Raw genomic sequence first — 121,896 nt, 5'->3', positions numbered from 1 at the left:
AATTTCAATAAGGTAAGTTTAGTGTCTTTATATCTTTCATCATTTCATGTAAAGCAAACAAATTTAATCATGTAGATTTACCCCATCCATCCCTACTCTATATTTAAAAAATCATAGCCCTTTACAATATGTGTGCTAAAATATTTTTTGAATGAGTTTGGGTTGAACTACACCGAAACCATTAATCTTTACTTGATTATAATATTTTGGCACGTTTCCGCTTTAATCTAAAAGAACCTTTCAGTTTCGTTCTGCAGTCTTACTTGAATAAAGATGCCTGTGGTAAAAGCTGAAAGACGGAGGCAAATTATGCTTCGTAATCATTTGACTCTCAACAATTAGTATGCTGAACATTTTCTTGAATGACGAGTACCTTGGAATGAGTTTTTCCCTTACTTTGTGTTTAGTTCAGATGATCCTGTATGATTCCGAAAATACATAAACCTATGTAGTTGTACAATCATTATATGTCATTCAAACGACACATTTCAGTTCGATTAAATTTAAAAGTAAGATAAGAAACCACACTCCTTATCTTGCCGTTCATCTAATACGAAATGAGACATTTATATTTCATTTCGCAAAAATGAACTGGATAACAAAGGTATTCGCTCTTATTTCTGTGTTCTTGGTTATTCCAACAAATGCGGAATTAACGTCAAATGAATTAAAAATGTTCGAAGATCTTGCCGCTTACGTTAAATCACTTGAGGGGAAACTGAATAAAGTTGAAAAGAAACTTGAAAACGTAGAAAATGAACTGGGAGTACAGAAAGAAATAAACCGTAAGCTGGAAAATGAACTAGATGCTCAAAGGATGATGTTAGATTCGCTACGGACAAACAATGACAAACTAAAGCAGAGTGTCGATATAATGGAAAAGCAAAATGAAGGCACAGAACATTTTCTGAAGCAGACCACGCGCCCTGGGGATGTCGAGGTGAACGAAAACACGAATAAGAATAATGTTAGAAAAAATATTAAGCAACGAGCTGGTATTCAGAATACAATGCGAGTTGGTAAGGGTTTTTTTTATTATTGTGGACACAGGTATCTTCCATGGCAAATTAGCAAAATAATTTAAACTGTAGCTTAACTCTATTTCGTACAAGTTTGAAATGCCCATTGTCTTCGATATTTAAAGTCATTGATGAATATTGTGCTGGTTTTTTTTTTAATCTAAGCTGTTTTCATTTCTGTACAAAGTCGAACATGACATGACCTATCACATTTGATATGAATGAAATATACGTCAATACAGTCTTTTGAAATATTGTAAGACTTAGCTCAAAATGGCCGTGTGTTAACGTGACTGTATACGGCCAATTTTCCAATTTATAAGGGATCATTTGTTTCATTTTTTTTTTTTTTGCTCGAACATATGCACGACTACGACTGATTTTTTGAAATATTGCAAAAAGTATGAAGATAAAAGCGATGCTCGTTTCAATATTTCAGCTCGACAGGAACGGGAGCAAGTGGCATTTTCGGCCTACCTAAAGCATGACTTGTCAAATCTAGGGCCTGGGCAAACAATACAATATGGAGCTACCGTCCTAAATGAGGGGAACGCTTTTAACGTCAACACCGGCATCTTCACCGTCCCAGTTAGCGGCGTCTACTTATTCTCTTTTGCTTGCGAGGACTGGCACAATCATCGTATATTTGCCGATCTCCTGGTAGATGGAACACGCAAGTCGCTAGTTTTAGAGGGACCCGCAAATGTCCATTCTATGGGAACGAACGTGGTCATCCTACGACTGACCAAAGGCCAAGCTGTCTGGGTCGCCATTGATGCTGGTGGTCACGATAACATACTCCAAACCACAGCAACAACATTTTCCGGAGCGTTTCTATATTATTAGCTCACAGCGACGTTTCGTATTTTTTGTTGTTCATGTATGTACAAAAATCGCTATAGCTAGGCACTTCCAGATAATAAAAAGAACAGAAATAAACAATTTTGACTTTTTTTCCGATGTTGCATCGCAATTTGTAAATACCTGTTTAGGCGGTGTGTGCCACACAGTGACATTGTGAACTGTAATCTAAAGTTAGCAGGTGGTATGTTTCCTGGGTTATTATTACATGACTGTATTCTATTGTTTCTCTGATTGGCTGAAAACGGTTCGAAAAGTAATGAGTACATATCATATCAACTTATCTTGGGTTATAAATAGTACGATAATAAAAATAGATCGAAGTAGGTGCTTGGAAAACCAGTATCAACCTGATTTGGTCTACATTTATTCCTTGTATCATAGCTCAGTGTTTTTTTCTTAACAAATTTGGTGCAGGTAATTCGTATACTCTTGAGTACAGGGTGCGGTAACTACAAGTGTGCAGGTATTTAATACCCGCACGCTAGTTACCGCACTGTTGGATAGGAAAGTATGCCAGCGTGTCTGGAACAGTAGACAACGAGGTGTATTTTATTGATTTTCTGCTCTAGCATTGGTTTATTTTACCTGGGCTTTACACATTTGTAAAGCAAGGATTTTAAGTACTCACTGAACTGCTGTATATGGCAGTGTGGAACGCCTACAACTACCATATATGGATGGCTATGATACAAAACAGAAAGAACATTAAAACTCTCGGGTAAACGATTTATACTCGGGGGCTACGCCCCCTCGTACAAATCGTTTACCCTCAAGTTTCAATGCTCTTTCTATTACTTATTTCTTTATTAAAGATACAATTGTAATAGCAAGACTGACTATACATTTATTCATGTAATAAAACAATTATTGATTTTTTCATAGGTTGATATCAGGATTTATCAACCCTCAAAAAGTTATATTCCACTCGCCTTCGGCTCGGTGAATATAACTCTTTTCGGGTTGATAAATCCTGATATCAACCTATGAAAAAGTCGATAATTGTATAATATCAATTTACTTCTATTTTCCCTGACTGTATGTTAGTAATCAAATATTCAAGGCTTTCGAGTGGTTTGTCGCCATATTTATCACGGTTCAGACGCACAGGAATTGGAGCCCGGGTTGTTAAGCATCTGAACGACGAACGGTGGTAATACACCATAAATTAGACGATAAACCACAAGAAAACCTTGATTGTTTTCATTCTTACGTGCTCATTGAAATGTTTTTGATAAAAAATAGAAATAAAATCGAACGTCATGTGGAAATCTGGGCCCAGTTTTCCGAATCTTTAACAGGCGATTAAGTAGTATTTTGAATCAAAGTTTAAAGGCCTAGATTTTGGCAGTGGGCCAAGGGATTTCTGTCTTCACCAGCACAGTTGGGGGCTAATGACCATCACAGTATGGTTCCAATAAACAAGGGTCAATGTTTATTGGAGAGTCAGTCTACCTTACAAGTGTATCAATTAGTGAGAAGGGGAAACAATGTAATTTATTTTAAATAGATATAATTGATAACTTTTAAAGTTATACTAGTTTTTTTTTTTTTTGCATTTCTGTGTAAAGAAAAATATTTGTTGATCAAACACAATAATAAGATAATCAGAAACTTATTTCCACAATAATGAAATAATGATAATTTAAACTTACTTAAAGAAATATCCAAGTTTTTGTTTTTTCAAAGTTTGTCTGGAGAATTGTGATATTTCAGAAAAATGTGACTTTCACTCATATAAAGCTTGCAGAATACTGTAAAAAACATTTGTCTAAAAATTGAAAACAGTATGTGCATTTCAAAGTTACAAAGCAAAGCATGAAAAAAGTCATTTTTGGCAACATACTGAAAATGAAAATTCAGTATAGATGGAACACAATAATTTGAAGTTCAAATAATGTTGATTACATGAATACAAGAAACCGAGTTTCCAATTAGAAAAATATTGTTTGTCAGCACAAAGAACTCATGAAGTTTTCACTAAACTTGTGTTTTATTATCATTATTATTTTCAATATTATTACTGTAAGTTTAATCATCCTTTATGTAATATAATAATAATAATAATTATTATTATTATTATTATTATTATTATTATTATTATCATTTTTATAACATTAAAGTGATAGTTATTATCATCTATATAATATCAAAATAATAATTAATATTATTATCATTCCACATTCACTGAAGAAAAATTAATTTCTTTCAACTCCACTGCACACATCTTCATGGTCTAGGGGTCCCTGCTGTGCTAATTGCCCTCTAATCAGTAACGGTTACATAATCGCTGATAAGCAGCAGATAAGATGGGAGCTGTATATTGGATTTGGGGGGGGGGGGGGGGGGGGGACACTTATATAGTAGTGAATCTAGGCCTTTAATAGGCAGTTAGTTTAACAGCCAGTTAAAGTTTCGAACAACTGGGCACTGACGTCATATTTGAACGTCATAAATTAAATGTTCTCCTACCGGTTCGCGCGTCAACCGTCGTTCAAATATACTTAGCATGGGCGTCTTCTTTGTTTAAATTGCTGGCAATATGACGCTTAGGGATGTCAGTCAAACGATGAACTGGTTTAGGCTTATTTTGCTATTTCTCATTTATTCATTTATTCAATGACAGGCCAAATACCACTGTATTATCAAAAATAAGTTAAATATTGAACAGAAATATCAATTCTGTTTATTTTTCGAAAACGGTAAATAACACAGAGATCGTCCTGAAAACCGTGACACTTTGCTCACAAGTCCGTTTACCAAGGCTCGTCCTAAACCATTTCTTCATGTGACCGGCATCCCTAAGCAAGAATACAGATTATTAGCCCCCCCCCCCCCCCCCCCCCCCCCGCGCGATAACTAAACTTTTTCGTACTTTTCGTGATACCACTTGAAGTTATACTTTATTAGAACTTGATGTTTCCGTTCCGAAAATAAAGTGTCGTGGGATTTGATAAATGCTTATCTTTTTATGCACTTGAAAGTGTAGAATTTCAGCCTGTCAAATTAACGTTTACATAGTATTATCTATACTATTTTTGTGTTAATTTTTTTGTTACACAAGATAAATCTTAAAAGAAAAAAAACTTTTGAAAAAGACAAAACTTGTCAAAGTTATTAATTGTATGTACGACATTTGGTTTACTTGTATCAATAGTGCTCTCCATAAAAACACTCATGTAGATTTGATTTAACTTTACAAAGAACTTAAAGTTCGCTAATTTGTTCTTGATTTGTGGTTTATGTTTACCAGAAGCTAATTTAGCGGTGAACTGGGCCGTTTCGTCATGAAAGCACTTTCAATGTCACATGTTTGCACTTTAACTGATATCAAGAAGCAAATCGCGTAGGCGTGAGATAGCTCTAAGTTATACAATTTATTTGGAAATAAAATTGGTACCGAAAATGGTTTGGTAGAAGAAATATTCACTTTTTATTGCGAGAGACAGTTCTGTCGTGAAGGAGATAGTCATGCCGCCTAGAAGATAGCTCTGTGTTACATTAACAGTTTTGAACAGTTGAACGTAACAGGAAAGTGGTTATGTCCAGTTACGAGATACAATTCAATTATCATATTTTTATATTTATACAACATCTGTGTAATACATGTAATACATCTAGCTTTATATTCTCTTATATTTATTTTGCTTGTTTTAGTTTTAAGCCGTTTTAACCTGTACTTCTGGATTCAGCACCAGTACTATCTTGTTCTCCGCAAGTAATTGTCAACTACTTCTCCATATAAATCATTGTGTCATAGATGGAAGACAAATTATTCAGACATACTGGTAGACTATACGCCTCATCCGGTGATCAGAATCAAAGCCAACCATCTATAGATCTGCACTCTCATTATTCAGCTATGCGGGCGGTCTATATTTTCTTAGAATCTACATTTGCAACTTTTTCGCTAATATAAATCAATCCAGTTAGAGAAAATGTACTACGTGAAATTAGCTTGTGAAAAGCGATATGCGAGTTGACATGATTACCTGTAATTGTTTTAAGACGCCAGCTTTAGTGGCAATAGCTCTGACACATGTTTACAATTACATATTTCACTTGTAAAATCAAATTTGAATATAATGATACCATAACTATTTTCGAGGAGGCACAGCCAGTTTATTTGTACGTTTTATTCCAAATGTATTGTATACCTTACAGCTATCTCACGCTTACTCGTTTTGCTTCTTGATATCAGTTAAAATGCCAACATGTGGCAATGAAAGTGCTTTCATGACGAAACGGTCCAGTTCACCGCTAAATCAGCTTGCTGGTTAGCATCGCCGCGACCACAAATCAAGACTAAACTGGTAAACTGTAAGTTCTCTGTAAAATTAAATCTACACCGCCTACCGTTCCCCGATATTCGAAACAATGCTTGTAAAAATACAAAACATATGATGACGCTTACCTTTTTTGACGTTCTTTTATCAGAGCGATTTACCGTATGTTGTTTACCAGGCGTGTATTAGGTAAACAGTATATAAGCCTTGTTGAAGGACAAGGTTTTTGTCCAACTTTTATTTTTGTGGACAGCGAAGCGTAACCACAGATTTACCATACCACAAATTTACGGTCAAAACGCTTATCCGAAACCGAAGAACAAGTAGTTCCATGTCCTCCATAAATTTTACGTAATTCAAGTCTGTTAAACTTTCAGAAAGCTTCTGAGATGAACTTTATCAAAAAATGCATTGCTTAAGAATATATTTGTCGTAATCTATATTTTATAAAAAAAAAAAAACGCGTATGAAAATGAGCATGCTTGCTTTAGTCACATGACCAAAACAATTTTTTCATCACGTGAACAAAGTAAACTATAAATAATCTACAAAAAATAGCACAGTATTTAACATCTCCTTCCCTCCGGAGCGTGCACGTCGCGGAAAAGGCACAGGGCATCGCCAAATGTGGAGCCAAGACAACTGTCGGTGTCCTGACTAATCCGGAGGGAGTGGCCCTGCAAAGGATTGGACGACGAGGATGGGCGATGCAGACTTCCAACAACTCTATCCGAGGGAGCCAACCTACTCAACTTCGGTTGTTTATCAACAAATAGGCTTCGGCCAACCGTCTCCATTCAACTCGGGTGGTAATGATGGAACCCCTGCATAGCGATAGACGGCAATGAACAAAGAACGCTGCGGCAGATCTTCGCGCGACACTTTTGAGCGGCACAGTCGTGTAGACCGGATAGAAGACCTGCCGGTACATCGACGGATCCACTGACAGCATGCAGAGAAGACCCCGAGCTGCTCAAACTTCACGCTCAGCGAGCGGGGAGGGGCATCAACACCACGGGAGACCAGCCGGCACATGCGGCATCAACCGCCCTTTTAAGGGCAACCCTTGCCACACCTTACCTTCTCATATTGTCTATTGGATACTATGGAGGAGCTGTCATTTAGGTCTCATTGGCCGCGACAGTGACCCACTTTTGGCTTCAAAATTACTTATCGTTGGCATATACTCTACGGAAATTGCGTAGAGGTAAATTTTCACCACTTTGGCTTCAAAAAGCATCTTTAACGGCATGCCTGGTGACATGCCGGGGGTCTATACTCTACATAGCGAAAGCTATACTGTGCCCAAAAGGGCGGGAGGACCCTTATTAAACTTAAATAGTCATGCAGTCAGTCAGTCAGCACAGTACTTAAGCACCATCCGCGTAGATCTATAATCGGTATTAAAACCAAGTTGCATCTTTTGTAAAGGTTTTGAATTAAAACCCAGTTCCTGCTAGAAAAGTTTATCGAAATTTTATTATTATACCAACACCAAAGAGCTTGTTTTGGTCACATGGTCAGAAAACATCTAACTAACACGGCGTGCGTTCTATTTCGGATAAAATTTCACCTGTCTAACTTTGTTGCATAGAAATGGGTTTATGGAAAGATATATTGCGTGAAATCAACAGAAGAGGTGTTATCTTATTTATTTTTCATAGAGAAAGATACGATCCTTTCATTATATTTACGTAAATAGTTTTTATTTGCACGACTTAGGAAAATAATTGCAGCCGTAACGGAGGGGGTGAAAAATTCGTACCTGTTTTCCGAAAATACGAACTTATAGACTTCAATTTGATTTCATATTACATTCGAGCTGGTGTTTGTGATTGACATATCATTACAGGGTATAATTAATTCGAAGGAAACATTATTTTTAACAAGTTCGCCTTTTAATCGCCGGTAGATTTGCGGGTTTTCGTCCTCATATGTAGACATTCTCGCGTACGATTTCTTCTCGGATAATTATACAGTAGCGGGATTCGGAAGACTGCAATGCAATGATTTGAGACAATTCAAACTAAGTTAGAAGAAATTCAATTTTCAATATTTGCATTTTTAACAATAAATTTCGGAAAAAGATCCTTTGGAAGCATAGAATGCAACCAAGAAGAATTCGGTTTGATTTAGTCTGTTCATGGGAGGTAATGAAATGTGCAACACCTCTTACGGCCCCTAGCACTGGCTTAAGCGAAACTCTATTACACATATGTTGAATGGACTCCATGATCCCAAAGGACCAGAAAATATATATATAAAAGCAACACTAAAACATGCATGTTGTCATGATTATGAGGCATATCATATTAATCTACAGCGGAAAAGTGACTGAATGCAACCCGAATATCATGATGTGTGCTGATATTGGAGACAGAAGTAGTTGTTTTAGTTGTTTTAAAATTGAATGAAACATTTAATTTCATTGTAAATATTCTTTTATGGTTGCTTTTAGTTTAAGAACTATTCTGAAGTGTCTTTTATCTATGTAATTTATGTATACTGTAATATATTCATAGCCTGCTTTTACCAAGATGAGACCTCATTTGAAAAAAATAATTCTAACACGATCCGCAGCAATTACTATATAAACATAATATAGTGAAATCGCCTGTACATGAATCTACGATAAAATATGGTTGGCTGTTACATTTCACTCCCTATTATTGTGACATAAGAGATTCTACTTCAGTTCCATTACATACGAATTATTTCAGGGCCAAACGGTTGAAAACAGCATTTCAAAAACATAAATATGATAAAAAGATTTAAGTCATACTGACTTATGTGTAGGACCGTAAAACACGTTCTGATCTCTACGAGCGAATTCTATTAGCTCAATTATGATTAAGCGGTGACGTCATAAATGTATGACATAAAATTTGACGTCATAATGATGTGACGTCATATAAAAGTTAAGCTCGTCACTCGCACCACAGGGTCAACTCGCCTAATTTGATGATTCTGTTCATAATTAGTTTGCGAGCTGTTAGATTACCAATTTATAAATACTTCTCAAAATTCTGATAAAAAAGAAGCAAATATCTAAACGTTCCATTTGCTATGCAACACTTTCTAACCATAGGGGGTAAATTGTTACCGCATATGACCCGAATGACGTATTACGCTGAAAATGTAGTACTCCAAAATGCGAATTATTTGCGTTGTTAGAATCGAAATAATAAATATGTTCCAATAATTTTATCAATTAATAAAACATGGGCAATCAATCAATTAGTCCATGACCTTTGCTCACATTGACTGTTATTCCCCTTGTTCCAGTAAAAGCAGACTGTTTCCCATTGATTTGTTAAAAAATGCTTATAATTCAAAAAAGATTTTGAGCAAAATTAACCAAACTTCACAAAAGTTTCAATAAGCACATGAGCTTTGCTCATATATTATTTTATCCCCTTTAACAAAGTAAAAGCAGAGTTTTACCCCTTGATTTGGTAAAAGAAAGGTCGAAAATGCTTATTAATCATAAGTAGTTTAACTAGAATCACCAAACTTAAGCTAACTGTTCATGCCCATTACCAGAAGCTGTTAACCGCTGCCCACATCAGTCCTCTCAGTGCTTTGATTACGTCTTTGGAACGCAGAGGATATTTGTAAATGTAAGACAAAGTTATACATTTGGTATAGTTATACATTTTGTATAACTGGAAAAACCTTGTAACCAGAATATTTCAGAAATGTGGCGTTTTTAATGTTTGAAAATACACTGTTCGTCTTCTTTTTTCCAGACATGATTAAAAACTTGATACATGTTATAACATTATTTTGTATGTTGCCTTGATTGAAACTTGTTATTTAATAAATTCATTTATTGTATATTATATTTTAGATACATTTAACTGTCCGACTGATCAGTTCGAAGTGACTTTTGCTTTTCTACACGTATAACGACCTTTTTAAACAGCACAACACTGCTCCTTTTCTGTTCAATTTTCAGTACGTACAGTAGTCGTAACTTGACCGGGCGATGGTTGACCTTAGGCTGATTATTCATATCGATTATTATAGAAATCAAGGGTGCCGAGTGTAGCAGTGTATATTTATATGGAATTAGTTTGTATACAGTGCAGTATCAAAGTACATATACTTACATTTGATCAGTTAAAACTTTCCAGTACACTAATTTATATTTACACAAATTTATATTTCCTTTTTCTCGTGCAGCTCGTGTTTTACCTAAACTCCTTTTCAATAATAGGTTGTGCCTCATTATGTATAATAATGCAAAGGTCAACCATCGGGGTCAAATTGCGTCCACTATATTTATCTTAATGCAGTTTTCATTTCCATAATAGGTTTTACAACACTTTTAAGTTCTCCAGAGGTGGTACTCGGAACTTTTTAATCCTGTCTTCAATAATGTCAATTTCATGGCCCAAACATATTTTCCATGTGTAAAAATCGGACCAATTACAATTTCGAAAAACAATGGTTTTAGAAATTCTACTTTTCTTACATAGAAATGTTGATTTAATACCGGTTAAGATATTCTGAAAGTGTTACAATTAACCACCAACCAATAAAAGGTAATAGGTACGGGTAGGTTTCTCGGAAGCACAGAGTACTTCAAGCACAGCCTCAGAGCCATGCATTTGCAAAGTAGGCCCGCAACAAAAAGAAGCCGTAACGGAAAAATATACTCATCGTCACTGAAAAGTTACCACTCTAATGACGTTATATTTTAAAAATCGCATCGGACTGTGTTAAGGAGGTAGGTTACCTTGTTACAAGGGTAAATTCAAATTAGTTGAACCGCAGCACATTTTTGTATTTCGTGTAATATGAAGTTTTAACTGCTATAATCTCAATTTCGTTTGTCTCTGTCCCTTCAAGTTCAATTTTTATCCAGGTTTGAAGAGCATGACCCTCCAAAGGTATTTCATATTGAAAGAAGAAGGAAAATACGGATATTTAACACTTTTCAGTGTATTTTAGTTTCATTGATATCCGTAGAAGTCTGCATAATTGATAATTTTACTAGTATGCACGTTATCTTTTTAATAAAAGCTTAAAATGTATATGTCGCGGGGCTCGTGTTTCCATGGTAACGCATTTTCTCTCATTTTTAAACAACTATGTATAAAAATAGGGGTTTTCGACGGCTTCAGTGCCATTCTGTTAATGACCAACATGGCATATTTGGGTAATATTATTAGCAAAATACCAAGAACTTTACATGGTACCTTATTTTTCATTAAGTTTAAAGTAACCATGGCAACAGATATGTTTAAAATAGCTTATATCTTGCTTTTTGTCGTAGTTTCTTATAAAAAATATTGAATAAGATTATCTTTCTAGTTAATGTAGCTATAAAACATATTATTTCTAACGTAAGTTATATTTTCGTGTTATTTGCATTTATTCAAACAAATTTCACAGCTTAGAATACTTACAGCAGTACCCCTTGTCTGGCATTTTTCATGGAAAAGTCGTTCAGCATGCTGCTATTATTCTCATGGATATTGTTGAAATGAAAATAAAAAGCCGAAGCTGTGTTTCTTAAATAGACCAGTGTCAAAGCTTTTGAATTTTACATTTAGATACATAGGTCACGGGCTTCGTTTCCATGGTAACATCAATTCAATTCAAGAAACCACATTTTTCTACCGAAATTTGAACAATTTTAGATGTTAGTTTTAGTATAAAAGTAACAAATTATCAACGGAACCTGAAAAATAGGTATTACAAATCAAACTGCTAGATTTTTATTTGAAAATGGCCGTAACAAGTAACTTTTCACCCAACTATATACCAAATAACATTGGTTACCATCATCCATGTTCTTACATTCCGCATAATATTTCAATATAACTACATAAAAGAAGCAAAATATTGATTTTTATTCAGCGCAAAAGACTCATAAAAATATTTCAGCAAATAATGGTTATTTGAAAATAGTTAAAATATAAAAAAATGCACAGAATTACGTACTTTCAAGACAAAAACTATTAATTTTGCGCGGTAACTGACACGTAACGTCATGACGTCAGTGACGTCATTTTAAGGCAACATTGTTTTGAAGCGTTTCTGAGGCAATTTATTCATTATTTCTGAATTATTAAACCATAAAGCATCAGATCGAAGACAGGTTCATGATTTGTTTTCAGAAGAATGAATATACAAACACATTTAGTTTGTCGTAAACGTCGTCGTAAATCGTCACGTTAGCTTCCGGTTGGACATGCGCACATACAAATATGAAGGTAACCTACCTCCTTAAAAGCATAACACGACTACATTTTTGACGCAGCTGAGACGTCACTGGTGTAAAGATTTGTCAAATTCGATTAACTCCATTTTAGGCACGGGCTGCACGTGCAAAATGACTTTTTCCAGCAATATCGACATGTACGAAAATTCTATCACAAATCATTCATCGCACTTGAAAGTTAGTCGACAGACTAAAAGGAATACGATAAAAAAAGCAGAATATCCTTGCTGAGAATGCCACGTTTAAGGCACGATCAACGCCATCAGGCCATTGGCATGGTTGACGCCGAAAATTGCACGTCGTATGTGCTGTTCTCACCTGACAGTTATGAAATGGGTTAGGAGACATGATCAGACAGGGTCTATGAGTAATAGACCGCGCACTGGTTATGAAAAAGTGACGTCGATATTGTATAAAAAAGTAAAGAGGTATATATTAAGTGGTAACTTTTCAATGACGCCCAGTATATTATAGACGGGTTAAACTTGAATTTAATGCATAGTGCATCAAGGGGGCATTCATTTTGTGTTCTACGAGCTCTTGTTTTAATTCTGGTATTGTAAATTTTTGGACGGTGATATAATAAACACCCTTTTAACATCTTTTATCTGATAGGATATATATTTCTCAATTATTATATATCATATATCATATGTCAGATTTCGTTTTAAAAATTTAATAGTTACATACAGACATTTCAATGACAAGGTGTATAAAATTTGACTTAAATGGGGATGTTATTGGTTACATTTCGTGCCTTCTGTTAAGCATTTTACGTATGCTAGGGGTCCACCTAGCGGGGATACCTGGCGGTCCTACAACTTTGGAACTTGACGTGGACTAAGAGCGAGGTTGGTGCGCACCGATAATCGGTTTAAACTTCCCAGTGGAAAGTTTGCCACTGACCGTTCCAAGGATGATACCTATTCTTACAAATTTTATTTTATACGTAAATGTTGGCTGAACTGCCCGTGTTTTAACCCATCTTCTTTTTCTGGAAATAATATCAAAAATATTATGATATTACTAATTTGAAAGTATAACGCTATTCATTGATATTAGATTGTTTATTTACTTAAGAACTTCCCAAAAAGTGATTTGTAATTGAATAAAATCGTTGTTTGGAGTTTAGATGCGAAGGAATTATATTACGAGGACACATCTAAACGACAAACAGTGATTTTTACTGTTTGAAATTTATTATTTCGATTCTAACACATTATCAAGGATTATTAAGTACATCCCTGATGGCATCCGTCATATATTTGCCTGTTTTCTGTTGATTTCTTTTCAAGCGCCGCTATGCCGTCTGACGCTACATATGACATAATAATTGCGACGTCAGAAAAATAAATTGTTGAATGATAACACACAATTTTCAGCCTTCTTTGTTTAATGGGAAAACAATCGGGTCGTGTTAAAATTGATCATGTATGATGGGACATACAGTCAAACCTGTGTTAAGTAGCCAGCCAAGTGAGCAGCATAATCTGGCTTCTAAAGGCATGTGGCTGCTTAAGAGAGGTTGGAATTAGAACAGAAAGTCAGTTTGTGAAGTAAGCTGACTGGTTGCTTAAGGCAAGTAGCTGTTTAATAGAGGTGACCTATGACCTGAAGGTTCAACTGTACATCGACGTTAATGACGTCTTTTACGTCCGCTCCACAAATTTGTGTATACTTTCTGAACTTCCTTGTCATATTATATTTATTTCGACGTCCATGTCTTTCGCAGTATTCCCAACCCAGTCTGCATTAATGGTCGACTGTAGTTAGTACTTCATTTGCTTCACAGCACTAAGTAATTTTCGCATGATGCTAATTCGATGGCACAGCAAGACGTACCTCGCGATTAATATTATTAATCCTTGCATGCTGTGACGTTATCTTCGATCTAGGGCGTATGTTTTTCATAATAAGCCACCGACCTCAGGTGGTCCTTAACATCCGGAGGCCGTTTGTATAAACGAAGGAGTAGGAATGGTAGGGATATCCTCTCTCGATACTGATAAGAAGTGTTATTAGTGGTACTATTTCCAGGCCTTTGGATACTTCTATTTTGCAAGATTTATTATACATATCTAAACTACCCTAACCCATTTTGGTATTTCAAATATATGACCATTTTGTGTCAGTTCGCGGTAAAACCCAACTCACCCATATTTTTCATTTTTATATGTATAACTATGCTAAAGTGTATACTTGAATTTGCTTGAATTGAACTATATCACAGTGGATCTTTGCCTGCTATTTTTCAGCACCTTACCACTATAAGCTATTAGAATTTATTGAAGATCTTCTCAGACCTAGTCTGTCTTAGATAAGAATAATAAAAGTCTGACATCTAAGGCGGAAGCGACAAATTTTATGCTTATATGCTGAAATATTTTTTAAAGTTTCTTTTGAATAAGTTTTTCCCGTAGTTCGTTTAATTATAGGTGACTCTGTCATAGAGTGAACCATGTCAAATTAAATTAAGATAAGAACTAGTAATCCTAGATTTTATCTATCATGAAATTAGACATATGTATAATTTATTTCGCAAAAATGAGCTGGAGAAGAAAGGTGTTCGCTCTTGTTTCCATATTCTTTGTTATTCCAACAAATGCGGAATTAACGTCAAATGAATTAAAAATGTTTGAAGATCTTGCCACTTATGTTAAATCACTGGAGTGGAAACTGAATAAAGTTGAAAAGAAACTTGCAAACGTAGAAAATGAACTGGAAGGACAGAAAGAAATAAACCGTAAGCTGGAAAATGAACTAGATGCTCAAAGGATGATTTTAGATTCGCTACGGACAAACAATGACAAACTAAAGCAGAGTGTCGATATAATGGAAAAGCAAAATGAAAGTATGGAACATTTTCTGAAGCAGATCACGCGCTTTGGGGATGTCGAGGTGAACGAAAACATGACCAAGAAAAATGTTAGGAAAAATATTCAACAACGAGCTGGTGATCAGAATACAATGCGAGTTGGTTAGTTTTTGTTATTACTGTGGACACAGTATCTTTCATAGGCGTTTAGCAAAGTAATGTAAACTGTAGATTTTACTTCTACTTCGCAAAAGTTTAAGATGTTCATTGACACCGATATTTAAACTCATAAATGGCTATTGTGATCTTTGTTAAAATTTCGCCAGTATTTCTCAGCTGTTTTCATATCTATACAAAATCAAACGTGACATATTTAAATCATTTATGTAAATAAACAATATCTAAATATCTCTTTCCGTTTATTCCAAAATTAATTTAAAAAATGTGGTAATACTGAGCTCAAAACGACCATGTGTTTCCAAGACTATGTACGGCCTATATTTCAATTGATAAGAGATTACTTGTTTCTTGAGCTTTTCTCGAACATTTGACGAATAAGAGTTTAAGAGGTTTTTTCAATATTTCAGCTCGGCAAGAACGTGAGCAAGTGGCATTTTCGGCCTACTTAAATCGAGACCTGTCAAATCTAGGGCCTGGGCACACAATACAATATGGAGCTACCGTCCTGAATGAGGGGAACGCTTTTAATGTCAACACCGGCATATTCACCGTCCCGGTTAGCGGCGTCTATTTATTCTCTTTTGCTTGCGAGGACCAGCACAATCATCGTATATATGCTGATATCCTAGTAGATGGGACACGCAAGTCGTTAGTTTTAGAAGGACCCGCACAGGCCCACTCTATGGGAACAAACGTGGTCATCCTGCGACTGACCAAAGGTCAAGCTGTCTGGGTCGCCATTGATGCTGGGGGCCACGATGAGCTACTCCAAAATAGCGCAACCACATTTTCCGGAGCGTTTCTATATTATTAGCTTACAGCGACTGTATATTTTCTGAATTATTCTGTTTTTCATATATGTACAAATATCGCTAGTTAGGCACTTGCAGATAATAAAAAGAACAGAAATAAACAATTTAGCTTTCTTTCCTAGGCATCATAACTTGAAAACTTATATTTTGAACTGTAATCTACAGTTAGAAGGGTGGTATATTTTCTGGTCCAATATCAACATACTTCCCTGATTGTATGTTAATTGCTTTCGATTGATTTGTTGCCTTATTTATCACGATTCATAAATGCGCAGGAACTAAAGCCGAGTTGTTAAATATCTAAGAATCTAAACGACGAACTGTGGTAAATTAGACGATAAACCACAAGAAGGCCTTGATTGTTTTCATTCTTACATGCTCATTGAAATGTTTTTGATAAAAACCAAACGTCATGCGAAAATCTGGGCGAAATCCGGGCTCAGGCCCAGTTGTTCGAATAATTAACAGTCGATTAAGCTAAATGTTTATTAACTTTTGGCGTTTTTGTTCGATATTAAAATAAATGTATGAGTTAAGAATTATGAACACTGAAAAATCTTTACAATAAAATCAAAACATCACACCAGTGTTTCCCACCAAGAAAAGTATTTTAAATTAAAATTTAACAGCGATTAGTTCAACAGCCGGTTAAAGTTTCGGACGTCATATTTGAACGTCATTATGTTCTACAACCGTTGTTTAAATATATTTAGCATGATCGTCTGCAGGCAATATGACGCTTAGGGATGTCAGTCAAACGAAGAACTGGTTTAAGTTTATTTTGCTATTTCTCATTTATTCAATTTATTTTATGACAGGCCAAAATAACACTGTATTATCACAAATAATTTAAATATTAAACAAACATATCAACTCTGTGGAAGACTTGACTACTTTCGTTTTCGAAAACGGTAAATGACACAGAAATCGTCCTGAAAACCATGACACTTTGCTCACAAGCCCGTTACCAAAGCTCGTCCTAAAGCATTTCTTCATGTGACCGACATCACAGTGTATAGACTCTCTGTACGCACAAACGGAAGTCGCCAAAAACTAGGCGTTCACTTTCGTTTTTCAAAGTTTTGGAAGCTGTCGGTAGTAAGTATTTTTTTTATGTTTTTCTCTGGCTATTTGAAATAAATATTCTTGTTGTATATATTTTGCAGTGTATAATAAATGTCTCTGCAACACAGGGTCATTAAATAGACAATAACGTTTAAAATTAAAACGTATTTTCTCCAAAAACGCAGTTGATCAAAGCAAAAGACGAAGCATTCAGGCTAATAACGCCCGTTATTTTGGAATTGCGAAGGAAATTCGTGTCAGAACCGCTTCTGAATGTTTCATTATCAGTCTATGCACATGAGTTTATACCTACAAATATGCATTTACAATCCCGAATATTTGAAATATTGTTTAATCCAACATGCATCTGAATTATGCTCTAGTCGCAAAACTTGATATAAAACTGTTCCACTATTCGCCAAAACACTGTACGCCTATTCAATAAAGAAATGATGAAGTGTTTGGGCTTAAAAGCTCCATACACTGTACTCATTGAATTAATAAATATAAGTTTTGCGACAGTCAAACAGTATTTATTGGTCTATTCCACCATCAAGAAATAGAATCTGTATGCGTGTTTCCGCTAACATACGAGAAAAATATTTATTTCAGTTTGACAGGACACTTTGTTTCTTCATTTTTTCTTTGTATTTTATCTCCACTATTCGGGGGTGCTGTTCTAATCGCCCCGGCTTCGGCGTTGGCTTTCTTGGTTAAAAGTGTTTTGGCAAACTTGTTTTTCTGTCACATCTTTTTTACTTTTGCTTATATCTTACTGTAACTTCACATAAACATTGTGCAGCCTACAAACAAAGCCTTTTTTATGCAGGGACTGTGTCCATTATGCCCAAGGTCAAGGTTATAGGTACTTAGTGTTTGAAATTATTTTTTGTTTACAAATTTAAGCTCCGCCTACTGACACACGCGCTGTCCACCTTATTACCTGGTAAAGTCAAAGTGTCCAATTAAACCTATCTTCCAGGGCAATGGTAGCTTTATTCAAATTAGTTATACATGTAGAACAGCTGATATAATCACTAGGAGCCCGGTCATTTTCACTTTGTTCTGTAGTGAATACTGCAATAATTATGAATGAAAACGAGAAAGAGCTGGATGTTAGCTTCGATCTGCTTGATTTTGAATGATATTGATCAGCGGTGCTCTGGAGCCGGATATTAAAATAAACTGAAATTACCAGTTTCCGCGCCGACGGCAACTTTTTTTCTGAGAATAATGATAAAGTCTCCATCGTAAAGTCCGAACAAGTCTCTGAGATGCCGGAAATGGACCAAACACTGAGTTGTGCCACGTAACGATTATATGAATGATGTGTTAGTGATTAATGTTCCTAACTGTGTAAAGAATCTAGCCGTTGTTACAAAAAATAATTTCAAACACTATGTAGGTTAGTGTTTATTAATTAGTACGCATTTATCAATTTATATTGGTCATGCGGCTGCGCCGCGCTAGACCAATTTAATTTGATAAATGCTTACAAATAAACACTAACCTACGCAAAAAGTGGAATTAAAACTGCAGTAATAACATCTAAACTGGTCCATGACTGTTCTGAAACGAAAGAAATTATAACTATTATTTTTTAACTGTTGGTTATCATAAAACAAAGTCAAAACATTGAAATAAAAAAATGAAAAGAAGTTTTGAATAGGCGTATAGTATTTCGACTAAGCGTACAATCCGGATTTTAAAAATTGCGATTAATGGGCCAGAAATATATCGGATAGTGGGACAGTGTCATCGGCATACATGTCTCGGAAAAACACATTTTCCTGAAAACGTATTCGTTATCATAGAGCCATGCTAGTATTTATCGATGCGTAAGATATTTATCATCGAAGTAGCAAAGGTTTCAATTCTTTGCAAAAGCTCAAGATACAGGTATTTCAAAGAATTGATAGTTTCATTACAAAATCGAAAATATATCAACACGTGACTTGACTTGAAATTAAGCATATAATGTATTTTATCAGACATGTTTGGTATCTACGTAAACAGTAGCTCTTAGACAATACGTAAATTAAAAAAAAATACACTTACTTTATGCGATATTAACGAAATAAACAAAGAAAATCCAAGCCATCCGCGACAGCAAAAATTTGTGTCTTGATTTTTGAACGCCTAGTTTTTGGCGACTTCCGTTTGGGCGTGCAGAGAGTCTATACACTGTGGACATCCCTAAGCATGTAATATAGGTTATTGTCCCCTCGCGATAACTAAAATTATTACATACTCGTTTCTATTCCCCGTTAAGTTACACTGGAACCGGAAACGTCAATATTTTACCATACACTGACGCGCCTGACCCATATCGAGTGAGTGACGTAATTCAGAGTGTGTTATTGCACTATTTTTTTCTATTTTGTTCAGTATTGTCAATCCTATTCAGGCTATTGAACAAATTTATGATATTTACATTATATTTATACGTGTAGATGCGCATGTAATAAAAAGGTTATTACCTTTGCATCGGAAAATATGCACTCGTTCTTCAGCGGAAGAATATTGCGCTCCTAAAGTCGCGCAATATTTCCGCTGAAAAACTCGTGCATATTTCCCGATACAAAGCTAATAACCTATAACTAATTTGTACTTACCGTGATACCACTTGAAGTTATAGTTTTTTTTCCGTTCCAAAAGTCAAGTTTCTTGGAATTTCTTAAATCATTATCTTTTAATGCAACTTAAAAGTTGTTAAATTAATTATTGTTTTAAAAAATCTTTGAAAAAGACAAAACTCGTCAAAACTATTGTATGTACGACATTTGGTTTACTTGTATCAATAGTGCTCTCCATAAAACGCTCTATATTTTGTGCCATAAAAGGGTTATGTTAACTGTTAAGTGACAAGTTATATTGGTAATCTAGTTCTTCTTGCGCATATTTAAAAAGAAATTACTCTACGTTAACCACAAGATCAAAGGTATGAATTGTGTATGCAAGTCGGATTTTACAAATGTACTTAATCACACTGGCCATAGCTTTATCAGATCAAGTGGTTCCAACGTTGTTTGAGCGGTGAATTTTACGCAGAACAGATGGAGAAGTATGGATTGTATAAATTTCGGATTTAAAGGAATTTCTACCCGAACAAGAATATGTCCAAATTAATCTTATTCCTAAAATACCATAAAAAGTATTGATACGAATGTTCAAACTACAACACAATAGACGTGTATCTGGTTCGTTGCCACTTTAAGCTCAGACAATGTTTTCCAGACTCGGCCCTCCGAGTCATATTTTAGTTGAGACATGAATGCACGTATGCACTTTGAGCAATGTTTCATAATTATTTGTTTTCTAACATTTGGTATGCTGAAATATTTTCTTGAATTTACTTGTATTTACGCTACTGCGTTTACTTTAAATAAATATATATGGCTCCGAAAAATATATGAACGTGTACACCTGTACATGTATTGTTCACTTTTGTATATATGTCATAGAATTGACCCTTTTCATTTTAAATAAGATAAGAAATTGCACTTGATTATCCTACTGTTTACATCTCACTAAATTAGAAATACATTTTATATATGATTTCATTTCGCTAAAATGAACTGGATAAGAAAGGTATTCGCTCTTATTTCTGTGTTTTTTGTTATTCCAGCAAATACAGAATTAACGTCAAATGAATTAAAAATGTTTGAAGATCTTGCCACTTATGTTAAATCACTGGAGTGGAAACTGAATAAAGTTGAAAAGAAACTTCAAAACGTAGAAAATGAACTGGAAGGACAAAAAGAATTAAACCGTAAGCTGGAAAATGAACTACATGCTCAAAGGATGATCTTAGATTTGCTACAGACAAACAATGACAAACTAAAACAGAAAGGTGATATAATGGAACAGCAAAATGAAAGTATAAAACATTTTCTGGAACATATCACGCGCTCTGGGGATGTCGATGTGAACGAAAACATGACTAAAAGTAGTGTTAGACAAACTGCTCAACGACACGTTGGTGACATAAATGAAATACGAGTTGGTAAGTTTTTTTTTTATTTCCGTGAACACAGGTATATTTCATAGCCGTTTAGCAAAATGATGAAAGCTGTAGCTTTTACTTCTATTTCGTAAAAGTTTAGCTCGTAAATGAATATTGTGCTGCTTCTCAAAGTATCGCTTGTGTTTCTCAACTCTTTTCATAGCTATAAAAAGTTGAACATGACATATTTAAATTAAGACAACCTCTCATATTTGATGTAAATGAAATATACGTCAATACATTATTTCTGTAATTTCAAAATTAGATAAAAACAAATATGGTAGCACTGACTTCAAAATGACCGTTTTTTCCATAACTATACATGGCCAATATTTCAATTGATATAAGAGATCATTTTGTTTCTCAAGTTTTTCTCCAACATATGTACGAATAAAGTTTTTCTTTTTAATATTGCAGCTTCAACAGTATGAGGAATTAAGCGATGTTCGTTTTAATATTTCAGCTCGCCAAGAACGTGAGCAAGTGGCATTTTCGGCCTACCTAAAGCATGACTTGTCAAATCTAGGGCCTGGGCACACAATACAATATGGAGCTACTGTCCTGAATGAGGGGAACGCTCTCAACGTCCATACCGGCATCTTCACCGTCCCGGTTAGCGGCGTCTACTTTTTCTCTTTTGCCTGCGAGGACGACCACAATCATCGCATATATGCCGATATCCTAGTCGATGGAACACGCAAGTCGTTAATTTTAGAAGGACCCGTCGCAAATGCCCATTCTATGGGAACGAACGTAGTCATCCTACGACTGACCAAAGGTCAAGCTGTCTGGGTCGCCATTGATTCTTGGGGTCACGATGGCCTACTCCAAAACATCGCCACCACATTTTCCGGAGCGTTTCTATATCATTAGCTTACAGCGATTTTCTATATATATTTTTTTTCATTTATGTACAAATATCGCTAGTTAGGCACTTCCAGATAATAAAAAGAACAGAAATAAACAATATGATTTTCTTTGCAATGATGTATCATAACTTGTAAATACCTGTGTAGGCGGTGTGTGTCACACAGTTATACATGTATTCTGAACTGTAATCTACAGTTAGCAGGGTGGTTTGTCGCCTAATTTATCACGGTTCAGACACGCAGGAATTGAATCACGAGTTGTTCAATATCTAAGAATGTGAACACGACGAACCGTGGTAAATCAGACGATATCTCACAAGACGGACTTGGTTGTTTTCATTCTTACATGCTCATTGAAATGTTTTAATAAAAACAGACATAGAATTGGACGTCATGTGGGAGTCTGGCGTCATATTTGAACGTCATAATGTTCTCTTACTAGTTCATATAACACAGAAATCGTCCTGAAAACCGTAACACTTTGTTCACAAATCCGACAGGCTCGTTCTAAATCATTTCTTCACTTGACCGACATCCCAAAGCGCGAATATAGGTTATAGCCCCGAGCGATAAGAGAAACTATAACGTATTTGTTGTGATTTAGGACTTGACGTTCCGTTCCAGAAGTAATGTGTCTTATGGGTTTTTATTATCTTTTTATGCACTTAAAGATGTCGAACTTCAACATGTCAAATCCTTAATATATTTTTATCTTTACTGTCTTAAAAGAAAACAAAATCTTTGGGAAAGATATAACTCCTTAAAGTTGTTATATGCACGACATTTGTACATCAATGTTCCGGACTGTATTAGGCATGGGGCCTCCGTGACAGAGTGCTATATGACCTATAATTGTGTCGGTGCGACGTTAAACCCAGCAAAAACAAAAACAAATGTATGAGTCATTTCTTACTGCTGTTGACAAGCCTGATCCAATTAATTGTTTTACTTGTATCAATAGAGCTCTGTTGAAAAACAAAACTCTATATTTTCTGACATAAAAGGGACAGGCTTACTGCAAAGTAACAAGTTATATTGGTAACTTTATATATTTTCTTCTTACGCGTATTTAAAAAGACAATTCTCTACTGTTACAACAACATCAAACGCATTCATTTTATTATCATTATACCACATTCATACAGCACACTTTTCATGCACAAACGTGCTTTACAGAACACAAACAAAAAATGCCGTTTTACTTCAACAAAACAGGTTTATATAGATAAAACCAAAGAAAACAAACATATATACATATTTTAAAAAAGTGACCTTAGGATGAAAACTGTTCTATGCTTTGATATGGAAAAAAATATCAGTCAGTCTGTGAAATGTTGTACAAAGAAAGGGGTTGAAGCATACAGCGTGTCAGCTTCCCAAATATTGACGGGAAGGGAGTTCCAAAGCTTGGGAGCAATGAAGGAAAAGCTCCTATTACCATACATCACGGTTTTAGTCTCTGGCACAACCATTGACAGCGTGTCTTATGATCTTAGCTTTCTAAGCGGTTTATAGACTTATATCATATCCCTTATATAGGGAGGAGACTAATTGTGACTCAACGGTGTGAGTCAAAACCTTACACTGTACCCTGTATTTCACTGGTAACCAATATGATTCTGACGGGATGTCCTAGCGGATATCCTGGGGAAAAAACGCTCGCACATCCTTAACAAGGCATTGTGCAGTAGTATAACCTAGAGGTAATCAGGAAATTTGACAAGGGTTTTTGTGGCATCACGGGTAAGAATCTGTCAAATGTAACCTATTCTGTATAGTTGTGCTTATCCAGCCTGACACAAAGAGTTAATTTAATGTTCCATATTGCTGTCTAATACTGCATCAAGATTCCATTCATCTTTTGATAACGTTTTAAATGTACTTGGAGTAACGCTTTGCTGTGAATAACATTACGTATGTTTTGTCAGCATCTAGCGTCAGCATGTTGCAATGCATTCACGAAAGAAATTTCAGCCAGACAACCTTGAATGTTTCACTTCTAGCTACCACTTCTGTTGGCTTAAAGGACATGTATAATCGCATAATCGAAAAGTCATCGGCTTAGAAATGATGGAGCTGTCCTTACGTCTGCATATGGCACAAATGAGCGGGTTTATTGTAGGGTAAAATGGGGTAACTGGGACAATGGGGAAACTGGGACACTTTACACTTTTCAGTAAATTGGGGTAAATATTGGTTACGTTCCCTAAATCAGATCATATGTTGAAAAAGGACATTCAGTGTTAAAGCCTAATATGACAAAACTTTTCTGCCGATGGATTGGAAAATATTTTAAGAATCGATTTTCTTAGACTTATGTTGAGAGTATTACTAATTAAATAAAAATAAGAAAACATAAAACTACACACTGTAAATAATTATGCCTATTTTTTCAGATGGTGCATTAAAATATTCTCGTTATGTTCCTGTCTAGTGAAACGCACAGTAGAAATAGTCGTCTGACTTTATAGATGTATTTGCTTATATGTTGTCGGTATATCAATAAAATCTTAAAGATATTTAATTTCGGTACCATAACGGCTTGATCATAAATGTGACGTCAATTTTGACGCAAGAAGCTGGTTCTCGTATACACAAAATATCGCATTTAACTTGTTTGAAATACTGAAGCGTATTATGTATCATTGCAAATCAAGGACATGGCATTATTTTTTTTTAATTCTATAAAAAAGTATTATGATTTTGTTTTATTGACTTTCATTTTGAATAATAAAGTGGCCTGTCATGAACCGTTGCGTTGACGTCAGACAACGACGTTATAAAACAGGTGCTTGTTAGTGAAATATGGCATGTCCAAAATATTTATAATATTATGTGTTGATACCTTCAGTTATGGGTAGAGTTGCAAAACTGTAGGTATCACATTACTATTTCATACAATGGGATTTGTTTTTGAGAAATTACAACATACTTTATTTTTGAACGTTCCTTTTCAAAAGTGTCCCACTTATCCTAATGTATTGGGGCAAGTTGGACACTGTCGTTAAGAACAAAGTTCTCCATGATTTTATTTTTGAACGAACTGGATGCTGGAAGAAAATGGGGATATGCTCCAATGGACAGTACATAAAATGTTGTACATAACTGGACATAACCACTATAAATTGTTAACTTTTAATCTTTTTCCACAAATGAAATGAAAATAGGAAAGAAAGTCTAGTAATGACGAAACTCTGATATTTTGTAAGTATACCACTAGTTCACAGGCGTGGTCATAATATATATTAGCTTAACTCTGGTGCAACTACTGAATTTTCTACCCGATACCAAGTTTACATGATCTAAGTCACTGTTTATTCACATACGTTTATTTAAAGGGAGATCGTTCCGTGAACCCCTCCCACTCATTCCGCGTAAAATCTGGTGAGTTTAGAATTTTTGATAGTCTAATGGGCTAATACTGATATTTCTTTCATGTTTAAAGAAACTGTCGGCAAATCTTATATTAATAAGTAGTATTTATACTAGGTGAAGCGCAGGAACCAACTGACAGTCAAGCCAACATAGTAGTTCTTTTAGTTAATTACTCCTTTAAAAGATGACGTTGTGTCAAATATTCAGGCTAAAGCAAACACCAAATATTGGCCAGACAACACATTTTAGGTACAGTTGCCAATAGTTTCCGAGAGCGTATGCCCATGTGTCCGTCTAGATCTCCTTAACCCTGCCTTCTTTCCCCTCAAATTTCATCCCCTCCTCCCCGCGTCTTCTTGTATGCAAAAAGTTAGTTAATGTCCTTATTTCTTTGTGAAAAAAGACACACATTTTAATTGTCCCGTTAATATTTGATAAAATCTATGTTTTAAGACTGTTTAAAATTTTGATCAGTTTCAAGTGTAAAAATCACATATATAAGTACATAATGGATTATGTCAAGTTTATGTTTAATTCATACATAGTTATTTACACTTATAACATTTTTCTATTTTAAACGATTTATATAATAAGCATATATTGAAACAAATAATGACATAATTTAGGCAAAACTTGGACATATTGATTTCTTTATGCATCCTTGTTTTACAAAACAGTCATAAATTGTAATTAATACGGAGCTATATTTTCAGTTTAGAATTCGTTTTTGATCTGTGGACATGAATGGTTTCATTTGTCATAAATGCGACTGTAATATACATAAATTCTAATAAAACTAAAATGTCCCAAGTTACCCCAACTGGGTGGGGTAACTTGGGACACTTGACCAATGTTTAATTAATTTATAGTTAATCACAGGTTATCAGGTATTTGTAAAAGTTTATATTCGTCATATATCATATAGGTTGCGCATACTGAAATATCAATAAATCAAGTATATATTTTGTCTTTCTAAAATATTACTCAACAGTGATTCTTTAAGTGTCCCAGTTACCCCATTTTACCCTACACGATATAGTTGTTTTGACTCAATTCTGATCCCTGGGTCACACTGTACTTCATCGACACATGCGTCAACAACTCAACATCAACGCACAATGTTAGATAGCGGTCACTTAAGAAATGAAATGATTTTTCTCGGTGTTCATGCGAAATGAACAACAGAATAGGATCGGCAAATCCATGAATCTCGATTCATGTTTAATTTGCCGATCCTATTCTGTCGTTCATTTCGCATGAACACCGAAAAAAATAGTTTCATTTCTTATATTTACGTTATATTTCCTTTCCATTTGTGAACACGATAATATTATAAATTGCACATATTTTGTGGCATTTAACATTAAAATCAGCTTCCCGGCCATTCTGTTCACCACATGGAACAACTGCGACGTCATCTAAGGAACGTTCTCCCTGACTATACGCGGACGTCGTCAAAACAGCGGTCGGTTATCACTAAGCAGCGATGACGTAAATTTCGCGCCTTTCCTTTGCTGTTCATACGAAATGGCGAATGTAAATATTTAGATATGACGACATCCATGCATGTGTTTTGTCTTTGACTCCAAAATGACGTTCGAAGCAATGTCACAATGTTTGGTGGTCAATCGTGTGGAAAGCTGCAGACAGATCGAGTAGGATGAGGACTGTAAAAGAATTCTGGTCGAGAGCTTTGAGGAAGTCATTCTGTACCTTTATCAAAGCTGACTCAGTTGAATGAAACTTTCTGTAATTTTTAATCTTTTTCAACGAAAGGGAGATTGGACACAGGTCTGTAGTTTTTGAGAATATTTGGTTCAAGACCTGGTTACTTATGCAGAGGTCTTGCAAGTTTAAACTCCTGCAATACATTATATCCTAATTTCATTGATGTTTTTTTTTTTAATGTTTGTTATCAGCGGCAAGAATTCATCAAAACGAAAAGATGGAAAACCACAGGTCGTCCAACACTACATAAACGAAAATGTTGCAGGCTCGGTTTGATTTAGCCTGTTCATGGACAGTAGTGGGGATGCAAGCTACCGTCCAAGCCCTCCAGCCCCGGGTTGAGCTGAACTCAACATTTACGCATGTTATAAAATCCATGCTAGCGATTCATGTTTAATTTGCCGATCCTATTCTGTCGTTCATTTCGCACGAACACCGAAAAAATAGTTCCATTTTTTTATATTTACATTATATTTCCTTTCCATTTCTAAACAAGATTATATTATAACTTGCACATATTTTGTGACACTTAACATTAAAATCAGCTTCCCGGCCATTCTGTTCACCAGACGGAACAACTGCGACGTCATCTAAGGAACGGTCTCTCCCTGACTATACGCGGACGTCGTCAAAACAGCGGTCAGTTATCACTAAGCAGCGATGACGTAACTTTCGCGCCTTTCCTTTTGTTGTTCATATGAAAAGAACGTCATAATTTTTAATGGAAAAGAATAGGGCGAATGTAAATATTTAAGGTATTAGACCTCTAATAGTAATGTTTAAGAAATGGTATTTGCTTGGTATTTTCTTACTGTTGACCGTGCTTTACACTGTGTTGCAAATTTTTAAAAACTTTAACAGTGCCGTTTTTTATAAATTTTGTATAATTAATGGTATTTCCTCAAGCTCAAGTGGTGACAAATTTCAAAGTGATGGCCTTTATCTAAAACGTTTACAGACAATTCATTTTACCATTATTATTTTATGAAAGAAATATCAAACTATTGGTAAACATATATAAAACTTAAAATAAAACTGTCAATATTAGGGTGCCTCAAGTAAATAGGTTTAATGTTACAGAACTCTAACTCCGACATTGAAAAATTAAGGTCGAATGCTGCGAGTCTGTTTTGAATTTTGCTTGCTTCATTCAAAAACAACTTTGGGGCAGAAGTAAAACCTACCTACATTTCTTCCACAATATGTAATCTAAAGATTGAAGGCAAAATAAAGAACTTTCACCATATGTAACTCAGTATTTTTAAAGATGTCTAACTCTACCCCTTCTGTCGCAGAGGTAAATTCACTTTGAACACCAAGAAATCGCTTATCAAATGATTTTTTTCCCTATTTTTATGCAATAAATCATTAACATGTCTTGAAAGAAGTGAAAACTTACTAGAAAAAAATGGAAAATAAGGAAAAAAATTTTGGTCCCAGTGGGTTTTGAACCTACGCCCCCCTGAAAATTGCAGTCAAAGTAGGTTTATGGTAAGAATTGAATACTCTTCAAAAAGAAGGTACTGTATTATGGGCCTAATCCATGAATCGCGCTAGGGATTCATGTTTAATTTGCAGATCCTATTCTGTCGTTCATTTCGCATGAACACCGAAAAAAAAATAGTTTCATTTCTTATATTTACAATATATTTATTTTCCATTTGTAAACAAGATAATATTATAAATTGTACATAGTTTGTGGTATTTAACATTAAAATCAGCTTCCTGGCCAGTCTGTTCATCAGACGGAACAACTTCGACGTCATCTAAGGAACGTTCTCCCTGACTATACGCGGACGTAGTCAAACAGCGGTCGGTTATCACTAAGCAGCGATGACGTAATTTTCGCGCCTTTCCTTTTGCTGGTCATACGAAAAAGAATTGGGCGAATGTAAATATATGATATGGAAACTTAGTAAGATATATTAAGCTTATACAACAGTCTTCTCTACTATTCCAGAACGCATCAAATTTGATGATCTAAATTTCTCTATGAATTTTGGTAAAGAGTTTGTAATACAGCCGCCACAAGGAAGGACACAATGGGTTGTGCTAAAATCAGATACTAAAAGATTATTTTTGCCAATAAAGAAACGCCCCTGGTACTAATAGCTTTTTAGGAAAGAAAAACGTTTGTTTTCTGTCAGGAGAAAGGCACTCACTAGCATTATGTTATCAAAGAGACCAATGCTCTGTGGGTGAAAACAATCTAAATATGTCAAATACGTCTACATCCGGCGGCGGCAGATACAAAATATACCAATGCAAATGATATCGATATCACAAAACTATTGGGGGGAAACATGTTACAAACTACAAAGCTTGACAAATACAAAACAATCACACAAACTTCAAAAATAGAGTTTCTATCGACAAAACATATACATAGCAATTCAGGTTTCTGACGGAACGTTTCCTCTGCAGCTAGCTAAAGTCTTTAGTGAGAAATGATACTCAGCTCTTGTATTTGCAGTCAATCAAGTTCTTCTTGGAAAATCCATACCTATTTCATTGCACGTTTTTTATGTTGGTTGATTCTTGGTCCTTCCGCAGAAAGCGAGAATAATAATTTGAACTTGTCATGGACAGTCGCGTTCTCAGCTCGTCACAAAATCTTATGAACTCGACCCCTACGCGTACGCAATCATCCACAACTCTACTGCAAATATTTGTGGTCATAACTCCGAATAGCATTTACAAGTTGAAGCCGGTTTCCTATTCAACATTAAGAGATACAGAACTTTTTACTAGTAGTTCTGTTATAAATTTAAGTAGACTACTCAAGGGTTTTAGCCATTCAGATTCGGATAGATAATATACATACAATAACCGTTCCCTAATAAGGGTCTCTCTATATATTCCAAGACGTTGCCAAACGTTCTTTGCTGTTGACAAATCTTATGAAAGTTCTTTAAAAATGTTATAAAGTTTGCCAGCTCTTGGCCATAGATGAAAATATCTCAGAACTTTTAAGAGTTAAATCAGAATGCCAAATATTTTGGCAAATGTTTCATCACCCAGTCGTGACACCCATCATGAAACGTTTCCTTCTAGCAAATTGCTTAGCGCAGCCAAGGTTAAAATGACGGCTATAATGGAAAACATGAATTCTGCAAAAAGTGCATGCTTCAAAGCCTCCAATAGTTTTAACTAAATTTTGAGATCCTCTGAAATTTATTAACCATTACTTTTGAAGGCTTCTATCAAAAATAAAACGTATCTATTAGGACGAAACATTTGAGTTAAAGAAAGGTAGGGGCTTGTTTGCAAGAATGCTAATTATCACAGTTAATTAAGTGCGACTGCTTAAAATCATTGTACAGTTCAACGCGATATGAATACTGCGCCAGCAAATGGTACAGAATAATACTCATGTGGAGCAGAGAATGAGCTTTGTTCAATTCCAAGCTACATATATATCGATATTGACATGAATACATCACTTTGTGATAGTTTAAAAGCTACAACACTATTGAAATATTATGTTTTTCGTTTAATAAATGTTGTAGCACATGCAGTACACGAAACAAATATATTAAACAAGACATTTTCAACATGATTGCTGAAATACACTGGGTGGTATTAGATTTATTTTGATTATTTCATATCATTTAATTATCTGTTTACTTCAATATTGATATTACATTGACAAACAAATATTCTAGAATGAAAATTACAACGGCAATGATATTAAATTTTGCTGTGTAGTTTAACTTAGTTTTAAGATACGCAGAGTTATATTTTAAACTTGGCCACCATTTTGATGACGCCAGTCCAAGTTCCGAGACTGTCCAGTCTCGGAACTTGGACTAGCGACATCTCTTTTTGTGACCTTTACACATTGTTTAACAGTTTTGTATATGTCGCAATTAACCTTTTTTTCCGATCGCACGGGATTCCCGTTCTGAATACACTATTTCAACTTTTCGTCTTTGGTAGACAGAAGTGTTTAGTAAATGTATGACAAAATGTATAACTAAAAAACCTAGTAACATGACTATGGTTTTTTTTTTTGTTGTTGTTTTTTGTTCAAAACTTGATACAATTTTTGCAAATTATGGATTTTTGAGAGAAATTATTTTTCGCTTAAAATGTGTGGGTTAGTCCCCTTAACTTCATGAAAAATTGTTGATACGAATGTTCAAACTACAACACAATAGAAATTTATCTGTTTCTTCATTGCCACTAAAAGCCCAGACTCGGCCTCCCCAGCCATAGTCAGTGATGTTATTTAATTTTAGTTGAGAAAAGGATGCACGTGAAAAACGCTGAACATGCACTGTAAATACTATGAATAATGTTTCTTCATTATTTGTCTTCTAACAATAATTATGCTAAAACATTTTCTTGAATTTGCTTGTTTTTCTCTCTACTGTATTTACTTTAAATCAACATGTATGGCTTCGAAAATATATAAAAATGTGCACCTAAACATGTACTGTTCATTTTTTGTGTATATGTCATAGAATTGGTCCTTTTAGTTAAAATAAGATAAGAAATTGCACTTGGTTAACCTATTGTTATCTTTCACTAAATTAGAAATACATTTTATATATGATTTCATTTCGCAAAAATGAACTGGATAAGAAAGGTATTCGCTCTTATTTCTGTGTTCTTTGTTATTCCAGCAAATGCAGAATTAACGTCAAATGAATTAAAAATGTTTGAAGATCTTGCCACTTATGTTAAATCACTGGAGTGGAAACTGAATAAAGTTGAAAACAAACTTGCAAACGTAGAAACTGAACTGGAAGGACAAAAAGAAATCAACCGTAATAGATGCTCAACGGATGATTTTAGATTCGCTACGGACAAACAATGACAAGCTTAAGCAGAGTGTCGATATAATGGAACAGCAAAATAAAAGTAAAGAGCATTTTCTAAAGCAGATCGTGCACGCTGGGGAAGTCGAGGTGAACGAAAACATGACTAAGAATAATGTTAGGAAAAATATTCAACAACAAACTGGTGATCAGAATACAATGCGAGTTGGTTAGTTTTTTTATTACTGTGACACAGGTATCTTACATAGGCGTTTAGCAAAATAATGAAAGCTGTAGCTTTTACTTCTATTTCGTAAAAGTTTGACTTCAATATTTTAACTTGTAAATGAATATTGTGCTGCTTCTCAAATTTCTCAACTGTTTTCATAGCTATAAAAAGTCGAACATGACATATTTAAATTAAGACAACCTTTCATATTTGATGTAAATGAAATATACGTAAATACATTATTTCGGTTAATTTCAAAATTAGATTTAAAAAAGAATATGGTAGCACTGACTTCAAAATGACTTTTGCCGTGACTATATACGGCCAATATTTCAATTGATAAGAAATTTGTTTCTCAAATTTTTCTCCAACATCTGCACGAATAAGCTTGTTCTTTTTTAATATTGCAGCTTTAACATTATAAAGAATAAAGCGATGTTCGTTTCAATATTTCAGCTCGCCAAGAACGGGAGCAAGTGGCATTTTCGGCCTACCTAAAGCATGACTTGTCAAATCTAGGGCCTGGGCACACAATACAATATGGAGCTACCGTCCTGAATGAGGGGAACGCTTTCAACGTCAACACCGGCATCTTCACCGTCCCGGTAAGCGGCGTCTACTTATTCTCTTTTGCTTGCGAGGACTACCGCAATCATCGCATATATGCCGATATCCTGGTAGATGGAACACGCAAGTCGTTAGTTTTAGAAGGACCCGTCGCAAATGCCCATTCTATGGGAACGAACGTGGTCATCCTACGACTGACCAAAGGTCAAGCTGTCTGGGTCGCCATTGATGCTGGGGGTAACGATGACCTACTCCAAAACAGCGCCACCACATTTTCCGGAGCGTTTCTATATCATTAGCTTACAGCGATTTTCTATATTTTCTGATTTTTTTTTCATATATGTACAAATATCGCTAGTTAGGCACTTTCAGAGAATAAGAACAGAAATAAACAATTTGACTTTCTTTGCAATGTTGCAACATAATTTATAAATACCTGCTTTGGCGGTGTGTGCCACACAATTATATTCTGAACTGTAATCTACAGTTAGCAGGGTGGTTTGTCGCCTAATTTATCACGGTTCGGACGCGCAGGAATTGAAGCACGAGTTGTTAAATATCTAAGAATGTGAACACGACGAACCGTGGTAAATCAGACGATAAATCACAAGGCGGCCTTGATTGTTTTCATTCTTACATGCTCAATGAAATGTTTTGATAAATATAGATATAGAATAGGACTTCATGTGGGAATCTGACGTCATATTTGAACGTCATAATGTTCTCTTACCAGTTCGCGCGTGAACCCTTATTTAAATATACTTAGTTTGAACGTCTTCTTTGTTTAAACTGCAGGCAATATTACGCTTAGGGATATCAGTCATACGAAAAAATGTTTTAGGTTTATTTTGCTATTTTGCATAATTTGTTAAGTGACAATCACTTTTCCAGGTCAAATAACACTATTATCAAAAATAAGTTAGATGTTGAACAGACATGGAATCTATCAATTCTGTGAAATACCAACCTACATTCGTTTTCAATATCGGTAAATAACACAGAAATCGTCCTGAAAACCGTAACACTTTGTTCACAAATCCGTTTCCAAGGCTCGTCCTAAACCATTTCTTCATTTGACCGACATCCCTAAGCGTGAATATAGGTTATAGCCCCGCGCGATAAAAGAAACTATAACGTACTTGTTGTGATAACACTAATTAAGACTTGACGTTTCTGTTCCAAAAGTAATGTTTCTTGGGGTTCCTTATTATCTTTTTAATCTTTTTATGTAATTGAAGGTGTCGAACTTCAACCTCTCAAATCCACCTTCATATATTTTTATCTATAGGCCTACTGTCTTAAAAGAAATCGAGTGCGGGAGGTCGTGGGTTCGATTCCCGGCCGCGTCATACCAAAGACGTAAAAAATGGTACTAGCAGCTTCCTCGCTTGGCGCTCAGCATTAAGGGGATAGTGCTAGGACTGGTCAGCCCGGTGTCAGTATAATGTGACTGGGTGGGGTATCATGTCACGTGTCTACGGCGTGATATTCCAGTGAGGCAGCACTATAAAGTTGGGCATTGTGCTCACTGCTCAAGTAGACACCGTCGTTTATATGACTGAAAAATTGTTGGAAAAGACATTAAACCCGAACACACACACACACTTAAAAGAAAACAAAATCTTTGGGAAAGATATAACTCTTTAAAGTTATTATATGCACGACATTTGTACACCAATGTTCCGGACTGTATTAGGCATTTCTTACTGCCGATGACTCTCCAGGTCAAATAACACTGTAGTATCAATTATCCATTAAGCCAACAGAAGTTGTAGCTAGAAGTGAAACATTCAGGGTTGTCTGGCTGAAATTGTTTCGTGAATGCATTGCAACAAATGCTGACAAAACAGACGTAATGTTATTCACACGATGACGTACGATAAGCATAGCGACCATATTTTCCGGGATGTTTTTATACTATGAGTTTGCTGTGTCTATATGTATTCTGGTTTAGATATTTTCTTGTCATATACTAATGCCGTTAGGTGTTAATGGGATGTCTTTGATACTTATATCTTATAAAAAGAGCAGAATACGCAGTTTGATTTTCTGTACAAAAGTGGACATAATTTGTAAATAAGGCAGTGTGTGCTGAATAGTACGGTGCCCCTAAAGTGACATGTTACGCACTTTTTTCCACTTAGGTAATGTGAGACTTTTTTTAAACGAAATAACTAACGAAATCATTTCGTTTTAACGAATTAGTTATTTCGTTTAAACGAAATGTTATTATTTCGTTTTAACCTTTAAAAAAAAAGGTTTTCGTAATTAAAACGGTGAGGGACAAGTGATTTGAAGTCAGCCACTGACACCGTTTGACTGTATATGCCTGGTGTGTTATTTATTCTTTCCCCAAAGATAAACCGTTTTGCAAAATAGTGGCATCCACACGTTTGCACACAGGCAGCAAAATGTGACTACACGTGTATGCGAAATGGTTGTGAAAACATTACAAAAATACCAACAAACTTTGGACACTGGCATTCTCAACGTCAATGAACACCTCGATAGTGTAGTTGTACATGTGAAGCGCGACGAGAGATACCTTAGAACCTTTTGTGTTAGAAGTAGGATGTTTACAGGAGATAACCCCGTCAGATGTGTAGATACGCGGCCGTTCTTCTTGCAGTCGGATATTAGGTTTTTGGTAAATTCAGGTGCTTAACAATGCAGCGCACAATAAACGTAACTTAATTAAACTATGGTGCTCAAAAGGAGGCACAAGGAATCAGCAGTGAGGCGTTGATACTGCCAATTAACACTAATTAGCGCAAATTTAGTGAGATCTTTATGCATAGATACACATGTATGAGGTATAATTTCGTCTGACAAAACACGAATTATCAACGTAGAAACCTACAGGTCGCCCAAACTGACAAATGTTGCATGCTCGCTTTGACTAAGTGGTACTACTGTCTCACAACTTTATCAACTTGTAAGCTCGTGAAAATGGGCCGTATATGAACCTGCAGAGATTATATTAATACTTACCTTTTTGAAACGGTAAATTAATCTGTAGCAAGTCGTCGGATTACAGATTTGATCAAATTAAAAATTAAGATCTTGAGATCCAACTAAATTTTAAACTTAATTTCCCGTGAAAAACTGGCGATGATAAACAAATAACTGTTTCGTTCTCACATTATTCACAAATAACTGATTTTTGTTGGATGAAAACCTGTATTATTTAACGGGGGTGTGGTGGGGGGGGGGGGGGGGGTGAGGGGCGTAGGTGGGGAGTAATGTGGACCTTTCACCAAGAATTTGTTTCAGTCACAAAATGCAAATAACAGATTTAAACTCAATTTGTAACCTTAACATTGACCTACCGACCAAGTTCATTTGCTCTGCACACCGTCTCATTGCCACTTATCTACATGCCAAGTTCAAAGTTAATACCTTAAATGATTATAAAGTTATGCTCTGGACACAAAATGTGACAGAAAGATTTCCATTGCTGTAACCTCGACCTACTAACCTAGTTCATGTGCTCGAATAGTAATTTAAGGCACAAAAATAAAAAAAAGGAATTTTTGTGGGGGAAGAGGTGTAGGTTGGGAGTGTAGGTATGAGAGTAATGCCAAGTTTACAAAGGACAGCTTGTGGCATTGACCTCTGACCTACAGATCAAGATCATGTGCTTTGCACATCGTCCCACCGCCACCAATCTATATGCCAAGTTTGAACTCAATAGCTTGAATGGTTATTCAGTTATACTCTGGACACGAAGTAAGGACAAATTTGACCTTTGAGTTCCATTTGTGACCTTGACCTACAGACCTGGTATATTTGCTCTGCACATCGTCTGATCTCCACCTACCTGTATGCCAAGTTTAAGTCAAATAAGTTGCGCTCCAGACACGTTTGACCTACCTACCTTGTTCATGAGGTTCAATGCCATCTACCAATATGCCAAGTTTAAAGTCAATACCTTGAACTGTTATGCTCTGGTCACAAAATATGACGGACAGACAAATGCACCTAATATGTTCCTTTTTTAAAAATGGGCGTAAAACAAGGTTTGGCATTGGAACATATCTCTATGCCTGTACATAAATGCAATGAAGATCATCTTTAATGCTTGAATTCTTTAAAATATTCTTGGGTGTCAATCAATGGTCTTTACATTCCCATCCGTATTTTACTCTCTTCATCTCTACCTGTTTTAATTCGTTTGGGTTTAAAACTGTTTTCAAGAGCATTTCAATTTTTTTCTTAATATAAAGAAATTTATTATAAACAAAATTCCTGAATATAAGAACACAATAATAAATACAGGACCAGGGCCAAATTCGACTCTAAATTGGGTATAATTCAGTGAAACAGAAACAAACGTGAAAAATAAATCTAAGATCACTTTATTCAAATACTATAAGCTGACAGCAACACACAGTGACCTAATGAAAAACAACACATGACAAAATACCTCACAAAAAAAATCTAATACATATATAAGTAAAAAAAAAAAATTAAATATGTATACCTAAAATTCATGAAATTCTAAAACAACAGACTGTTTAATCCCTATCAAGATATTTAATCCCAAAAAATATTATTATAAACAGAATGCTTGCTAGAAAATAGATAAAAACTTCAATTGTTTAATCATCATGCAATTTCTATTCATGCTGTACTTTAAGATTAACATGTCAATTCAAATCTGAGGCAACTTAGTGAAATAAAAGAAAAGCAAGAGAAAGAAATAAATATTTAGCATTGTGAGCTAACCATCAAATCTCTCTTAGTATTTCTGAACAGTTTATGCTGATATGTTTTAGTAAATAAAACATGCATCGCAGATGGAAACAGAAATACATTAATTTTCATCAGGAAACAGACAATTGGTGAATGTTGGTTAGGGTTTAGCTAACACCTTTCATGTAAGTTATTCAGTCAAGTAATTTTTCAGAATGTTTTCTGCACTTCAGTCTGTCAACAGAAACCATTCCTTGCTTACCACCATGGCTGTATTTAGGACCCGACATGCTTACTGTAAAATGATGATGGCTTGCGATGACTCCTAATTTCATTGTCAATCAACATTATACAGCAAATTGTTGAACATTTCATTATTATTTACTAAATTATCAAAAGAAAAGAATCTGTCTAAAGCATAAGTAAATTTATAAAACGTATAACAATGAAATGAGCCATACCATGAGAAAACCAACGTAGTGGGTTTGCGACCAGCATGGATCCAGACCAGCCTGCGCATCCGCGCAGTCTGGTCAGGATCCATGCTGTTCGCTTTCAAAGCCTATTGCAATTAGAGAAACCTTTAGCAACCAGCATGGATCCTGACCAGACTGCGCGGATGCGCAGGCTGGTCTGGATCTATGCTGGTCGCAAACCCACTATGTTGGTTTTCTCATGGCATGGCTCATTAATTAATCCTATAGAAGAACACTAATTAACACATGCACAAGTACATAAAAACTTTCATTATGAATTGTAAAGCATCAGCTTTTCCGGTTTTTTTTTCAGGAGTAAGCAAAACTTATGTTAAAAGTATTCAAAATTAAAGCTCACTTAGAAAAAAAATTAATTTATTTCTCCAAGATGTTAATTAACATTTACTAACATCAACAAATATAAACAGTATACCAGCTACCTATAATATAAACAGGAATACTAAACTACTTTAAATATTTTAAACTGGATTTAGAAGTAAATAATTGAGCAAAAAAACAAAATTCTGCAAGAAGGATAACATTCTAAAGTAGAAATAAAACCTTTTGCTGTGTAAAATTTATTTCTACTTGAAGCCTAGGAAATAGATAAGCTAAATATAGCTTTCTCAACAATAACTAAATTTAATTTTCTATGCTAAACACATAATTGATTGACTCACAATGTTTGTTATACAGGAGTTCAGACCTAAATCTAAACACACAAACATCTGAGCTGAATTTTCCCATATGGCATTGATATAAAACTTACTGTAAAGTCAGGGACGAAACAAGAGTAAAGGACAATATCTCATCTAACATATGACCTTATCTCACTATGATATAGTCTTACAGCATCAGAACTTTATGACCACAACCCTATATATCAATACAATATGGCCGACACTGCAACTGAAAAATTATTCCTAACACTTCTAAAGAATGAAAAAAATCAACAAAAAAACAACTGTGAGTCTATAAAATTCTAACATGAGTGATAAAAAATCAGGCAACAGATAACGTAACATATATAAAAAGATCAAAATGGCTGTCCTCATAGCTTGCTGAATACCTAAAAATAGAAAATGGTTTAGTAAAGAAAGATATGAAGTGAATAAAAGGCCATGTACACTTCCTAATGCCCATAACATTCTCCACTCACTTAAAAAACAAACAAGAATAATACCCCTTAAGGAAAGAAAAACTTAACGTGCAAAATGTGCTTTTTACAAGTGTGTCACATATAAAATGGGTAAAATTCTTTGTATTATTTCAATGCCTTTAAACAAAACAGTATTCTGCAAAAATTACAACACATTTGTAATCCCGATCTAAACATTACTGCATCTGAATGATCAAAGATATAAATGAATGATCGGAAATCAAATGTAAACGGTCTTATTAAATACTGTATAAAAAGACTCATAATTTAACTTTTTGTACAAAAGTAAAGGACTAAATAAAACAGGCATATAAATATATATATTTTACAAGTTATGTTAAAACAACAGCTTAAAAGGTTATAAATATTTGCTTTCTTAACAACAACATCTCCATGAAATATGTATATAATACAGATTCCTAATTCATAAAATGGTAACTAAAATGTTGTTAGAATCCTTATTAATTTAATGTATTACAATCTAAGTGTATAAGTAAAATACATCAACCTACATGTGATATACTGAAGTATAAATGACATATAATGTAACATAAACAACTATATATATATATATATATATATAAATCTTTTACATAAATATACCTAAAATACATATATCAATAACAACAGCTCTAACACTTAAACAAGAAAGTCATGATGACCCTATATCGCTCACCTGTTAAACCTGGCCTTGGAATCATCAAGACATTCATTCTGACCAAGTTTCATGAAGATAGGTTTATAAATTTGGCCTCTACAGTGTTAACATGCTTTTCCTTTGATTTGTGTGGTGACCTAGTTTTTGACCTCATATGTCCCAGTTTGGAATTTGGCCTAGGAATCATCAAGTTAAACACTCTTACCCAGTTTCATGACCATTACCAATTTTTTGACCCCACATGACCCAGTTTCTAACTTGGCCTAGGAATCATCAAGATAAACATTCTTACCAAGTTTCATTAAGATGGATCATAAATGTGGCCTCAAGAGTGTAAACAAGCTTTTCCTTTGATTTGAGCAGGTGATCTAGTTTTTGAAACCACATAACCCAGTTTCGAACTTGGCCTAGGAATCATCAAGATAAACATTCTGACGAAGTTTCATGAAGATAAGGTCATTAACGTGGTCTCAATAGTGTTAATAAGCTTTTCCTTTGATCTGACGTGGTGACCTAGTTTTTGACCACACATGACCCAGTTTCGAACTTGGCCTAGAGATCTTCAAGACAAACATTCTGTGCAAGTTTGTATTAAATCAAAGTATAAATGAATCCTCCACATCCTTTCAGGGGCAGTAACTCTAGAACCTATGATGGGATATAGCCGGTTTTCAAAAGGAGCCGAGATCCTATTGTGACTTAAGTGGGGTGTAAGAGTGGTTAAAATCGAATGTAAAATGTCACTTCCATCGTGTTCACAAGGTAAAAATTAACAAATTTTGTCTCTCTGAGGGGTCAATCAGGAGCCATAATTCCAGGAACCTACAACTGGATCTGACAGATTCATCATGGAATCCAAGATCTATTGTTGTTAAAGATACTTTGCAAGTTTACATCAAATCAAACCATAAAAAAAGTCTCTATATGGGTGCAAAAGCCAAAACAGCAAATGTTTGCCCTTTAAGGGACCATAACTCTGGAACCCATGACGGGATCTGGCCAGTTTTCAAAAGGAACCAAAGATATTATGCCAATACAAGTTGTGTGCAGATCTGATTAAAACTGATTGCAAAATGTGGTCTCTATCATGTTTACAAGAAATTGTGGACGGACGGACGATCACAAAAGCCCACCTTGTCATTACATGACAGGTGAGCTAAAAATCCATACATGCAATCAGTCAAGAAAGATACATGTGCTAAAAATTCACAAAACAATATGGTTGTAATTATGTAGTCAGTGATATAAAATAAAAAGAAAAGTGAGTCAAAATATTACTGTAAAAATCCTCTATTTTAGAATGGGTTGTTGCTAAGTTATACAGGATATTTGTTTGTTTCAGTGTAAGATCGAAATATCTTTTACGAGTGAACAAAAAATGCATTATTTCCACCAGCGGCATAGCCATAAATGAAACAGTAAATATGGTATTCATAAGTGAAAGATATTTTGATTTTTCATATGTAAAACAAACAAATTTTCTTTTTATTTCATGTTTTGACTAAATTTACCCATTTTATAGTTTCTTACCAGTGAAAAATACATTCGTTAATTTTCACTGTGAAAATAACAGATTGTCACTCTAATATAATTCAATGAAAAACATGCAATAAAAACAGTTCTATGAGTGCAACTTTTAGCAGGTTATACAACTATTTCCTATAGAAACCTCACCGTGAGACCTGCATTACCCCGACAAGTTTTGGACAGGTCTCGTAGAAGATAAGACTTGTAAAATATATAAAATGTCAAAATGTTAGCATTGTACTAGAAATCAAATCTTTCCTCCAAAGTTAATCTTACTTTGCATTTAACTAATTATATATTTTCTAGTGGTCTAGAATGAAGGGCTATTTGCAAGGGTATCTACATGGAAACTAAATAATGTATTTCAGAAAATCTTAAACAACATCCATTAAGAAATCAAATTAAAATTTCAGCATCACACTTTCTTGTAGAATGACATGTAGACACGTTCTTAAAATTAATTTTAGAATTCAAAGTGTTTGGTATTATTCCAACAAAAGATCAAACTATAAGTATCAGTTTTTGCTCTATATGATTATTGAAGAACATATAACCTTGACTCCTTCTCTCATACAGTTTGCTTTTTCAACTAGTGTGTTCTAAGCAGCAGCTGAACTAGTGTGTTCTTAAAGCAGCAGCTGAACTTGAGTGTTCTAAGCAGCAGCTGAACTTGAGTGTTCTAAGCAGCAGCTGTTTTCTCATTTAAGGTAGTGGGCTCGTAATGACACTAGGCATTTTCCGTATGATTACGTACCCTCATTACGCAAGTCAGCATTCTTCCGATGTAAATGTAGCTGAATGCCCATATGGCTTTCCGTATAGAAACGAAAAACAAGAGGACCATGATGGTCCTGAATCGCTCACCTTTTCCCACATGACCAAGTTTTGAGAATGACGTCGTTTTTTCTATTATTTGACATAGTGACCTAGTTTTTGAGCTCATGTGACCCAGTTTTGAACTTGACCTAGATATTATCAAGATAAAAATTCTGACCAATTTTCATGAAGATCCATTGAAAATCAATTGAAAAATATGGTCTCTAGAGAAGTCACAAGGTTTTTCTATTATTTGACCTATTGACCTAGTTTTCGAAGGTACGTGACCCTGTTTTGAACTTTAACTAGATATCATCAAGGTGAACATTCTCACTAATTTTCATGAAGATCTCATGAAAAATATGGCCTCTAGAGAGGTCACAAGGTTTTTCTATTTTTATACCTACTGGCCTAGTTTTTGACCGCATGTGACCCAGTTTCAAAATTGACCTAGATATCATCAAGGTGAACATTCAGATCAATTTCCATGAAGATCAATTGAAAAATATGGCCTCTAGAGAGGTCAAAAGATTTTAATAATTTTAGACCTACTGACCTAGTTTTTGACCGCACATGACCCAGTTTCGAACTTGACCTAGATATCATCAAGATGAACATTCAGACCAACTTTCATACAGATCCCATGAAAAGTATGGCCTCTAGAGAGGTCACAAGGTTTTTTTATTATTTTACCTACTGACCTACTTTTTGAAGACACGTGACCCACTTTCGAACTTGACCTAGATATCATCAAGATGAACATTCTGACCAATTTTCATGAAGATCCATTCACAAGTATGGCCTCTAGAGAGGTCACAAGGTTTTTCTATTTTTAGACCTAATGACCTAGTTTTTGACCGCACATGACCCTGTTTCGAATCTGACCTAGATATCATCAAGATGAACACTCAGACCAACTTTCATATAGATCCCATGAAAAATATGGCCTTTAAGAGAGGTCACAAGGTTTTTCTATTATTTGACCTACTGACCTAGTTTTTGAGGGCACGTGACCCACTTTCGAAGTTAACCTAGATATCATCAAGATGAACATTCAGACCAACTTTCATACAGATCCCATGAAAAATATGGCCTCTAGAGAGGTCACAAGGTTTTTCTATTATTTGACCTACTGACCTAGTTTTTGATGGCACCTGACCCACTTTCGAACTTGACCTAGATATTATCAAGGTGAATATTCTGACCAATTTTCACGAAGATCTCATGAAATATATGGCCTCTAGAGAGGTCACAAGGTTTTTCTATTTTTAGACCTACTGACCTAGTTTTTGACCACATGTGACCCAGTTTCGAACTTGACCTAGATATCATCAAGATGAACATTCAGACCAACTTTCATACAGATCCCATGAAAAATATGGCCTCTAGAGAGGTCACAAGGTTTTTCTATTATTTGACCTACTGACCTAGTTTTTGATGGCACGTGACCCAGTTTCAAACTTGACCTAGATATCATCAAGGTGAACGTTCTGACCACTTTTCATGAAGACCTTTTGAAATATATGGCCTCTAGAGAGGTCACAAGGTTTTTCTATTTTTAGACCTACTGACCTAGTGTTTGATGGCAAGTGACCCAGTTTCGAACCTGACCTAGATATCATCAAGATGAACATTCTGACCAATTTTCATGAAGATCTTGTGAAATATATGGCCTCTAGAGAGGTCACAAGGTTTTTCTATTTTCAGACCTACTGACCTAGTTTTTGATGCTACGCGACCCAGTTCAGAACTTGACCTAGACATCATCAAGATGAACATTCTGACCAACTTTCATAAAGATCCCACAAAAAATGTGACCTCTAGAGTGGTCACAAGCAAAAGTTTACGGACGGACGCACGGACAGATGCACGGACGACGGACGCTGTGTGATCACAAAAGCTCACCTTGTCACTATGTGACAGGTGAGCTAAAAAACGAAACTCAGTATGCATAGAAAATTCATCGATTTTCACTACGCATCCATTACCTTAAAGAAATAGTTCCTGCTTGGAGATATAATTTCATGCTGGCTGAAATTCAGATTTTGAAAAGTTCACATATCAGGATTCAATTCATTGGTTGCCAGTTTAAAGAAGTATACCTAGAAATTTGTCTTGATAGAAAGGTTCCACTATATTTGAATGGTTAATTAACATATTTCATTGTATTATTATTTCAAATGTAAAATATAACATGTGCATTAAAATTATGTACATAATATCACATCTAAAATGTCTTTTCTTTTTAAAATGCTAAATACTAAAGAAAACTTTAACAGTAAATCAAATTTATGACAATCCCCAACTGGTAATCAAATAACTAAGCCTGGTCAGGACCAAGGTTTGTCAGCCCTGGTTACAAGATGAACACCTAAGAGACATAATTTTGCTTTCATTTAGACATATTTCCTTGATTTTTTTCTAAATAAGTAACTTTATCCAAAAAGGATAAGAAACAAATTGCTGTTACAAACATTAACATGGACACTGTTATACTGCAGGAACTTAAATCTGTTTTTCACTTAATATAGGGATATAAAAGTTTCTTGTGCATTAATTAATGTGTGCACATGCATGAGGAATTGTTGGTAACCAAGACCAAAGGTCAAGGTCACAAAGATATCTCAAAGGATTGTCTTGACATACATAGACAAATGTTGTATTTCTTGCTCAAAGACATATCATAAACACTAAATATATCCTTTTATTCCCAATGACTTTTATAATTCTGGGGCAAATTTTATGTACCTTTCTGGTTATTCTTGGAAACGGTCAACATGTTTTAAATATCCAGGGGGCACATTAATCAACCATGCTGCCCAAATCAATAAACAATATTTTTGCATATCTTTTAAATTTGGTAAATGAGATAAATTTTTGTATGAATTAATTTGAATACAATATCAAACTGACCTGCCCGAAAATTTGTTTGCATTTTGTGAGTAATTATTTAAAAATAAATATTCAATACTTCCAAGCATCACTGATATGATTTCTAAAATTAAACAACATTGCTCATTTTACCTGCAATTCAATACATTCAAGGTTGATGAAGTCAGCTGTCTTCTTTTCCCAACACTGAATTCAAAAGATAGTAAATGCAGAGTAAGCAAAGGGGTGGTTCTCTATAGGGTGATGAAAGTGCACTGGGGTTGGTAGCTAATGTAGAAAAACATATTATGGATTGCAATGCAACTTTTATGCTACAAAAAGAGATTTTTATGGGAAAAAAACAAGACTATACACGACGGACGCTGTGTGATCACAAAAGCTCACCTTGTCACTATGTGACAGGTGAGCTAAAAAACGAAACTCAGTATGCATAGAAAATTCATCGATTTTCACTACGCATCCATTACCTTAAGGAAATAGTTCCTGCTTGGAGATATAATTTCATGCTGGCTGAAATTCAGATTTTGAAAAGTTCACATATCAGGATTCAATTCATTGGTTGCCAGCTGGATGGCTTCCTCACACCACAGCCTTTGCAGAACTTGGGACCTATATAGGTGAGGGACAAATGAGTTTTAGTATGAATCTTACCACTCAGCCACAGAGGCCTTCACGGTCCTGTATGCAGGTCCATACTAGCATGAATCTTACCACTCAGCCACAGAGGCCTTCACGGTCCTGTATGCAGGTCCATACTAGCATGAATCTTACCACTCAGCCACAGAGGCCTTCACGGTCCTGTATGCAGGTCCATACTAGCATGAACCTTACCACTCAGCCACAGAGGCCTTCACAGTCCTATCACTCAGCCACAGAGGCCTTCACAGTCCTGTATGCAGGTCCATACTAGCATGAACCTTATCACTCCGCCACAGAGGCCTTCACGGTCCTGTATGCAGGTCCATACTAGCATGAACCTTATCACTCAGCCACAGAGGCCTTCACAGTCCTATCACTCAGCCACAGAGGCCTTCACGGTCCTGTATGCAGGTCCATACTAGCATGAACTTTATCACTCAGCCACAGAGGCCTTCACGGTCCTGTATGCAGGTCCATACTAGCATGAACCTTATCACTCAGCCACAGAGGCCTTCACGGTCCTGTATGCAGGTCCATACTAGCATGAACCTTATCACTCAGCCACAGAGGCCTTCACGGTCCTGTATGCAGGTCCATACTAGCATGAACCTTATCACTCAGCCACAGAGGCCTTCACAGTCCTGTATGCAGGTCCATACTAGCATGAACCTTATCACTCCGCCACAGAGGCCTTCACAGTCCTGTATGCAGGTCCATACTAGCATGAACCGAGAGAGAAAAATTTATCACAGTTATTCCAATGTTTTCAACAACAAATCATGTTGCTTTCCATACAACATTTCTACTGTTTAAATTAGAATCAAAAACACAATACACAGACACAACTGACATAATCTCTACATAACAGCTTGAAACAAATATCACACAACCTTCTTGGTGCAAATAGGGCATTTATTACTTCCTTCATCTGGCACACACCTAAAAGGATCCACTGGTTATAAATAGCCTATTTCATAAATGGTCTATTTAATATCATGTCTAAGTTTCTCCCAGCAACAACAGTTTTCTAAGGCATTTCTACAGCATTTAAGATTTTAAAGAGGTGAACTAAATTGATGTATATAACTAAATAGTGCCAACCACACATAAAAGGAGGACAAAAAGATTTGGGATGTAATTCTTTAACAATAAAATGAATGACCCATCAGACTGGTTGTCTTGCACATTCTTTACTGAGCCATCCCAGCAAACTTTGTTTGGAGACCAGTCTAACTAAGCAACCATGCTACTGGAAAGTTTCAAAGTTCTGCCTAGACACAACCCATCAGATGCCAGATTCTTTCACTGATTTCTAAACTTTGCTTTGTAAGCACACAGGCCATACTAAATATGTGAAGAAATCAGGATTCAAGAGCTGCAGAGGGCAGGTAACTTTAGTATTTTACAGGGCTTCTGGCCATCTTCAGAAAATATTAATTTTCTGTAATGATACCTATAAAATTAATTCTGACAAAAAATGAAGTATGAAAGTTTTAGTCAATGTCTCCTTGCCCTATACAGAGAGTCTACAAAATTAGAACTTTTGTAAAACTATTGTTATTATGATGTTGACTTGATCGGACGACTATAACTTTGAAAAATAATAATTTTTGTTTATATATGTCAATGGTTAAAAAATAGTACACGACATGGTGACAAATTTTCTTTGTTAAGTTGAATATATGTATGCAGGTTAGAGCTTGCCAGTCATGCTGACATTTTGACAATACACTGGTTCAAAAATACATCAGCCTGACTTGACATACACCCTGTGCATCAATGATGTCTATTAAACAAAGAGATAACTTGTTTAACCATATCTACCTGAAAGAAACACCTCACACTGAAACACACAGACATTATTTGTATGTGTACCTATCAACTATAAAATTTCAATGTACAGGACTATTTGCTTAAATAAATATATCCTGTTTTATGTCTAGTATAAACTATTTCAGAGAGACCTTTCTGGCAAAAGTTACAGTTTTTTCTTCCAGTTTATATCAGTAAAGACAGCGGGACCTTTAGATAATGCACAAAGTTTCTCAAGTACAAAATGTATAGACAATAATGAAGTACCTGTCGAGTCAAACATTAATATCGGCATCTATCACACTGATAATTTAGCTATTGTGCTTATTCTATATGCCTTTTCAGATATATTTCACTCATTTATATGCACCTTTTTTCCTTAATTATAATTTATATGCAGGCTAAACTGACCTTCTGGTCTATTTTCAATTGAACCTCGAATTATTAAGCATGCAGATAACCTCTACCAGAAAGGTCAATATGATTTGGTCAATACTCAAATACTGGCTAATACTAAAACAAATTTCTAACATTGAAATGTCTACTCCCAGTGTGCACCCTCCTTGATGTTTTGCAAAAGGAATGTTTTCATCATACCCTTGCCTTTAACACTGATCTCTCCACGATACACAAACTCCATCTGGTCTCCTAGCAATTTGGCTGTCGCCTCAGGCACTTGGATTCTCTCAGGGACACCTGTCGAGTACATGCGACTGGAGATATTGACAGTGTCTCCCCAAATATCGTATAAAAGTTTGGTGGTACCGATAACACCGGCAGTAACCTCCCCGTAGTTATACCCTATATTCAATATGAAGTCAAAATTGAATATACTGTCATTAAACCTCTTTATAGATTTATGTAGCTCTGTACAGAATTCCATCAGTGAATACAAGTGTGCATATGGATGCTTATTCTGGGCTCGTGATGTCTCATTCAGTCCTGATGCTGCCATAAAGGTGCTACTTATTGTCTTAATTTTCTCTACGTCTTTAAAACGTATATCATCTAGAAGTTCTTCATAGTCACTAACCAATTCGTTTAGGACCCTAAGAAATTCTCTACCCCCTTCAAAAGACTCATCATAAATTTCATTGAAATTAACAATGGCTGCAAATATAACACCAACGTCTTTGTGGTTTTTGGAGTATTTTGAGGTTGTTCGTACAACTTCTGAGATGTGAGCAGGAATAATATTGTGCAATAGCCAGTCAGCTTGATCTTTATTTTCCTGCATTATCTGTTTATACTGCCAAGCTTGTGCATCTCCGTGATAATTCAAACGGTAACTGATTTCAGATTCACGATTTAAAAATCCTATCAACACAACCAATAACAACATGTCTAGTATGATTTCAAATTGTAAAATGTGCACATTTGAAAACAATGGAATATACTCCTTGTCAATTACAGTGTCGTTTGACATTACGGTAATGTCTTGTATAGAACTGTTAGAGTACATCAGTGTTGTAACATTTGCGGGTGAAGTTGTCGTCATGTCTGCCACATTGTCGATACATTTGACGACGGCGATCAGAATGATGAGCACCACGCTTGCCAGGAACACGAGCAATGACTTCAGCCACGAGCTCAATGTTGTGAAGTTTGTGTAGTGCAACAATGAGACAACGATGCAAAAACAAAAGAACCTGTCATTCCAGTCTACAGAATTCATCAAGAAGCAAGAGAAGTTGCTGAATACTCCAAGTAAGGGTAAACTTGCCACTAACGCTCCAATAAAATTCCTAAAATACCAACCAGAAGTGATGTGGATCATTTTCAACCAGGCACCGCCATCTTTGTTCTCCGAATACTTGATTGTCAGGGCGCCACGTATAAGATTCAGTATCTCCAGGACGAATGAGACAGCAAAGAAAATAAGCCACGGGAGTTGACGGTCAAATACGACAAAGCAGAAAATTGAAACGATGGCAAACACAAGAAATGAAACTAAAATCTCAAGGAATGAGTGATATTTCGGTGCAGACAGTGTATGCTGATTATGTTGATCCTCCATATAGTGGTCACGATAATTCTCCTCAATGTTGCTCTCCGTGAACGTAAGTGTACATGGGTTTATCGGGGGCCTGAAGAAGTACTCCTTGTTTTCAACACCTTCTTGAATGCTCTTCACAATGTGCATATCTGTGTGATAGTTGATGTTACGGATCTTTGTCCAAGTTTTGTTGATTGGTTCCAATGTCGGATCAAAATCCTCATCTGTAAATACACGTGAAAAATTAGCATTCTATGTGCGCATGATACAAAATACTTTATTATACAAAACAGAAAACATATTTTTGTAAATCTAAATTTAACATAACAAGAATATTATACAGAAAGCTACTATAAAATATACATAAATTATATTGATTTTTAATTGCAACTAAATGTAAAATAGGTGTCTAAAAAAACGAAGTTACTTGTTCAAATATTCTTCGAAACAATTCAAAATAAGACTACTGCCTAGTAACAGAATTCCCCTACCAGAAGGTTCATAATTATGTATTACTTGCTGCCACATGTACTATATTTTCTATATTGAAACTTACTCTATAGACCAGCATATTCTCCAAATAACCAACAATCTACTAACTAGATTCCATGGAAAAACTCTTGTGCTTTTAAAGTAAATGCAGGGTCTGTATTTTGATGGAAACAGACAAATGAACAGACAAACAGACTAAAATAAAATGATGTGAATATTTTCATATTTATCTCAGGCTTCATGAAAAACTTACTTGTAAAGTTATGACTGAATCTACCATTTGAGACTGATGGATAGACAAATGAACAAATTGAGTATATAAAATAAGAAGTATACTGTCATCTATCTATGTTCCAAGTTTCATGAAAAAAAAAGCTCTTGTACTTTTTACGTAATTGCAGGAGCCACTCTTTTGGTCATATGTTGGAAATATGTTATGCCACAGCAAATTTGTTACCATAGAAACAAAATAAAAGGCTGTGCATATTTCCATCTATCCACATATCAAGTTTTAGGAAAAAGTATTTAGTACATTTTAAACAAGAGGACCATGATGGTCCAGAATCGCTCACCTGTCCCCACATGACCCAGTTTTGAGTATGACGTCGTTTTTTCTATTATTTGACATAGTGACCTAGTTTTTGAGCTCATGTGACCCAGTTTTGAACTTGACCTAGATATCATCAAGATAAAAATTCTGACCAATTTTCATGAAGATCCACTGAAAAATATGGCCTCTAGAGAGGTCACAAGGTTTTTCTATTATTTGACCTAATGACCTAGTTTTTAAAGGTACGTGACTCAGTTTTGAACATGACTTAGATATCATCAAGGTGAACATTCTGACCAATTTTCATGAAGATCTCATGAAAAATATAGCCTCTAGAGAGGTCACAAGGTTTTTCTATTTTTAGACTTACTGACCTAGTTTTTGACCGCACATGACCCAGTTTTGAACTTCATCTAGATATCATCAAGGTGAACATTCTCAACAATTTTCATGAAGATCTCATGAAAAATATGGCCTCTAGAGAGGTCACAAGGTTTTTCTATTTTTAGACCTACTGACCTAGTTTTCGACGCTCGTGACCCAGTTTCAAACTTGACCCAGGTATCATCAAGGTGAACATTCTGGCCAATTTTCATGAAGATCCATTGACAAATATGGCCTCTTGAGAGGTCACAAGGTTTTTCTATTTTTAGACCTACTGACCTAGTTTTTGACCAAACATGACCCAGTTTCGAACTTGACCTAGATATCATCAAGATGAATATTCAGACCCATGAAAAATATGGCCTCTAGAGAGGTCACAAGGTTTTTCTATTATTTGACCTACTGACCTAGTTTTTGACCGCACGTGACCCAGTTTCGAACTTGACCTAAATATTACCAAGGTGAACATTCTGACCAATTTTCATGAAGATCCATTGAAAAATATGGCCTCTAGGGAGGTTACAAGGATTTTCTATTTTTAGACCTACTGACCTTGTTTTTGAAGGCGCGTGACCCAGTTTTGAACCTGACCTAGATATCATCAAGATAAACATTCTGACCAATTTTCCCATGAAAAATGTGACCTCTAGAGTGGTCACAAGCAAAAGTTTACGCATGCACGCACGGACGACGGACGCCGCACAATCACAAAAGCTCACCTTGTCACTTTGTGACTGGTGAGCTAAAAATATTGCAGGATCTCACATTGTGTGATGGATGGACAGACAGGAGGCAAACTATGAATCCTCTCCGGAGAAACACCGGTTGGGAATTGATAAACACAAAACTACCTTTAAAACTAAGCCATGCAACAACATCTGACTACATATATAGGGTATTAGCATAAATGTAGGCATGCTCCCTAAGAAAGGAATGTTTCTGTTTCGTGACAGACTTTCAGAAAAAGAATACCTTTCTCATTAAATTTTGTGACCTACAGGGTCCTAATGTTTTTTTTTTAATAGTTCATGTCTCTCATTTCAACCTATCTTTTCAAGATTATAATTCTCTATTCAGAAAAGAAACACAACCACAGGTGCTGAATGACCCTAATTAACAAGATGGATGTCATTAACTAGAAGTGCAAAAGGATGATACCAGGGTTTTTTTATGTGAAGTAATGGTTTGCTTGTTTCAAGTATAACAGACAGATATAGCCAAATGCATGTAGCAATTTATTTTCTGATATCACGCTAAGATATGTTATTAAGCCTAAAGTATATATTTAACCAATCTTTCTCAAACCGACTAAAGACAGTCTTTGGTTCAATGCCATTTATAACATTATAAAGTAACTCAATATATCTTTCCGGATTTCTTACCATACTTAGAGTTTTTTTGTTTTATTTCACTCAAGAACTATAAGTCACTGACTAATATTTGTGGTCAAAGTGTTAAGCTGTTGCCCTATCAGCAAGCCTTGCATGCAATACTAGAAGCATAGCACTACTGTATACGAGTATACAAGATGAAGTGCAGCTGATCTACGGTAGTCTGAGCATTAAAAAGGTATGATTTATTGAAAGTTTTAACATAGTTATGTTCAAGAACCATGATTATCCTTAATTTTTCTCTACTATCACAACAGATAATAACATTGTAACACATGACACACCAATAGACAGAGAGGAGAAAAGGAAATTTCTTGCATATTATAACTGTCTAGCCACACTTGAGTCCCTAAAGCTAGAAATGTATGAAGAATGGAAGGGTAGGATAATAGCAGAGAGGTAGTGTAATCAAGCCACAAGGCGCACATTTCACACAACAGCCATGTAACCTGGTACAAATGGGAGTTCTCCAGACTTCAGCGGAGACACTCCCATAGCTGACAGTGCAGACATGGCTGACATATGACGCATCAGTCGCGCGTGGAGCTGAACAGGTGATGCTGATGGAGACAGTTTAACTTCGGTAGTATTAGGCGGGCAGGTCGTATCAACATAAATAGGCTTGCGTTTTGACTGCCCTGGTGAGGCGGGAGCAGAATTATAGAACAGAAAATTTTGCTGGCGCAGTCTTAGTGATGGGGACGTAGCTGCTGACTGAAGCGGAGTTTGTGGTGGTGTTTGTGGCGGCGTTGTCTGGCGGGAACTACATGGAGAAGCATTGTTGGAAACTACTGGGGTATTACTTTTTGAAATTTGTGCGGACTTTATTTGGGCTTTTCGTAAAAGCGGGGAGGGTAGGGATGACTTTCTACCAAATGGTGGCAGACTGTGACTTGAAGTAAAAGCTGGTCGTGAACTTTTCCCTGTTACAGAAAAAAGGGTATAAAAGTGTTAGTAAAGTCATATTCATAAAGAAATGAAAAAAACATTGTATACAGAGATCTTTACACTGACTTTATTAAATAAAACAAATACTTTTAATTAACTATTAAACTTACAAACATTTAGACAGTAAAAAGTAGTATGGGTATAAAGAAATAAGTGAAAGTCCTGCATCTAAAAGTATATTCTACAGTTAAAAACTACTAAATTGTCAACTCAAGAACAATGAACAACAAAGCTAGACATCTTGCTATACTGCTATCAAATGCTTAAAATGTATGAATAAGTACAGCAGTCAAACACCACACTATCATTTTTTATATATATTCTTAAGTTTTGAAAAAAAATCATAGTTTAATCAAATTCTACATTGTAGAAAAATTTTTGATCCGAACATTCAGAACTACCTTAAGCCATATAAACACTATTTGAGCCATGCCATGAGAAAATCAACATAGTGGCTTTGCGACCAGCATGGATCCAGACCAGCCTGCGCATCTGCGCAGTCTGGTCAGGATCCATGCTGTTCGCTAACGGTTTCTCTAAATTGCAATAGGCTTTGAAAGCGAACAGCATGGATCCTGACCAGACTGCGCGGACGCGCAGGCTGGTCTGGATCCATGCTGGTCGCAAAGCCACTATGTTGGTTTTCTCATGGCGTGGCTCATTTTACGTTTTTTGGAAATATTTTAGCATTTGATGGTGCTGCCCATTCGGGCATTATCTCAGGCATGGGCAGCGTGTAACCACTGACCTTCCATATGCCAGCTGGAAGGCTTCCTCACATGAAAGAGTTAAAACTTCAAGCAGTAAGTGAATTGAAGTCAGCAACCTTAACCACTTGACCTCAGAAGCCCTCATTAATCACTCAGCCATAGCGGCACCATTAACTACTTGGCCAGAAAGGCCCCACTCCCCTATTAATCACATGACCATAGAGACTCCATTAACTTCTTGGCCACAGAGGCCCCCACTTTAAATCATTTGATCATCGAGGGCTTCATTAACAAGGACTGCAACTGCTCATGCTCTTGAATTACATTAACCTAAAAATTAGCCTGCTAAATTTCTATAATGGTCTGGTCCATCATTCAATTTGGGCAGTACCACTTATTATTCAAAGGGGTGTTAACTGAAAATTTACTGACTGGATAGCGAACAGTGCAGACCATGATCAGACTGCACGGATGTGCAGGCTGATCTTGGTCTGCACAGGTCGCAAAGGCAGAGTCAATTGCCGCCAGCAGGCTAAGGGTTAAGACAATATCATAAAGAAATACGAAGCATCTACAAGCTTGTAGAAAAATTGAAAAAATTGTTAAAAACCATAATGTAAGCATTATACATTAAATTCATTTGTCAATAAAAATAGCTGCACAACTCTACCAGATAACAAACATTTAAATGCACAACTAATTCAATACAAAGCTAAAATATTTAAAGCACATTCATACAACAGATGTATTTATTCCTTTGCTTTCACTTGAAATTTAATAAGTTCAATAGTAAGTGTAAGTCAAGTTAAACTGACAGCATAAAAATGGATAAAATCTATCTGCCTAAATATAAGAAAGGACAATATCTTGTTTTGTCATAAGACTGATAAAATTTGTATGCCTAAATATAAAGAAGGGACAAACCTTTTCTACATAAATAGAAACGAGGATATAGCTCACCTGATTTAATTCTTATCCCAGACAACCTAATCTAATTTGACCTAGATTTCATTAAAACAAGCATTCTGATCATGTTTAATGTAAATTAGGTAGATAATTAATAATGTTTTTTCAATGATTTAACCCAAGAACCTAGTTTTCTTACCGTAAGTGACACAGTTAAAGTTTATCTTAGATTTTAAACTGACAAACATTCTGATTCTCAAGAATATCAAGTAGAATATGTGACCTCTTGGTGTCAGTAAGGTTTTTCTATGGATTGAAGTAGTCACCTTGTTTTTGATCTTTGATAATCCAGTTTCACTCTTAATTTAGATTTCACAGAGACAAACATTCTGACAAATATCTATGATAATAAAATTCTAAATATGGTTTCCAGAGAGTTTAAAAAAGTTTTTTTTTTCTCTATGATTTGACCTAATGACCTATTTTAAGACACCAAGTAACAGTTTTGAAGTTGATCTAATTTCAAAGAGACAAACATTCTGACAAAGTTTTATAAGATCAAGCAGAAAATATGGCCTCTAGAGCTTAACAAAGTATTTCTATGATTTGACCTAGTGACCTGGTTTTTAACCTCAGGTAACCTAGTTTTGTACTTTACCCAGAATTTATACAGAAAAATATGCTGACAATATTTTGAGAAGGTAAGGCAGAAAATGTGGCCTCTACTGTGTTAACAAAGCTTTTCCATGATTTAACCTAGTGACCTAGTTTTTGACCCCAAGTGAATTATCCGAGATTATTCTGTGGGCAATATTCTGACCAAGTTTCAATCAAAGTGGTAACAAACTAAGACTTCTACAGTATTAACAGTAAAACTGTTAAAAATGCACAACAAATTATGAAGGCAGACACATGGTTATCACAACAGCTCATCTTGAGCACTTTGCACTCTCATGAGCTAAGCTCAGATGAGCTAAAAATGGATAAAACCTATCTGTCTTAATAAAAAAAAGTAAAAAATTGTGCTTTTTTCTATAGCTGGGCACGACTCCTGTTACGATGTTTGGAAGCTCAAGTTAGAGATAACTCATCAAATTCTTTATAATTTTCATGAACAAAATACCATAGGAACAATAAATCCAGTAAAAAGTGCTAAAATTAATTTGATGAAAAACTATATGAGCCATGCCATGAGAAAACCAATATATTGCATTTGCAACCAGCATGGATCCAGACCAGTCTGCGCATCCACGCAGTCAGGTCAGGATCCATGCTGTTTGCTTTCAAAGCCTATTGCAATTAAAGAAACCGTTAGCAAACAGTATGGATCCTGACCTGGTCTGGATCCATGCTGGTCACAAATGCACTATGTTGGTTTTCTCATGGCGCAGCTCATAATATGTGTCTTTTTTGTTTTCTAATATAAGATTTTTGAAATTTTTATCAATATCACCTAAAACAACTGTATAAGATTTTTTTTACTTAAATCACAGAGTGTTGTCGCATCTTCAAAAAACCTGAGATTTTGTTTCACTGACAAACAAGTGAATATTGTATAGGTATGCAAAATGGTGCTGGTTGAATCTTAAATGTGTAGACACTTTAAATTTTCCAAATTCATTATACCTCTTCAACTCTTTTACTTTCTCATATATTAGTATAAATTATGTTTCATTTATTAGTATACTTTTATTTCGTTTATTAGCATAAGGGTAAAGGACTTGTGTTATATTTTAGAAGAAATCTAAAGCAGTTTTGCCTTCTAACTGTTATATAATATAGAAAATAATTAGATTTTAAAACTTTACCTTTTTCATCAAGTTTAGCGAGAGAGTTGTTGAGATGAGAGCTCACTAACATGGCTGTCGTTGGTCCGCCATTCGCATCAGTTCCCTGAAACCATACAATTCAGCCTTGATACAGTTATGTCGTAGAATGGCAGACTTAGAATCAAAGAAGGATTTTTTCAAATAACACTCAAAATTACAGATTTGAAACAAAGACCTGCATAGTAATGGTTTTTGTTTTTACTGGGTTTAGAGTCACATAGATACAATTTAGGTCATATGGCGACTTTTCTGCTTTTGATAAAAGGGAAAGACCCAAGATGCCCCTCCCAGAATTATTTCATCACAGACAGGTACCTCAGTAGAACTTTCAGCCTTCATGGAAGAATTGTCAGTCTTCAATAAACCAGCTGGATGGCTTTCTCACATTAAACATTCTACATCCAGAGTGCAGTTCCGAACCCTCATGGTAGAATGGCAAGTGATTTGAAGTCTGTGACCTTAACTCCTAAGCCACTGGACAGTGATGGTGGAGAAAGGCTTTATCCTTATTGATGCTGGAGAAAAGCTTGATCCTAGGGCAAGGAGAAATGTGTCAAGGGTAGGATAAGGTGTAATATCATAAAATTGTTGATATTTATTACTATATTATTGTGTTGTGGATAATTTATTTCTTAATAAATGACAACAGAATACATACAAAATACTGACAAAATTTAGAAAAAATATATCAAAAGAAACCCCTTCAAAATGTCTAGGCTTGCAAAGTCCAAAACGAGCTGTCTAATGACAACAGGCTCAACTATTTCGGACTAGCTTGCATATAAAGTACTATCCAAAATGTTCTAAGCTGAACAAAGGGGCATAATTTTGTTACCTGTAAGAGACAAACAGCTTTGTTCAGAATGGTCACTTCATGATGCCAAAGACTTATGAAGTGTTTGAAAGCATTTAGTACATTTGTTCCAGAGAAACCTGCTCACATGCAAAACTTTCACCAAATTGAGAAACGGGTATAATTCGGCATAAATGTAAGCCAGAATTAAGAAACCTGCCACATATGGACATCTAGTGATGTGATTTGATTGAGCAGTTTCTGAAAAAACAGGCTTACATGCAAAACCTCCATGAAATTTCAATATTAGCAAGAGTTGTCTGTAAGACAGTGCGCTCCACTATAAGGCGATTTGTCAAGAACACAAATTAGAGTTATTGGGATTGTTACCACACATGCTGATGATGATGATAAAGATAAATTTTAGTTTCAAGTCATTATCTTATATAGTACCAAAGTTGTCCAGAAAAATGAAGTTTGTCAAAAAATTAAAGTATGAAAGGGGCATAATTTGGTCAAAAATATAAATCAGAGTTATGAGGATTGTTACCACACATGCAGATGATGATAATAAAGATACGTTTTAAGTTTCAAGTCATTATCTTATATTGTACTAAAGTTATATCCAGAAACCACCGAAGATTACCAAAAAACTTTGAGTATGCAAGGGACATAATTCTGTCAAAAATACAATTAGAGTTATGGGTATTGTAACCACACATGCAGATGATGATTATAAAGAAATAGTTTTAATTTCAAGTCATTTTCTTTTAAAGTACCAAATATATGTCTATAAACGAAGCTTTCGAAAAAATTTAACATGAAAATAATTCCAAGTATAACAACTTGGTGACCTTGACCTTGGGTATAATGGGCCCAGCCCTTGCTCATAATTTGTTTGTATGCTGGACAATGTTTATGTGAAGTTACAGTAAGATATAAGCAATAGTAACAAAGATGTGACAGAAAAACAAAGGTTGCCGAAAAACTTTAAGAAAGTGACACGCCGACGCCGGGGCGAGTAGAATAGCACCCCTATTCTCTGAAAAGTGGAGCTAAAAAGTGGCAGAACTGACAAAATGTAACCAGAGTTATGAAACTTGCTCTCTGTGAGATCAACTCATGATTCCCAAGACTTGTGGTGGGACTGAAAGCATTCAGTCAAGTAGTTTCTGAGAAACCTGCTTACATGCAATACTTTCACAAAATTTCTATGTTAAATGGGACAGAACTAAGACAAAATATAAGCCAGGGTGATGTAATAAGTTGTCCTCTTAGGTCCAGTTATGATGCAGAACATGTGTTTGAAAGCACTTGGCCTGGTAGCTTTTGAGAAACCTGCTCACATGCATAACTTTAATCAAAATTTCTCTAAGTTAACAAAGAATATTTTTGAAAACAAGAGCTGTCCGTAAGACAGCCAAGCTCAACTATTCGAAATATTGTCCCAGAAGCAGGAAAATATTACCCAAAAAGGTTAAATATCAAAAGAGTTTTAAGTTCAAAAGGGGGAATAACTTGACCAAAATGCATATCAGTTATGGGACTTGCTGCTATCAACTAGTTTTATAACCCCGAAGGCACATGTGAAGTTTCAATTCAATATCTGCATTAGTTTTGGAGATAGAAACTTGCATGTAAAACTTTAACCAGAATTTTCAAAGTCCAAAAGAGGGCATAATTTGCCCAAAATACATGCAAGAGTTATGGGACTTGATCCAGTGAGGTTAGTAATTGATCTAGAAAAAGAAAAAATAAGTTTCAAATCTATATGCCTTTTAGAAATAGCTGTATGTACTTGCACGCAAAACTTTAACCAGAATTTGCTAAGTCCAAAAGGGGGCATAATTTGGCCAAAATGAAGGTCAGAGTTATGGGACTTGTTGCTATCAACTAGTTTTATAACCCCAAAGACACATGTGAAGTTTCAAATCAATATCTGCATTAGTTTTGGAGATAATAACTTGCATGTAAAACTTCAACCAAAATTTTCTAAGTCTAAAAAGGGGCATAATTTGCTCAAAAAACATGTCAGAGTTATGGGTCTTGACCCAGTGAGGTTGGTAATTGATCTAGAACAAGATTGCCAGAATGTCACAATATACGCCCTTCACAGCAAATTTCTTTACTCTAGCACCTGTATTTGCAGATGTTATTTTAATTTTGTGGTTGTTTAGTAATCATTGTAATTCTTTTGTTTTTCTAAGTCCACAAAAAAACTCCTTACCAGGTAGAGATACCTTAAAATACACCTAAAATTAGAAAGTAACAACTATGTTGTACCACAGAAAAGTGGTCTTGGTTTTTCCCTACGGTCAATTATAAAAAAGTTACAATATAAGTTATTTATAGTAACAACTAAGGGAAGTTAATCTTAAAAAAAAAAAATTCCAAAAAAAAAAAAATTGTAAGTCCACACAAAATCCTTACCAGGTAGAGATTGGTCAAAATACACCTCAAAATTGGATGTAACATGCATGTTGTACTACAGAAAAGTGGTCTCGATTTTTCCCTACGTCCAGTAATGAAAAAGTTACAATATAAGCTATTTATAGTAACAACAAAGGGAAGTAATTCTAAAGAAGGGAACTGTGCATGACACTTCGTCTCATGATGGTGTATAATTGTGCCAAGTTACATCAAAATCCCTCCATGCATGAAGAAGAAATGCTTCGGACAGTCATTCTTGTATCTGACCTTTGGCCTCTAAGTGTGACCTTGACCTTAGACCTAGGGACCTGGTTCTTGCGCATGACACTCCGTCTTGTGGTGGTGAATATTTGTGCCAAGTTATATCAAACTCCCTCCATGCATGAAGAAGAAATGCTCCGGACAAAGTTTTCATTCTTGTATCCTTTGACCTCTAAGTGTGACCTTGACCTTAGACCTAGGGACCTGGTTCTTGCGCATGACACTCCGTCTCATGATGATGAACAATTGTGCCAACTTTCATCAAAATCCCTCTATGCATGAAGAAGATATGCTCCTGACAAAGTTTTCATTCTTGTATCCTTTGACCTCTAAGTGTGACCTTGACCTTAGACCTAGGGACCTGGTTCTTGCGCATGACACTCCGTCTCATGATGATAAACAATTGTGCCAACTTTCATCAAAATCCCTCTATGCATGAAGAAGATATGCTCCGGACAAAGTCATACTTGAATTTGACATTTGACCTCTAAGTGTGACCTTGACCTTAGACCTAGGGACCTGGTTCTTGCGCATGACACTCCGTCTCATGATGGTGAACAACTGTGCCAAGTTTCATCAAAATCCCTCCATGCATTTAGAAGATATGCTCCGGACAAGGTCTGTGGACGCCGCCCGCCCACCCGCCCGCCCGCCAGGGGCGTTCCCATAATACGTCCCATTTTTCAAACGGGCGTATAAAAAGAAAAAGTAAGTTTCAAATCTATATGCCTTTTAGAAATAGCTGTATGTACTTGCACGCAAAACTTTAACCAGAATTTTCTAAGTCCAAAAGGGGGCATAATTTGGCCAAAATGAAAGTCAGAGTTATGGGACTTGCTGCTATCAACTAGTTTTATAACCCGGCAGACACAGTTGAAGTTTCAAATCAATATCTGCATTAGTTTTGGAGATAGTAACTTGCATGTAAAACTTTAACCAGAATTTTCAAAGTCCAAAAGGGGGCATAATTTGCTCAAAATACATGTCAGAGTTATGGGACTTGACCCAGAGAGGTTGGTAATTGACCTAGAAAAAGAAAAAATAAGTTTCAAAGCTTTATGCCTTTAATTGATGGCTGTATGTACTTGCAGGCAAAAACTTAACCAAGGTGTGACGCCGACGCCGACGCCAGGGTGAGTAGAATAGCTAGACTATTCTTCGAATAGTCGAGCTAAAAATAACAAATAGAGTTATGTAACTTGTCTCGGGAAGTCAACTTATGACACTGAATACATATGTGAAGTTTGAAGACATTTGGTCCAGTAGTTTCTGAGAAACCTGCTTACACGCAAAACTTTAACAAAATTTTCCGAAGTAAGAAGAGGCATAATTTTGACAAAATATAAGCTAGAGTTATGTAACTTGTCCTGTTAGGTTGCCCAATGATGCTGAAGATATATGTGAAGTTTTAAAGAATTTGGCCTTGTAGTTTTTAAGAAACCTGCTTACATGCAAATCTTTTGTGAAACGGATGCCAATGCAAATGAAAGGTCTACTATTTGAAAATTACGAATAGCCTAGCTGAAACCTAATTTTCAGGTGATGACAAAACTGTATGTATATAAAACAGAGAGCTGTACAAGTTTTGCTGATAGCAGGGGCAATTTACAAGGACCCTATTTCTGCTTCTAGAAAGACAGTTGCATAGCCAATGCTTAAGAATTTCTTTCACTGTGTTACTTATAAAGACCTTAAAAATGATGATTTTTAGGAGAGATCTCTTTTTGCGTATATTTATTTTCTACTATGGAAGTTGGCTGTTAGAATGACTCGCTTTCTTCAGAGTTGTGTTGCAAAGCTTTGAAAGGAAAACTAGCTGCTATATATGCATATCACTCTATTACTTACTTGTTTACGCTTCTGAAAAATATTGAATTATATATAGATTACCCTACTGGTTAATGCATTAACAAAATATTATAAAAACTCCCTTCTACAATATCCTGACAATTCATATGTCAAAGGAGTCCATTTTAGGCAAAGTCATTTTGTCACCAACAGCTCTATGACTTCTCTCGTAATTCTCTTCATGCTTTCCTCCATTTTGTTTTATAAATATCTCCAACATCTTTACTCCTGTATTCCCTTTAGCAGTTTCCACTGTTTTCAAATTCATCTTATTTTATATCAGATCACTTCATACTTTATTAAATCTCACTGTCTACCTCCCCTTTCTCACTTCATCTGCCCCATTCTCACCCCCCCCACCCCCCACCACGCTCCACACAAGTTTGAAATGGGTCTTAGTGCCTCCTTTCACCTTTCTTACAACCTCTCTCTTTCCTCTTAACCATCAAAACTGACGTGACATACATTTTCACGGACCATATATCCCAAAAGACTGTTTCTTGCCACCTCAAATTATTTATCATCTGCTCAAATATATACTGTAAAAGCAGAAATTTTCGCAAGGGTTTAATTTTCACTACATTCGTGAGGCCCTACATCTCGGGAAAATTTATCCTCGTGTACATATTTACCATTAGTATAATTCAAATTCAAGTAGGATACCATTTTTACAATTTCATGAATATTAAACCTCGCAAAATTTTGACCCAGCGAAATTATGTGCTTTTACAGTATATATATACAATACCTCTGGTGCAGTATCATTCATCAGTGTATCTGATTCTGTTGCAAGACCGGAAGCATCACCATCCATCGTCACGGCAGCAGTTTCTGACTTTGGTGATAAATCAGCATCATTTTCTGCCCCCTCTTTCTTCTTCTTGCCAGTGATGAAATATGTCTTAATCACTGAAATTATCATTTCAACTTCATTTTTCAAAGTCCTTTTTATGAATTAAAGCATGTAAAAAGCACCAGTACAAACTAAAAATTTAAAAAGCAAAAATCTAAATAAGCTTAAATCGACCATTAATCAAAAGACTTTGAAATTCCAAGAAAACATGACTTAATACAAAACAGGGCTTGACAAATTCTTTGAAAAAAGCTCATCCTGCAGGAAGACCTGTCCACAATTTTCACTCATCCTGCTACAAGTTTTACTCATCCTTGATCCCATGTAGCATGTCTGACTGCATACTGTATCACTTACTTTGATCCCATGTAGCATGTCTGACTGCATACTGTATCACTTACTTTGATCCCATGTAGCATGTCTGACTGCATACTGTATCACTTACTTTGATCCCATGTAGCATGTCTGACTGCATACTGTATCACTTACTTTGATCCCATGTATCATGTCTGACTGCATACTGTATCACTTACTTTGATCCCATGTATCATGTCTGACTGCATACTGTGGCACTTACTATAATCCAATGTAGCATGTTTGACTGCATAATTAAACACTTACTTTTATCCCATGTCGCATGTTTCACAGCATACTGTGAGGTTTTTGTATCATAAGCTTCAACAAGCTTCTTCTCTGAACGGTTGTCTGAAAATAAATATAACGTAACAACTTAGTCAAGAAACATAACCATAACCAATGCAACCCAAGAATAAATATGAGATAATTACTTCCCTTATATACCAAAAATCACAACCCCATGTACCATATTTCTTCAAAAGAAAATAATTAAGACATTTCTTGCACCTTGCTGATTTGTTACATACAGAGATTCAAAAGTGTACTTCAATATAAGGATATTAATATTCAATTTGTCATCATGGGATTTTAGTCAAAATTCATCTCTGGAACTAATAATTACATTCACCTGTATAAAAGATTACTAATAATGTAATGATTCCAAAACAACCTTAATACTGTTTTATTCTAATTTTTCTGATACATTCTAAGGACTTGAATGTTTTTATATGGCCTTATAATATTCATCAAATGATTTTCCGCTACTAAAGCATGCTTTTTTTCTGCCTTAAGCAATTTTATGCAAATTAACAGCAGATTAATTATTCAGTTCTGAAGAGCAACTCCACAGTTCCAAAATTTGCATTTCACCATAGTGGAGTTAACAAGAGAGTTTTATATGTTCTGTGTTATATTCCACACTATTTTCCTAGAAAACACTTCACTTCAGTGGGATTATTTCACCAATTAACAGCTTCCACGCTAATTATTGTGTCTCATTATCTCAGTATTCCTTGTAGATTAAACTCTTATCATTTGCAAAACAACACATCTTTAGCTGTCATGGACTATTCAACATCCTTGTCAACTGAATGAATATTAAAGTTGAATCTTTTTGTGTGAACAACAGACAACCTGACATTATTATGAACATCAAAGGATCTTAAAAGCTCATGTGACCATGAGCAGTCTTCAGGTGAGCTAAAAAAAAAAAAAACCCTAAAAAAACAGAGAAAATAGTATAAAAGACCTGAAATAATTCTCACAGAATGTCAGAGCTAAATCCTCAAATCAAATGGTTTGGTCATAGGAGAGTCAAAACACAATGACGTCCTAACAAAAGTAAGAAAATTCAATTCAGTAGAACTAATGTGATGTAAAGTGGAATAAATTGATCATAATTCTTGTATAATGCCTTGTCTGTTCCACTTTCCATACAATTGTATCAAGAAATACATCAGTTTGTTCAGTCTTCCAGAATAGTCTCTGACTTCGAGACAACCAGATCTGAACACATAACAAAATAACAGCTAAATATACTTGTCCTGAACTCTATTTGATAAAGCATTCTTCAATGAAACCAAAGTTTGAAGCATGATTAGACTCTAATTTACTACTCAGATCCCATACAGACAAGGTCTTTCTTAATACAATCTTGAACAGGAATGGATGGAAGCAATCCATTTATATTTCACCAAATTGTAAAGAGTGGGAATCAAAGCTTAAGGGGTATGGCATGAAAGTTTAAGAGATGTGGCTTTAAAGATAATGGGGTGTGGCATGAGAGCTTAAGGAATGTAGCCATCTCATGGATATGGTGTCTGTCCTCCACTACCTGGAGGTTCAAGTATTCCACACTTGTTTCTATAAAAGTTACGAAATTTCAGATTTGATCCACATAGCCGTTCGGGCTACCAGATGAAAATTTTCAATCCCGGACACAAAATTCAAAACACTAGCCCGAACTTTAATATACATTTAAAAAATACATAATTTTTGCACTCATATATACATTTTTTTTACAGACATCTCTATGCATGTTTGAAGTAATAAAAAAGAATACAGTACATGTTGCCATGTTTTTGAAAAAATTTTAACTCTAAATACTTTCCATTTTCTATTCAGCAATCGTCAATCCAAAAGCATCGGACATGAACTCCTTGCCAAAACATAATCTAAAATGTTACCGATTTTTCTGGATCCGCATCACAATTACTGCAACTCGGACTGTTGACAATTTGCAAGTGTATAACGAGTGCATGATTTCATCATTAACACACGCTGATAGCATACATAAAGCTCGCTATGAGGTACTTGTGAGATTAGTCGCGAGAAGTATTTGAATAGCTAATGAAAATAATCCAGTTACTAGAGGTGATTGTATTAAGCAATTAAGCTGGGTTAGTCTTTGAACTTTGTGTTTGTATTGTCGAACACATGAGAGGCAAACCCATCAATAATCACTAATTTGTTTCTCAGTATGATGATACTCGTTTAATTAGCATGATTTTTTTAAACAAATTAGGAAATTCAGTAGCCTGGTGGCTTTGTACCATGCGGAAAATCGGTAGCCGGACTGAAATTGGTAGCCACGGGCTGTCGGACTACGGAATTTCGAACACTGCTATAAGAATTTCTTTTACAAGGAATTCATGATGCAGACACTTAATTGGTATTCACAACAAAATTCATTTTGTTCATTTAAATGATAAATATTATTAAATTCTATCCAAGAGAAAAACTTTTTAATACGGCAAAAAAGAAAAAAAAGTTATATGCCTCAAAATTACATGATTTCACCAGTATTAAACAAGGAGCTGATTATGCAGTGTATCATTTATCTTGCAGATATAAAAATTACCTGAGGATTTCTGCCATAAATTTCACTGAGAGACAATAACCATCATAAAAGTTAATTATTCAGAATTTTCTGTATATATGAAACACTAAATCAATACCAGTTGATTGAGGTGTATTATAATAGGTTTCTAACCTATTTGCGAAAGTCTTTGCCATTTTTTCTTTTCTTTTTTTTAAACGATAATCCAGCTGCATCTTTAACTTTCAAACAAAAATTAAACTAAAATGTTTTTTACCATGGTCACATGCAAATAAATACCAATTTTTCTGGATTTTAAGCAATTAAGTTAGATTATTTTTCTCAAATCCTTGTGCATACAAAAATGGATACTCTTTTGAAATGTACATGTGAAACTGACATAGCTGAAAGTTTCATTCTGCACATTATCTTATTATGCGAAACAATAATGCCAAGTTATACTGATCTTGATTTTTAAAGAAGTTAAAACATGGAGTATATACTGCTTGTTTAACCTTTGTTTTCATTGTACATTCTTGAACCAATGCATCATGATGGCCAAATTCTCTGCATGTCCTCTCAATACGTACATCTCACTGTGCTAAATGATTTGAAAATCCTCAATAGCTTAGCAATATAGTGTTGGCTTTAAGAGCTGGAGGTCAGGGTTTCAATCCCTGGTCTTTCACACCAATGACGTGAAAAATGGTACTGGTTACTTAAAGCTCCCTTGCTTGGCACATAGTGATTAAAGGGTTTTACCAGGAGGTAAAATACCGGTAAGTCCAGAAGAGTATCTGTTACTGCATACTGGAAAATTAGTTTTTGTCGACTAGAGCTTTGGCTATTCAATTGTCATTAATATAAAACCTTACCTTTACTTTTAGTTTATACTAATTTATTTTAGCTTGATTGTGATGAAAGCTTTAAGCTTATTTGAACCATTCTCGAGTCCTGGAAATCCCTTTACCTTTTTAACCTTACAAGGGAATAAAAAGTAAAAAAAGTTAATATGTGATGCAGACAAACCACTGAGTTTCAGACGGACAGGATGGGATAGACAGATGGATGTATGAATGGATGGACAGACAGAATGCATGAAAATTGATACATATGACCATACAAAACAACCCCAGTGAAAATTTCACACAAATCTCAGTGAAATTTCACTAATTTCATTGAAATTTCACTGAAATGGGGGTGAAATTTACCAAAATGATAAACATTTGGTGAAATTTCCTAAATTTCGAAAAATTCAATGAAATTTGTTGTGTGTGATTCATTTTCACCCCAAAATTTATTTTTCAGTGAATTTTTGATTGTCAAATTTTGGTGAACAAAATTTTGGTGAAAAATTGTAAAGTTTTATGGGATCTTATTTAGAAGGAAAGCCTCACTATTTTACACTCATGTGCCATATTAATGTCCTGAAAATGGCCACCAGGTTATTAATTAACAGGGGACAGCAAATTGCAAAGGTGTTTTTTTCCATTGAATGCAATTAAGGGTTTGGATAATTTTTCAGGGTTACAATCTATATTAGCACCAAGGGAAGTAACTGGTGTTTACATTTTCGTCTGCAAAGTCCCCATGGATAGAAAATTTGACTCCATCTGTGAAAAATTACCATATTATCATTACATGGGAAAATGGTTATAGTGGAAGAGAAATTGCAGAATAATTGAAAATAGATAGTTCTAATTAACAGTAAATAAATTAAAGCTTTTCAAACAATGCTGAAAATTTAGAAAACATTGATGTAAACAAGTGGGTGGGGAAAATGTTTGAAAAAAAGAAACCCAAATTTTGAGACTAACATAAAACATCACAGGAATGATCCTTTAAAGGAAGCCACCTTTCAAAAATTTTTCAAAGAATTGAAATTCAAGGAGAACTCTGGTTGCTATGGCAACCAAAAGGAAAACTTTAAAAATCTTCTTGTCTGAAAACCTCTGTTCATAGGGCTTTTATATTTGGCATGTAGCATCATCTAGTGGTCCTCTACAAAGATAGTTTAATTTATTCCCTAAGGGTGAAATATGGCCCCGCCCTGGGGGTCACATAGACATATATACAAGTCATATTTCCCTATATCTCCTTGAAGTTCTTGACAAAAACCAAAGGTCCTAGGGCTTTGATATTTTTTATGTAGCATCATCTAGTGGTTCTTTACCAAAACTACTCAAATTATTCCCCTAGGGTCAAATATGGCCCCACCCTGGGTTCACCTGGTTTATATAGACTTATACAGGGAAAACTTTAAAAATCTTCTTTCCTGAAACCACAAGACTTAGGGCCTTTATATTTGGTATGTAATATTGCCAAAATCTTTCACTGTTATTTCACTGATATTTTATTGAAATTTCATTGAAATATCAGTGAAATTTTACTGATCCTTTTCACTGGAGAATACAGCTTCACAGAATCAGGGTATTTTAGGGACAAAAAATAATTAAGTGTAAATCAACAATAAATCAAAGAACATAAAAAATCATTGTATTCTATGGTAAGTCTTGTAACTGCTCTTGTTGCAAAAGTCCTTGCCAGTCTTGAAGATAAAAATAATTCTGTAAGGCTCAACTTTGCTGACATTACAGTGCACTATGATAAAAATACAAAAAAATCAAACATTAAAGGATAACAGAATTCATTACCAACATGTTTTCCCCACACTAATAAGCATAGTTTGTGAAGAATATTGAACTTTCTTCTTCTGCTTTTGAAAAAAAACACCATTAGACTTATTATACTGCATGCTATTTACTTCATTAAATTTCCATTTATAGAAACAGAAACCATGTTCCTTAAATAAAGCATGAAAAAATCTCCAATGCATAACTTTTTAGTAGAAAAAAAAAGTGGAAAAGGTCTTAGAGCTAATGGATATTTCTTGTACAATAAAACTTGTAACTTGCAATCTAAAATGCATTAGAACAACATTCTAATAGAAGGAAACATTCCTAAATCAATACTTAGTTTCCATGTTAATCCCAACAAGACTGAAAAACAGATGTTTTGCAAAGATCTTTCATGTTTTACTTGAAATCAATCATGAAACTGCTAAAATATGAGCCATTTTAGGACAGAAAAATAGGCACAAACCAAGGCAACAGAAGACAATACTATGATTAGAGAAAATTGATTGTCATTAAATTAAAAGGTTTTCTAAACCTATGCTCAGGGCTGGAATTTAAATGTTTTGCAGTTTATATTGATCCAGACAAAAGATAAGAGCATCAATTCACCAAGATGAAAGGCAGTTACATAACATTTAAATTCATCAAAGATCTGAACTGACAAAAAATATTCATATTTTCTTTAAATAATATTATGCAGTTTGAATGAAACACTGCTAATTCAAGCACTGATTACTTGGGCACCTAGGTTAAGTCAAGCAATTTTTGTGGTCCTGGTTATTTTCTTTACAGCTTAAAAGTATATCATCAAAATACAGAAATATTTGGTAAACATACAACATCTTTAACAACAATCTACCTGTCCATAACATGTCCCATACAAATATTCTCAAAAAATTGTCCACCAAAAACAAAAACTGTCTACCTTTAAAATGAACGCCATTTATAAAGAAACAAGAGCTGTCTCCATAGGATGACACATGCCCCCGATGGCTCTTTGAATGAATAGTTATGGCCGATGTTAGAGTTTAGGACCTTTGACCTACGGACCTGGGTTTTGCGAGCGACACGTCGTCTTACTGTGGTACACATTCATGCCCAATGATTTTAAAATCCATGCATGCATGACAAAGATATGGACCGGACACGCACATCAATGCACTATCATGAAATATGACCTTTAACGTCTAAGTGTGACCTTGACCTTTGAGCTACGGACCTGGGTCTTGCGCGCGACACGTCATCTTACTGTGGTACACATTCATGCCAAGTTATTTGAAAATCCATCCATGGATGACAAAGATATGGACCGGACACGAATGCACTATCATGAAAAATGACCTTTAACGTCTAAGTGTGACCTTGACCTTTGAGCTACGGACCTGGGTCTTGCGCGCGACATGTCGTCTTACTGTGGTACACATTCATGCCAAGTTATTTGAAAATCCATCCATGGATGACAAAGACATGGACCGGACACGAATGCACTATCATGAAAAATGACCTTTAACGTCTAAGTGTGACCTTGACCTTTGAGCTACGGACCTGGGTCTTGCGTGCGACACGTCGTCTTACTGTGGTACACATTCATGCCAAATTATTTGAAAATCCATCCATGGATGACAAAGATATGGACCGGACACGAAAATTGCGGACAGACTGACAGACCGACAGACAGACGGTTCAAAAACTATATGCCTCCCTTTGGGGGCATGTTAAAAATAAACAATTGCTGAAAACTAATAATTGTTTTTGAGTTATATAATCTTCGTGACCAGTCCTGTCAGAAGTTCATGAACAGTTATAATATGAACAAGAATGAATTGTTTACAAAATTCATAAAACTCAGGTTCACATCTCATTTGCATGAACTAGCTGTTCATGCATGTATACTTTGTGCATAGTGAACTTCAAGATCTATTCACAAATCCATTCATGAATAGTTTATAAAGAACTGTCAAGAATATAATTCCTGTTGTTTTTGACAGAGCTAATATATTATAGCAGCATACTGAAGCCTCTTTAAGAAACAAAATGTTCTGAAAATGTTAAAAGCAGAGATTAAGTATTTACATAAAAAATACTTGAGACAGAACTATATTCTTTCATTTCAAAGAGAATGAATTCTTCTTTGAGCATGCAATACTCAAAATTCTAATATGCTTTTCTCTGTTAAAACACTCTTACGCTAGAATGACATCACGTTAACATGCAGTAACGTCAATGTTTTTGTTGTGTCCAAGAAAGAGTGCTATTGTATTTTATCTACTGTTTTAGAGTAAGGGCATATTAGAATCGAAATAATTTAAAGCAAATTAAACCATGTTTTAACACTATTTATACACTCGGGCAGTAATACGTCGTACAAATAATTTCACGAGAGCTGCACCCTTGTGAAATTATTGAGCCCGATGTATAACCACCCATCGTGCATAAGTGTTAAAACACTCGTTTGCTATAAATCATTTCTTAAACAAAAACATAGCTGTTTTATTTGCTTATAAATACAAAGCCACCGTCAGAAAGTGTCCCGCCCAAGGGCAATTGGACTCAAGCTAGGGGTTTTTATATTCGCATTATATTTCTAACACTATTGCAAAAATTAAAATTTTAATAACTGGAGTAAAATGTTTTTGAATCCTCCTACAATTAAGGTTTCAAAGCAATGTATGTTACGGTTTTTGAGAAATTGTCATTTTGTGAATATTCAAGGGCTTCAAAAAAATCTAAAAAATGCTCATTTCTTCAGGGTCAAGGTCGCTAGAGTGCCCGGACTCACTATATGGAGGTGTAAAATTAGTTTCTAAATCATCCTATGTTTAAAAGAAATATATGTAACGCTTTTTTAGTTATTCCCAGTTGTTGACGCTGTTGCCGCCTCCGAAATTTGGACTGCTTAAATTATTCTCGCTTCCAATAAAAGTGGGCGAGACAGAAACTGTCTCCAAACTTTCTAAGTTGGTTTTATGCAAATCAATACAATTGTAATATCTCTGGCAATATTTTATGATTTATTTAATATGCACAAAGACAGCAGTACAATGACAGATATAGATTTTCCCTGGATTCCCTAGATATGGCATATCTCTAGACATTTACATATCTCTACCAGGACAAAATGTAAACAACCTGTGTATCCAAGGTGACACTGGGGTCACTTTACTTCAATTTGTCAAACTTAGCATCTCTCCTCATCAACTTCAATTTACAAACAATCACATCATTAATAAGCCATTATTCCATTTCTGGATTAACAATTTTTCCCCAGTGAAAATGATCAGTGAAATTTCACTGATATTTCAATGAAATTTCAATAAAATATCAGTGAAATAACAGTGAAAGATTTTGGCAAATTATCAGTAAAATTTTGTTGAAATTTCATTAAAATTTCGCCAAAATAACAGTAAAATTTTGGTGAAATTTCACCAAATTTCAGAAATATTTTGCCAAATTCTTTCGGTGAATTTTGATGAAATTTCATTGATATTTCTGTGAAATTTCACCAAATTTCATAAATATTTTGCCAATTCTTTCTGTGAATTTTGGTGAAATTTCATTGATATTTCTGTGAAATTTCACCAAATTTCATCATTATTTTGCCAAATTCTTTCGGTGAATTTTGGTAAAGTTTTATTGATATTTCTGTGAAATTTCACCAAATTTCATCAATATTTTGCCAAATTCTTTCAGAGAAATTTCAGAGACATTTTATCAAAATTTCGTTAAAATTTTACAGAAATATCACTGAAATTTCATGTAAAGAATTTGGCAAAATTTCAAAGCAAAAAAGTTACTAAGGTCAAGGTCAAAGTCAAATTACTTGGGGTCATCAGTTAATTGTACTTGAATAGTCTAGGAAAAAAAAATCAGAAATTTTTTGAAGTATTTTTTCCTATATAAGTCATATAACAAGTGACACCAAGGCTGGGGCCTCTTTTCATTCCAGAGGCATAATTTGACCAAATTTGTTAGAGAACCACTAGACAATGCTACATACCAAGAATCAAAGGCCTTGCACTTACAGACATGAACATTTTTAAAAACAAATGCCTATGTAAGTCAGTGTAAAACTTGGGACCCCCGTGGTGGGTCCTCTTTTCACCCCTGGGTAATTATTTGAACAATCTAGGTAGAGGACCATACGGCAATATTACATACTAAATATCAAAGGCCTAAGTCTTGTGGTTTCAGGAAAGAAAATTTTTAAAGTCTTTTTCTTTATAAGTCTATGTAAAACTTGGGACCCCGTGGATGAGCCTCTTCTCACTCAAGCGACATAATTTGAAAAGTCTTGGTAGTAGACCTGAAGATAATGTTGCATATGGTACCAAATATCAAAGCCCTTAGGCCCTGTGGTTTTTGACAAGAAGATTTTTAAAGTTTTTCCCTTATATAAGTATATAAACCAAGTGACCCCAGGGCGGGGCCATATTTGACCCTAGGGGAAAAATTTGAACTATCATGGTAGAGGACCACTAGATGATGCTACATGCCAAATATAAAAGCCCTACTGGTACTGATGATAAACCCGAACAGAAAATGAGGTTTTTTACCTGTAACTTTTTTATTTCTGCAATTTGTAATCAATGCTTGATATCAAAATAAAGCTTAACATTTGCTGAAAACTTTACATAATTCAAATTTATATTTAGTTAGCAAACTCACACGAAGTGAGGCCCTGAAAGGGATTAGTAAAATGGGGACTGTAAGCAGGTTGACTGATGATAAATTCGAATACTTTGTCATTTACAAAATTTTCTTCGTAGTATTCAGGGTTAGACACTAACTTATTTGAACAAGGTTCCCAAAGGAATCTCTACTTTTTAAATCTGGGGGTCCTCCTCAGGCTTTGGGATCCGTCATAATATGATATATAAAAACAATCACAACAGGTGTCTTATGAGAAGTTACGGTCGTGACCCCAGTGGGATTCGAACCCGCAACCTCTGTATTGAGTGGCTGACACCTTAACTCCTACAGAAGAATGTATCCAAACTGATATCAATTTACATGTTTGCCAATGTCAAGACAAGGTCTTGACTTTGGAGACACTTGTATCTTATAGATATAATCATTGTCAAGTCTGTTGTGACAAGTTGTCACTGACAACCACTAAAAATTATATAAAAAAAAAATTCTTGAAATTCTTGACTTCTCTTCATATATTTTTTTAAAATATAAAATCTTAATCTTACCTGGCATTAAATTTTATATTTCCGATGATACAAAATTAATTGTAGTTTCTCTTTGAGGTTTGATGATATAAAAGTAAGGGAATTATATTTTTAGGCATAAAATTCTGTTTTGGATTACTTTCACATTGAAATTCATATACAATTTCATTTTGATGTTTGAAAGTTTGATTTATAGTTAATAGACTTATCTTCAGAATCGGAATCGGTAAGTATTTATATATAAAAAAAAAAAACAACCATCAAACTGAGTAACACTACAAAAATAACGGATCGTAAAATTTCTGAAAGTGCAAAAAGATCGCTGAGATCGAGACTCGTAACCGACTACAGTATTCTTGTGCTAAAAATTAAAATATTTTTAGATAATATTAAGTAGTATTTTCATGATCAAACGTCGGTACATCACGGGTGACTTCCGCTGCAATTAACTCTTGGGGTGTCATAAAATATTTGGAAGCCACGGTCCTTCTGTTTTGATTAACACTTCCCGTTATGTAAGGCAAAGAGCTATAAAAATAAATATATTTTATACTTCTTTGTGTAAGGCCATAAATTCCAAGCCATCATAAACACAAATTGTTGTTCAGGGGAAATCTGCGTGTATCACGTGTGACCTTCATGACCTAACACATTTAAAAATACTTAGATGTTAAATGGTTGTTATTTTTAGAACGAGGAAAGTCCCGCGAACCGGCCAGTTGCAAGCAGTTTTCTCAGTAATTTTCCATGACGTAGCGTCGTGCACATGTAGGAAAAAACCCCGGTGTCTTTCTTTGAAAAGTACCCGATATATTTAAATAGTAACCACATGATCTTGTACGTAAATAATGATGACGAAATCCCATATTTTGAGTTAGTAAACATCCAGAATTTGTTTCTTTAGGAAAAGAACGAAAATAAAGCGATTGATTATGAGACACGGGATAAAACGATTCTGTTCAAATGGCCGTTAATCGGTATTATACGTTTCTATCGGGTAACCGATAGACACGGGTCAATACGTTTCTGTTTGGTAATCGATAGATACGGTGATAAACGTATCGATGTGGGAAAGGGTTAAAATATTTTTCAAACAGGTATTTATCTTTTACTTTTTGGATATCATTGACAAAAAAAATAGGTATCCAGCCAGAATCCCAGCTTTTAGAAGTTGGTGTTCCTCCTCAAAATTTGGGATCCTCGGGCCCCCAGGACACCGTTAGTGTCGAACCCTGGTATTATATTGAAACTTTCTCCAAAAAGCTGCAACAGTCATTCCTGATCAAGTAATGAAAAGTGACCCAATGTCAGGTCTCCATGTGGCGACAGTGAGCATGCGCAAAAAACACCCTCTTCCCCAGTAATTTTGGATAAATATTTTTTATACAGATAAATATAAGCCATTTATTTATACAGAATATTTACCAATTTTGTTTTTATTTACACCAGTTGGTGTTGTAAATGGAAACTATTAGATGGTGTGTTCAATTTTATAAATAACCCCTTGCAATCAAATATTTCCAAGGTGGTCGACTTTATCATCTGTCCGGGTTTATCATCAGTACCAGTATGAACTGAGATTTTGGACAAGAAGATTTTTAAAGTTTTTCCTTTTGGTTGCCATGACAACCAGAGCTCTCCTTGAATTTCAATTCTTTGAATAATTTTGAAGGAGGCTACCTAAGGATCATTCCTGTGATGTTTATGTTAGTCTCACACCTATCTTCTTTTTTTCTACATTTCCCCACCCACTTGTTTACATCAATGTTTTCTAAATTTTCAGCATTGTTTGAAAAGCTTTAAACACTTATTTACTGTAAAACTATCAATTTTCAATTATTCTGCAATTTTTCTTCCACTATAACCATGTTCATGTAATGAAAATATGGTATTTTTCACAGATGGAATCAAATCTTCTAGGTTAAAGGTCAGTAATTCAAATCCTTCTTTGTTTCATATAAAAAACGACAACTTCAGGTCGTTTTTATGTGTCTTTAGAGAACATCACTTTTTCCTACACCTATTTTTCATGGAAGTTCTATCACAAATTAACGAAAAAATGAAAAGAAAATAGGGGGTTATGTAGTTCCTAGTGAAATGCCAGTCAGTTGTGGTCTGCTACCCTAAAAATGGCGCATATTTGCTCTCGTCCGCGCAATAAACACCTACTTCCGGTTTCGATCTGCAAAACTTGCCATGTGGGTTGTATGAACATGAAAACCGTCTTATTTCATGCAGAATGTATTCTAGTAGTGAAAAATGGTGATTAAAGCACTCGTTCTACACGAATTTGCGCAAAAAATGGGAAAATTAGGATCTATTTATTATGGACTTCTTTCGACTACACCACGGAAGCACATTTTCGACCGAATTACTGACCTTATTCCTATAAGAAATGTTTCTTATCAAATATCACACAATTTTCATTTCTATTTTCAAGAAAGATGTAATACCAAACATATTGCCAAGTTTCATTGTGAAATTTCGAGATTTTAGAGAAATATAGACACATAATAAAAGCCACCCCCTACCAATTTACTGGGCTAAATTTTGGCCCTATGGTCCTTTTATTGTATATTTTGGTAAAAGTTTCACTCGTTTGCATTATTTTTCACTTGCATTCTGAAATATCATTCATTCCGTCATGAATAAGACCCAGAAGGATGCATTTTGTGCATTTTCTGACATTCTGGAGACAAAATATTGGCTTTTTAATCCCAGAAATCGCTGCTGAATAGGCGCATCTACTCTAAATATGGTCAAAATTCAAAAATTTTCAAATTTCACTATTATTTTGCATTGGAAACACCCTTTTATATCATATACAACCGATCTATGACTATTAAGACTATTTGCAACGTGTTTCAAGAAAGTCTTATTTCAGCTCTTATAGGTTAAAGGTCAGTAATTCAAATCCTTCTTTGTTTCATATAAAAAACGACAACTTCAGGTCGTTTTTATGTGTCTTTAGAGAACATCACTTTTTCCTACACCTATTTTTCATGGAAGTTCTATCACAAATTAACGAAAAAATGAAAAGAAAATAGGGGGTTATGTAGTTCCTAGTGAAATGCCAGTCAGTTGTGGTCTGCTACCCTAAAAATGGCGCATATTTGCTCTCGTCCGCGCAATAAACACCTACTTCCGGTTTCGATCTGCAAAACTTGCCATGTGGGTTGTATGAACATGAAAACCGTCTTATTTCATGCAGAATGTATTCTAGTAGTGAAAAATGGTGATTAAAGCACTCGTTCTACACGAATTTGCGCAAAAAATGGGAAAATTAGGATCTATTTATCAGGGCCTCCTCTGGGTTTTTCATACTTGTCGCCAACCTTTTCGCCAATTTGAAAAAGTTGGAGCCACTTTAGAGCCATTTTTGAGCCAAAGTTCTGAGCCACTTTTATTTCTTTTAGTTGGCTGTCATAGTGTGCATAGAGAAATAAAATATTGTAAATAATTTCATTAGGAATAATAATAACTTTTGAAGGTGTATTAGTTTATTATAGAAGTAAATTCAATTTGTAGTTGGATAAAAAATGATACAAATCATTCTCTAATTTAAAAATCATATTTATCCATGTCAGAATTACCAATATTTCAGGACTCATTTATTTTCGGAAAGGAAAATTCGGATTTTTTTCTATTCTAAAAGGTCGAGTTGAACACTCTTCTAATGATTTTTAAGAAGCCACGGTAGCAAGTGATATCTTCCAGTTTCTGAACATTTCAATTTCAAAGAAATTAACCAGGTCCAGGATGCAAATTGAGGCCGATGTGTTTTAATTTTCGGATTCATCGTTAAAATCTTTTATGAAAACTGAGGAATCAAAAATTATCTTGCTAAAAAGTAACAAATTAAATGTATCTTTCGTACTTATTTAAAATTCGTCAGTCATACAACTGCATGCCACAAACATGACAATCTTTTTTTTGTAAAAAATCGCAACACATAAAGTACACCGTAATCGGCGTTAATTTTGGTGAATTCTCGGCAGAGGTCAAACAATACAAGCTGGCAGATGTTTTGATTACTGATTAATCTTCAATTCACACATTATTACGCAATTATCTTCTCAAAGTGTCAACCAGCTTGAATAGTAGAATTGCCAAATACACCGCCTACACTGGTTATCGATTTTATTCACTACCAGCGTCTAGGTAAACACGTGTATCGGGAACCAATTCTTGGGCCGCTTATATCACAACGGAAAAAACAAATGCCGAGGAAAAAAACTATGCGCCACTTATTTTCGCCAGTTCGCAAAATTTAGCGCCAAATTCTTAAAATTATCGCAAATGGCGGCATTGGCGATCGGCAGCGGAGGCCCTGATTTATTATGGACTTCTTTCGACTACACCACGGAAGCACATTTTCGACCGAATTACTGACCTTATTCCTTCTATCAATGTGACTTTGCAGACGAAATATGTAATCACCAGTTACTTCCCTTGGTGCTAATATAGATTGTAACCCTGAAAAATTATCCTACCCTTAATTGCATTTCAATTGGAAGAAAACATGCTTTGAATTTGCTGTCCCCTGTTAATTAATAACTTGATGGCCATTAGGACATTAATTTGGCATATGAGTGTACATAGTAAGGCTTTACTTCTGTTAATAATGATGTATCACTTCATCAGATTTTCTCACAAAAATTTTGCACACAAATATTCGACAATCAAAATTTCACTGAAAAATAAATTTTGGTGAGAAATGAATTGCACCAAATTTCATTGAAATTTCAGTGAAATTTTAGTGAAATTCCACCAAATTTTTATCATTTTGTTAAATTTCACCCGTTTCAATGAAATTTCAATGAAATTTGGTGAAATTTCACTGAGATTTTGGTGACATTTTCACTGGGGTTGTTCATCAGAAAATAGTAGAACCACTCCTCTCCAACCCGGGGCCTCCACACATTGAACACTAAAATAATTCACTCAGTAGAACAACAATTATTATATTACAAAATCACATTTAATATTTTCTGCTAAGAATTCATCACAGCAAATAAATTTTAAAAAGCCTTAAATCTAGTGATTGTGTAAATTTTCCAAATGGAACACAAAAATGCTTAATACTTTCAACACCTGTAACATAACAAGGTAGTCTGAAAGACAGCTAAATCCCCGGCCACTGCTATGGATAGTGAAAGGGTAAACCTTTGATTTTAGCTGTGACCTTGACCTTGAACTGACATGGCTGACTCATTAATTTTGCACAACATCTTGATGAGGTGATCATTTGACCCAAGTTTCATGAAAATCCTTCAAGGGGTTTAGGAGATACAGAGCTGAAACCTTTGACCTTCAGTTGTGACCTTGACCTTGAGTTGACATGGCTGACTCATGAGTTCTTGATGAGGTGATCATTTGACCCAAGTTTGATGAAAATCCTTCAAGGGGTTTAGGAGATACAGAGTGGACACAAAATGGAAGGCTCAAACCTTCGACCCTTAGTTGTGACCTTGACCTTGAGCTGGCATGGTCGACTCATAATTTCTGTACATCGTTTTGATGAGGTAATCATTTGACCCAATTTTATAAAATTCCTTCAAGGGGTTTAGGAGATATTGAGCGGACACGAAATGGAAGGCTCAAACCTTTGACATTCAGTTGTGACCTTGACCTTGAGCCGACATGGCTGACTCATAAGTTCTGCACATCGCCTTGATGAGGTGATCATTTGACCCAAGTTTGATGCAATCCTTCAAGGGGTTTAGGAGATATAGAGCGGACACAAAATGGAAGGCTCAAACATTTGACCCTAAGTTGTGACCTTGAAATATCTGACTCCTGAGATATAATTATACTGACACTTTTAGACAACATCAAAAAGGGCCTTAAGAACCACTTGACAATTTTCTAACATTGTATTCTAACTTTGTTCCATCATGTCCATACTTTTAGACAGGGTGACCCCTACACTTGAACACTGAATGTAGACCAATACAAATACATTTTTACTGTTTCCAGGGTTTAGCTGTACGATATATACACTGGATTATAAAACTGTGCCCTTTGTCCTAAGATTATGAGCCATCATTCTGTGAAGGGACAGTTTTCAGACTGCTGGTTTTTGCAATGAGTTTATCAAGCTGACCTAGATATTACAGTGAAACAATTTACTGTGTAAATATTGTTCAGTTCCAAGAAAAACTTCTGTAGTTGTTGAGCAGACACTGTCAATTTAGTTATAAGGGACATAACTCTGGAAACACTGGTACAAGCTGTCAAATCTTGTCGGATTAAAAGAGAAGACAGACTATCTATTGAGAGGACACTGTCAATATTTTCATAACTTAACCAAATCAATGCCCATAACTTACTGACTTTCACTGAAGATGTCTATTAGTTCAATTTGCAAAGACATTGACAGGAAAAGAGAAAAGCATTGTCGGAAAGGGAGAGAGTTACTATAAATGAACTTCACCTAAATTTTATAGAGATGTACAATCCGTAATACAGACTAAGTCATACACAACACCAGTTTGGGCTCTACCCCACAATGCCTTTCTCTCTTCCTTTCCGGCAATGCTTTTCTCTTTTCCTGTCACTTAATGTCTTTGCAAATTGAACTGATAGACATCTTCAGTGAAAGTCAATCAAAATCATTGAACTAATAGTGATTAATGTCTGAATGTTTGTCAGAGACAATACAGGAATCCCTCTTCATCTTCCCTCATTACACATCTCTCTATCATTCATTTTTTCATGTGACTGATCACCTTTCTAGATCAAAGTCTGCAAGAAACTAAAATCTAACACAGTTTGCAAAATTCTGTTTCAGCTATTATGGAGAAGGTTAGATGTCAGGATTACCTGTAACAATTACAGATAATTGAGCCGTGCCACGGGATAACCAACATAGTGGGTTTGCGACCAGCATGGATCCAGACCAGCCTGCGCATCCGCGCAGTCTGGTCAGGCTCCATGCTGTTCGCTAACAGTTTCTCCAATTCCAATAGGCTTTAAAAGCGAACAGCATGGAGCCTGACCAGACTGCGCGGATGCGCAGGCTGGTCTGGCTCCATGCTGGTCGCAAACCCACTATGTTGGTTTTCTCATGGCACGGCTCATATGCTCTGTAAATAATCACAAAATTCTCTGTAATTCAGACTGAACAAAAATCATGTTCCATGTTGGTACTGTGATCAGCAAGCAAGATAAGCTGAATGCTTGATAGAATTTGCATTCTGCCAGGTCTGCAAACTTTATTACTGGCATTTACAATGGCAGGCCTTGTCAAATGATGTATATCACATGTAAATTATACTGTTTCCTATTATTATGCGGATATAAATGTATATGTATTCCTTCTACAGTATAACCTAGAATTTCTGTCAACAACATCTCTCTGTGAACATTATACCTCTCTTAGGATATATGCTGACAAAAACACCTCTCTAAGGTATAACCACTGTGAACAAAACCTCTCTAAGGTATAACCTCTATAAACAAAACCTTTCTAAGGTATAACCTCTGTGAACAATAACTCTCTATGGTATAACCTCTATGAACAATACCTCTCTAAGGTATAACCTCTGTGAACAATACCTCTCTACAGTATAAATTCTGGCAACAATACCTCTCTAAGGTATAACCACTGTAACAATACCTCTCTAAGGTATAACCCCTGTGAACAACACCTCACTAAGGTATACTCTCTGTGAACAACACCTCTCTAAGGATAACCTATGTGAACAATACCTCTCTAAGGTATAACCTCTCAGAACAATACTTCTCTACAGCATAAACTCTGACAACAATACCTCTCTAAGGTATAACCTCTGTGAACAATATTTCTCTACAGCATAAACTCTGACAACAATACCTCTCTAAGGTATAACCTCTGTGAACAATAACTTTCTAAGGTATAACCTCTGTGAACATACCTCTCTACAGTATAAACCCTGACAACAACACATCTCTAAGATATAACCTCTGTGAACAACACCTCTCTAAGGATAACCACTGTGAACAACACCAACTCTAAGGATAACCACTGTGAACAACAACTCTCTAAGATAACCACTGTGAACAACACCTCTCTAAGGATAACCACTGTGAACAACACCTCTCTAAGTATAACCACTGTAAACAATACCTCTCTAAGGATAACCACTGTGAACAACACCAGGTCTCTAAGAATAACCACTGTGAACAACACCTCTCTAAGAATAACCATTGTGAAAAACACCTCTCTAAGGATAACCACTGTGAACAATACCTCTCTACAGTATAAACTCTGACAATAATACATCTCTAAGGTATAACCTATGTGAACAATAACTCTCTAAGGTATAACCTCTGAACAATAACTCTCTAAGGTATAACCTCTGTGAACAATACCTCTCTACAGTATAGCCTGTGTTAACAACACCTCTCTACAGTAGAACCAGTGCTAACAGCGATAACTTGTGTTAACAACACCCCTCTACAGTAGAACCAGTGCTAACAGCTATAACCTGTGTTACCTACACCTCTCTACAGTTGAACCAGTGCTAGCAAGTATAACCTGTGTTAACAACACCCCTCTACAGTAGAACCAGTGCTAACAGCTATAACCTGGGTTGACAACACCCTTCTACAGTAGAACCAGTGTTAACAACTATAACCTGGGTTGACAACACCGCTCTACAGTAAAACCAGTGCTAACAGCTATAACCTGGGTTGACAACACCTCTGTACAGTAAACCCAGTGCTAACAGCTATAACCTGGGTTGACAACAACTATAACCTGGGTTAACAACACCTCTCTACAGTAAACCAGTGCTAACAACTATAACCTAGGTTAACAACACCTCTCTACAGCAGAACGAGTGCTAACAACTATAACCTAGGTTAATTAACAACACCTCTCTACAGCAGAACCAGTGCTAACAACTATAATCTAGGTTAACAACACCTCTCTACAGTAGAACCAGTGCTAAAAACTATAACCTAGGTTAACAACACCTCTCTACAGCAGAACCAGTGCTAAAAACTATAACCTAGGTTAACAACACCTCTCTACAGTAGAACCAGTGCTAACAACTATAACCTAGGTTAACAACACCCTCTACAGTAAACCAGTGCTAACACTATAACCTAGGTTAACAACACCCTCTACAGTAGAACCATGTTACAACTATAACCTAGGTTAACAACACCCTCTACAGTAAAACCATGTGTACACAACTATAACCTAGGTAACAACACCCTCTACAGTAAAACCAGTGCTAACAACTATAACCTAGGTAAACAACACCTTCTACAGTAAAACCAGTGCTAACAACTATAACCTAGGTTAACAACACCTCTCTACAGTAAAACCAGTGCTACAACTATAACCTAGGTTAACAACACCCTAGTTAACAACACTTCTACAGTAAACCAGTACTACAAACTATAACCTAGGTTAACAACACCCTCTACAGTAAAACCAGTGCTAACAACTATAACCTAGGTTAACAACACCCCTCTACAGTAAAACCAGTGCTAACAACTATAACCTAGGTTAACAACACCCCTCTACAGTAAAACCAGTGCTAACAACTATAACCTAGGTTAACAACACCCCTCTACAGTAAAACCAGTGCTAAAACTATAACCTAGGTTAACAACACCCCTCTTCAGTTTAACCAGTGCTAACAACTATAACCTAGGTTAACAACACCCCTCTACAGTAAAACCAGTGCTAACAACTATAACCTAGGTTAACAACACCTCTCTACAGTAAAACCAGTGCTAACAACTATAACCTAGGTTAACAACACCTCTCTACAGTAAAACCAGTGCTAACAACTATAACCTAGGTTAACAACACCTCTCTACAGTAAAACCAGTGCTAACAACTATAACCTAGGTTAACAACACCCTTATTGAGCTAAATTGGTATAACTCTTTGAGTAATCTGTATAACACTATTTGAGTACAAAATGGTCAAGTACCCATGGAGGTCTTGAACCTTTGACCTCCAGACACTATAAACAGCCAAATGAAAACTACCATAATGCAATTATATTCTTCTACCTTTTCTATAAATGAACATAGACTGCATTTTTCTACTTCCAAAGAAGGTTGGGCCATATGTAATTGTTTGTAAACAAAAGCAATATTTCACAATTTTACCAAAAAAGAACAATTTGCAGCACCACACTTTTAGTAGACGTCACAGCATCCTACTTTACCTGGACATTGTGTGTTACAATAATTGCCTGGCTGTAATGTAAAACATTAGAGCACCATCACAAAATGGGAACAATTTGCATAATTACAGAAACACTGTCTCCCAGCCCTGAAAGGAAAAATAATTGATGTTTACCGACTGTTTAAGAAAGTCAACTGTGTGTCACCAGACTAGAGACGGCACAAAAGCTTTAATGTGACATAGAAAACTTGTATTAAACACTTTTCAATAGCTCTTACACTTACCCACTGTTTATGTACACTTTATGTACACTTCGGCTTTATAGTCATTATATTTACTTTCTTTGATTAATATGAATTTTATAGCAGTTTTCTTAAAGAAGGTCAATACAAATGTTAAAGAAATCGTATTAATTTTGGTAAAAGGTTAATATGACAGAATATGTTTATCAATAAATTAAATCAAGATTTACTGCTTACAGGACAATAGCCACATACAGCTGTGACAGGTTCTAGCTTAACATATGAAATTTAATTACAATACACTATTTCATATTCTATACAACATTATATCCTCCAACTGATTCTCACAATCATGGCATTAAGATTTATTTCAAATGAGTTCAAAAGTCTGCAGTGCATGCATAAATTCTACAAAGTCGCCTGATTTTAATCATTTCTCCTATCCATTTGCACTATTTTCATCATGGCAAACATGTAATTACCAGTACTGGAAATGCAAATTATACAAACAGTTTATGTAACTCATCCTATGTTTGTTACAGAATAATTATAATACATTTCTCACAATTATGCAAAAAATATAAAGTTTTCACTTTGGTAACAACAACAACAACAACTACAAATAATTTAGTCTAAAAATTGTTGTAAGTTTTTGCTAGCATTTAAATTCTAAAATAAATTTAGCATTCATCAAGGACAAAATAACTGGCGAAACAATGAAACATTTTCAAATGAATTCATAACAGGAGAGGTTATTGGCAATTACTGTCGGAGAGGGTGGGGGGAATAAATGATATTTTCAAAAACACAAACAACTGATTCAATTCCTTCTGAAACAGGGACAACAGATTTTTCTCAAACAGGTTCTGAGCTAATTAAATAGTAATGGCAGCTCAAATAAGCTAAACAGAGTTCAATAAGCTATAGAAATGGCCAGTTTTTCAACTCTAGCACTAAGAAAGGCTCAAACCAGTGTTAGTTCAGCCATCGCTCAACCTTGTTTTCTAACGGATTTTTATTAATACTCGGCAGGCATATTTGCGATGTATTAGCTAAGCCTTGGTCACACACTATGAACATGTAGATACAGTCATCGGACCGTTTCGCTGTATTTTTACATATATAAAACGTGTTACTTTGGTGATTTACTACTTTCGAAAAAGAAATTCTCATAGAAATCATAGAAAAATACAAAGACACATTAAAACATAAAAGCACTAGCGCCTGTCTAATGAATGAAAAAAAAATATTTGCTGGGAAAGGGTGAATTTAATTCCAGGTAAGACTACAAGCATTCCTATGTTTGCTCACTGTCTTATTGTTTTCATTATTCTTAAACGTCCCACCTTCCATGTACAAAACATGTGCAATATGCACTTGTAATTAGGAATGCATTTGTAAATTTAAATTAATAGTATAGGTAGTCAAACTCCACTGAATTTCAAAATCTACATGTGATTGAAAGGAGACGTATATATGTAGACGTGCGTATCGATATATATATGTTCAACTACATATTTTTGCGTTACATGTAATTATAATTAATTACATGCACTTATATATTTATGCTTGCATGTATATTTTGAAACGTGTACAAACGTAGCGAATTTAGCAAAGTTAAAATTGAAGAGTTGAATCTGTTACATTTTTAGCTCGACTTTTCGAATAAAAATAGAGCTTTTGCACTTGCCCCATCATCCGCGTCGGCGTCGGGTTCGCCGCTGGTTTAAGTTATTTTATAAAGTAAATCTTCTCTAATACTAGCTTTACTGAAACGAAATCTATCCAAAAGTCCAAATCGTCGTACATAACGAAAGGGTTTGCTCAGTCCCGTATCATTCCCTCCCTCCTCAACATTTCTGCTTTAACTTCATGCTGGAAATTTAAATCCATGACTAAATATTCTGCCTTCATCTTTTCTTAAACCACCTATGCCCCAGGTTTAAAATAACAATAGAAAGATAAGCCATTGCTGACACCGCTCAAAGTAGAAAAATCCAATCGAAGGTTTAACTTTTGCCAAGCCCCGTTATTCACGTGCTGACTTAAGCGTTGTAAATATATCCGACACGGCTTAAGCCGGAGCTTAAGTCTTTACTTAATAGTTGAAAAACTGGCCAAAAGAGTTCAACAATCTTGACCAGCAAGAACTGACATAGAAGTCAGATAATGATAGGCAAACTGGATAGTGATAAGTTCTCTTCTAAAATGGAGTATAAGGATTTTATTATAATGGGTGCTTGTGTAAGACAGTCGGTTTTTCAAGACCCATGGGATAGTGTGGGATGAAAAACCAAGTACTAGTGAGGGTTTTTATCCATGTTGTCCCGAGGGTTGGTAAAGCACCTGTCTTACTCGGACAGACATGTTAGATCAATTTTCTTGCCAACTGTAATATTACTGCAACATTTTCAAAGATTTCAGTAAATTTAAAATCATTCATACATATGCTGTCATAATATGACATCAAATTATGGTGTCAATACGCACACAAGTGGGTTATCCATTCCCTTCGGAAAAGTAAAGGTGATATACTACCCTGACAACCTTATCTCTTCCCTCAACCTCCACCCCCACTCCCCTAGGTAGGCAAGAAACAGAGCTTCTTCCGCCACAAGCAGACAAAATGACACAAGTCCCTGGCTGATCAAACAGAAAAGATGATTGCAATGAACAGAGGTACATACAAACTTATATTATTATAAAGAATCATACAGCTCTATTTTCAAATGAAAGCTGACATATAAGCTGTATCTTCCATAAGACTTTATCTTGAATGATTGGGGCTTATAAGTAATCAGCTTTTTTGATTCAGCCATTCGTAATACCCACTGGAATTTTCATCTGTTGTCTAATTAAATACCTCATGCAATGCTGTCTGTCAGACTTAGAGTTTGGGTTATCCTATACATTTAAGAAATAATGGTTCAGGTTGCATATTACATTATGTTGCATTGGTGTGCAAGTGTTTTATGTAGCACATCCTGGTGCATAATAATGTCAACCTACTACATAGCGCAATACGTTAACAGGACATTATAACGTCATTTCCGTAATATATATTGTTATTGCAGCTATTAATTTCCACGGCCGCTGTGTGATTATTCTTTACGTTGTTGTCAAGAACACTTATGCACAAAATGACGTCTGCAAAGAATGACACTGAAATGCGGGCAATAGTGAAATTCTGTGTTGGCTTAAACAAGACACCGAAACAAACTCTACAACTGATGGGGGGAGGGGGGGGGGGGGGGGAGTAAAATACTTCGTACAAATGCAGTCAATTGTTTGTATACAAGTGGAATGAACGTTTTAGGAAGGGAAGAATCTCTTTAAAAGATGATCCGAGAGAAGGAAGGCGGCACAGACACCACCAACTGTCACGTCATCCATTCGAGATAAAGTTCAAGAGATCATCAAAGAAGATAGACAGTCAACGGTCAGATCTATTGCTGTCAAACTTGATGTTTCGTGTTCAACTGTTCATAAAGTTCTTACTGAAGACTTTGGTATGTCCAAACTAAATGCCTGATGGGTGCCGAGACTATTGAAGGAAGGGGAGAAGCAAAGGCATGTTAAGTGTTTGCTTGACATGTAAAAATGACGTTACGTCAGTGTGCTGACGTCCAGCAGTAAGGAAGAGTTAACTGTTCGTATTTTCATGTAACAGAGTCATTATTCACACTGTATTCAGTGATTTCGCAAGCATATTTCATCTTTTATCAAAAAAATCCACGAATTCATCGAACAACCCTCTTATATGTATAAATTTCACTATAAACATATAGATTATTACATACTAATATATATATGCAAAAAATATCCTGTGTCTACAGTTTAGGCTAACATGGCCTGACTGCACTGGCAACCAGTGTAATAATCTGTAGATGAATGGTAGCTCGGCTGATCAATCAATGTAATTAATTTTCTAGATACCAGCCATTATCAGCATACAGCATCCACATTTCCAATCAATTAGGGAAAGATAGGAGACACACACAACTCTGTTCTGATGACAATTTCTTTTTAGTACAATTAATTGCCTAAAGTTCTTCTATCCATCAATGCAGAGTTGTAGAAAAAACTTGCATAAATTTGTATTTTTTAGCAAACTGTCTAAATCAAGTTTTAATTTGTGAATTGTTACTCTGATAAGAAACAAACAAAAAGGTTCTAACATTAGTTTACTATGAAACACTAATATTTCACGAGCACAAGATTTGCACCGAGTTGTGCAAAATTTGCAAGACAACATATAAGCGAATCTTTCATGTTATCTAAAATACACATGGCACAAAATTTGCAAAAGATATATTTTTTGCACATAATTTATGCAAATATTGTTTTGGTGTTTTTTTACATACACCCCCTGGTGTGAACTATTCCTAATGTGAACTGAACATAACCTTTGTTTGGCATGCCGGGGCAGAGTGAAACTAAAAATACAAACTTCAAGTAGGAGTGACTACCTTAATAACTTCAGAAATATGTGTAGTTAACTGCACCAAAGTACAAACTGAAAAAATAATTAAAATATCATTTTCTGAAAAAAGAGTTATTTGAGCTGAAAAAAAATGATCCTGGGTAAAATATTTGGAAAGAATGGAGTCAACTCTGTTAAGACTTTACTGTAGGCTTAGGTGACTATTGACCTAGTACTTCGTGCAAAACCATGCACTTTTACCTCTAGTCATAGAAAAAGCATGCATAATTACTACAACAGTCAGCAGTCTGAAAAGAAAACTATGTAAAGATCAAGTCAGTCAATGCCCTGGAGAAAGTGTTACATTTTTTGTGGTGAAAAGTCTGTCAACAAACGGACAATTTTTTTAGAAAAAATCAAAACCCACAGAATTTGACAAGGTAAAATATGTTGAAAAGCTGAAAAGAGAACAATCTCTGCTACCCTTATATATGCATCAGAAGTATGGGAAAAATATCTAGAAACATGAGAAAATCAAAGAAAACAATTTCAGGACTATTAGATGCCTGCTAGATAACTTACTTTTCCGTTGCACTGATATAACATGGACAGGATAAGAATTTACTACACTGATCATTTCCTGTGTATAAAGCAGGCTTAGGGTAGACTCTAGCTGGCGGCAGGTGATTTTACCTTTGCGACCAGTGCAGACCAAGATCAGCCTGCACTGTTTGCTTTCAGTCCGTAAATTTTCACTCACCCCTTTGAATAATAAGTCATATTGCCCAAATTGAATGATGGACCAGTCCATTTTAGAAATACAGCACGGTAAAAGTTAAAATCACAGATCAGACAATTCCAGCTAACCTGCACGTCAATATATACATCCCGAGACACAAAACTAGATAATTAGTCAACTAACAACTGTGTGTTTTCTAGACAAATATCACACAGCTGCTACCTTAGATGTCTCCTAGTCTCATTACAATTTTCTTTTTTTTGCACTGGGTAATTAAATGTAACATACTGGAATCTTCAGTCGCTAGACAATTAATCAGAGTGAATTTCTCACAACTGAGGAGTCCTCATTATCAGACAAAAGTCCCAGTGGATTCTCAAGTGAGAACCATTCTCAGAATTTTCAACTATTTCTCTGCCTATTACCATTTATGAAGTGACAAAACAAGGTCCAAAAATGGAGATCTCAATATTTTGCAAGTAGGAATGAGATAACATCATGGATTTTCTACACAAAGTTGTTTTAAACCAGAAGCAGAACTTACTTCATGCTCTTAGTTAATATATGGTACTTAGACACATCCCTTTATTGCCAATTACAATTGCAGTCACATATATCAGTCTTTATTTCCAGCTGAAAGAACATCTGTATCAATTTGACTTAAATCACAATATTTTAACTCTATAATATTTTATATTTTTGCAAAGCATCTGCTTCACACCAGAAGCAGACACTAAGTCTTGCTTCACTTGGCTATAGCAGACATTTGTTTTGCATGGCTAGCAGACACTTTTTTACATGGCTCTAAGCAGGCACTTGCTTTATATGGCTAGAAGATGCCTGCTTCACTTGGCTAGAAGAAACTTGCTTCACATGGCTAGCAGAAACTTGCTTTGCATGGCTAGCTTGACTGGCAGACATCTGCTTCACTTGGCTAGAATTGCTTTGCAATGTTTGCATCGCTAGCTGAAACCTTGTTCACTTGACTAGCAGAAACCTGCTTTACTTGGCTAGAATTGCTTTGCAATGTTTGCATCGCTAGCTGAAACCTTGTTCACTTGACTAGCAGAAACCTGCTTTACTTGCATGGCTAGCTGACACATGTTTCACTTGCCTTTACATGACTAGCAGACACTTGCTTCATTTGCCTAGCAGACACTCACTTCACTTGGCTAGAATTGCTTTGCAATGTTTGCATCGCTAGCTGAAACCTTGTTCACTTGACTAGCAGAAACCTGCTTTACTTGCATGGCTAGATGACACATGTTTCACTTGCCTTTACATGACTAGCAGACACTTGCTTCACTTGCCTAGCAGACACTCACTTCACTTGGCTAGAATTGCTTTGCAATGTTTGCATCGCTAGCTGAAACCTTGTTCACTTGACTAGCAGAAACCTGCTTTACTAGCATGGCTAGCTGACACATGTTTCACTTGCCTTTACATGACTAGCAGACACTTGCTTCACTTGCCTAGCAGACACTCACTTCACTTGGCTAGAATTGCTTTGCAATGTTTGCATCGCTAGCTGAAACCTTGTTCACTTGACTAGCAGAAACCTGCTTTACTTGGCTAGAATTGCTTTGCAATGTTTGCATCGCTAGCTGAAACCTTGTTCACTTGACTAGCAGAAACCTGCTTTACTTGGCTAGAATTGCTTTGCAATGTTTGCATCGCTAGCTGAAACCTTGTTCACTTGACTAGCAGAAACCTGCTTTACTTGCATGGCTAGCTGACACATGTTTCACTTGCCTTTACATGACTAGCAGACACTTGCTTCACTTGCCTAGCAGACACTCACTTCACTTAGCTAGCAGACACCTGCTTCACCTGGCTAGTGACTGCCAGCTTCACTTGGCTAGCAGACACTTGCTTCACTTCGCTTGCAATCACCTGCTGGGAATAAGACACCAGTCCAGCTTAATATTTGCTTCTGTTTAATAGAAAACACTTGCTTTGTTCCCACACACAAAATTAATGATGTACTTGGAAAGGGGGCATTTTAATTCTTTACTTGGATACAAAAGACATAATATTATGCTCAACTTTGACAGAAGATCATCATGCTTGATTTAGCTATACAGTAGATCCTTGTTAAATCCACTGGAAAGGAGAAACTTGCTACAATTGTCAAGCAGTTGTTATTGCTTTATTTGGATACCAGGTATTTCTTCCACTGGGCAGAAAACACTAAGCTTTATCAGTCCTGCAGGCACATCCTTTACTTAAAAAGAGGGCACTTGCTTAACTTGAAATTGCAGCCAATACATGCTTTCACTGGATACAGCAGACAGTCAGGCTTTACTTTCACAGAGTGCACATCTTGGATGCAAGATACTTGCTTTCCATGGACAGAATCTTAAGACATTATATGCTTTACCTGACAGAAACAAACAAAAAAACTTGCTTTACTTGGACATCAGATACCTGATTCCCTTCTTGTTCTAACTTGCCCCCTAAAGTAGCTAGAGTAGAAATGTTTAATGAAAAGCAAATATTACAGATCATTGAATCTAATAAGGTTAATACACCTGAATATGTTTGAACTGGAGTTCAATTCAAACTTTATTATGCCCCAGCACATCCATTTCCATTAAACATTTTACTTCTGTTTAATTGACAGAATTTAACACTATTATCCAATAATAGCATGATAACTGCTTTAAGATCTGGCATATAACTATTGAACTCTATGAAACATCTAGTTTATTTTTCATAAAGTTTTTAAACAGTTTTTTTTCTTCATTTCTTTCTAAAACTTTCTGCAATGAAAAAAGAAGTAAATTGCACTCAGTCAAGGAAAAGTTGAACCACCTGATAATGTCTGGACAGATCTGTGGTAGACAGTAGTCATTATACCATCAGCAACAGATCCTCTATAGACAATAAATCTAAAAAAACAAAAACACAGAAACGTTGACCCCCACTTAATAAATGTCCATATTTAGGCATTTGTTATTGCTTAGTTTCATAGAGATATAATTTCTAAAGTATTTCACAGAACAATATTGTCAGTCACTTTTAAATGTATGAAACTGTGTTGGTTCTGTTCAATTCCTTTGTAGTCTCAGTTGAAATTGATAGACTAACAAAACCTTTAATCAACTTGTACTGCTAATGATCATGTGATGGTATTTATTTTTAACTGATCACTGGCACACACTGTCTCTCCCTATCAATTAGTTCTTTATTTATCTACTGATTAGCCCTTCCTACCTGAAACCTATACTTGGCTTCCTATATTTCACCAGTCCTGATTAGAATGTAACATGCCATGGTCTTGACCTTTTTAAAATTTTGTACCATTAAAAGCTTTCCTTTAGAACATACAAATCCTATTGCCCTAAAAAGATCAATATTAAATTATGTTGCCCAGGAAACGAAAAGTATAAATACATGTTACACTGACAGATGAACAGACCTATATGTACAAAAAAAAAAATATATTATTTTATAATATCAAGATCGAGGCAGTGCGCATGTTAAAATTCATAATATACAGAAGTCTATACTTAATGTTATCTCTTAAAAGAACACTGCTAAAATTAAAGGGAATAATGCAACAACAACGTTTTGTGTTACAATCATTATATTACACCTCAATATGTGGTGTTGGTGTTAGTATAGACTTACAAAGTCTGTTGAGATCAAGTTATCTGTATTAAAGTTTATTCTTTCTTCATACTGACACTAATATTTTCCAAGAAAAAACATTTTCTCTCTAGGCTCATCTCAACAGAGTCAGAGGTTAGAGATATTGTAAAAAAATTTAGAAAGTGCTATCAAAGAGGATTGATTTTATGGCCAAGTGCTTTACATTTAATGACTCTAACGACTGATGCCAGTCTAGTGTTAGTATTGCATATGTATATTTTCACTCTGTGATACTAGAATGAAAGATGCTTGTCTCTATAGCAACAGCATGACAGACAGTGTGTCATTTGCTAGGTTGACAGAGGTGGTTCACCTAAGGAAATGGTCCTAAGAAACAATAATTAGACTTCTTGAGGTAGTGTGTTTTTAGATTTGGTACCAGTTAGTTCAGATACTAATTCCATACAGAGTCTTGGAATCACCTTTAGTGTTCTCTATCTTTTCAGTGAGTGTGTTTCTCTTTCGAAGTTTATTTCAAAATTGTATTCGTTTCATACTGCTTTATAGAACTCAAACTGATCTGTTTTACCTAATGCCTCCATGTATGCTCAGAACTCGTTGTTTTATATGTTGCAAATTTTCATTGAACCAAGGTTGATGATTATAGATGTAACACATGTTATCAGACTGCTTGTCTATTATAGAACCTGTCAAACACAGCTGCTGCTGTCCAGTGTAACATTACTGTTCAACAGGTAACACAGATTTACCAATGTGTGATAACCAAAACAAATCAAATCAATCAGAAGATCTCTTCATCTAAGGATGCTCAGGTCACATGATGATTGAATTCAGACTGGCCTTAATTTTGGTAATGGATTTCTGAGCAATTGTTAAGACTTAACAGGAATTGATAAAATACCTATACCAACACTAACTGAAAAAAACATAATTAATCTGGGACATTCAAGAAACAAAACAGCATTAGATTTATTTTGCTATTTACATAATCTGTTCAATTTAGGCAAAGTTAAAGACAGTCTTTTAAAAAAAAATAAGTTAAATACTAAAATAGACATATCAATTTTGTGAGACGCTAACCTAGCTACTTTCATATTCAGTAACAGTAAAAACCCAAAGCAAAAAATCTGTGACACTTTGCTCAGAAATATGTTATCAAGTCTTGCCTAAAACCATTTTTAGACATGATAGAAGGCAACAAAGGAAAATATGTCACAGACTGGGTTTGATTTAATCTTATTAACTCAGACAGAGAAATAATAAAACATGCAAAACCACTAATGCCCCTATATGATGATGGATGGGGAAGACCATGAAACAATGGGCTAGCAGAATAAGTATTTCCTGGAAAAGTCATCAGTAACTGTTGGTGTTCTTTATGCAGTTAATACCTTCATTGCTGACAAATCACAAAGCTGCATTCTTTTTTAATTTGTTCAACACCTGTAAAGTGCAATATTTCTAACAATGTTGTTTCATTTACTTCTTCCACTAATCAGCATTACCATTGCAAATTGGTTCTGTCAGATGGTAGTATTCTTGATAGTTGCATCTAAATTGAACTGTTTGTACTTCACAACATAGTGTTCCTGCCAAGTGTGTTAAATGATCATCATACCAACTGCAGTATTGTTGTTAACTACATTAAGATTCTCTGGCAGGGTCAAGGCACCATCTACAGTCTGACACAGTGTATTTTCACATGTAGTAAGAATAAAATCAAATTCTTGTGGAATACTTGTTCTCATTCCTTGCACAATTAACATAAACAGATGAAAGTGCTAATGCAGTTAAAAATAATACATTTATTTTTAGCTACCTTTTTAAATTTAATGGTTAAGACAGCATTATGCCCCAGGTTCTGATAAAGCCACTGCCCAATATGTAACATTTCTGAACAAGCCATGATGCCCAGTATCTTACAGTTTAGGTTTCTGATCAGGCCATTGCCCTATTTTACACCGTAGATATTTAATACAATTGCCTTATCTATAACAGCTGATATTTCTGATCAAGCAAATGTTAACTGGTACTGTCCTACTTTTGGAATTTAAAAGCAGTCTTATAATGCACTACTTATTGTACAGCTCTGTTAGCATGAGGTTTTGCATAAGTTCTTAAGCTTCTGTTTACACAGATTTATAGCAGTAATTTTGCATAAGTCCTTGCCCCATTTTTGGACATATCAGATAGCTGGTTTTGCAGTTCTTGCTCTTCTTTTGCTCAGATTTATTATATAGCAGTGATTTTGCATAATTCTTCTTTTACCCTACCTGTCACACATTTCTAAGCTGAAATTTAGTGTAACTCCTAGCTGTACTTTTTCACAAATTTAAAGCTCAAATTTTACTGAAGTCGGTGTCCTTCTTTGCCCTGCTTTGAAATGATTTATTAGCCAATATTTTTGCAAAAGTCCTTGCCTTATTTTTGAACAGAGTTTTTTTTCATAAATCTCTCCCTACTTATGCACAGATATTAAAATCAGATTTAATAAATTTCTTAGTCTCACTGTTGCAAAGATTACTGAAAGATTTTTCATTTTTCTTAGCCACTAATCGTAGTCCTACTTTTTGGTACAGATTTATGCCAAAACAATTCCTGATCTCTAAATTCTATGCAAATTATTTATTTCATATAAGATTCAGGACTATCATTCTTAAAAATTCCAAGCTTCAGAGTAAGAAAATTTAAAAGGTTACTTTTTTACATTAATCTAATGTAGAGAATATCACTTTCCACAGGATACACTTGTGTTGATCATATACCTTTGACTCTGGATATTTTTCTTAGACAGCTACTAACAAAATTTAGGGATAGGGATAGCATACTTTGAAACATGTTGAACTGGGTATGACCTCATAATGTATTGAAAAGAAGATTCAATAGAAACACTGAACAATAGACAAAGAATAAAATACAAGGAATAAAATATTAGTTTTCGTTATTGAAATGATTAATGATTCCAAGTTTCTATCCATTACGACAGATAAAAGCAAGAATGAGTGATGGTGTGGTAGACATCCTGACAATGGGAACACAGTGAGTAGAATGTAATCAATGTTCTAACTTTCACAAAAGAGAAAGGAAACCAGCTAGTTCAATTTGCCAAATGCATTAACTCAGATTCTGTTTTTGGATATTATCTCTGCTGCTGTTGTCCCAGAAGGATAATCTCGATGTAATTACGTGTTTTTTTTACTTGAAGTCACATAAATGCCCTTTTCTTTACAATAAAACAATGTGTCCATACAAATACAAGGGAAGATAATTATGTAGGGACGTCATTTAAAGCAAAACTGAAATACAATAAAAACAATAACTTTTCTACCATTTTCAAATATATTTGATTGCCTTATTTACGAAAACACTCCCAAACCAATATGGCAAGCTTAATTAAGCTTGCACTATAAGGCCGCAGCAAGATTAACAAATGTGTGGCAATCTTGTTTTAGCATGCAGCAAGATTGTGATTGTCACCATCGCAACCATTATTCAAGCTTGCGCAAACTAATTTGCGTGCTTCCTGCAACCAAATCTTGCAAGCTTGCGCACGCTTGCGATTGGAACCCTAGCGATCTTAATTGTGACCTTGAAAGATTGCACAATCATTCTTGCGCAATCTTGCAAGCTTACGCACACTTATGTGAGTGTGGACAAAAAGACACTTGTGAGTCTCTCGCAATCTTGTTATGATCGCGCAAGCTTGCAACTTGCATATCAAGGAATATCTTTGTCAACCTAGTATTCAGGGTTTGTGAGATAGTTTAGATAACCTGTGAGTCTATCTATTTAAGTTTAATTACGGTCCATCTGCCCTTTCAGACACAATGAAGCATATAAATGCCACGTAGAGTATAGACCGCTATAACCTGTGAGTCTAAAGATTATATATTATGTACTTCCTTTAATTTGACAAACTGCAAAGTTTATAAAAACTTTCGCACTTTCGAAGAAACAATATTTGTAGTGATCAGTAGATAAAGACTTAAAAATCAGAGAAAATATTTTTTAAAACAACGTATTTTGACATAAAAAAATCTAATAATTGGTTAAATGTATAACCTCCCTTTTATAGGTACCAAAATGAACTAAAAGAGTTTTAAAAAGGTTACAGCATCGCAAGCTAGTCGCAATCTTATAAACAGTATATAAGATCACAGGATGCCTGCTGCAAGCTTGCAAAGCAAGACTTATCCGCAAACTTACTTTCTTTAATTATATTACATGACTGCAATCTTTTAAAGATTCCAGTAAGCTTGGGCAAGCCTATGGCAAACTTCTTACAAGCTTGCCGCATGCTTGTATTTTGGTTTGGGAGCTTCTTGGTACAATTAGCATTCTTTTTCTTGCATACCAGACGGGGATTTCCGATAATTTTACCGGTGCTGGAAAAATCCATCTTACACCAGGGTGTAAGATGACTCTCGGGCTGTAAATGACGTATAACAAACTACATATATGTAGAAGATTTATGTAGTAACTTATATTTTATTTAAAAAATGGAATAAAAATTCAATACCTTGACAGTTCCTACTGGTTCCTCATAGTATATTTCACGATTCAAATTACGGTATTTTATCAAAAATTCATAACATTACACTGCAATTGATAAAAACAAAACCGGAACTAAACATTGTTATTTGTTTTGAACAGTCATGACGTCTTTCCTGTTTAAGAGCGTTGGTTTCCCGCGCTTTGTTTAGATACACTGCTATAAGAAGTAGTTCTAAAAAGAAAGCCGTTCAATTGATTTTATTTTTATTATTATTTCTTGAAATCGGTATGCAAGAAAAAGATTCTGTCACTGGTTAATTATAGGTGCAGATGGTAATATCCGGCTCTCGGGTAACTGTTTAGCCGGTGACCCGGCAGGGAACCTCGTAACCGCCTAAACAACAGTTACCCTCGAGGCCAGATATTCCCATCTGCACCTACAACCAGTGAAAGAATCTTATATTCCATATCTTTATACTATTTCCTTGCTCTGAGCAAACCATATTTATAGTATTTATAAGGACTTTTCCAGCAATCGTATTGTTTACCTTTCAAAGTCAAGCAGTCCCTCATCTTTCAATATAAAGTCAGACATATAGGTTAGTAGAAAATAGGTGAACACTAGAACAAGAACTATATATTTTCAGTTACGACACTGTATGACTATAAATAATTTCTCTATAATGGGAAATAAAACATCCCAGTCACATTGATTCAGTAGAGTAGGTCCCTTGTTTAACTTGAGATATACAGACGCAATTATCTGTACCTATCTTTACCAGACAGATCTTTTAATGATAAAAAAAATGATTCAAAGTTATCATTTTCACTTTTTCCACAGCTGAGCTAAAAGCCATGGAGATACATTTAAGAAAGCTGCTTCCAAAATAAACATTATAATGCTGATATACAGGAAAACTAGGAGAGCAATTTTCCCATTAATCACTTCTCTTTCCGCTATTTTTTTTTACTACCAGTCAAAGAGAGCTCAGAATGATTGCTTTGATTACTTTCTAAAAATAGTAACATGGATCTATTTTTGTCCGGAAGCCAAATGATAGAGAAGTGAGTAAACTGTTTGCAGACTCCAGTGAGAAAATGTAACACATACTTTAAATAAAACCATGCACATGAATAATTTGTGAAGGTTTTACAGTTGAACAGAAACTAATTGTCTTAATGGATCAGGCCAAAAAAATAACTGAGTATGAATTTTGTACGAAAACCAGCTTGAAAAATAAATTCTTAACACATTCGATCTGAAACTGCTCTGCTCTGCAGCATTTTATTGCAAACAGAAAAAGAACCACGCCCTTTCTACTGAAAGACTGAAACTGCCAAAAGTGTTAATATTCCCTACAAATAAACCCATAATTCTTTATCCCTACATTTGTACCTAGAAAGTTTCAACATGTTTCACATATATCAGTTATATAGTACTAAATACTGACGGGAGAGCGTAGATCTACGGATCGCCTGGTCATGAGTTCCCTATATCCCTTGGCGAGGCATAATTGTTCTCAGTGAGTATTTGATAAAGGGCATTGTGTCTGAACTCATTCGTCCTCCACCTATGATTCTGATGTGAGGAAGTTGGCAGTTACTTGCAGAGAACAGGTTTGTACTCACCTGGTGAGGTACAGAATCCAGGAACACCCAGGTTAGGTTTACTGCCTACCATTACAGTACTGAAATACTCTTCAAAAATGGTGTTTAACCCAAAACAAACAAACAAACAAACAAAAATACTGAAAAATAATGCATTTTAGTAGAATCTCCCTCTGGCCATTAAAATGATGTTTATCTACATCACACATAGGGTTTGTTCAATAATAAGTGTGATCTGGATAAAAATTACATTAAAATGCTTGTGAGAGGGTGAAACCTTCTGCACTGAAAATATGGATATAATGTTATACTTTAGTCAGTCTTTGTAGTAACAGTTTAGACACCAGTATACTGCTGATTCACTGCCAACATCATTTGGAACATTTCAACATTTGTTTTGAAATGATAGTAACATCTTGGCTGGAGGCCTGTAATGAGTATTTCATCTGGGGAAAGTTTTGATTTTCTGCTATATTTCTCACATTAAACCCAGTTTATTTTTTGACCTTCCAAAAGCACATTCCCCTAGCCTTTAGGTTCTATAGACTACACCATGGATCTTTTTACATTGCATTGAACTCGTTATCCAAGTTTGAAAACTATGGTAGCTGATTTCTGCCATTTCGTGTCGGCGGGGCGAAAACTCAACAAAAACCTAATTTGTCAAGTTTTTAAGTTGGTGGAGCAAAAACACGACACATTTTACGCGAAAACTCGACATTTAGAGGGCACCGACACGACAAATTTATCTGTCGAGTTTTTGTGTTGGCGGATATAAATATGTTGTGTTGGCGCCCTTTATCTGTTGTGTTTTCATGTTTTCTCCCCACCAACACGAACACACGACAAATACATTACTTGTCGAGTTTTCGTTTTTTCGCCCCACCGACACGGAAACACGAAAACTCGACAAATTAGGTATCTGTCGAGTTTTTGTGTTGTCGTGTTTTCGTCCCATCTACACGACAACACGAAAACGCGTCAAATACGAAAACACAACAAACAAAGGATGCCAATATGACATATTCATACACGCCAACACGAAAACTCGACGAATAAATATGTCGTGTCGGCACCCTCTAAATGTCGTGTTTTCGTGTAAATTTTGTCATATTTTCATGTTTTCGCCCCGCCAACACGAAATGGCAGAAATCAGCCACCATATAAAACTGAGACTGAAAACAAGTTTGAAATTCACAGGTTGTCACAGCAAGATAGCTTAGTCATACGGTAATATTTATATTCGCCCTATTCTTTTCCATTGAAAATTATAATGTTCATTTTGTATGAACAGCAAAAGAAATGGTGCAAAAAGATGACAAAGCGGGCCGCTGTTTTGACGACATCTACGTACAGTCAGGGAAAATGTTCCTTCGATGACGTTGTAGTTGTTCCGTTTGGTGAACAGAATGGCCGGGAAGCTGATTTTAATGTGAAAATGCAACAAAACAGGCATATAAAGATTAATAACATAAAGGTAACATACATCACTAAATAAATGCCCCAGATGCCCGATATCTATATTGGGACCCAGTTTTAAAAGAATAAAAAATCTTTTAATTTTGGAACTGAATAAAGTTATAAATCTAACTTCCAAGGAATGATTTTTACCAGTTTTTCTAACACAACACAGAAATTCACTTAAGTTATGACATTATTTTAGGAAAGGGAGCATTTATAAGGAGATATACTGTAAAAACAAAAAACACCAGTGATATCAACCTGAAATTATTCATTATTCTCTCACTAATTTCAGATTTCTGAAATAAATTGCTCCAAGAGATTACATTATACCTGAAGAATAAATGTTTCAAGGTTGAATATTAAAACACTTTACAGGTGTGCAGTAATATACATGTAATACAAAGCAACCTCACTTTATACAAACCTACAATGCTCATAAGTTATCTAGCTCGCCTGCTCTAAGTGCAATAGAGAGAACACAGGTCTACGGATATCGGGGTTGTGAGTTCAACCCCTGGGCAGGGCTATGTTCTCCATGACGATTTGATGAAAGACACCGTGTCTGAAATCATTCGTCCTCCATCTCTGATTCATGTGGGGAAGTTGGCAGTTACTTGTGGAGAACAGGTTTGTACTGGTACAGAATTCAGGAACACTGGTTAGGTTAACTGCCCGCTGTTACATAACTGAAATTACTGTTGAAAAACAGTGTTAAACCCAAAACAAACAAACAAATCATAAGTAATCTAGTTCATTGTATATTAAAATCACGAATATGTAAATTTGACATCACTGAAACCTGAAACTCCTCAATTAAGAATAAGTTCTTAAGTGATTCAGCTTTTAAAAATAATACATTTTAAGCTAAGCCGGAAAAGAAGTAAGACTGATTAACAAGATAAAGAGTGGTATTGCCTGTGGTAAGTAGTAGATAAATACGTAGATAATTTTAGTAACAAACTCTAAATTTAGAAACACATCAAGATACAGAAGATAAAATTACACTGATAGGCATAAATATATACTGTGACCCACATTACCCTTTATAATTACATACATAAATCTAGGTAACACTCTACTTGTAGTGAACAGCCAACAATAGTGGCAAATACATTACAACTGTCTGCCTATATTCAAATACAAGTCACTATGAACAACAGGCATCCTATACTTGGTATTAGACGAAGATGACGAAGATGACGAGTGGTTCAGGCAGGTGACAAGGAAAGTGAGTGTAACATATGAAGCCACTGACAGTATTCATGTCTAAAAAGCATCTTTTTCTGTAGAAAACAAATTAGAGTTCCTGGTTAACTTTATCTGTGATCTTTGCTAATTAATTTAATTTAACAAAGACTGCAACAGCCCTGTTCATGCTTATTCTAGGATAAAACATTAATGTATTTATAAAAAAAAAATATTTAATTTCTTTGAAAACAGGATTAACTGTCTAATAATTAAAATGAAAAAATGGTGTTTTTTCCCCTCAGAAAACGAACATTAAACTTGAACTTAGAACATCTAAATAATTTATCAGACTTCAACCAGGAGAATAATTGGACAATATCTAGAACAGCTTATATAAAACATCTTGTCTGGCATTTATTCTTAGAGGTTTTATGGCCATAGATCATAATGTAGCATAAACATCAATTGAATGATACATAATTTCTGCTAGATGGAATATTGATCTATAAAATATAATAACCCTAATTTGTTTTGAACTGATACATACATCTGTCTCATATTAAAATAACAAACAATAATTCTCCTAGGAGATACAAGAGGCACCGAGATTCCACAAGTCGATAACATGAACAACTAATGGTCAGACATTTTACAAGAGGTCACATAAAAGCAACAGTCAGACAACGACATGTTGAAAAATGATCAAGTTCCTATTCTCCCATAATACATTTTTTGTATTATGTAATACCCTTTTATGCAATTTGGTTTGTGGAAATTTGATTAACTTTAATTCAGACTGCTGGGACACGATCCTTAATCCCAATATTTTTCATTAAATTTTGTCAACGGACAAGTAAGACATAAAAATCCACTTGCCTGCAGTCAAAATTCACTCGTCCGGATATTCAACATTAAAACCTGCATTAAACTGCCAATAATTCTTTATTTCTGGCAAGTAATTTTTAACACTTGCCCGTATACAAGGCTGAAGTCGCATCCGTGAGGCTTCCGAGTCTTCAACAGATTAAGTATAACAATAATGCCATGCCGAAATATTGTCCGTGCAAAGCCAGCTGAATTCAGAAAATCAAAACTCTTGAAATGATCTGTCTCGTTTTGAATCATACTCACGATCTCTCTGTGCTTTTGGTTTTTGTTTTTACCTGAGTACTTGACTCCCGTTTTTGTCTGCGACCAAAATTCTAATAATAAATTTATCCAAATGTTTGCGAGAATTGTTTACTTTCTGGTTTCTATTCACAGAGTTACTGTGTACAAAATCCCGCGAGACCGAGAGCCAATCAGAACGCGGAAAAAGATGCTAAATTTAGACGCTCGGTGAGAAAAACATGGATTTCAGAGATAAGATTATTTTTTCACTTCCATAAACTTTGAGGAACAGCATTATTATTCTTGCTTTTTACTTAGTTTATACATGAAAATGAATGCTTGTCTGAGGACAAACGGGGTGAAAAAAGCACTTGTCTGCCGGTAAAATGTCCCGAGTCAGACTAGTTGGACATAGGAATTCCACACCCCTGGACTATCCAATTAGATATGTGTAACCAGGCTATAAAATTAGCCAAATTCTTTCTTAAAATTTTAATGATAAATTAAAATTTTAATTTCATAGTTTGTGAATTAAGTAAGAATTATTCAAAAATTGATTTTTCTATTTTGTAACATTATTTGCTTGGACATGTGTTACTTAACTTATTATTTTTCCTGCTTACACATGTCTATCACTTTCATGTGAAGTTTCAAATCAATATCTGCATTAGTTTTGGAGATAATAACTTGCATGTAAAACTTTAACCAAAATTTTCTAAGTCTAAAAGGGGGCATAATTTGCTCAAAAAACATGTCAGAGTTATGGAACTTGACCCAGTGAGGTTGGTAATTGATCTAGAAAAAGAAAAAATAAGTTTCAAATCTATATGCCTTTTAGAAATAGCTGTATGTACTTGCACACAAAACTTTAACCAGAATTTTCTAAGTCCAAAAGGGGGCATAATTTGGCCAAAATGAAGGTCACAGTTATGGGACTTGCTGCTATCAACTAGTTTTATAACCCCGAAGACACATGTGAAGTTTCAAATCAATATCTGCATTAGTTTTGGAGATAATAACTTGCATGTAAAACTTTAACCAAAATTTTCTAAGTCTAAAAGGGGGCATAATTTGCTAAAAATACATGTCAGAGTTATGGGTCTTAACCAAGTGAGGTTGGTAATTGATCTAGAAAAAGAAAAAATAAGTTTCAAATCTATATGCCTTTTAGAAATAGCTGTATGTACTTGCACGCAAAACTTTAACCAGAATTTTCTAAGTCCAAAAGGGGGCATAATTTGGCCAAAATGAAAGTCAGAGTTATGGGACTTGCTACTATCAACTAGTTTTATAACCCCGAAGACACATGTGAAGTTTCAAATCAATATTTGCATTAGTTTTGGAGATAGTAACTTGCATGTAAAACTTTAACCAAAATTTTCTAAGTCCAAAAGGGGGCATAATTTGCTCAAAATACATGTCAGAGTTATGGGACTTGACCCAGAGAGGTTGGTAATTGACCTAGAAAAAGAAAAAATAAGTTTCAAAGCTATATGCCTTTAATTGATGGCTGTATGTACTTGCATGCAAAAACTTAACTAAGGTGTGACGCCGACACCGACGCCGACGCCAGGTTGAGTAGAATAGCTAGACTATTCTTCAAACAGTCGAGCTAAAAATGCTGTTAAGAGCTTTCAACCCTGATTGTGACCTTGACCTTTGGGCTAGGGGTTAGGCTTTCATGCATGCAATGTCATCTCTTTGAGCCCTTTAATACAATGTATTGAAATCCAAGGATGACAGCGGCTGTATACAGTCTTGAGTCTTCCCCATGAGACAAAGGCTACATTAAGGCAGCTGCTAAATCAAAGCAATATGCCTTTCCCATGAGTCTGTGACTTTAAAAATACAATGTCTTCCCCATGAGACAAAGGCTTCATTAAAGCTGCATCTTTCCAATGAGGCAACTGCTACATGTACATTAAAGCAATGTCTTCCCCCATGAGACGAGGGGTACATTAACACAGTCTTTCCCATGAGTCTTAGCTTCTTCAACACACTGTCTTCCCCATGAGATAGAGGCTTCATTTACAGTGTTTTTAATAACTATGAGATAAAGGCTACAATAATGCTAAGTCTTTCCAATGAAGCAACTGCTACATTAAACAAAAATGCTTCCCCATGAGACAGTGCCTTCATTTACACAGTTGTCCCCATGAGACAGCAGCTATATTAATGCAGCATCATCAGTGTCAACAAAATAATATAGGAGCTAGAAAAATCTATATCTACTTCAGCAGACATGTCTTATAACCATAACAATTTCCTCTCTTTTATCATCAGGGCTTCCTCTAAGCCTAACAATAGCATTTAGAGTCAGGAACTCTTATTAACTTGGAGCAATATACACCCACAAATGAAACATGATAGTTTTCTTCTGTATCAAATTGGGGTACATTTATGATAGACTTCACTGCAGGCAAGAACTGTTGTGATTGGGTTAAAGTCACATCAATGCAATTTGGATTATATTAATGGAGAAGGAAAACCACCTGGCATAACTGTAGTCATTGCTGCAGATATAAACCCTTCTCGCAGACATCTGGATAACTTCTTTCTATTATTAAAAATTCTACATCAAGCCCCTCCAACCCTCTGCATAGTTTGAGGAACAAGGAATTCAAAATAAGTGTCACACAAACTTCTTTGAAAATGCAAATTTTCGTATTAATCATTCTAATCACTGCATCTTGAAAGTATATAAATCCATTCTACACTAAATTTAAACTATTCAACTTAAATCCTAGCTTTCAAAACTTTGACCTCTATTTAATAAGATGCTTTAAATGAAAAAGTCTTAAATGAGGGCCTTAGTGCTGTGATGATTATGCCTTATATTATCAGTATTGATTGTGAAGTCATACAGGCGACAAATCTCCTCATGTTTCTATTCATGACTTGATCTACTGTATTATCTTCCCTCTCGCAGTTACATCAAAATACATTGATTTCTGTTCCCACATAGTATACATGTATAGCCGACAGATAATAACGTAGCAAATCTAGCAGAAACAATATTAACCTTAATATGGTCATTGACAGCAAAAGGATCTCTATAAAATGTTGCAAAAACATGTTCCAAATGATGCTCATTCTTTGCAGTTTACCTTCAAGGATCTCTATAAAATGTTCAATGCAAAAACATGTTCCAAATTTCCAAATGATGTTCATTCCTTGCAGTTTACCTTTAAGGATCTCTATAAAATGTTCAGTGCAAAAACATGTTCCAAATTTCCAAATGATGCTCATTCCTTGCAGTTTACCTTCAAGGTAAAGCAATGGAAAAGTAAAATGTAGCTGTCCCTGTATGGAACATCCATTCTGTACTGTAAGTATTTTTTTCTGTGTTATCGAAGTTTCTTTTTTAATGAAACAAAACAAAATTACAGAGATGGTCTGCACTGGTTGCAAAGGCAGAATCACTTGCTGCCAGCAGGTTAAATGTTAACTGAGAAAGCAGTTGCAGAATTACTTAAGTGAAACACACGGCAAAGTTTTTTGACAACTCATACCATGACATAGTCATTTCCACAAGTTTCATGCAAAAAATTTCAAAACTTTCATGAAAATCTAGATGCAATTTAAGCTGCTTTCAAATAAATAAAGATTTTGATATGACAGTGAGCGTTTCAGCTCTGTTTTGTATATTTTGAATATACATCGTTGTTACACAGTGCCTCTATTCTTACTGATATTGCTGCTGCTGTCTGAAGGGTACAGGAATGATATCACTGATGTCTGACACTTCACTTGCTCTCATGTTAAAATAAGAAAATCTTTGGCAAGAATACCAGTAACATTGAAGATTACATAATATTCAAGAACGATTATTGAGAATTTAACCGATGCCTTATCATTGCAGTCCGACCTATGCATACAACCTTATCTTACAAGAATTTTACAAACAAGAAGATTAGTTGTTTTTTGTTATAAAAGAAAAAAGAATCAGATGGGGTTCACAGTCACAAGTGAAGGAAGTATTCGGTATTATTTACCAAGCTGACAAGATATTATCAACTTTGTAATGAATAAACACTACCTACAGTGAGATATAGTTTACAGTGTGAGCCTTCCTCTGACCTGTAACATAGATTTAGTTTTAAACATTTCCGATATGAAACTTCAGTACCCTTCTTCAATTACAGCCTCCATCTTTAAAAAAGATCGCTACTGCTCTAAACGAAAACAGAAAATCACCTCAACAGCTTAACCTTATAAATATCAATTTTGAAAAGATTTGGAACAAGAAAAGAGCTTTATAGACATCTTATATCACATGCATATATACATTTTGTATATGTATGAAACGGTGTGGGACTAGGTAAAGTATGAAAACAGCAATCTGCATTACGAATTCAGCCATTTATCTAAGGAATGCTAAAAGAACAATGAATCTTTCAGGAAATAACATTTAAATTTTGACTACCAAGACATTTTGTTCGGTTACAAAACAGCTGACATTTAAATAGTAAACTCTCAAGATTGTTTACTGAATGAGTAAGGAGAAGTTTGAATGCGATATGGTTTATATTATGTTTTAAAAATAGCTACCAAAGTTGACATTTAAGAAATGTTAAATGTTTAATCTGAGACCTTCGGCTAATTATAAAACATCGAGATTAATTAGCTTTCATATGCTTAATTACATCCCACAGGTACATATGAAACTCTTTCCATTTTGCCTCTCAAATAGTCAAGAAACTACTTGTTTGTAAAATAATCTCATTTTGATTACAGTTATTATCATACACATAATTTCATTTTTTATATCTTTTCCATAATGAGAAATAGTGCAAAAACCTTTTTTTATGGCACTGTTTGCAACTGAACGTTTTCATAAAAATTACTGCAAGTATGGTAAATAAGCAAATATATGTATATTGATACTTATTGAATGGTGTAAAATAAATAAGCTTAGCTTTAAGTCTGTTTTAAAGGGAAGGTTCACAAATATTTTTACAAATTTCTTATGCAGCTATGAAATTTTCATGCTTAATTTCTACACATTGAAAGTGATCACTGGCTAATATCCCATTCATTGGTAGTGCAATTTAATGGATGAAAATCTGACCCATTTATTGATTCAACACAAAGACTGAGTTTTACTATCTGCTCAAAAATCAAAAACAGATGAAGAAATAAAATTCATGTACAATAAGTAAAATATACAATACTATAAATTTTAAAGTGAACTTTTTTTGGATTCTCCATCCAAATATACAATACCCCTAAGGCCCTTTATTTAGATTTTATATTTTCTTCAGTGATTTTCCCACCTGCAAAAGTGATAAAAATAGCAAAAAAAAACAAAACAAAGTGCAAAAAGTGTCTTCTATTATAAATATTTTGTTCATATAAATTCATAACAAGAAATTAAACAATAGAACTTCTGTAATATTTTAAATTTTTGACGAAAGTTGAACAATTTATTATTCAAATGATGCTTTATTTAGACACTGCACTCTGTTTGGTAATTAACTTCTATTTTTGCATATTATATATAATTAAGCATTTTAAGCAAAAAACATCTAGAAATGGGATTTATTACAACGCTTGACATCCCAGTTAACCATTTGTAAGTTAAATCAGATTCTACTTAACTGTGACAGTTTTCATGTTCACTAATTACTATGCACATCATGCTATTCCCTAATGTATAGGACAAGTTTTTGCAGAAGTATCATGGCTTAGTAACAGTACTTCATATTTATTTCTGCACTTGTTTCAGAAATTCCTACTTACAAAATATCGACTTTACCAGTGATTTTGATTAACCAATTTTTACAGATTTTTTTTCTGCATATCCGAATACTTGAGTTTTTTCTTTGCCGACAATCTGCTGCGTCACAATAAATTGATTTGTGGGTTAAAAAAAAAGAAAAAGCGCTGTTATGCTATTTTAAATCAGCAAATCAGTCTAATATCGAGTATGCAAACTCACTTCGGTTTTTTGAGCTCACAAAAATCTGTGAACGTATGGGAACACAACTCGCATCTTTCATTACCCATCAGATGGCATTCTGAGAGAAAGCGAATGTTAAATTCAAGCCTTGCATATGACATAACTATAGTATACACCTAAACTATGAGCATCATATGCTTCTGTGGCATAGAACAAAATACTCACTCTAAATGTGATTGACATGGACGCGGAAGCAAAAAAAGAAAACTAAATACAAAAATCCTACCTTCAACATCTTCTCCCTCTTCCACTTCATAGACATCTTTGAGGAAATGATAGGATGTTTCTGATATATGAACTCGTCCTGGCTGCCCACTAGACTCCATAATATTGGCCAGTAACACATCATTTGACCATACATCAAACTTGAATCTACGGGTGCCTACAATACCGCAAAGTACAGTGCCAGTGTGAACCCCTACTCTCATATCAACTTGTTCATTGTTATCCTCATCAAACTTAATAATTGCTTCAATCATACCAAGTCCCATTTCCACACAACACTTGGCATGATCAGGCCTTGGTTCAGGACAACCAGACACGCAGTAGTAACAATCTCCGAGGGTACTAATTTTCTCACAGCCTGACTTCGCACAAAGATCATCAAATCTTCCAAACAAATCATTCAGCTGACCTACAAGAACTTCAGCAGTTTTGTTGGAACTCATCTTTGTGAAGCCAACTATATCAGCAAACAGAATGCTGACATTTTCCATTCTATTCATATTAAATGTTCGGAAAATAATTTCTCCCTTTTTCAAAGCCTTTGTTTTAGAGCCTCGTTTTTTTGGAACGTCTTCGTCATCCTTATCTGCTCTGCTTGCCATTACTTCTTGGGCAACTTTCGGCGGCATCAAAGAATGAATCATCTTCTCCTTGATTTGTTTCTCAACTTGTAGATCTTTCCGAGCAATGGTTGACTGTCCTATCTTCCAGAATGTACTCCTTTGACGAACCTGTCTCATTGTGAAGATGTGGATACCCATCAAGTGAATGCATAAATGTAGGAGGACCTTCCCTGCTATAAAAAGTGGCCCTTGCATATAATGGTTTTGTAGAGCCGTCAAAACTTCAAACAAAATAGAATAAATGCCCCCAATCATCACGGTCATATACAGAGGCATTGGAATGACACTGTACATCATTAGGAGAACTTCTACTGTGGATGTGAACGCTCCAATGGTTGACAAGTCAGACTCCATGTATATCAATGTTAAAAGTATTCCACCACATATCAATACAGAAACAAACACTGATGAGAGAAGATAAAATCTTTTATAATGTCTTGTATATGTAAATCCTATAATAGCCCCAATAAGGCATAACAGAACTAGAGTACCAGCTAAAAAGTATGGCCAGTGACGTGCATACTGTTTAGTTGCTCCAAAATAAACAGTCCATGCAATACATGCAGCTAAGATGTAAAATAGTGCATACTGAAATCGTCTCCTTGTCTGTGGAAAGTAATTCTTCCATTGTTCCTTTTCCAAAATTTCTGAATCAAACTTTGGATTTGGCCACCAGCTTCCAGCTCGTTCAAACAGTATAGGAAGGTCAAGGAAACCATTCTGCGAGTAACGTCTGGATGGCGAGCTGGATGGGGCTGAATCTACCGTAACCTGTACTGCCTCAGGATCCGAAGGCTTGTAGTGAACGCCTGGCTCTTTTCCACTAGTTCCATTATTTTCCTTAACCATTTTGTATTTATTTTATTTTATTCCAACTAATGAATGGGAGTTTCCCTAATTCTTTTTTCTTGTTGCTGCCATTCTGAACTCTGACAACTGAAAAAGTAAATACAATATAGCGTACATTTATTTAATTTATTTGCATGCTATGAACTTCCACCATTTAGCTTCATAATGTTTAACTTATATTTTCTAATTTTAATTCCGTTTATTCCCACTTTATATCCAATAGCTCTTTTGATATTTGCCTTGAATAGACCTGCATAGTGTGTTTTGTCATACTAAAAGCAGTGAACTACACACACCACTGCCTCTTGTAGAACTGATTCGGTACGCAGTAACTGTTATTGGTTTTAGACCAATACTTTCACCACTCATAACTGCTAACTCAGAAAATACCAGTTTTCTCTCAACTGATAATAAACATAAATTGCTTGCTCATGCAAGTGTTTGAAAACGAGCTAGGAATGCATAAATAAACATCATTATATCCTGATTATTGCTCTATAAATAATTGTTTGTTTATAAAAATATCACCTGACATTTCGAACATTTTTATGAGAATTTTTTGCATACACTTCATTAGCATAAATTGGTGTTAATACTATAAGGTCAAAAAATGCATCCTAAATTTTTGCAGAAAATTACATACTTTGCCCATTTTTGTAAAGATTAGCTCATTATTTATCTAAATGTGTTAATGTCAATAAATTAATCGAAATTCTTACCCGTATCCACTACCGAGTCCAAATCGCCGGCGTATCGTTTTTTCAATCTTGTTGTGCAAACCGCTCTTCCCAGCAGCTACCGTACTTCCTCGAATAGATGATTTTCTATCGCATACTGTTCTGTAAAAAAAAACTGAAAGCTAGTTCTTTCATTGGAAGAGAGAAATTGAAAAAAGACAACGTTGTTAAAATGGTGTAAAATATAAGAAGGATTAAAACATAATTAAAACAACTGCCATTTATTAACAACTGTGTAGAGGGAATTAAAAGTAGTAGGTCTAATATCAATTAACAATAGGGGAATGCATATGTTGGAGATGGTAGATCTTGTAGGACATAACAAGACTGGAATGTGAATGTCTGAATCTCAAGAGTACGGCTATTCAAGAATGTTCACTGGTGTTTTTAGGGAGTAGAATCTAGTCGTTTTTGACGCTGAAGGATCATTTCCAGCTCATGTATAATGTTGACATGTATGGGTGTGGTAACCACGCAGACGAGGCATATTCTATTTGAGGTCTGACTAATGTTTTGTAACACAGTGATTTAACATTAGCAACACCATCTAAATTTTCATAATCCAAATATTGCAAATTAATTAGATAAACCTTAAAGGGCTATGTTTTCCTAACTCAGAACAGATTAAATTTTTGAAAAATCTTAAAAATTAAAAAAAGTTATGCAGAATTGAAGTTTGGACTTAATCGCGTTTTTCTGGAATATTTTACCAGTGTATTATATAAGAAATCGACTTGTGTATAGCAAACAGGCACTACCATAATACAGGAAAACTAAAAAAAATAAGTAAAAAAAAATACATTTTATTTTTCTTTTGTAAGTTTCAGCATAATATGGAAATTTTCAACATACAATATGATAAAACAATGTTGTGAATGTTCATCAATCATAGTATAATGTTTTTAGTAGCAATATATTGCATATATTCTGTATAAAACATATGATATAGTTTAAAACTTTACTATAATTTACACTAAAATGATTGAAATAAATGTTGATTCAAAAAAAAAAATATATCATCTATATACATATGGAAATGCTTTAATACAAGACCTATTGCATTACAGCATCACAGCATCACAGTTATTTCACGTATATTGCACTTATTGACTTTATTAAAAGTACATGGAATGAAACTTGCTGTAAACTTTGTCAATGTTTTCACGTTCCTTCACAAACCATTGTCGTCCAGAACTGACACAATCTAGTTCAAAATTCTGACAAAGGATAAACTGCCTTTCTACACATTGTTTATCTTTGTGCATGGGCCATTGATAAAACCCTCTTTTCCCGCATGACGCCATGAATCGTACCGCAGCTTTATTTTCACTTACAATGTTTTCAACATAGCCTGGGTACCATGCAGCTGAATTAGTAGGCTACAGCAACATACACATTTGCATTTAATGTCTCTACGCATTTAATTTTATCTTCTGTTCTTTATTTTTTCGCAGACCCATTTTCAGCTGTTTTAGCTTTTCTTTCCTTCCCTTTGATAAGCTTTTCTTCTTGCATTTTTTCTTGAATAGCTTTCAACACTTTTTGCTCACTTTCGCTATGCTTAACACGCAACTTGATTCCTTCTTGACGTGATGATTTTAGGAGTTTTTTCTCGTTCGATAGTGTCCTTTTTTTCGATCCAGTCCATAACATGTTAGTGATTTCGTTTCAAGAGCTGTACAGATGTGTGATGATGGTAGGATGCGTGGGGACGTCTTCCTTGGCTTGAATCAAGGTCACCAAAGTGGTGTTCACAGGCCAGATTTGTGACAAGCGCAAACGGTTTGTATGTTTTGTCCGGGAAGATTTTACCACAACCAGGTAGAAAGTCGACAAGTTTTTTTTCTTAATACACTTCAACATCGCACTGGCTACAACAGGTATAACTTTCATCAACAATTTGTGTGTTTCTTCATGCACAGTGAAAAGCGAACTGACAAGGCGACTGTAGTGAGGGACATGACCCAAATCAAGGGAATCGGACGAAGACCAATGCTCATTTTCCTTCAAAAGAACCTCTGAAGTTTGTATGCAGTCACTTAGAAATTGTTCTATATCACAGACATGTTTATGAAGTTCATAATAAGCCACTTTTCCACATTTAACTAAATTCCAGTAGGGACCGGGTCAGTTTGAGGTAAGACAGGCCGAAGCACTGTCGTAGGGCGCTTACTTCCGGAGACTCTAAGTCAGACCTTACAGCAGTTGGTTTCAGGTTCGGCTTCGATACTGTATCAAGCACTTTTACAAAGTCTGATCGATGAAGGAGCACCTCAGCTGATGTTTTAAAGAGCGCATTGAACCGGTTGTCCCGGTAATTCCCAATTAGTGATTTTATTCCATGTTCGGTACAGTACGCCTCCCACCTGTCACGAACACCCAGATGATCCCCGATCTGATGTTGTAGTAACCTTTTCATGCGATGTTTTGATGTGTTTGAAGAAACAAAGTAGTATCTTTGCATTTGTTGTGATTCTTCCAGCACATGTCATGACTGATGCTGACACCAAAGTATTTTGAATTTTTAACTAGGACTAATGTTTGACAATTGCATTACCAACTTTTAGTAACATCTCGAAACCGATAAAGCGGGACAGATCTACCTATCATAAAAATCAATAAAACCAATAATCCGATATCATCGCTATCGGACGGATTCGTTGATTTCCGTACTAATTGTTGTTGTTGTAGTAACACGGGGGAAAAATCGATAATTAACATCTTTGGTCATTATCTGATGCATTTACAGGCGGGCGGTTTGCTAAACGATGTACTTGAATTGAATGAAGTTTTGGTAATTATTAAAGTGGAAATCAGATCAGATTCTGCAATACCCTTGCTAGAATTTAAGCAATTATAATATTTTTTGTTTCAAAATGAAGTTGATTAAGCTTTGTATTATAAATACGGAAGTCGAAAAATTATATAATACTTTATAAATTGTCAAATAAAAGTAATATTTAAGAATATGAATATGTTATCTAAAATATTTAGAAATCGTTACATTTTATACATCGAACACATAGATTTACTTTCTTTATAATACATGAAACATCATGCTAACGTATATCTATGTACAGAAAAGAAATATTTACGCACAAGAAACTGTCTGTAAATAAAATAAATATTCAAGAATATGAATATGTTATCTAAACATCGTATATACTTCCTCTATACAAAGAAGTATAAAATACAATTTATTTTTATAGCTCTTTGCTCTATACGCGCTTTCTTTCACATATTATGAACATTAGAATATGAGCTTTTGATTCTAAAATATTTTCAAAATTCTAAACCACTAACGTTTTTCGATTTTCATCGCAAAAGGTAGTAAAAGCAGCAAATTCTCATGTATTTCTATAACATAAAGTTTGTCAGTAATTAAGTTTTGAAGCCTTTATAAGAAATATAGCATTTTTTTTCAAGACATCTAAAAAGTATTTTATTGTCGAACGATCTGGAAGCCGGTCGCTTTAAAGAAAAAGAAATATAGAAATAAAACTAAATACTTTACCCTTACCATGCTGAACACGATTGGTTCTTCCTTTGAAATCAGTGTAGACCATGATCAGCATGCACATCCGTGCAGACTGATCATGATCTGCACTGTCTGCCATTCAGCCAGTAACTTTTTGGTATGCACCCTTTTCATAATTAATAGTAATGTCCAAATTGAAAGATAGACAAGTTCATTATTGTAATTTAGCATGGTAAGGATTTAGTTTCTTATTTCGTGCCTAAATAGAAATATCATATTTGCGTGACATGAATAAGTACTGCTGAAAATACTACTACCATAGTATACTTTAACTATAAATATATTGTTACAGAAAAAAAAACAACAACATTTAATAACAATAACTTCATCAATATCTCAATTTTAGAATAGCAGACTTAACTAATTAATAACTTAAGATTTTTCGTGAAATTTGGGCCAGGTTCTTTACTCAGTAAATATTCACATCTTAAATTAATGCATGTTTTTGGTACATTCTTTAATCATTCGTTTTAAAAAATTGCGATATCTATTATTTGATTTAATTGTAACAAATATCTTAAAATTACCCTTTGACTTTTATTGTGTATTACTTAAGGGTAAACAATATCCGGTCAGTGTTGTTTCAAGGCGGGTCATAAAAGATATGTTACCCCACTTATTATAAGTGAGAGGTATTTTTATTGTTTTATGGTTTTTGCGTTGTAATATATGTTTTTCACTTTCTTCTGTCTTTATATAGTCTTTTCCCTTTCTTTCATGAATTTTGTTTTTACGATTTTTACCCTTATTTCATAAATCGTATGACAGTAGGAAGAATCAGTACAAATTAAGAAGCAGAATTATCAGTTCATCAAGGCCATCTTTCAAATTAAAGTTTGGTCATATTATGAATAATAGAAATTAATAAATTAATCATCGTTATATATTTCTTAAGAATGCTTTGAAACTCAATTACTGACAGACTATATTGTACGGAAACACATGAGAATTAGTTGCTTTAAGTATATTTTGCGATGAAAATTAAAAGCATTTGTATATTTATAATTGCGAATTAAAGACTAAATCCTCCATAGTGTTATTTTAAACGACAGCGGATCTAGGTTTCGGCGTTTCTGAGTTCAACAATTAATTTGTTTTAAATTCTCTAATTACAATCTTCTTTTTTTTGTCAATGTGAAGTTGCCTACAATCTATAACAATTTGTACCGCCAAAGTCAGACTAACAGACGACAGTATTTTCCGTAACAGCTTCCGAGTACTTACGGATAACGGCGGAAAATGCCGGAATTTTTTAAGAAATATTCACTGTACACACTAAAATGCAAAAAGGACCAAACAAACCATTATAAAATTTAAAACAAATTACACATAACGAAAATTTAATAATTTTTCTACATTTTTAGGGGTATCGAATTTTTGATTTTTTGCGGAAAATATCTCATTTTATCTGTTATATTTGAAAAAGTCAGTTTTTTTTATCCGTTTCCTACAGAGTCTATATGAACTGAGGTGGGTCTATTTAAAGGCAAAAAGGACCAACCAAATATTATAATATTTTTTTAAAAAGACATTCACAATATCCGGAATAAATTAAACTTTAATTTGTGGGGTATCGAATTTTTGATTTCCAAATAGAACTTTTTCTATTGAAGTTTAAGTGATTTTTTCCTTCTTTGGTTATATAGGCAAATTTATCGATTTTCCAATAGATCGATGTTACTAAAAGTTGGTAATGTGAATTCAGTCAGCTTCGTGAAGGATCTGATATTTACTTGAAATAAATTCCATGTCCCTCAACTTTTCCCATTTTTCTAACCTTGTGTTATCTGAGTGGGAAGGGATAAGTAAATTTTCATTACATTTGTATTTGAAGGACATATTTACTCGTTATCAGACTATTAAGCCTAGCAATTGTCTTACAAGAGACTGTATGCACATATCCTATGCAGTTATGTTCAGCATCCACAGCATACAGAACAGGTTTGCGAGCCACCCTTATTTCTTTTTTTAAATACTTTATTTCATGAAACCATAAAATATCATTCTAGAAGTTCTGTAATGAGTCACATGGTTACTCAAGCACGATTTTTTTATAGTAACAACAATACCCAGTCTTTAAATTTATATTACGGGATACGGCGATGGAAAATGTGTTTTAGTTATTAGTATTAAAATGTAGAAGTTAAAATTTTCTTTTCTTTAAAGTGCTTCTGCACGTTTGATAAGCTGGAAGTCATGTTCACGCCATCATTATCTGAGTAACACAGAATAAATCTGGACACCGCATACAGAAAGAAAACTTATCCTACGCATAAATGTCACCCAATGTGTACATTGATAACTAAAGCAAAATTTCTTTCTTTCTTAAGACAGAAAGATAATGATAAAAATGATGACACGTGAAATAATTCTAAGCAATGTCCTCCAATCCGCTTGAAATTTGGAGATCTCTTGAATCTTATCTGCACGCATATGGACCTATACATTTTATTTACAAATGTGAAAATTTTCAAAAAAATCTACAGTAGAAAAATTCTATCTGCGAAAATGTCATCCGATGAAATTGTGCTCTGTAGGACCACATTCGTAACAGATCGCATTTGTAACAGATTTCGTACGTATGCGATCGCATTCGTTACAGGTAAAATGTGTTACGAATGTGTTTGTCCAACATGGGGGTTGACATGAGAAGCACATATGTATCATGTTGAGTTTTATACTGCAAATGTTCAATCAGTTGGTTGTCATCGCAACATCATTAAAAGACTACCATAAGCACCATTACAAGTTAGCGTCGTCGTCAACGACGTCAGAAACGTCACAAAATTATTTGAGCCGCATCATGAGAAAATGGGCATTCGAGAATCTTCGAGGCTTTGCAACCAGTATCTGTCGAGATCAGCCTTTGCATCCGCGCAGTCTGATCATAGCCCACACCGTTCGCTGTTATTTCAAAGAAGGCTTATTCTACCTGAATATGAAGTTTTCTGACCCTTATTCAGATGCACAAATGCAAGGTCGGCCTTAATATACAGTTTCCGGAAATTCACAAAAATGTCCGAATGCCAATTTTCCAGTGACTTGGCTCAATTTTTATTATCATTTCTGCATCCACTGCCACTACCACTATAATATGATTACAACTTCAGCTACTTCTACTGTTACCTCGACTAGCTGAAATGTAGACCCATATGCTCAGGTCACTGGTTTGAACCCGGTGGCGACATACATTTGTAGCTATCTTTCGTTATCCAGAGCTGTCTCAAGTTGGGTGACAAACAGGAAGTTGCTATGTCCTGGGACAAATTATATACAATTTGTCATGGACGGAGTCGTTAGCCTTAAGTCTAGGAGGGCCCGACCTTGTGCATGCTGCGAACTAATGTCTATGAGATTTTAAGAAAATACACCTTAGTTTTTCATTACCATCACCCCCACTGAGCTCGCTTGTAAGGAAATTGGCCTTCGTTTATTATAATCCCGCCGTGAAATAGCGGAGTTTGTGCGTTCGTGCAGTTATATATAGGTTCTTGTCCTTGATATAACATGCCCATGCATTGTCAGATTTTCAATACACGTTCTGTGCAAGTTTTGTCAAAATCAAATAATAAATTTTGTCTCTACGTATTCACAGAAAAATGTGAACGGACGGACGGTCGGACGACGGACGACGTACAAAGGATGATCACAATAGCTCACTTTGTCACTTCGTACAAGTGAGCTAAAACATGTTACAAATGTGTTTCAGATGTAAAAATGCACTTTTTTTGTTCCTTTTTCCGATTGAAAATGACATGTGACAAATGTGATCAGATGTCACATCAAAAGTCGGCATCGATCACATTTGTCTCAAAAATTGTTACAAATGTGCTTGATTTCTGTTACATGTGCGATCTCATTTGTAATACCTATTACATATGCGATCGCATTTGTAACACCTGTTACAAATGCGATCTGTTACGAATGTGGTACAGTGCTCCATTATGAAAAATTGCGAGGGGTCCACGTTTTTTTCAAATCAATCTGGTAAAAAAGTCAAGTAAACGACCGAATATTTTTATGGTTTTAAAGTTTTGAAAAATTAAAGTTTTATCAAATTCTACATTGTAGGAAAAAATGGAACTGAGTGTATTCAAATATATAGTACATAGCAGTTATACAGTAATGACTTAAATCATGAAGCGTGTTCTTTTTAGAATTCTGATATACCGTTATGGTATCTTTTGATCTAGACATAATTTCTTTCATATATATCACCTATATTTTTGTATAGAATTGCATAGGTTTAAGGACGTTTCATGTGTGCATGTTAAAAAGTTGCCGACCTCGATGGTACTTGAACGCACATGTATATGCCGCCTTTAAAATAAATTTCGTCCGAATATACACACATCCATTTTTTAAATTATTCTTGGGTATATGAATTTATCATATGACAACGCATTATTTACTGAGAATGCTGAGTGGGTCTCAATGGATATGATGCGACGTGTTTAACACGTAGGTCGCCGAGAAAACAGTAATAAATTGGTTGTAAATGTTGTAATGACAAGTTGCTATGTCTTAGTTTTAGTTCGTCACATATTCGTCAGCGCCTGTGCATAGGATTTTTTTGTTTTGTTAAGGTTCTCCCTTTTTAAAGCTTGGAAGCTAAAGTTTTGAAACTTTAAACAATTATTTATCTGCATATGACAAGTATGTAAACCAAGAACCATAACTCTCACTTGCATTTTGTCAGAATTATGGCCCTCTCTTTACTTAAAAACTTAATTTCTTGTTTAATTGTTTTTGTTTAAGTTCACTTTTAATGAATACTATAATAGTTAAAGTTTTGAAACTTTGTACCCTGCTTAATTATGATTAGATAAGTAAGTATGTCAAGAGCCATAATTCTCTTTTACATAAAGTCGGATTTATAACCCTTTGCAACTTAGAAAATATGTATTTCATTTTGCTTAGGTCAACTTATCTTGAATACTTATAGCTTTGAAACTTTATACATTTCTTCATCATAAGTAGATAAATAAGAATGCCAAGTGCCATAACTCTTTTCTTGCATATTACCTAATTTCAAGAACTTGCGCTGGCAAGCGGTATACTTGTTATACTTCTTTCTCAAATCATGCAGCACGGTGAATGATGCGTTCTTTTGTCTGAAAAAAAAAACAACAACAACTTTGATCACACAGTTATAAACATTAAAAGTTTTCATGAAAGTGTTAACACTAGATAATTTTACCCACATTCTCACTGACTTCATACGACATTTTTGTGAAACAGGCTCTACGAACTTCGTAAAACTTCCGTTTTGTTTAGGAACCATCTTGCGAACTTCGTACGCAAAAGTTTTGTAAAATATGTACCTAGTCTTTATCAGAATTATGGCCATGACTAATAGAGAAACAAAATACACAGATAGTAATAAATTTATGGTATTTGTTATTTTTGAAAATTTGGGACTTTAATTTTAAGTCTAGATATTAAGTTTATTAAGTCTGTGCTATGTGTTGGTAATGGCAAAACTATAAATATTTTCAACAGCGCGATCTTAACATAATAAAGGAAACACTTTTACATACTGGTACATGCATATTTTCAATTTTACCCTCTAAACAAAATACAAGCTTTTATCACATTCGGACTATAAAACTAAATAAAATTAATAAAAGCGGTATGTGCAAACCCTACCCGCCTGTCTCGCGATGTTTTGGTTAGTATCACATATAGATATACTTCTAAACCGTTTTCAAATGCTCACTAATTAATACAAAAATAGTTACGACCTTTTCGCCTACTAAAGTTAAAATTGGTTTAATTGTTGAAGCTCACGAAGTTATAGGTTACATTCTACCAATTCAATTCCTTATTTATTTCATATTAATAACAAAACATTCAGACCTCATTTTCAGCACTTTAGAGCATTTCAATGATATGAAAACCATATATGGTCATTTAGTATAACATGTCTTCTTATCAAAAATAGAAAAATATTGACATGTTATGTTGTATATAAGAAAAATAATCTGTTCTGAGAAACATCACCCTCTAAAAATGCCCTCATGAAAACAGCCGTTTAGCAATTACGCGTAGGTAGACATTTTTCGCAAAGAATAAAACTTATTCCAGGAAATTTACAATGAAAATTGTCTCGATTTATTCTCAATACAATATGCAATAAACATAAGCCAAAAATTTAACTGTCACCTCCTCATGTCACTCATTATACCAGACTTCATCCATAGCATGGAACTACATTTTTGACTACTTCACACGTAACACTGAGTAGTCACTTCCGGTTTGGTGTAATCCGTCCTTAAAAGAAAATTTTTCATATTCAAAATGTGTTATTTTCACTTAAATTGTACCAGTAACCTAAATGCATGGAAAAAATACCAGTTTCAGTTTGATAAATCAATTTTCAAGTTTTTATGGCTTTTTCAGTAACGTATGCTAGCGCGCCAAATTTCCTGGAAAAAAGCTGTCGTGACATCATTTTTGACCACTTTTCCTAGCTTGGGCTTATTTTTGCCATATTTTATCAAGTTTTACCATAAACTGCACTCAAATCACACACTGTTACTGTAAAATATACCCAAACTCACCCCTGACACCTAAAATTTACCAATATTTAGTCAATAAATATGCAGTTTTTGAAAAAAATACACACAAAACAGTGATATTGAAATATCTTTAGTTTTTCTTCTTTTTCTCTGCTAAATTGCACTGAAATTGTCATTTTCTATCATAATCTTGCCAAACTAGCCTATTTACAGCCGCATCTAAACAAGTTTCAATTTTTACCCCTGCACAACTTATAGGTTATATTCTACCAATTCAATTCCTTATTTATTTCATATTAATAACAAAACATTCAGACCTCATTTTCAGCACATTAGAACATTTCAATGATATGAAAACCATATATGGTCATTTAGTATAACATGTCTTCTTATCAAAAATAGAAAAATATTGACATGTTATGTTGTATATAAGAAAAATAATCTGTTCTGAGAAACATCACCCTCTAAAAATGCCCCCATGAAAGCAGCCGTTTAGCTGAATTACGCGTAGGTAGACATTTTTTCGCAAAGAATAAAACTTATTCCAGGAAATTTACAATGAAAAT

The 121,896-nt window shown here is 35.0% G+C and overlaps 5 protein-coding genes across 6 annotated transcripts; 4 read left to right on the top strand and 1 right to left on the bottom strand.

The window, feature by feature from the left end:
* Positions 1-576: 576 nt before the first annotated feature.
* On the top strand, positions 577-1,961 carry LOC123558853 (uncharacterized). The gene is made up of 2 exons (XM_045350699.2): positions 577-1,019; positions 1,459-1,961. The coding sequence occupies exons 1-2, from the start codon at positions 587-589 to the stop codon at positions 1,863-1,865; spliced, it is 840 nt and encodes a 279-aa protein (XP_045206634.2). The 5' UTR covers positions 577-586; the 3' UTR covers positions 1,866-1,961.
* A 12,953-nt stretch (positions 1,962-14,914) lies between these two features.
* On the top strand, positions 14,915-16,297 carry LOC123556752 (uncharacterized). Its single transcript, XM_045347695.2, has 2 exons — positions 14,915-15,375; positions 15,801-16,297. Exons 1-2 carry the CDS (start codon positions 14,943-14,945, stop codon positions 16,205-16,207), a joined length of 840 nt encoding a protein of 279 aa, XP_045203630.2. The 5' UTR covers positions 14,915-14,942; the 3' UTR covers positions 16,208-16,297.
* A 4,524-nt stretch (positions 16,298-20,821) lies between these two features.
* Positions 20,822-22,209, top strand: LOC123556753 (uncharacterized). The gene is made up of 2 exons (XM_045347697.2): positions 20,822-21,276; positions 21,740-22,209. The coding sequence occupies exons 1-2, from the start codon at positions 20,844-20,846 to the stop codon at positions 22,147-22,149; spliced, it is 843 nt and encodes a 280-aa protein (XP_045203632.2). The 5' UTR covers positions 20,822-20,843; the 3' UTR covers positions 22,150-22,209.
* Positions 22,210-27,122: 4,913 nt separating this feature from the next.
* Positions 27,123-33,212, top strand: LOC128546092 (complement C1q tumor necrosis factor-related protein 3-like). Of its 2 annotated transcripts, none has more exons than XM_053544837.1 (3): positions 27,123-27,311; positions 31,877-32,240; positions 32,697-33,212. In XM_053544837.1, the coding sequence occupies exons 2-3, from the start codon at positions 32,039-32,041 to the stop codon at positions 33,104-33,106; spliced, it is 612 nt and encodes a 203-aa protein (XP_053400812.1). In that variant the 5' UTR covers positions 27,123-27,311; positions 31,877-32,038; the 3' UTR covers positions 33,107-33,212. The 2 variants fall into 2 exon arrangements, with proteins under 2 accessions (XP_053400812.1, XP_053400813.1); XM_053544838.1 differs by lacking the exon at positions 27,123-27,311 and adding an exon at positions 29,146-29,163.
* Positions 33,213-37,149: 3,937 nt separating this feature from the next.
* Positions 37,150-111,373, bottom strand: LOC123556748 (adenylate cyclase type 9-like). The gene is made up of 6 exons (XM_053543067.1): positions 111,254-111,373; positions 109,064-110,621; positions 63,494-63,577; positions 62,768-62,928; positions 56,667-56,751; positions 37,150-49,701 (listed from the first exon to the last, which is right to left on the bottom strand). Exons 2-6 carry the CDS (start codon positions 110,532-110,534, stop codon positions 48,023-48,025), a joined length of 3,480 nt encoding a protein of 1,159 aa, XP_053399042.1. The 5' UTR covers positions 110,535-110,621; positions 111,254-111,373; the 3' UTR covers positions 37,150-48,022.
* Positions 111,374-121,896: the final 10,523 nt, after the last annotated feature.

The sequence above is a fragment of the Mercenaria mercenaria genome, chromosome 5, assembly GCF_021730395.1.
Source record: "Mercenaria mercenaria strain notata chromosome 5, MADL_Memer_1, whole genome shotgun sequence".
In the NCBI taxonomy this organism is placed as follows: domain Eukaryota; kingdom Metazoa; phylum Mollusca; class Bivalvia; order Venerida; family Veneridae; genus Mercenaria; species Mercenaria mercenaria.
This window is presented reverse-complemented; position numbering and strand designations above follow the sequence as displayed.

Bases quoted from the DNA above. Each gene is read 5' to 3' on its own strand.
- LOC123558853 (XM_045350699.2), top strand. From the start codon at position 587: ATGAACTGGATAACAAAGGTATTCGCTCTTATTTCTGTGTTCTTGGTT. The intron at 1,020-1,458 runs GTAAGGGTTTTT...TCAATATTTCAG, and splicing joins TCAGAATACAATGCGAGTTG to CTCGACAGGAACGGGAGCAA.
- LOC123556752 (XM_045347695.2), top strand. From the start codon at position 14,943: ATGAGCTGGAGAAGAAAGGTGTTCGCTCTTGTTTCCATATTCTTTGTT. The intron at 15,376-15,800 runs GTTAGTTTTTGT...TCAATATTTCAG, and splicing joins TCAGAATACAATGCGAGTTG to CTCGGCAAGAACGTGAGCAA.
- LOC123556753 (XM_045347697.2), top strand. From the start codon at position 20,844: ATGAACTGGATAAGAAAGGTATTCGCTCTTATTTCTGTGTTTTTTGTT. The intron at 21,277-21,739 runs GTAAGTTTTTTT...TTAATATTTCAG, and splicing joins CATAAATGAAATACGAGTTG to CTCGCCAAGAACGTGAGCAA.
- LOC128546092 (XM_053544837.1), top strand. From the start codon at position 32,039: ATGATTTTAGATTCGCTACGGACAAACAATGACAAGCTTAAGCAGAGT. The intron at 32,241-32,696 runs GTTAGTTTTTTT...TCAATATTTCAG, and splicing joins TCAGAATACAATGCGAGTTG to CTCGCCAAGAACGGGAGCAA.
- LOC123556748 (XM_053543067.1), bottom strand. From the start codon at position 110,534: ATGGTTAAGGAAAATAATGGAACTAGTGGAAAAGAGCCAGGCGTTCAC. The intron at 63,578-109,063 runs GTAGGATTTTTG...ATTTATTTTCAG, and splicing joins AGAGGGAGAAGATGTTGAAG to ACAACCGTTCAGAGAAGAAG. The intron at 49,702-56,666 runs GTAAAGTTTTAA...GTGTATTTACAG, and splicing joins CGCTAAACTTGATGAAAAAG to ATGAGGATTTTGATCCGACA.